Source organism: Amblyomma americanum, chromosome 6 (assembly GCF_052857255.1).
Source record: "Amblyomma americanum isolate KBUSLIRL-KWMA chromosome 6, ASM5285725v1, whole genome shotgun sequence".
Classification (NCBI taxonomy): domain Eukaryota; kingdom Metazoa; phylum Arthropoda; class Arachnida; order Ixodida; family Ixodidae; genus Amblyomma; species Amblyomma americanum.
Window position 1 is genome coordinate 183,795,032 of NC_135502.1, and position 144,179 is coordinate 183,939,210.

The 144,179-nt window shown below is 47.6% G+C and overlaps 1 long non-coding RNA gene and 1 pseudogene across 2 annotated transcripts; one reads left to right on the top strand and one right to left on the bottom strand.

Moving 5' to 3' along the window:
• Positions 1 to 5,503: 5,503 nt before the first annotated feature.
• Positions 5,504 to 109,067, top strand: LOC144095068 (uncharacterized). 2 transcript variants are annotated; one of them, XR_013306694.1, is made up of 3 exons: positions 5,504 to 5,962; positions 71,251 to 71,326; positions 108,963 to 109,067. It is a non-coding gene; the product is annotated as an uncharacterized LOC144095068 (long non-coding RNA). The 2 variants fall into 2 exon arrangements; XR_013306693.1 differs by lacking the exon at positions 108,963 to 109,067 and adding an exon at positions 75,981 to 76,089.
• Positions 34,352 to 36,231, bottom strand: LOC144094429 (uncharacterized; annotated as a pseudogene).
• Positions 109,068 to 144,179: the final 35,112 nt, after the last annotated feature.

Sequence of the window (144,179 nt, forward strand, 5' to 3'; positions counted from 1 at the left end):
CTGCCATCTCTGCCTCCTCTGGTGAAGAGTGTCGTAAGCTACAGCCTGAGATTACCTCGCCTTTGTCGCTCACTACTACTGCCGCGTAGTGGCCTTCTGGGTACTCTGCCGTATCGGTGTACACAACCTCTTGTTTTTGGAGGAGGGAGCTTTGGAGTCTTTGGACTCTGCTTCTCCTGCGTTCCTCGTTGTGTGTGGGGTGCATGTTTCTTGGGATGGGGGGTATTCTTAATTTGTTGGCAATCTCTTTGGGGATGGTGGTTATCCCCTCTCGTGATTCTGGGTTTTGGTAGCCCAGTTTCCTAAGGATGGATATGCCCGTTTTGCTGCCAATTAGTCTGACATATTGTGCCGTGAGTTTATCCTCCCACATTTCCTCTAGTGTGTTCGACACTCCTAGGTGGAGGATCGTCTCGGTTGATGTGCACGCTGGTAAACCTACGGCAGTTTTTACCCCTTTCCTGATGAGAATGTCTACCTTGTCTCTCTCTGCTTTAGTTGTCTTTAGGTACGGGATAGCGTAGGTGATTCGGCTAATAATGAAAGATTGAACAAGCCTAAGTAGGTTCGCCTCCTTCATCCCCGCGTTTTTGTTTGCTATCCTCTTGAGAAGCCTGCATGTTTGGTTGGTCGTGGCTTCAAGTCGGTTTATTCTTTCAGTGTTGCTCCCATTTTGTTGTATCCACAAACCCAGTATCCTGATCTTGTCCACCCTTGGGACCGGGGTGTTGTTGACCAGGAGCTGGATATTAACCTACTGCTGGCTCATGATTAGCATCTCCGACTTTTCTGGTGAGCATTTTAGCCCTATGGGTCTCAGATAGCTTTCCGTTTCCCATATTGCCCTTTGTAGGGTCTCTTCTATTTGCCCATCGCTCCCTCCTCTGTCAACCCAAAGGGTGAGGTCATCAGCGTAGAGAGTGTGGCAGAGGCCCTCTAGCTTTTGGAGTCGTTCTGGTAGCCCGATCATTGCAATGTTAAAAAGAATAGGAGAGAGCACCTATCCCTGCGGTGTTCCCTTGTTGCCTAGCATAATGTTTTTTCGTATTGTGCCCCCGATTTCTATATTTACCGTTCGGTCCGTGAGGAAGCTTTTGATATAGTTGTATAGCTTGAGTCCTACACTAAGGTGATTGAGATGCGACAGGATCGCTTGGTGTTTGACGTTGTCAAACGCTTTGCTAACGTCAAGCCCCACTATGACTCTCGAGTCGCTAGTCTTCCTTTCCAATACTTGTTCTTTGATTTGTAGCATGACATCGTTTGTGGACAGTTGTTGTCTGAATCCGACCATGCTGTCTGGGTAGAGTTCCTTACCTTCCAGGTATCCGTTGAGCCTATTCTGTATGCCGTGCTCCATGAGCTTGCCTACACAGGAGGTTAACGATATTGCCCTAAGGTTCTCAAGTTTGAGTTCTTTTCCAGGTTTAGGGATGAGGACTAGATTTGCTGTTTTCGACTCCCCGGGTATCTCCCCCTGTTCCCAACACTTTTCAATGAATGCTGTTAGTTGCTGGAAGGAGTCGTCATCGAGATTTCTAAGCTTCTTATTGCTAATCCCATCTGGGCCAGCCGCAGTTTTTCCGCGGATCTTGTTTAAGGCCGCTTGGACCTCTCTTATGGAGATTGGTTGGTCTAGCTCCTCGTTGTTTTCGCCGCTATAGTCGGGCAATGTTTCGGTGTTTGTTTCCCCTATGTACCTCTCTTTTATCTGGTTGATCATCTCCTCCTCCGATCCCTGGAAATTGTGGGTTACTCTGCATTTTTCTCCTGGTCTCAGCTTTGGTGCTGCCTGGGTCCAGGAGGTGTCGCAATAGTTTCCAGGTGGTGACGAAGCTTAATTGGCAGTCTAGTCTATCGCAGATGTCGTTCCAGTGTTGTCTATTTAGTGTTTGGGCATGGCTCTCAATTTCCTTGTTGAGAGCAGCTATTCTCCTTCTCAGGTTACGGTTGCCCCTTTTTTGGGCGAGCTCGGTTTCTGCCTCTTTTTTCTTTTGCCACAGTTGTCTCATGTGGCTGTCAACCCAGTTTTGTTCCTCATCTAATCCCACTTCCTCCTCAGCTGCTTTGCACGCCTGCTTGATGCCATTGGCCCATTCAGCTATGTCGGTGATCTCCCCGCAACCCCCTCCGTTGGCGCGGAAGGACTGCCAATTGATGGATTTGAGGGTTTTCTTTTCCCGTTTGATGTTGACCCCGTTTTGGATAACGATTTCTATGACTCTGCGATCACTGCCTAGGTTCTCTCTCGTGTTGTGCCATGTAGCCTCAACGTCCACTCCTATCATGGCCAGGTCGGGGGAGGTGTCGTATGAAACGCTGTTCCTCTGCCTCGTCGGTGCGAGCGGATCGTTAAGGAGGGTTAAATTGCACTGTGTCATGGCGTCCCATACTTCCCTCCCTTTTATCTGGGAGTGGTTGTATCCCCATGCTTGGTGTGGCGCATTAAAATCTCCTACTATTACGAGACGCTGCTGACCTTGTGCCAATGCTTGCGCTTTAGCAAAGACCTCCCTGAAGCCGCACCCTTTCCTAAATTTAGGAGAGCTGTAGATGTTCAAGACTAGCAGGCTGCGTTCTTTCCACCTCTGCGGTATAATCTCCGTTAACACATAGTCAATCTGCGTGCATCCTACCTCACGCTGCATGACAGTGATATTTCTCTTCACCATGGTAGCAGTCTGCGTGTTTGGCGACTGGCCTGGGTACGTTTTGTATCCGCTCAGTTTAGCGTTTTTCCCACATTCTTGCAGCGCGATGATGTCGGGACCATCGCGTCCCGCAAGGTAGGCTTGGAGAACGTTTCTTTTTTTTGTAAAGCCCCTACAGTTCCATTGCCATATTGTGTTTGCCCTAGTGTTGAGTCTGGCCATGATTCAACCGCAGAAGGATTTGTTTTTGCTGTTCTGCCAGTTGGTCAGTTCTAGTTCCCATTGGAATAACTAGTTGGCTGAGCTGGACGGAAACTTGGTCTATCCTCTCCGCGTTACGCTGGGTAGCTATGGCCGCCTGTTGTACTACCTCTTTTAGTTGCTGCATGTCTACCTCAAGTTTGTCTGCCCTGCCCTCGTTCTTCGTAAGGCCCGAATCGGTCTTTTTAACTCGTTTTTTCTTTGGCGGTGCAGGTACCTGTGGCCCGGATTCGGACGACGTATCATCCATGGCCTCCTGATGCGCGGTTGTCTGAGTTGAGCTTTGGGCTCAGTGTTCTCCCTTTGCAACTCGATAATGTGATTACGGAGCTCCTGCATCTGGGCCTGTGTTTGCTCCTGGTAAAGTTTCCATTGCTCCTGTTGCTGTTTCATCATTTCGTGTTGTTGTTTCATTTGCACATTGAGCTCCCTCACTATGTCTGAGTCATGGGAATTCCCCGCTTCCCAGCCAACCTTTTTGGTGGGTGGTGCCCCTTGCTTCTTGGGCGGGGTTGGGGTGGCCTGCTGCGGTAGCCTCGGAAAGGATGTAGACCGGCGTCGCTCCTTGCTCGTGGCCCGAGTCTTGCTCGCGTCCCGCCTGCTGCGATGATCTGGTAGTTTCTTCTCCTCCTCCTCCTCCTGCTGCTGGAGCTTCTCCCATTGTCGTTTTTTAACAATGTATGGGGTTCTGAAGATCTCCTTGCAGGTTCTGTCGCCGGTGGGGTGCGGCTGGCCACACAGCTTGCAGGTGGGGTTGCAGTCGTGTCCCTCGGTTGGGTAGGGGATGCCGCAGCCTCCGCACTTCTCCTCGTTGCTCTCGCATACGTCGGATCGGTATCCCAGGTCTCCGCACTTATAACATACGTGGTACTTTTTCTTGTACAAATAACAGTTCAAGATGGCACCAAGACACTTGATTTTCCTTGGTACCTCATTGGTGGTGAATGTGAGCATGATGGTCTTGCTCTGTCCTAGTCGTCTGATCTCCAGCACCTTGGGGTTCTCCTCATGTTCTGCTATCCTCTGCTTGATCTTTTGCAGTGAGGTCGTGAGTCCTATTCCGTGGATGACTCCTCTCGAGAAGTCGTCGGGTACTGCCAGGTGAACGGTCACGTTAATTTTCCCTTCAATGGCCAGATGTGTGAGGCGTAGGAGCTTGTCTCTTGCCTCCGTGCTGGGCGTGAAGAAGACCAAAATGCCTTGCTTCTCGTTCTTGACGAGCTGGCACGCTTTGTTCCATTCAATCTTCGCACTTACATGTATGGCTTCGGTCAGGGTTGGTTCATCGTACTGTTTGACTACCATGCCTCCCTTGGGGCGGAAAATGATTCTCCAGCCATTCTCGGGAAGCTGGACTTGGTTCGAGGCGATCGATTTCTCCGCTTGCTTTTTGACGTTGCGTTTCGCTGATGGTGGTGGGGTGTCTATCAATTTCATTTCTTCTGAGACGAGCTTGGTTTTCCGTGCCCATTTCTCCTCGAGGTTGCATTTGTTGAGTACAGTGATCCAATCTGGGGCGTCGAGCTAGCCCTTTTCGGCGCTGCGACCTTCCACGGCGATATTCATACCTCCTGTTGGCTGCCGCACAGCTGACGCGGCGGCACCGGGGGCCTCGGTAAGCCTTAGCCCTCGTTAGGCATAGTGGCCGGCGTTCGGGTTAGCGCGTCGGCACACGGCTGGCAGACGTTTGGTTCTAAACAAGCGAAAAATCCACTTACGGAAAAAACGCTGGTGTCCGCAGAGTCCTCTCAACTTCCTATTGGCGATTTTAACCAGCTCTGGTCGATCCGACAACATTTGCCGCTAGAAATCACAGCAGGAAGACAGAGCCGACGTGACATACGTCCGCTCGCCACTGCCCCCTAGCGGCCGATCTGCTCCAGCGAGGACGAGGTAGAAAATATCGCGCGAGGGCCCTTGATCCACGATGGACCACCAACCCGCCTATGCTGATAAGAACGCACGATGTGAATTCCACAGCAGCACGCTTTTCCCTTCGCGGAGCGCGAAAATGTGCTTTGGATCGCCGGCTGGCTTTGGATAGCCCGCTGCGGTATCTCAGTGGTTAGCGCGCTCGGCTACATATCCGGAAATCCCGGGTTCGAACCCGACCGCGGCGGCTGTGTTTTTACGGAGGCATAACGCTAAGGCGCCCGTGTGCTGTGCGATGTCAGTGCACGTTAAAGATTCCCAGGTGGCCGAAATTATTCCGGAGCCCTCCGCTACGGCACCTCTTTCTTCCTTTCTTCTTTCACTCCCTCCTTTATCCCTTCCCGTACGACGCGGTTCTGGTGTCCAACGATATACTGCGCCATTTCCTTTCCCCCAAAACCAATTATTGTTATTATTAACGCCAGCTGCATGACGCCATTAGGAACCCTTATTCGACCTATGCTGTAGCGTAGACTTCAATCTTTCGCACGCTACTTTTTTGCCGATAACGCTACCGGTCAGGACAAGCAATTTAAGACATACGATTTGTACTGTAAACCTTGGCTCCGCCGCGAACCTTCAAGGCGTCAATGTGCAAGCTAACGAAGACGATGATAAGCGCGCAGTTGGAAACGTCGTCCTTTTCGCTGCGGCAGCCACCGACGTTGCTGAGTCATCGCTCGCGATTCAGCTCCGAAGAAGGTGATAACCACGTAGCAGTTTTTTGCAACCCCTATTTTTTTTCCCTTTAACGAAAGAACGGGAGAGAGAACCCGAGGACGCGGCGACGAATGATGATAATGCATCCCGCGTGCTAGCGGACCTCGACGCTTTGGGCGCGCAGGCATCATGCCTGCCAGCGGGTGCGTCGCTGACCACGTGACGAAGACGTCTCGCTGAGCGGCTCGCTCGTGTCTGAGAACGCGTTCCATTCGGTGCCACGCGGTACACAGCCTCGGTCCAAGACACGCCAGCTGCCCCTGCGACGACACAGCTGCCTTCGCCCGCCTTCTGTGCACTCGGTTCCTCTACGTGGCGGCTGCAAACCTTTGACCCGCTCTCATGGCTTTTGCGGACAATACCTGCAGCGTACCAGAGACGCCGACGAGCCAGAAGAAGTGAGTACGCGGCGTGATTAGAAATTCAGGATACTCTGCGAACTATATCAGAGAGAGTCTCGGTGTGTTCCAAAGCGTGTCTGAAAATGTACTTGCAAGCGCTTGTGTGACGCTATTGGCAAGATCGTGCATTTATTGCGGCTTCTGAAATCGAAGACGTGCCTGGAAACATACAATAAATCAGGTTTGGTTTGGCTTCTGGGGGTTTAACGTCCCAAAGCGACTCAGGCTATTAGAGACGCCGAATAAATCAAGGATGAACAAGCAGAGCACTCGGCTTTGAATCCTGAAAGCCTCTTATTAGACCTCTGTGGAGGCAGGCGTTTCGTGTGAAAGCATCAGTACTGTTTGCGGAGGCGTGTCGTTAGCTGCCTTATCCTCAGCGCAGCTCATAAAATCTATGCGTCGACACGATGCATTCGCTACTTGACTGGACCCGCCGCGGTGGCTCAGTGGTTAGTGTTGCTGGCTACTGCGCCAGAGTTCCCGGGTGCGAACCCTGCCGCGGTGACCGCGTTTCGATGGAGACTAAACGCAAAAGGTGGTCATGTGCTTTGCGATGTCAGTGCACATTTAAGAAGCCCGCGTAGTCAAAATTATTGCGCAGGCCTCCACTACGGAACCTTTCTTTCACTGCCACCTTCCTCCTGTCCTTTAATGTGCGGTTCGGGTGTCGACAGAGATGTGAGACAATTGCTGCACCATTTCCTTTCCTCAAAAAAGTTCAATTTTCTACTTGGCAGAGAAACGACAAGTCCAGCCTTTTATGGTTTTTCATGGGAGTGCAGCTTAATTAACATCAGTAAGCAATGTGTACAGAGAACACGTGGGCGCGTGCAAGTCAGTGCTTGGCACTCAGCAGCATCAATTCTCAAGCGCTCCCCATAACTGAATTGCAGGCCGCGTTTCTTCATTTTAAAGAGTTCCCAGTGGTTAGCGCTCGGCTGTTGAGCCGGATTACCCTTGTGTGAACCCGGCAACGACGGCCGCGTTTCGATGGAGACGCGAAGGCGTCCCTGGGCTGTGCGATGTCAGTGGACGTTGATGATCCCCAGGTGGTCGAAATTACTCCAGAGCCCTCCATCCACTACAGCACCTGTTTCTTCCTTTCCCCTTTCACTCCCACCTTCCTCCTTCCTCTTGTTGCGCGGTTCTGGTGTCCACCGAGATGTTAGATAATTACTGCGCTATTACTTTTTTTCAAAGTCGAATTTTTAATTTTCTTTGTAAAAAATTTGTTATAGGTCAAGCCCGAGCATTCCCTTGTGGATTGGTTGGTTATAGGGTTATCGGAAAATGAATGGAGCGGAAAATGTTTCACTTCTCTGTCGACTCTTGAACCGCGCCGTGACGGAAAAGGGAGAGGTGGGAGTGTAGGAAGAACGAGAGAAAGAGGTGTCCTAGTGGAGGGCTCCAGAATAATTTCGGCCACCTAGGATCTTCAAAGCGCACTCGCATCGCACAGCACACAGGCGACTTTTATTTTTCACCTCTATCGAAACACCGCCACCGCTGCTGTTACGTTGTGGAAAGTTAAGTGGCGTAGCAAAATACTGACCGACAGGGAAAAAAAATTGCTGATAGCCTAGCTCTGTTCTGCATCGGAAGAGTACATTCACTAGATGCGCCTTTATTCAAGGTTAAAGCTTGAGCCGTCATGGCGTTGTAGCGTCTCCGCCTCAAACGCCCAAAGCCCTGCATGGTTCGATATCCGAGTCTCGGGACATGTTTTTCTTTTCATCAGTGAGTGTGCGCGGGATTTCAGCGGCTCCCATGGATGCCGCCACCGAATACGTTGGTTAGCGGTTCAGCGCAGGGTCTGTTAAGGCGCGTTGACACTCCGTCGTAACACGCTCACGCGGGCTGCACGGTGACGTCAGCCCAAGCAAGACCCTATATAGTCCAACTGCGCTTGACCGCCGACGCGTTCGGCGGCTTCGGCGCACTCTGATTGTATTGGCGGAGACCTGGAGCACGTCTCTATTTCGCGGCGATGGCGCCAGCCGCCGCCGGTCTGGTCAGATCGGTTTTGCGCCGCGGCGAGGTGCGCGTTATGACGTCATGAGACTCCTCGGAGCACCGCCACGGCAAAGTCGCAAGCTCGAGGCCAGTAAAGCTTTCGCTTGAAAAAAAAAATTTGGAGGACGCTTAAGCTAAGATTTTAAGAGCAGGACGCGACAGCGTGTTGCAGCATTGCTAATGAATACACGGAACACCATCGTCCATCGGTGCGGCCCCCTGCCCGGACAATTTAAGGACAGGAAACATATCTTGCCGGACACTCGAACCGCGCCGTAAGTGAAGAAAAACGAAAATAAATTCTCTTACGGAAAGGACGCCTGTCTCACTGATCTCGGTGGAGGCCCAAACCGGTCCGCGACGTGAAGGAAAAAAATTGAAATGAAAATTGGTTTTAAGGAAAGGAAATGACGCGTCTCAATTTTCTAGATGGACACCCGTACCACGCCGTAAGGGAAGAAAAATCCCTTCCCTAACGGTGCGGTTCAGGTGTCCACCGAGATGCGCCATTTTTCGCTCACGGCCGAAGATGCCAACGACACCGGCTTTTCTGCGACACAAGCTTCTTAACACTGCCGAGTTACAACTGGAGAGTACACTTCAGCAACGCCTTAAGGGTATGCCGCGATAGCGTAGTCGTGAGGCCTTCCATTCTGAGCGTTCCATTCCACCTTTGAATAATGTTTCATTTGTTTTCCATTTTTTTACTGAATTGATAAATTACGCAATAAAAATTTTCTAAATTCGCACCACAAAGAATCGGCATTTAATTCTGAGCATTCTCATACCACTGAATCCCCTTTTTTCACTTTTTTTAAAGCAAAAGCTTTAGCAGGCTATGTCGGTGGTTTCGTGTCATCAAAACGAGTCCACAGCCAATGTTGGTAACTAGAAAGATAGCGTCTAAACGTGGTTATAATCGAAAGAGGATGATGTGAGAATGCGGCGCAAAAAAATTGGTGACGATCGGATGAATAGGCAGTTAGAGCTAAAAATGCGCAAAATGTGGCCGTGGCCAGAGCAAACGTGGCGCCAAATTTGAAACGTCGGAAGTGTAGTACCTCGGGACCGCAAGTGTGGGCGGAGCCAGCGCGCGGCGCCAAATTTGAAAAATTGGAAATAATCGTGGTGGGAATTAGACGAATTGCACAAATTCTCGAGTAAATACGATCAATAGAGGCAAAGAGTAGTTACTACAGGCTACGATTGTAGAGGAGGCGCCAATGCTTTCGCATTACTCCAATGCTGGTTACCGAAGTGATCTCGAATTTTCTAACGCGAAAGCGTTTAGGAGCTCGTGTAGCAGAAAAGCCGGTGTAGTCGGTGGCGTTGACCGTGAGCGCAAAATGGTGCATCTCGATAGATACCTGAACCGCGCCGTAAAGGAAGGGACTTTTCTTCACTTACGGCGCTGTACGGGTGTCCAGCGAGAATTGTGACAGGCGTCATTTCCTTTCCTTAAAGCCAATTTTCATTTCATTTTCCTTCCCGGGATTACGACCCGGCTCGGGTGTCCACCGAGATATGTGAGACAGGCGTCCTTTCCTTAAATTGTTCAACGGGACACGCGTCGCGCCGAACGGGCGATGGCGTTCCGTGCACGCCTTGGAAACGCTGCAACACGCTGTCGCGTCTCACTCTTAAAGACGAAGCTTAAGCATCCTCCAAATTTTTTTCCCATACACGGCGCGTGTAATGTCATTTGCAGGAAATGACAGGCAAAGTGAATGTAATTGCGATGTGACGTTTCCTGTCTACACGGCCATAGGAAATGTCATTTCACCGATATTTGCAATTGATGGCGATGTTCATCGGCAAACTAGGATGATGATAAAACGTAACAAATTATGATTTTTCCTTACGCATGTTCTGTTTATTGTTAGTAATATAATGCTAAAGATTGACATGCTATTAAAAAATATATTGGAATGCTAAAGGTCAGCAATAGTCCATGACAGAGCCGCTTAACTATCCAAAGCAAGACAGGCTGAAAGCCGCTTGTGATGCCTCCCGTAGTCAGCAATATGGAGAGCTGTGGAAATTGTGACCGTGACGAATGATGAGCAGTTCAAGCGAGCATTAATTGTTCTCCAGCTGCTGAAAATGAAACGTCGGAACCGGCTGAAGCGAGTGAGGCTTGCTATTGATAAATCCGCGAGGACTACGAGGGATTTGGAACAGCGTCTGCTTGCCAATACTTTAACGTCGGTCACTGTTTGGGCTTCTAATTCATCAGGAATCATCCGAGAAAGATGGGCGTTTCCAAGAAATGAAAACTGGTTTGAGGACACTCTGCCTAACCTGGGTGACCATCATTTTAAGCACGCCTTCTGCATGAGCCCTGCCACGTTCAGGTACGTGGTGGAATCGCTGCAGTCAGTCTTGCAGCGCCAGGTCACGAACATGCGCAAGCCCATTACTATGGAGAAAAGCGTTGCCGTGGGATTGTACCGCCTGTGTTCCAGCGCTGATACAGGGCAATTGCACATTTTTTTGGCATTGGCCGGCCCACTGTGAATACTGTATTCAGAGAATTTTGTTAAGCAGTCGTCAAAAACCTTGAGAGCACCTGGCTGCACATGCCACGGCAGATGGCCCAGCCCATGCGGGAGTGCTACGCTGTCACTGGTGTTCCTCAGGCCATCGGCGCGCTAGACGGGTGCCACTTCGCCATATCATCGCCCAAGAAAGATGCAGCAGACTGTTACAACTATAAGGGCTGGTACGTTCTTTTATATTGCCTTTGAATTTTATATCAGTGCAGGGATAAACAGTAAATGACTAAAAACGGCATTAACCAAGAAATTCTTGTTTATTAGGTACCGCGACATTCAGGTTTCCTTTTAAAAAAATGATTTGTTATACAGAATCATATGCAGTATGTCTACTGATATGCAGAATGCTGTATCAGCTCCTTCACTGACAGATAAGCATTTTTTTCTGCACATGATAAATAGAACACACATCCTCAATTTGTTTGTTTTGCTTGATAAAAGCTAGCGTTTGTGCCTTTTTTCTCCTTCATAGTAATGCAGTAAACATTTTCGATAAACCTAGCAACCCAAACTGAAATACTAGTTGCTTCAGGTAGACATTCCGCTCACAAAAGAAAGCGTCGACCGGAAAAGCATCATTAATTAGTGTTTTTCAGGTGTAAAAAACATTCCATAGGAGGAAACCGCAGTAAATCCAAATATTTCTCTATATACACTCCTGTCCTCAGTATTTCTAAACTTGGTTCGAACCCGACCGCGGCGGCTGCGTTTTTATGGAGGAAAAACGCTATAAACGCTAAGGCGCCCGTGTGCTGTGCGATGTCAGTGCACGTTAAAGATCCCCAGGTGGTCGAAATTATTCCGGAGCCCTCCACTACGGCACCTCTTTATTCCTTTCTTCTTTCACTCCCTCCTTTATCCCTTCCCTTACGGCGCGGTTCAGGTGTCCAACGATATATGAGACAGATACTGCGCCATTTCCTTTCCCTCAATAACCAATTATTGTTATTATGATGTTGCCAAACTGATCAAAACTTTTTAATTTACTTCAGACGGTTTGTGCACCATGCTGATAAACACTTCTTACATGCAGGCACAGCATCATACTGCTGGCGATTGTCGATCACCAGTACCGGTTCCTCTATTTGAACGTGGGAAGCCCAGGCAGATGCCATGACGTCCATGTGTATGGGCGGTCCAAGCTGAGGAGAATTGTGGATAGTGACCGCTTCAATTCTCCAGTCTCCGTCATTGAAGGGACACCTATTGCACCAATTATTCTGTGTGACCAAGCCTTTCCACTCACATCCCATTTGCTGAAGCCATTTTCAAATGCCCCATGCGGTTCGAAACAAGCTCTCTTCAACTACAACCTATCCAGGTCGAGGGGAATTGTGGAAAATGCATTTGGGCGAGTGAAGGCACGCTTCAGATTCATTATGAAGAGAATGGAGTGTAAACCGTCAAATGCAAAGCAGGCCATTAAGCCGTCCTGTACTTTTCACAACATCTGCGAAGCCTTTTGAGACAACGTGGACGAGCAGTGGGAAGACATGCACACATTCAATGCACTGTACCAGCAGCCGTCACACAACAGTGATGCATGTACTGGAGACGGCCAGGACGGGAGGGCTGCACTTGCAGAGTATTTCTGGAAGCGGGCCCAGTAAATTTAGTGACCCATGAGGAGCTCAAGAACGTACTTTATTTCTAATAAGGGAGTAATTACTGATTGGCATCCACCCAAGTGCAGCCATACGGCATTGGGTGGATGCCAATGAGTAATTACTTCCTTATTACAATTATACTCCACCTTGGGGGATTCCCCTATTAATTTTCCCTAATCGTTCTAATAATTTTAAATAGATATAAAGATATAAATAACCCTACTAAGAAAGCATTGCATAATTTATTTCTTCAGAAATAATTCCTGAGTTCTTCGCACCCAAGTACAGCTGCTCACTTGTATGTTTTTGCAAATTTGTTTTTTGCACTTCCGTATTTTCATTATGATTTTGTGCTTTTTGACTGTCCTGTTTTTGTGAAAACTGCAACCCGACTATGTGTCCGCTTTTTAATTTTGTGTATGTAAAGATTTTCAACTGTATCTGCTCCTTTTTTTCTGTGCATGTAACGATTTTGAACTGAGTCTGCCCCTGTTCCTTGTAACGGCTGCCTGGGCCTCGTCAAGCTGTATACCTACAGCTTTTAGTCCAGGCAGCCAGCCAGAATTTTCTGGGAAATAAATGGAATTGAATTGAATATGACCATACTTTATTTCTCCAGATATTTGAGGAGTGAATTCATCAACTGTTTCTCGGTGGCTGTTGATTCCAGGAGAATTTCCATCTCCATTCTCCTCAACTCCGTTTCTTCTCTCCGGCTTCTTCTGAGGTCGGCGTACAACTCGCGATTTGTATTGACAAGGTCTTGTAAGAGGCTCTTTTGTGTGGCATGCCTGCTTGGCTTCGCTGTTTGGTGGCTGTTTGGTGCTGGTGTTTGGTGGTGGTGTTCGGTGGCTTCGCGGTTTGGTGGTGCTGTTTGTAATCTGTGGTCTGTGCTGGGTGCTGCCAGTAAAGGTGAAGAGGGTGAGGGAGGGCTGAGGGTTGGCATCTCGAATCATATGGTGGTGGCGTAGGTGGCTCGGAGACTGCAGCCTGAGTCATCGACGACTCGTCATCAGCTGGTGACGGTGGCTCCTGCTGTATGCTGTCTATTAGCTGAAAAAGAGAAAAAATTGTGTGCGAAAAGCTGGCTTGCAATGACTCTCCTGGATGTTACTAAGGAAGTGAAACACAGCTACGTGTTGCATGCGTTCCTTCACCTCAGCGCGCATAGTGTGCGCATTTCTATATCGAATATTCTATCCTACCCTAGCATTATGTGGCTTTGACATTTCTCTTATGCTCTTACCATGCCCAATTTGAATTCATGTGCACAGTTTTACCCAGCCACAAGGGGTGCTGAGGGTGATGAATCAATAAACAAGCCACGTTTATCATGTGCCATTCCACCAGACGAACACCAGAGATCAATGTGTCATATACCTGGGAATTATCTTAATGGGTTTGCAGAAGCCCTGCATTATTCTACAGACGTGTACTTACCATTTCGACAGACACGTTTTCGTCATCCACTTTTTCATCCATCAGGCTGCTATCGTTGACGGGCAGGCGACCAAGAGAGCGGGCAATTTCCTTGTAATAGCGCCACGTAATAGCGCGTTGACCAGTTGTCTTGCGGCTGTTTCCTGCAAGAAAGGTATGCGATTTCTGCAATTTAATTTATATTCTTGACAGGACTCTACAACATCACTGGTACTAGAAAAGCATTTAACTGTTGTTGGTATGCTGTCTGGTAGTGATATTTGCCCAGGAATGTATTGTATTCATGCCACTTGCACAAGAACTTGTCAAATGCAGCTTTTCACATATTTCGACACTTGAGCAGTTTCAAATGAAATTAATTTGCCCGAGTCATAAGAAAACGGTGGTCGTCGGACGCATAAACAACAAATAAAAACACTGTGAAATGAACTAGTACTTCGAGAGCAGTCAAATTAACGGGTCTTGTAATAAAAATTAAAAACAAATGCATTAACGATGTGTTTGCATACCCAGCTGTATTAAGTGTATCACTACAATGTAGCGGCGCATGTGCTGGCGGGACAAAAGGAATCTGAGGACAGATTGCATCACAGATTACTTAAAATAAGCGCCGTGTGAACGGCGAGGCACAGGCCGATTGTTCTTCAGAGCCTCTTTTAAAGCGTGTGCGCGTGGTACCATACATTGTACCGACCGCTGAAAACGGCACGCACACGGTGACGGCGCCTTGTAATGTAGATGGTTTGGTTTATGGCGTTTAATGTTCCAAAGCGACTCAGGCTATGAGAAACGCCGCGGTAGAAGGCTCCGGAATTTCGACAACCTAGGGTTCTTTAACGCTCACTGACATTGCATAGCACAAGGGCCCTGCCATTTCGCCTCCATTGAAATGCGACCGCCGCGGCCAGGATCGAACCCGCGTCTTTCAGCAGCTGAGCGCTTGTAATGTAGGACGTAAGTTTTCACTTACCGGTACCTGTTTCCGACGTTTTTGCACACCTTGCGCGCGAAGACATTCGGCCATGGCGACGTACACCTGCAGGTTGCGCTTCTCCCGGCGCAGATCGCCGATATGATCTTCCCAGACTTTGAGAAGTACGCGCGTTTCTTCATCGGTCCAATGCGCCTTCGGCTTGCGATTTTGCGCTGACGAGGCTGTGCAGCTGTCTTCCATGGCAGATGGCACGCGAAAATGCAGTCACACCAACCACGCTTCGTCCGCACTGTCAATACCGAGAACGAGTTGTAAACAAACATGGCCGACAGGGACCGTCGGTGACTGGGAAGAAGAATATAGTTGTACAAATTCCTTCAGACATCCTGCTGTACGTCAAAAAAAGATTTCAAATATATTATATAATATATATTATAGTATATAATATATTATACTATATATTATATATATTATATTACATATTATATTATATTATATATATTATAATTATATATTATTATATATATTATATTATAGTAAAAGTTTTTATTGTTTATATTATGTTTTCACTAATCAGTTTTGTAAATTTTCATGAAGTCGCTGTCGTCGAGATTACACAGGTCGCGCGTGCATCAGTTCGGGAAACTCATTCACTGGGCGAATGTCATTAGCTGTGAATCCCATTGACTGTGCCCGTGTAGCAGCAAAAAAAACGCCATTCAAATGTAATGTCATTCGCTGAGAATGACATTACACGCGCCGTGTGACAGGGGTATTAGACGACGGCCTTTCGACCGAATGTTTTAAGTGTTTTAAGCAGTGTTTAAAGCAGATCAGTGTTTTAAGCAGATTACATATTCCGCTATCGCGTAATATGTAATCCGATTAAAACACTGAGAAAAACGAGTGTATTAGCAAGACCCCCCCCCCTCGCCTCTGTGTAGCGATTTTTGCAGAGCTTTCAACGCAGAAGCGCGTAGAAATCAGCGCCGCCTCTTGAGTAAAGATGCACTTTAGGATGCGAGATACCTGTTTGGGACGCCACTAGATTTGAAGGCACTAAATTGAGGTGCGCACTCTGGAATTTAAGCAGTAGTCGGAAACAAGAAATTCGCCACTAGGCAGCAGCACTGTCCAGGGTTTCGTAGGGTGTCTCGATGCCAGCGCCTGGTGAAGACAACTTAAGCGACGCCGCCATATTGAAATAAAACTAGCCTCTCCCATGCACCGCGAAATGATCGACCGGTAGCCCAGTGTAGCTCTCGCTGCAAAAGACCGTTCAAGTTAAAGCACTGTGAAGCGCGCCGAGAGTATGAACGGCGCCGTTACAGGCACTAGCGCCGCTGATCCCGTGTGATTCAATATGGCGGCGCCGCTGAAGTTGTCTCCACCCTGGCGGAGCTGGCATCGATGCACCCTAGCGTTTCGGCCTGCTGAGCCAGGAACGCTGCCTTCCGTGAAAAAAGCGCAATGACGCGCCGCAGCTTCTTTGCCAATGTGGCGAGCTGTGCACGTGCAGAAAAATTTGGCAGACACACTTCTTATGTGCGGGAATGGGAAAAATTTAGTCCACCTCGCTGCACTGACGCTCACGCACACAAAGGCGCGTATGACACCACCCGGAACGCTTTACGAGAAACGATTGCATCACAGTTTTAACGCCACAGCGTTAAGGAGCTCGTGTCGCAGAAAAGCTGGTGTCATCGGCGTCGGCGTCTTTGGCCGTGAGCGAAAAATGGGGCATATCGGTGGACACCTGAACTGCACCGTAAGAGAATGGATTTTAACGCGACAGCGTTGATTGATTGATTGATTGATTGATTGATGGATTGATTGATCGATTGATTGGTTTCTTGATCGATTGATCGATTGATTCATTGATTTTTCCTTTACGGTGCGATCCGGGCCTCCAGCGAGAAATGTGAGACAGGCGTCATTACCTTTCCTTAAAAGCAATTGTTCATTTCATTTTCCTTCCCTTACGGTCCGGTTCGGGTATCCGCCGACATATGCGAGACCGGCGTCCTTGCCCTAAATTTTCCAACGGGCCACGCGTCGCGCCGAATGGGCGATGGCGTTCCGTGTACTCCTCGGCAACGCTGCGACACGCTCTCGCGTCTCCCTCTTAAAGACGAAGCTTAAGCATCCTCCAATTTCTTTATACAAAAATTGCATTTTAAAAGAGAAAATAGCGTAATACCTGTCCCACATCTCGCTGGAAACCTCAACCGAGTTTAAGCGGTAAAGGTAGTCTTGGACGGCATAAAATGCAAGGTGCATAAGTCGTCTGTTCGAATCCCTGTCGCAAGCAAGCTTTCAAACCAATTTTACTAACGCATGTATGTTATATGAAACGAGAAGTCGTATTTACTGCCTGTATCACTAATGTCGATGGTTACCCAATTCGCGCCGCATGGGAAGAGAAAAAGGAGGGAGTGAAAGAATTAAGGAAGGCAGCGGTGCTGCAGCGGTAGTGCAGTGGCGAGCTCCAGAATAATTTCGACCTCCTGGGGATCTTTAACGCACAGTATCATCGTACAGCACGCGCGCGCCTTTTAAAGCGAAAGCTTTACTACTCCCATCAGTCGCTTCTTCGCCGTGTGCGCCGTGTGCACTGTATGTGCCGTGTGTGCGCGGTTGACCTTGAACCGACCTTGAACAACGCGACAACTATGACGTCACTCAGCAGCTGCCGAAACCGAGCGCTCGCCTATGTTTCTATAGGCCGTCAGCGTTCATTGTATTCATTGGCGTTGACAACCTCCTAGACTCCGGTGATTTTGAGGACAGGAAGGGCATAACTGGCTCCCTGGGTTAGTGGGCGCCTCAATCATGCTTTCAGGTACGTGGCGGTGATAAGCGAGAGAGATGGGCTGCGGCACTGCAGCAATCAGCCGCCGCGTTAATTCGGTGACCAACCTCTCGCGTTCAACAGCCACTTGTCAGGGAGGCAGGGTGGGCGCGCCGGCATTACACCATACGAAGCGACCTCGGAGTGTGCAGAACGCATTCAACGTTGCAGACGCCAAGCCGTATCTACTTGCCCCATGCACCACAGCTGTCGATCTCTGACCTGGTTCAGCAGTAGTTAAACTACAGCTAATTTGTAGTGTTTCGCTTACATCGAAATGCTGCCGCTGCGGTGGGGCTCCAGTACCCGCGTTCCAACCCGACCACGGTAGCAGCGTTTCGATGGAGACGAAATGCAAAAAAGCGCCCGCGTGCTATGCGATTTCAGTGCACGTTAAGGATCCCCAGAAAATTGAAAATTTGTTTTTGAGGAAAGAAAATGACGCAGTAGCTCTCATCTCCGTGGACACCCGAACCGCGCCCGGAAGGAAAGGACGAAGGAGGAAGTGAAGGAAGAAAGGAGGAAAGCGGTGCTGTACTGGAGGGTTCCGAAACAATTTCGACCACGTGGGGATCTTTACTGTGCACTGACATCGCACAGCACACGGGCGCTTTAACGTTTCGCAACTTCGCAGGGAGATAATAATAATATTAATTGGTTTTTTGGGGAAAGGAAATGGCGCAGTATCTGTCTCTCATATATCGGCGGACACCTGAACCCCACCGTAAGGAAAGGGATAAAGGAAGGAGTGAAAGAAGAAAGGAAGAGGTGCCATAGGGGAGGGGTCCGGGATAATTTCGACCACAAGACCGGCTGCGCACGTTTTTCTATTTCTATTCTGAGAATTCTATTTGTATTCTGAGAACAGAAAAACGTGCGCAGCTGGCCTTGTGTCACTGTACACCTGTGCTCAGGAATTATCACTATCGCCATTCTGTTTTGTGTGTCTGTCTTTTCAATTGAGATTGGCTGCCACTGTATTTAAGTGGTGGAAATCGACTCAATAAAAATCAGTTGTAAGTTCAGCGCCGTGTCTGTGCATTTTGTCTCGTCCTTTGTCCACTGCGCTGCTGGAAAACAAAAACCGCGCCTTTAGCGTTTCGCCTCCATCGAAACGCGGCCGCCCTGGTCGGGTTCGAACCCGGGTCCTCCGGCTCAGTAGACGAGCGCCTTGGCCGCTTAGCCATCGCGGCGGGAAACGGTTGCGTCATCATTTTGGTTCGAATGTTGTCGAGCAAACTTGCAGACACGGAGCTTAGCACGTATTTATTTTACCTCACGGGCTTTACACTTGGAATTTTGGGTGAGGGATGGGGGTTGCAATATTTTGCTGACAAAATATACCACAAAGTAGAGAAGTGCAAAAGTACAGAAATGTATACACGTTGGACTGCAAGCAATTATTAAAACATGAAAGAAAACCGCATTATGTTTACACACAATGATCATCTGGGTTTCATTAACGGGCACTGAACTCGCGCAGTACACGGGCCTCTATAATTTCGCCTCCATGGAAATTCGACTCCCGCGGCCGGGATCGAAAGCGCGCATTTATGGTCAGCTGCCGAGCGCCGTAACCACTTAGCCACCGCGGCGGCCCTGTAGCCGCACTGCGTTGTGAACGCATTTGACGTAGTATAATATGGTTGCATGAAGGAGGCGACTTCATTTTTGAATATTAACGCGTCACTTATGGTAGCAAAGCAGTCCGGAGGACTATTCCAACACGAGTGTTCTGCCAAATAGACTTTAGAAGCTTCGATTATTATGCTGGCGACGTGAAGTGCGCATTAGGCGTGCAAGTGGCAGTATTGACAGATGATGGCTGTATTAGTCTATTTAGTAAGCAAAAAAGTGCGATATTCCTACGTGTCGGTGAACTTGCTTCCGATAAAGATAAGTTGTTCGTTGCACTATAATGGCGGTTGTAGTCGTGAGAAATAAAACGTGCTGCGCGTTTCTGAACTACTTCGAAGATATGGGTTAAATAAGCCTGATGGGTTGGTGACCAGATAACCGAAGGATAACCTAGTGCAGGACGAAGAGAGCGAGAAGGAAAGAACTTTAATTTGCACCCGTCGAAAATGACGGCGGAGAAGGCATTAGCCTAAACCCCCATTCATTCCCCAAACCGTCGGCCGAAATCCCATGGGAATTTGCGGCGGAGAGGGCGATACCCATGACTTTCAGTTGTTGTTCTGCTTCGTGCTTGAGCAATAAGTTATCTCAGGATTTTAGATTTCTATTCGGGTCGTTATAAAAAGGGCAAGTCCAGACCATGTGGACTAGATCTGCGATGCTATTGCAGTGCGTACATTTAGGGTTAAAGGCTACCGGATGCCATTTACTGTACAGTTGAGGGTTTGGAAACACCCCGGTTTGCAATTTTCTCCAAATGATTTCCTCTTCCCTACGGAGGTGTTTATCTGCTGCTGGATAGGTTATACGACCGAGCCTATAATGAGTAACGATTTCGTGGAATGCTTCGAGTTCCTCACCTGCAGGGAGGTGTTCCTTGCGTGGAGGCGGCGCGTCAGCGGCGATTGACCGGAAAGTGAGCCCTCGGGCGATCGCATGCGCCTTCTCGTTCCCCCACAGGCCCTGATGAGCCTGGGAAAGATCAGAGATATTAGTTCTGATGGTACTTGCCCTATGTTAAGTATGCGAGCTTGCGGGTAGAAACAGGCGCGCTACGAAGATTTCTGTGCAGGTGGCGAAGCGTGCGCGATTCTTTTGATAGTTGTGTTGTTTGGTATGTTCCGCTCAAGAAATATGTGAAGTCAGATCAAGGCCTAATTACTTACGGTAAGACGTGCGGGTTAGCGTGATACTCTTAAGGGAATAAGTAAACAGCGAGTTTGAATGCTTCCGGCTGAGTGTCGCGATTTTACGTTTGTCACTATTGAGTGTCTTTTGAAATGATGTGCGCCATTTAGTTATGTATACAAAGTCCTGCTGAAGAACGACATCATCAGTGGCTGTGCGGATTTCACGATAAATTATGCATTAGAGGGAATATGGAGACGAATGATGTGTATAGGATTGCCTGAAGTGAAGGTGCTCGGCTTGCTGTGGTCGTCATACGGCTGCTTCATGATGTCACCCTGTTTCTCTTGCCGTACCTGGGATTTTCTGTACCGTCTGCGAGTGCAGACTAACGCACATGCGACGCCGGCTTTTCTCCTACTGGGTCTAGTAATGTTTTCGCTTTAAAACTCTTTTTAGCAAGAGAATTCGAGGCTCGCAGGTCCCCTGGGTCTCCGCAGGACCCCACTCATGGTCTAAGCGTTTATGTGATGTTGGTGCATGACGTACGCGCCCCGTTTGATGGCGACCTTCCGCCTGTCCAGGTCCATTGACCGGAATAGGTCTCTGGATCAGTCCTCCCAGGTTCGGAGAGGCACCGGCTCAGCGGGGTAGGGAATGCCGGTCTGGATAGGAGAATGTGCGCAAGGGTGGCCTCGGTGTGGGAGAGATGGGCTGGTGTGGGTCGCCCACAGGTTAACTCTGCAGCACACGAAATTAAAATTGATTTTGAGGGAAGCAAAGACTGCTGCGGTCTCTGGGTGGGCTCCCGAACCACGAGTGATGGAGGTAGTGGAATGGCAGCGAGTAATTTTTCTCATTCCATTTCCATATTCTCTTTCGGTTTCAAACACTGTTTGTTCTAATGTCACGGCTGCGCGTGAAACCGTGTGAGGCCTCCATGCTCATATAGCTATTCTAGCACCTCGCGGTTTCTTAACAGCTTTATTCATGCAAAAGAATTTGTCTCATTAGCACGAAATCCGGCGTCCGCTGTGTACGGCACGAAATTCGGAGGATGTCATAACACCGGTGTACAGTGTCAAAACACATGCAAACGAACACGAATGATGAAACGCAACGTATTATGGCCTTTGAAATTCATGGCTCATAATCATTCTACCACGTATAATGGCCCGGCACTTCAAAAAACGTAACGTAAGGTGTATAGAGTTGGCGCAAAGTACACGTAGTCATGGTGCGTAGTCATCGTCATGAGTAATCACTTTGCAACCTATAATGACTCAGCACATTGCACGTAACGTAATGTAAGTTGAATAGTTATTTATTTACTTGCAGATACTTCAGACCACACATATACACGGTCCAGACAGGAGGGGCATCTGTGGCAATGTGTAAATTCATATATAAGAACATGACAGTATAAAAATAAGAAAATGTATAGAAATCACTGAAGAGGAAAGGAAAAAAAGAGAAGAAATTTCATAACAAGCGAAATACAATCAACAATACAGGAATTGACGCTACAATTCTTAGGCAAGGTCGCTTGCTGCGAAAGTATGCGAAGGCAAGGAATAGGTATATGCAAAATTCCGCAAGTGCGCTTTCCAACATACATATGCCGCCAGAGACAAGATGCCCGACTTGATTGTAAAACAAACTGCAAAGGCTACAAGATAAGAGCTAACTATGTGAATAGAATGTGATGATGATGATTGATTTTTATGGCGCAAGGGCATCTATGGCCAAAGAGCGCCATGGAACAAGGTATTTTTCAAATTCTCAAGGTGGGGTCGAAGACCCATTTCCCAAGCATTTCACCCTAAATAAGCCGAGCACCAGACCAGGGGAAAAGCTTGTACCCATTGTGTCACCGGTGGGTACCCGGCGGCACTGGGGATCGAACCCCGCACCTCCCGCATGCGAGGCGGATGCTCAACCACTTGGCCACCGCTGCGGTGTGAATAGAATGTGAGGAACTCATTTTGGAAGAATAAAACAAAAAATTAGTCGTTCTTGCTTCGTTCCAGCTGGAAACATATGGACAGCCATCTTCTCTTGGGCAATGCGGTCGGTCATGCAAGAAAGCGCTTTGAGTAATTTTGCTTATACTCTATTCCACTCACTGAGAGTTCTGGCGAATCTAGAAGACAGCTAGTGAGGCAGGCTGTTATGTGTCTTGTCTTTCTGGTGAAATGTGCCTTTGCGCAACCCGGAAAGTTTAACTTCAGCTTACGTGAGATGTAGTGGCACAAAATTGCGAGCCGGCTGAATTTCCGACGACATTAGAGAGTCTATGTTATTTTATGGCGTCAATAAGGAAGGAGAATCATGTCTTGTATATTTAGCAACAATGTGCCGAACAACTTTTATTTCAACTAGCTCGAGCTGAAATATATCCTTCTTAGTGTGCGGATATCCCATACGCAGGTCTGGCGCCAAGTCGTGGTCATGACTCAAATATTTTAAAACATGGCATGACTGAGCACTTTACGAGTAGGTTAAGATGTATAGAGTTTGCACAAAGTAGTATGTGAAATCATGCCTTGTAGTCATGATCATGACTCAGTCATTCAGCAACGAAGCATGACGCAGCACATCAATGCTATCGCATTTCAAGCGTAAGCAGTCTTATATGTATCCGCCGAATTTCTTGTTGCACAGGTCCCTGTTCTTACCGCGATAGAGTTAAAGGGAGCCTGGGAAGAACTCCATCCATTCTTTACGGTTATATCACTCGGTAAAGATGGCGATCTTAGCCCTGCAGTGAGCAGAGTGAGGCTGATGATGATGATGATGATGATGATCATGATTATGATGATTCTGTTCCCCTTTCTGGCTACGCTAACCTTTGTTCGGAATACATACTTCAATGTGGAAGCATTGGAGGGCTGATTGAGCCGAAAGCACGGCTTCGCCGAAAAGTGGCAGCGTTAAAAAGCTCGCGATTATTCGAAGCGTTATAACGTCATGGAAGGCGGGAAAGTGCGAAATGTTGAAAAGTAGTAGACACTATTATTACGTATTAATACTAGTCACTACCAGGCACTGAGAGAGAAAAAAACTATATTGCCAGGAAGATAGTGATCTTGTTTGGTTAGTTCAGCCGCTCCAGGTGCCCGGCAGTTTAAGTCTGTCGGCTACCTCCCGCGCACTTCCCATGGCCCTGGACTGAACGTCCGGGTGCGGGCTGGCGAGAGCAGCTTTCATTTTCCAAGCGTGGAAGATGTGACTAGATCTGCTGGAGGCGGATTCTCTATGCAGTCCCAGATTATGTGATCTAAGGTGCCAGGCTCGCCGCATAGCTGACAATACGGATTTACCAAATCGGGAAAGATATTGGAATACGTCCACGGGTTTGACTGCGACCGCGTTTGCAGCCGCCTCCAGGTGCTAGCCTTTTCTCAGCTGAGCGAAACGTGCGGAGGAGGCAGGCTTGCTCTGAGCTCCCTTTAATAGTTGGTTATGTCCTGATGTGTAATTAGCGTCTCTCTCGCCCCTAGGGACATTCGGGTCCGAGAACCCCCCTCCGGCTCGGCTGAAAAAACCTCGAGCATACTGGTGAGCGGCCTCGTTCCCTGGAACACCCGCGTGGGCCGGGACCCACACCAGATCCACTTTCTTGCTATCTTTTTGGCATAATAATAATAATAATTGGTTTTGGGGGAAAGGAAATGGCGCAGTATCTGTCTCATATATCGTTGGACACCTGAACCGCGCCGTAAGGGAAGGGATAAAGGAGGGAGTGAAAGAAGAAATGAAGAAGAGAGGTGCCGTAGTGGAGGGCTCCGGAATAATTTCGACCACCTAGGGATCTTTAACGTGCACTGACATCGCACTGCACACGGGCGCCTTAGCGTTTTTCCTCCACAAAAACGCAGCCGCCGCGGTCGGGTTCGAACCCGGGAACTTTTTTTTGGCATCGTACAAACAATTTTGTATGCAGTGGCGGAGATACGTCCCCTCGAGAAGTTGCGAAGGGTCGTTTTGGAACCACTGAGATTTGTGCTGGTGCCTTCCTGAAAGATCCATAGTGCTACTGCAGCCTCTTCGGTCTCTTCCACTAGGTCCGTGACCACCGTAACCGCTAGTCTGCAGGAGATGCTCACAGCGCTCACAGCGAAAGCGTCTTTGCCTGTAATGTTATAATGTACCGCATCAACATACAAGGCACTATCATCCCCTTGATACTTTTTTTGCGTATTGTATTCGCCCTGGCCCTCCTCCGGTTTTCTTGACGATCCGCTTCGCTCATTTCTGTAGGTGTAATCACCTGGCCTCAAGGGTACTCGAACTTTATGCCTAAGCTCAACTTCTATGCAGATATCACTTTATGCACCACAACTGGCAGCGATGGTCAGATAGAAGATACCCTGCAACAAGGTGGGTCAAAAATTTACGGGATTTCTCTTGCGTGCTTAAGAACGGAAATGTCAAGCATTTCCCTTTCCTCCATTTCTCCCTCAATTGCTCATTTTTTTATTATTTAAAATCTTATTATCATTATTTAAATTTACTTTTCTCCTTTTATTTTTATTTCTTTTATTTTGTGCTAAGTAAGCCTCCTCACGCATTTACATCGTTTTTCATAGAATCCGTCACACAAAACCTGCTTCAAACACAGCATTTGTATTTATTAACTCAATTTATTTAAAGAAATACAATTCATCAACCAAACTTTTCCCATTTCAATACTCACACACTAACACAAACTTTTGCATATTTATCTACACAGAACAACACAATCATGCGGAAAAAAATTTTCGGACACTTTTTGCGATGCGACTAAACCATATAATGCGTTTGCATTATTAATCGAAAACCTGGCGGGTATAGCAGAGCTAACCTGCTCGCTTTTCAAGTCCGAATCATTCCTAATCAGGGACACACCAAGAGGCTGTGGAGCCAAAAATTATAAACCTCGGTTACCACTTTACATCAGGGTGGAAGGGATCCCTGTAAGCGAAGTTCGAACTATATGTATCCTCAGACTCTTCCTGCAGTCAAACAGCAAGAACAAGGAGACATTAGAAAAACTCAAGACAACCGTCCACACGGCAGTAAATTATAAAACGAATTGCGAAGAAAAGGACTGGAGTGAAGGAGTAGTAAAAGCACAAGTGTAGTACAAGAATTTTTACTAAGCAAGCTTCTCTACGCACTCTCATACCTAAAATTAGCACTGAAAAACCAGACTATAATTAGACACACATACAAGGGTGCATTAGGGCTACCGAACTGTACAGCTGCGGCCGAAAGTAAACGGAGCATGCTTTTGCGTTCTGACATTTTTCACTCGCTTCCTAATTGAGCTTTGCAAATGTGGTATGTGCAGGCTAGTAGTATACGATATTTGCTTTTCTCATGAACAAATAATGTTTCCTTTGTCCTATAGGAAAGGCGAGATTGCAATTTGGACGGAATGGAGTGCACCGTTTAGTTATGTACGCACCTCTACCTCCCCCAAAATACTGTGTTTCTGCCCTGTGTTTTCTACCTTTGAATAATAATAATAATAATTGGTTTTTTGGGGGAATGGAAATGGCGCAGAATCTGTCTCATATATCGTTGGACACCTGAACCGCGCCGTAAGGCAAGGGATAAAAGAGGGAGTGAAAGAAGAAAGGAAGAATTAGGTGCCGTAGTGGAGGGCTCTGGAATAATTTCGACCACCTGGGGATCTTTAACGTGCACTGACATCGCACAGCACATGGGCGCCTTAGCGCTTTTCCTCCATAAAAACGCAGCCGCCGCGGTCGGGTTCGAACCCGGGAACTCCGGATCAGTAGTCGAGCGCCCTAACCACTGAGCCACCGCGGCGGGGCAGGAAAGGAAAATGAAATGAACAATTGCTTTTAAGGAAAGGAAATTACGCCTGTCTCACATTTCTCGCTGACACCCGGATCGCGCCGTAAGTGAAGGAAAAATCGATCGATCGATTGATCAATCGATCGATCAATCAATCAATGAATCAACCAATCGATCGAAGAATCGAAGAATCAATCAATCAATCAATCAATTAATGAATCCATCCATCCAGCAATCAATCTATTCATCAATCAATCAATCCGTGAATCCAACAATTAATCCATCAATTAATCAATCCTTAACGCTGTCGCGTAAAAATCTCTTCCCTCACGGCGCGCTTCAGGTGTCCACCGAGATGCGCCTTTTTTCGGTCATGGCCAAAGACGCCGACGACACCGGCTTTTCTTAGATATGAGCTCTTTAACGCCTTCGCGTTAAAACCAACGGGTTTCGCGCGAATCGCGAGGCGGCTAGGCTGGCAAGTGGAAGTGATATCGGGTGATCGCGCGTTTCAAAATAATTTGGAAATAACGGGTGATGGCGCGCTTCATACGCGCACCAGTCTATGAGTGCGAGAATTTGGCCTCGTTGGTGGTTTGATGCGTTTTACTCTTCTCCGTATCAGGTTAGCGCGTTGCCTCCACTCATCATGCGTTGCAGGCTTATTGTTTAATGGTGTGACTTTGCGCTGGGCTATCACCTTCAAGGGACACCGCATTTGGCATCTGTACAGAGCTAGGAACTCGGGTGCAGAAACGCGATCATCCGGTATCAGTTGAGCCTCTTTACGTGGCCTCCTTGCCTCGTTACACTCGTGAAACACGGCGGCATGGCGACGCCCTCGCCAGCGTCATAGCGTCACAAATGCAGGCAGCGCGGCCCTGGCGACAGGAAACGAACTCGCAAGGTGGACGCTGGGCAGGGAAGCGATGAGCAGGCATCCCTCTGTTTTTACCGCGCATGCGCACGGGACGCATAACTCAAACCCAGAGCCTAACGTTTGATGGCTCTGACGTGCTCCGCAGAGCACCGCCGGTGCGCTCTAGACGGGGCTGCTCGCCACTGTACATCCAACATGCACAAGCGGTGTATGTAGATGCCGCAGAATACACACAGAAACAAGCGTTCGCACTAGCGGCGGTGGACACGCAAAGAAGACTGATAGTCAGCGACAGTACTAAAACGAGATTCTATGAAACGGCAGACGAGTCATGTTATCGTCCTTGCTATCGTTAGCACCAACGCTGAGACTATACTAAACGAGTCAAAATTCGTCATACGCACTTATGCGAGAGGCAGAGCAGCCGAGCAGGCGACGCGCTACTTACTGAGAGTCTCTCGAAGGATGGCCTAGCATCATATCACGATATTATTTCTTATTTTAAACTATAAAGGAGGATCTTCCCCCTTCAGACAAAACCTTAGTTAAGGAGCACGAGACCACCTGGAGGCGACTCCTGACGCTATCCTTCATGACTAATAATAATAATTGGTTTCTTCGGGAGAGGAAATGGCGCAGTATTTATCCATATATCGTTGGACACCTGAACCGCGCCGTAAAGTAAGGGATAAAGGCGGGAGTGAAAGAAGAATGGAAGAGAGAGGTGCCGTTGTGGAGGGCTCCGGAATAATTTCGGCCACCTGGGAATCTTTAACGTGCACTGACATCGCACAGCACACGGGCGCCTTACCGTTTTTCCTCCATAAGAACGAAGCCGTTTGGTCGGGTTCGAACCCGGGAACTCCGGATAAGTAGTCGAGCGCCCTAACCACTGAATCCTTCATGACTCATGAAAATTCTAACCCGGTGATTACGGCCCGGAATGGACACTATGTGGAACGGTAACAAGGAGCCGCCATCGGAACCTGTAATACAAGTTCATATTGTCGAGAAATCGGGGCATATGATGGTGAGCTCAGATCTGGGCGTTCAAGCCCGGGCCATTGAACTGGCTACTCATGTCGCTGTCGGCCCTGGATTTATAGCAACCTAGCACGAATCATCTGAGTTTTGCCTTTTCTGACGAAATAATTTTTTTCAATCCAATAATAGTGCTTACAAGTACCAGCTGGAAGTGAAGCAAATAGAATTTGAACGCTATCTGAATGGAGTTGTAATAACATTGCACAGTTTTCTGATTACGCGCACTAAAGTTCCTGAAGTCCCCCGGTAATTTTATTCTGGAAAAAATTGCATCCAAGTTTTTTTTCTGCCTCTCGATGGGTACTTGTAACATCTTCACTGAGGGCGTTTGCCGCCGTTATGAAGTGAACGACAGTGCGACATAGCCTCTGGGATCCGCTGTTTATCCATTGATGCATTGTAGCTGTTAAATTTGCCCGAGATGGCGACTCCTGTCTTTTGATTTCTGATATTTGCAGCTTATAAAAGACTCGTTTTATAGAGTGTACCATCTTTGTAATCAGAACGCGGTAACCTATCAGTAGATGCCAACTTCAGTTGGTTCTCAGCGCAGGGTTAATATACTGACTCTAGACGGAAGGCGGCGCGTTGAGTCCATAAATGTCAGTGGACAAAGCATGAACGTCGCCATGATCGAACTGTTTCCCTGTTGCCATCTGGTTAGTTGCTTCGTTAATCTGGGGAAGTAGGCAATTTGAACCTGGCAGCGCAGTTCGTAGCAATATGGCATCATTCAGAGTAGCTGCCGACTGCTGTACGCATGCTCTGAACTATGGCAACTACGCTTGCTCTGAACTATGGTGGCTGAGTGGTTATGGTGCTCGGCTTCTAACCCGAAATACGCCAGTTCGATCCCCACCGCGGCGGTCGAATTTCGTTGCAGGCGAAGTTCTAGAGGCCCTTGTACTGTGCAATGTCAGTGCACGTTAAAGAACCCCAGGTGGTCGTGGTGTGAAACTTTTATATATACTATTTCCAAAAGAGGTATTCCTTGGACCGGGCCTGAAAGGCCCGGCCCTCACAATCACCAGGAGGGATGCCTAGACCGGGACCCCTGTGGCCTCCGGGGCGGCCCGGGTTCTTGTCAGCAGGACTCGTTGGTCCTGGAGGGTTGAGCACCCGAGCAGGGCAGCCTTCCAGTCCTGTTGTGAGGGGTGGGGGTGGGGTGGGAAATCAGGATTGGCAGGACACGTCCACACTATGTGATAATTGTCCGAAAATACTTCCTTACAGTGTGGACATCGCCCGAAAATGCCGAACTGAAATGTTTAAGCACTGCCGGGCACAGTACCTTGATACTGTAGAGGTGAAGAAGCCAACAGTCTTCCGCCTTCTTGAGGCCTTTACAGGTGGGTGGCTATCAGCCGTGAGCGGTTTGATACAGGACAGAGATCTCTCGAAAAGTAATAGCCGGACTCAAATCAGCAGCTGGATCAGGCAGCGGAGAGGCGATGCCCGGTGGTTAAGCGTGCGGGCGGTAGCGTCCGCTACCTTATTTCCCTCGATCCCCGCATGTGCTGGGGCCCAGATGATGGTGCGCCGAATTGGGAAACCACGGTATTCACATCTATGTAACATTTAGAAGGCATGATCTGGAATTTGTCCCTGTTCAAAATTGCGGCAAGATCCTCTCGAGTCGGTGATAATGTCTCGGGACGCCGGATACGCAACAGCAAGCACGATAGCGACTTCCTCCGTGAATGTAATGTCGGAGGCACGGAAGGTGAGGCCCTGAACTGGGGTGTTTTGGTGGACGACGGCCGCCATGTACCGACCCCCTTGGTGTAGACCGGCCGCGTCCGTGTAAAATACCCCTGGTAGAGTACCATACTGCTCGGAAATGGCCTCCGCTCACGTGAGGCGGCGGCCATCATGAGCATCCTTTATCATGTTATTGTGAAGGGGGCGAGCCTGCAGGGGGAAGCGCCAGGCCTCTTGCAGGGATACCCGCTTCTGCTGTTGGATTGTGCAATTGATGTGGAGGCGGGTCCGAAAGCTGCTACACGCTCGTGGTTTGCTTAACCGCAAGTATTGATTGTTGAAGTGAGCCCCGCGCAGCTCCCCAAAGGTATTCGTCATCCCCAGGCCGAGGAGACGTTGGTTGGAAGTTGCAATGGGGAGGTCGAGAGCTCTTAAAAATTTTGCGGAGGATCACATCGAGAGCGTTCTCATCGCAATTACGCAAGTGGAGGTACGGTGCTGGATACAGGATTCGGCTGGTTACGAATGCATTGGCCAGCCGCAGGGCGTCTTTGCATTGATACCCCCCCGTTTGTTTGATACCCGATACCCGGCAGACCATACGGACAACCTGTCTGCCCACCTTGCGGAGCTTTTTCAGCGTGGTGTCAATTTTGCGGTTCCTGTGTATGTAGAGTCCCATTACTCTGATTTCCTCGGGTTCAGGTATCGGGCCACTAAGCAGGGAGAGGGCAGCTTTGGTTGTGCACATTGGATTTTGGCGCATGTGCACGAATTCTGATTTTCTCTGGGAGCCCTCAAGGCCGCAGCGCAGTCGTAATCGTCTACAATAGCCGCCGCTTGCTGCAGGTTGGCCTCGATTTCGCCAACCGATCCGCAGGTAGTCTAAATTTCCGGAACCTTTCACTACCGCGTACTCATAGCCCGAGTCGATTTAGTTCGTTAAACCCACATAACCCAAACTATGGCAAAATCGTCACGTTTGGAGTGATTCTGCAGGTATATCAGCCACGCCTACCTACTGTAAGCGCAATTATAACGCGCTTGGAGTGCATTTCGTCTGTCGAGCAAATGGGATGGAGTTGACCAGAACAGGAGTATCTGCTCGACTTCTCTGTTTTAATAGATCATTTTGAAGTGCCAGAAGACGTATAGTGCTGCTGATCTGTATACAAGAGTTTATTTGGAGTAAATGTTGCGCTCACAAAGAATTTAGCGTGGCAGTTAATAAGTATTATTTACTCATTTGGAGCTCATTTTGTAGTAAATTTCAGGAGTATGTTCCTGTTTCTTTTTAAGTAGTTTTTGCAGAACATTTTTGGAGCAATTTTTCATACTATATGGCATTTATGATGGCTAGACGATTATATTTCACTTCAGGAGGAACGCCATAATTATTTGTTTATTTATTCATTTATCTATTTATTTATTTATTTATTTATTTCTATACTCTCAAGGCCCGAGGGCATTACAGAGAGGAGGGGCATACAAAATCATAGCGGCATTTCTTGAACCCTTCATCGCTGCTTATTGTAGCGATGGAGGCAGGGAGGTGGTTCCACTAATTACAAGTGCGAGGAATAAACGAACGGAGACGAGTATCAGTGCGGCTTTGCGGAACGCCGACTTTAAACCGGTGGTCGATGCGGGATGACACGTACGATGGAGGAGTAAGTAATTGCTGAATAAGAGTGATGTAACTGTAAATTTTATGAAACAGGCAAAGCCGAATCTACCTGCGACGGAGAGAATTGCAAGGTCAGGAAGATTAAGGGAAAGTTTCATAGCAGATACACTAGCAGTCCTTGAGTAGTTCGAAAGAATGTTGCGTGCGGCTCGGTTCTGAATGGATTCAATAGTGTGTGAAAGGACGAGATGACAGGGGCCCCAACCTGAGCATGCTATTCTTGTTTGGGTCTTATTAAAGCGGTATATAGATGGAGTTCTACAGGCACTGTGCCCGATGAGAAATGACGACGAAGGAATCCAAGCATGCGATTAGCATTATTTGACACAGGTTCAACATGTTTTTCCAGACTAGGTTATTTGTGATGTGAACGCCAAGTTATAAGATGTTACTGACATTACTAAGAACTTCCAAAGAAATAGGAGGTGTGATCACTAGAAAGGCGGCGAGAGACACGTATGTGTTTACATTTAGTAACGTTAAGGGTCATAGCCAATCCGTGCACCAAGAAAAAACAGAGTTGAGGTCATCTTGTAACGGAACACTGTCAGAGGGGTCAGAAATAACGCTATAGATTACACAATCATCAGCAAACAATATTACATGGGACGTTACTTGCGATGGTAGGCCATTATTATAAATGACGAAAAAAAGAGGCCCTAAAACAGAACCTTGCGGAGAACCAGAAGTTAATGCGATAGGTGACGAATCATGGTTGGATACATACTGAAAGCGATTAGACAAAATATGCAGTCCGCTACATTTCCGTCGTCCATTGTCTGGAGTAAATCATTTGTGAAAGACGCCAGCTGCGTTTCACATAAAGATTTTCTAAAACCATGTTGACATAAAGAAAAAAAATGAGTAATTTTCTAGGAAAGAGACAAGGTGCGAGCAAATGCTATGTTCTAGGATCTTGCATGGAACAGTGGTCAATGATAGTAGCCTGTAATTAAGCGATGAAAGAGTACTTCCTGACTTATGCAAAGGAACCACTTTCCCTACCTTTCATTCACTTGGAATACAGCCATACTGCAAATATTGGGCAAATATCTCACGTAATATCAATAATGAGCGTGTACTGTACTTTTAAAAAAAATTGGTGTTAATACCTTCGACGCCAGCACAGGAAGAAAACTTTTGTTTTCGAATCAGAGTGGCAATACCAGCAGGATCACTTGTTAAAGGATACATTGGAACATATTCACAATGGCAAACAACTGGGTGATTAGTAGCAACAGTGGTTGAAAAACACGAAGCAAATACGTTATTCAGAATATTTCAGCAGTCGTGATCATTTACAGGGTTACTGCATTGATCGTGAAGTACAACAGTATTAATATTACCATTATTATTGACAACATTCCAAACTTTTTTTGGATCATGTTTAAGGAGGGACGGTAAGGTTCGCTGGTAGAACTCATTTTTACTTACCTAGACGGCTTCCTTATATGCTGCTTTAGCAGCGAAGTATGCATTCCAAAGAAACAGATGTCTGTGCTGTCTTAGCGCGCCGAAATAGTCTATTTTTTTTCTTCAGCAAACGTTTTCAGCGTGCATTAAACAACGGAGCACTAGAGTTCAATTGATTCGTTTTTAATTAATGTGTTCCGTAATTAGTGCGGCCACTTTTTCTTTGAATAAAGTCCAGTTCTGCTCAACAGAACGGGCTTCAAAAGTGGGATTATAGTAATAAATGAATTTTTCTAATTCACCGTTTATAGCAAGAAAATCAGCATTTCTACAATAGCGAGTGAGTTTCGATGATTTCCTGATAGGGAATAATGCAATGATTACACAAGCCAGGTAGCAAGGTTAACGAAGGAATTAAATGAGGTTCAGTCGGGAGAATAAAATCTAGAATGTTAGCTGGATGTTGCGTGCGTCGAGTAGGTTGAAGTATAAACTGCTTTAGACATAGGTTGATGAAAGAAGAGCACTCAGATGAGCTGTAACACGTAGGCGAAAAATCATTGTACCAGTTCATTGCCGGAAAGTTAAAATCACCAAGAAGAAAAAGTGGCGATGATGCTAAGCGGGTGACTAGATCGCTAAATACATCATGTAGGTCAGCACAAAGCGTAAGAGGCGAAAGTGGCGGTCGATAGCAGGCACAAAAGATTAAACTCTTGCATTCGCTAACCACGCGTGCACGAAAAAATTCAAAAGGAGACGTTATATTCGCAATTCTAGAAACCAAAGATTCGGGCACTGCTATCAATACGCCACCACCTGACGCCGAGTTGCGGTCAAAGCGATAAAGTACATTCGCACAGAAATATCTTGTCATCAGTAATATCGGGAGAGAGCCAGGTCCCGGCGATGCCTGCTGAGCACGCATCAACGGCAATGGAAAATAAGTAAAACCAAGAAAGGAATTAAACCACAAAGCTTGAAGGATGAGCCGCATCAAATATAGTCTATGTCAAACTCACACAAGCAGTTCAGAGGAAAGTGTTCAATAATACAGCTATTGTTGCCTTCTATAGGTTTTTCACGGCAAAAGATTAGCTAGCAGTACTCGCACCCAGTGTTGCAGGCGTTACCGAAAAAAAAGTAACTAAATACGTTACTCGTTAGACTAAAAAAGAGAACGCGTTACCGCCCTACATTACCTAAAAACAAAGGTACCGCGTTGCCTTACCGTTACCGAAAAAAAATTATCGCACTTTACTTCGCCGTTACTCTATCGGCATCAATTTTAATCAAGGCGTCTTCGCTTCAAGAACACAACACAATTTTATAAAGCTCATATTTCACATAATTCTAAGTTCACAAAAGAAAACATAGCTGAACTGTACAAATTTACAGTAATTCTGTTGCACTTCTGCTAAAAAATATTCGCGCAAATTGTGTAGCAATAAAGAAATGCCTCAATGACATGGTTCCGGAAAAAGTATATTTCTGCATATAAACATTTTGTTCACATGAACCTGTATAATTATCGCAAAAATGCGAGTGTTTATGTTAAGGTGTTCCAGGTCAGCCTCGCTCACTCAGGAACTCAATAACCAGAAACGTAGCCGCAGTTGCGGATAGAAAGAAGTTAAATTTATTTTGAAAACAATGTTAATAAACAATGACAACTTTCTAATAACTACACCTTGCTGTTGAATTTAAGTAACAGCTGCATTTCAAAGCTGTCATCGGACAGCTTACCTCGCTACTTAGTGAATACGTCCGCACCTACGCTAAATAAGCGCTCGACGGACGCGATGAATGGTACTCATGTATACACTTTCAAGAAGAGCTGGTGAAAGCGTGCAAAGTTTTCCTTGAGCCCACTCAGCGCAAAGTTACGCGGCACCAAAAGGTACCGAGACAAGTCTTCATGTTCACTTGACGACGAAGTCAAGGAGTTCCCGAAGAAGTCATCCTCTGTTGTGCTGGAGCTGAGGCTGGTCGCTGTATGGATGCCCGCAAGGCTAGGAAATCTCGGCAGCTCACTTTTGACGGCCTCAAGAACAGCATTTCGCTTCGCTTCATCGTCAATCCACGACAACTTGAAGCTCGGTAGCAAGGTAGCCGCAACCAGCTGATCCTTCTGATTCATAACAGTGTTTAATCTCCGTCAGCAAAAACTCGCTCAGCAAAGTTGCTTTTATCAACAAGGTTACTGGGAATTTGTCGAATAGCTATAAACATATGTAAATGACACCCCCTGTATATTGCGATATCGTACACTACTTTAAACAGATGAAGTTCAGTGATAATCCTCGACCGCACGAAATATGTTTGTTACAAACAGAAAAGCAATAGGAGAAATGCTAAAATATAAACCATTTGAATATGCGAATCATGTTTGCATGATTTCCTCAACATGAGCGCGCAGCTCTTCGGACCGTCTTCAGCTTTTAGATATTTTCACCAACAAATATAGTGCGACTCGAAAAGGTGCTTCTAATCGCACGGCCAAGCAAACTAGCAGCACGCACCGGAGCGGAAGCGCCGTCTTCCTCGCTCCTTCACGAGCCAAGTCACACCGCTCGGTCGCAAGGCGGCGCCCGCAGAATGTGAGCTGTGTGGCAATATATATGAAGTGAATTTTTTCTTAATGAGCCTAAGACGTGTGTTAAAAACTGACCTCTTGCGGATGCTATCCAAGACACGCTGAGCTAGAGGCCCGCAGAAGTGCAGTCCAGAGATTTTCTCGAGCTCGATCTTTTTGATGACAACATCGAGCGCCGGAAGTAGGTTAGTTGTTACCTTACAGGACGTCCAAGGCACTGCACACGGGCTTCATGACCTGCAGTGTAAAAACCGGATGTTGAACTAGAAGTCGCGAGAATTATACCTAGGAGCTACATAGCTTGCAGTATTCCGCTATGAACTTGGGCTCGTGAGGTTTCTGCAGCCTGGAAATTCCTAGCTTGGAGAAAATGAATTCCATGTCCTGACCTTTTCCTAGCGAGGAATTGATAGCGTCGACAGCCCAGAATGTTGAATTCCATTTTGTAACAGCTGGGTGCGGCAAATAGATCCCGCAATGGGTCTTAATCAGGTCAGCTGCTTGCGCCGACTGTCCTTGCTTATTCGAGAGTTTCTGGCACTTGCTGAACACACACTGTTTTATCCTAGCGTAATCCGCGTCAGTAGAATCCGCCCTCGCTGGGTCAACACTTGCAATTAGGTTCATGGTGTGCGCCGAACACCGATGATGTGGTGGAAGCCGGTGCTTGCCTTCCTCCACGCTGTCGATGAGCGGACATAAATGTACTGGCTCGCAGTCCTGCTCGCCTTCATCGTCTCCTTCATCTTGACCGTAGAGCCTGTGCAGCGCGAAGACAATGTTTAGCAATGTGTACCAGAACTCAGTAATTCACAGAGGGTGGAAAATGCTTTAACTTACCTAAAAGCTTTCAAGAAGTTCGATCCACTGTCCGTGATCAATATGGTGACCTTTCCGTGAAGCTTGAATTCACTGAACACCTCTTCAAATGTAGTGGCCAGGCTTTCATAGTTTACGCTCCCTTTCATTCGGAGACAAGCTAAGGCGGCAACCTTTCGGTTTAAAGTCTCCGGGTCTAGCCATAGAGCTGTCACTCCAAGGTAACACCTAAAAACCATATTTTAATGAATCATCACACTAGGCAATGGCGCAAAAATACACGATTTAGAAGGTGGGCTTGGTTTGGGCTAACGCGGGGGGACACCTAATACGCCAAATATGCATTTCTTCATCATGGAAGTGATACTAAGCGCGAAGGGTTAGGAACGGACACGATACAGGCTTCCTTCTTCTCTTTATATTTACAGCTTCGCGCTGAGTATTATTTACACGATGAGATGAACACCAACCAACCAGCAGAACTCTTTATTCTACGCACTTGTTTCAAAACAGTCAGCAGGAGCTAAAAGATTCACCTGTGAAAGTGAGTCCAACAGTCCGCGGTGACAGCGACATAAAGGATAGTTTTTAATTTTTAGCGTAAATTTCTTTTCATCGTTTCGTGGCGCGCATGGAGACGAGTCATGAGCATTGGAGATGTAAGAACTGTTCTTTCTGGGGCTCTTTGTTTGAGTAACTTCAAAAATGACGGTTCCTCTACGACCGAAAAGGGCTGCGATGGACTGATGACAAACTCTTCAACAAGCCCGCCAAGCAGCTCTTGAGTGAATGAAGTTGTTTCCCTTGAGTCATCCGCTTGGGCGAATTTTGTTCGGACTCAAATGTTCTCCGCACAGTCTCCTTTTTTCCAGCATCTCAAACTCGGGGAGGCTTTGCCTGCGCGGTTGCTGTTTAAAAAAAAATAATAAGCGGTCATTAGAATTGTTGAAATATCAATAGTCGTGTTGGTGTGTTGCTAATCTGTCAACATCGCCAAAAATGCATCAGTACTGACACTCAACACGGGAAACAAAGTAAAATTAAAAAGATGGATTCAAAAGTCATGTTTACCTTCACATGTTTTTTCAAGTTGGAGTTCGAGGACTTTCCCCAGCTCCACAGCTTCAGTTTTGGCAAACAAAGGATGCACTTGTAAGTGAATTTTTCATCTTTGCTTTTCTCTAAAACAAAAACAAATTACTCAGTGCAGGCCATGGCGAAGGGTGCAGAGTTGTCGCGGCCATCCTTCCAAGTTACACGAAGACCTAGATTGGCAGACGACGTAGCCTGAAGGCGCCTGTACTTGTTATACTCTTCCACACCTCGGCGGTCTGTTCCCTCCTCGCATGTTCCTGGCGTTTTCCTTTTCGAAAAGCGCGTGTTTCCTATTATTCCTCAAGCCCCCTCAAGCCTCAAGCCTCCCTCAAGCCTTGACTTCGGGAACCCGACTAGAGGTCGAAGCAAACGTCAAGGCCTTCTGAAAGCATTGTCCTTAATGTCTGCAACTCTCCGCCACCTGATGCGAGGAAATGGGCTAATGTTTTTCTTCTCTGAGGAATACGGACAAGACACAGGTGACAGCATTCTACTTGCAACAATCCAGTTCTAACAAAAGCGTCTTCGTGTGGGCCGCATGGTGGACTCCGCGGCTTTTATCAAGCTTAGAGCGGTGGCGACTCTACCCTCCCCACCTTGAGGTAGAGCTTCTCAAGAAATTCTGTGCCATTTTTCCGAGAATCGACCATTTGCGGAAGCCGTAACTCGTCTTTCCTGTCAGGCTTGTTTTCCAACCAAAAGGTCTCGAACTCAGTTGACATGCTCATATTCAAGCGAATGAAAACTCCAGATGGTCGCACTCTGCATGCAACAGAGTCTAGGAAGGAAAAGGAGGGAGACCGTCCTTTGTCACAGAGCTGTCGGGAGTTGGTTGTTCCTTGTTCTGGATATAGTAGAAAGTTAGAGCGACAGTGCTGTTCAGCAGAAAATTTTTAGAAAATGTAGTATAAGGTAGCTCACGAGTCACTACTACCCGCACAGGAACAAAGGCCCATTTCCTTCTTTTTTCTCTACTGCAGTGCTACAGCCGGTTCACTGCAATCCCCTTTTCTGCGCTGTACCACTGTGCTCTTTTGACAGCTCTCTCAGGGCCACCTTGAAGTAACCTGGCAACATTCCTGAGTTTACCCAGATCACCGCCGCCGTGCACAAGCTCACCGCTCGAGGCCAGGGCATCTCCCAGCAAGCCGCGCTGCGTCTATACAATGCCGCAGCTTTGGAGGCGGTGCTCTATGCGTTGCCGCTCGTCACGGTGCGCAAGCCGTGCTGGAAGAAGCTCGAGCTTCAGCACCGCAAGTCCCTGCGCGTGTGCCTAGGCCTGCCTAAAAACTCGCAGTGTGCCGCAACGTTGGCCGAGGCAGGAGCGTGGCCCCTTGAGCTCCAAGCAGCGCGCAGGGCACTGAATCACATCGACCGGCTTCACCGCGCTCCGGACGGCGGCTCGCTGCTGCAGCGTATGCGCTCGCACCCGCGCTCACGAATGGGCGCGGCGCTGCTCGAGTATGAGCAATTGACCCAAGGCCCACCACCCTACGTCTCCTGCGCGCCCTGGCCTGCTGCCTCGGAGGTACAGCGAGAGATAGTCGGCATCGCGGGAAAGCGGAGCACACCCCTCTGCGCTGTGCAGCAGCTGGCTAGAGCCGTCATACACGAGGAGCTCCAGGACCATCTCCTCGTGTACACCGACGGCTCAGTGGCCCGCGACAGCTGCTCCCTTGCTGCGGCGGCCACCATCCCCGCCCTGCGACTGCACAGCCAGCAACACGCAACCTTCCTGGGCTCCTCCACCACGGCGGAGTTGATGGGGATCCGGCTCGGGCTGGACCTGCTGCTCACCCTCGGCCCTCCGCCGCCCAGGAGTGCTCTGCTGTGCGACTCCCGCGCCGCCCTCAGCCGCCTGCAATCTAACGGCCGCGGTACCCCACTAGTGCGGGAAATTCGCTCGCGCATCGAGCGCCTCGCGCAGAGAGGTTGTGCCGTGCGTGCCCAGTGGGTGCCCGGTCACTGCGGCATCGCCGGCAACGAAGAAGCTGACGATCTCGCGACCGCTGCACACCAACTACCTGCCAGCGATCTGCCCCTTGCGCTGGAGGACGTGCGTGCGGCCATTCACGACCAAGGATAGCTAGTACACCTTATTATTTGTTACATCATGTGCATGTCAGCACACATGCATTGCTGCTTTGATTACACATGACAAGCCGTTTGCACTTGTAATATGTGATGCATCTCCGAAAGCAGCACCCCGACCCACGCATCGCGGGAGGTGAGCGCATCGACAGTGTCACCGGCTGTCGCGCACTTACACGGTCGCAACGTGCAATGATTCTCCGCGCGCGCATTGGCTGCTTGTGGCCCGGGGAACGACGAGTGCGTCACGGAATCGCGACGAGTGATGTGTGTGACGGATGCGGTGCAGTGGAAACACTAGAACATCTGCTCCTTCGCTGCTCCGCGTTCGCCGATGCTCGTCGCGATATGCTCGCGGCCTATAGGGCGCAGGGCATACTACCAGACTCCATCAAGACGCTATTGTGGCCGCAGGGCAGTGCGCGCACTCGTGAGCGAACTTTGGTGAGCCTCTGTGCATTCCTCGAACACACGGGCTTGACGTCCCGTCTGTTCTCCGTCAGGTAGTTACACGCAGTGACCGAACGCTCCGCGAGTTCTACCTTGAACGATTAATAACTGGACGCCCCACTCCAGTTGTAATCTACACAGTGCTGTGCGCGTGTGTGATTTAATTCCTCTTAAATGAACTAATCACGCGCACAACCTGGACACATTACTTATTGTGTAAATAGTTTGTACATATTACTTCTCCCCCTGTCCTCTATTCCTGTCCCCTCACCTCTTTCATTTCATTTCTCCATTCTGCCTGCTGTCCTTTATTTCCGCTGCCCCAGCTCAGGTGCTTCAGTATCGATGGCAGATGCCGGGGCTAGCAAAAATCTTTTCCTTCCTTTTTACTATTATTTTTAATAAAACCACTACCACCACCACCCAGAAGGGGAACCTTGACTCGCTTCGCTTCAACAAAGAATGCGAGAGTGTCATCTTGGAACGAGACCTTTTGGTTGGAAAACAAGCTTACGGAGAAAAGTTCGTGCTTTTTTTTTGGTTGGGTGCATCGTCAAGCGCAAGTGTTTTCTGTCATAGATGCGAGCCGCAACAAGGGTCGTGGAGAGCATCTTCACATCACTTTAGGTGTTTTTTTCCCAAAAAAAGGAGACGAAGGGGGCGACAACAAGAATGAAAAGTAACTAGTAACGTGACACCTAATGTTACCAAAAATGTTAACGTTTTCCCAATGTGCCGTTTCCCCAACGGCAGCGCTCTGTTAAGTTCATTCGCGATTATAAAAGGGGAGACTTCGCCTGTATCAACTCGGAGCTTGAGAACTTTTTTCTTCATTTCAAGCAGTCTGCATCTAATAGGTCTGTCGAAGAAAACTGGCTAACTTTCAAAAACAAACTTTCAAATCTGGTCGAAACCTATGTTCCGCTGATATGCATTCGCGGTGACTCCAACAAGCCCTGGTACTCTAACTCCTTAAGGAGGCTTTCTCAAAAGAAAAAGCGTCTTTTTCGTGAAGCTAACAGAACTGCACTGCCTTATAAATGGACAAAATATTTCTCGTGCCTGCAGGATTACACGCGTCTCCTAAGGTGTACAAAAAGAAAGTTTTTCCACAATGATCTGTATGGCATTCTACTAACAAACCCAAAAAAATTCTGGCGGATGTTATCACCCAAATCAGGCAACACTCATTGCATTACCCTTTTGTATCCTGATGGTTCACAGGTGCCTCCAGAACTTCGATCTGACGGCATGAACTCTTATTTTACATCAGTCTTCACACATGAACCTGCCTGGAATACATCACAAAAAGATTTTTTAAACTTTTCTGCGATGGCACCTATCAACATCACTACTGCTGGCATTTGTGCTCTGATAGACAAACTAAAGTTATCCAGTGCTGCCGGGCCTGACAACCTCACTGCCAAAATATTAAAAGCTACAAAAATGTATCTTCTCATTTTCTAAAAATAATCTTTGATCAATCTCTTGCGAACAGTTCCATACCTAGTGACTGGAAAATTAACAAAGTCATTCCTGTGTTCAAGGCTGGCAGCCGGAGCGACCCGTCGAATTATCGTCCTATTTCATTAACTTGCATACCATGTAAATTTCTTGAGCATATTATATACTCGCATATTGCATCCCACCTCAATTCCAACTCCTTTTTCTTCAAAAATCAGCATGGCTTTCGTCACGGCTATTCATGTGAATCACAGTTATTTGAGTTTACCATGGACCTTCACTTAAACCTTGATTCTTTGTTCCAAACCGATGTCATCTATCTTGATTTTTCCAAAGCATTCGACCGTTTCCCACATCAACGTCTTATGTTCAAACTTTCAGGTCTTCACCTTCACCCACTTGTTTTAGACTGGATTCACAATTTTCTCACAGCTCGCTCTCAGTTCACCGTAATAGGCGGACTTCCTTCAAATTCTACTTCCGTCTCCTCCGGAGTACCACAGGGGTCTGTGTTGGGTCCGCTTCTCTTCTTAATATTTATTAACGACCTCCCACACAACATCTCATCCACCATCCGTCTTTTCGCAGATGACTGCCTTATCTACCGCCGTATAAATACTAAAGACGATCAAGCTGCCCTCCAAAACGATCTGAAGCTCATCGAAAATTGGTGCTCTTTGTGGATGATGGAACTGAACATTAGGAAGTGCAGCTTTATGCAAATTTCTCGGAAACGCTCCAATTTAACTTATCCTTACTCTTTATTTTCTGAGGACCTATTGCAAGTTGAATCTTATCGTTACCTTGGCATCACAATCAATAGCAAATTAACTTGGGTTGATCATATTACAAAAATCACGGCCGACGCTTCACGTACACTTGGTTTTATTAGAAGATCACTTCCCTCTTCCCCCGCTAACATACGTAAACTGGCATATGAAACTTTTGTCCGCAGTAGGCTGGAGTATGCATCCGCGATCTGGAGTCCTCATCAGTCCTACCTAATTAACATGCTCGAAGCCGTCCAGAACCGTGCAGCACGCTTCATATCGTCAACATACGACTTTCATTCCAGCGTAAGTTCCATTAAATCATCACTTGACCTCACTTCCTTAGCTCTCAGACGAAAAGTTGCGCGCCTTTGCTTGTTCCATAAGTTATACTTCAATTTCCCCTATCTCCGTGGTTCCCTCATATCTCCTCCCTTTCGTACATCGCGCCGCCTTTTTAACTCAAAGAGCGTCCAACGACTTCATGGCTCCACCAATGCTTTCAACAAGTCCTTCTTTCCGACCGCAATTGAAGAATGGAACCTTCTGCCCGACTCACTAACAAATGTGCACGATGCGACAAGGTTTAAGGCGATGTTGTTAGATCACCTGGGTTGACATGTTTTTTTTTTTTTTTGCCCTAACCTCTCGCCGACGTGTGTGGTGCTTGTGGCCTAAAGGCAATTTTACATGCACCGTTCTAACTATTCGCGTTCCTTGCTTCTCTTTATGTTCCTATATTGCATTGTTATATTTTTGTGACCTTTGTTTTTCCACATCAACCTTGTATACGCTCCCCCCTTATGTAATACCCCGACAGGGGCCTTTAAGGGACAATAAATGATGATGATGATGAAGTGCGTTACGCGTTACAGTTCCAAAATAGTAACGAGTACGTTACTAAGTTACTGAAAAAGTAACGCGTTACCGGTAACACCGTTACTTGTAACGCGTTACCGACAACTAGAACCTAATCTAGTAGCTGGTATATATCTGTTCCCTGTCGGCGGACAGCAGCTTAACTCGGTTTTCAGGGTTTCACAAGCTGCAGAGACAGGTGCTTTCGTAACCGTTAATGTACTATCGCGGACACAATTGCACAGAACGCGGCTCCGACGGCCGGAGCAAGCCAGACTGCATCGCTGCGCCATCTAGCGATGTTTCGCCTGGTTGGAAATATAAAGCTAGCGCCTTAGCTTGGGTTCAAGTCTGTACTTGCTGGCTCGTTCATGTGAGTTGCTTTTCGCCCAGGAACCTTTCGCGAGATGCCGCTATGTGATGCGCTATCAAATGCAGATAACGCTTCCCAGGCCGAGGTGCACCAGTTTTCCTTTCCACAAAGTCTATGTTCAAATTTCTGAGAAAAAAACTGCAAAAAAAAGACGCAGTCAGAAAAACCGAAAGAAAAAACGTTACCACTAAGTGCACGCTTGATTAATCGGATACCGCTCCCGCTAGGCAAAAGCCAAGACAACTTCCTTATCACCAGCGCATCTGACGCTTTCAACCAATTCCTTCATGGCGGCATCTCGCGGAAGATTCGTGGGCAAAAAGCAACTCGCGTCAAGGCGACATCCAGTACACGCTTGTACGCAAGCTAGGACGCGCATGCGCTTGTTTTTGATCTTGAACCAGGTGACCCATCGCTAGATAGCGCTGTGATGCAGTTTTCCCTGCTCCGGCCATTGAACCCGCGTCCTGGGCAGTTCTGTCCCCTATAGTACAGAGAGAGAGAAAGAACTTTATTTGCCCCCGTCAGAGAGTATGGGTGATGTACAGTAATGCGGCGAATGGAAAGCAGCGTCGAACGGCAGTTAGAACCGAATGCTTGCCTCCAGGATAGTTTCAGATAAATAGATCGTGCTCGGAAACTGTAAGCGAATGGGAAAATTCTTTTTTACATTTTAACGCGACAGCGTTGAGGAGTTCGTGCCGTAGAAAAGCCAGTGTCGTCGGCGTCAGCGTCTTTGGCCGTGAGCGAAAAATGGCGCATCTCGATGGAGACCTGAACCGCGCAGTAAGGGAAGCGATTTTAACGCGACAGCGTTAAGGATTTATTGATTGATCGCTCAGTCGATTTTTTCCTTCCCTTTTGGCGCGATCCGGGTATCCAGCGAGAAATGTGAGACAGGCGTCATTTCCTTTCCTTAAAAGCAATTGTTCATTTCTTTTTTCTTCCCGTGGTTATGGCGCTTGGCTGCTGGCCCGAAAGACGCGGGTTCGGTCCCGGCCGCGGCGGTCGAATTTCGATGGAGGCGAAATTCTAGAGGCCCGTGTACTGTGCGATGTCAGTGCACGTTAAAGAAGCCCAGGTGGTAGAAATTTCCGGAGCCCTTCACTACGGCGTCTCTCATAGCCTTATAGTCGCTTTGGACGTTAAATTCCCATAAATCAAACCAAAAATTTTCTGTCCCTTACGGTCCGGTTCGGGTGTCCGCCGAGATATGTGATACAGGCGCCCTTTCCTTAAATTGTCCAACGGGCCACGATTCGATCGCGCCGAACGGGCGATGGCGTTCCGTGCACTCCTCGCCAACGCTGGGACACGCTGTCGCGTCTCACTCTTAAAGACAAAGCTTAAGCGTCCTCCAATTTTTTAAGTACGAATAGCTTAAAAGATACCATTGTGGCACACAAAGGAACCAGATTTTGGAACCCACGCCATATTTTGGACGCCTAACGACCGACATAGGCAGCGCTTAGTGTGTTTGCCACCGCGTGTCTGCTGCCGAAAATTGCTGCTACGTTTTGACCTCACCAACGCGGTAAATATAAGTAGTTAGGCAGTTTCCTTGGGCGCTAAAGCATCGCCATGTACTGTGACATGACTACAAAGAACAAAATCGCTTGGTTTGCATTACCAGGCCTTAAAACACAGAAAATGAAGCAACCGATTAGGGCAGGCGGAGTTTTCATCTCAACGTTGATGGTAATAATGTGTCAAACATTCGCGGACCCCAGCGGCCGTGCATTCTCCCCCTGGTCGTTACTTGTGGAGCTTTTACATTTTCATGGAGCGTAAATAAATGGAGGAAACTGGGTCCCTAGGAAACCAGACCATAATTCCAGATGTACATATTAACGCAAGGAGCCACGGTTGTATTGACACGCAATTTTTCCAGCCGCATGCAACAATAAATTTCTCAGATAATTGCTTAGTGACCGTTGTAAGAGCTGAGTCCTCGGGCCGACGATGAAACCTTTCGTCTCGGAAAACGTGGGATTCAGAGCAAGTCTTCGCACACTGAAGAGGGAGTGGCGTTTAGTGCAAGCGCTTCAGCTGAATCGAAATAGATTTTGGTACTGCTTACCCCTATACCCGACGATAATCCGGTCCTAGGGACCTTGGGTGTCGAGAAAACTGATGCGTCACGCACACACTGCCATGTCGGCGCGGATAAACGGCACATTCCAGCGTTTGCATGCTGCGCAGACAATGAATTGCCAGTCGTTGCTTCCGCAAATGCTGCTGGCTTGAATGAGACGTCCAGTGCAGAATGTTGCTGCCCAGATCAATGATATCCAGTCCGTGATACAAGATTATCACGGCAAGCGCGCGTAAAGGACCGGGCGATAAGTTGGCGGCTTCCCGCAGGCCGACGCGTTACATGCGCCATGTTGGTGCGGCGGAGCTAGGCTGGCTAGGCACACTGGCGGCACAGCAGAAGTAACACCAGGCGTTGCGCGAACACGATGGCGACTTCAGGGGCAGGCAGAGTCTGTGCAGCGCATTGCTGCGCAAGACGGCGGCGATACCAACGTGCGTGAAGCAGCACGAGCAGGAGCGACGAGGGAGCCCGCGTCGCCACATGACTGACTTACTGTATTTTCCAAATATTTACAGGGAGCTAATGAAGCGATCCTTAAGGGTCCGTTCCTTATAAATGCTAGGTGGGCTGGTCATTACAGCTGCCCATTGGCGGTAGCTGCTGCTGGGGCGCGCCCGACCAGGGCCTTTTGGCTCGCCAGGCCAGAGCAGCCGAGCAGGGCCGCCTCCCAGTCCTCCCAGGTAGGGTTGGAGATAGGGGGAAGATGCGGAGTTTATTGGCATGCCCACACCATGTGGTAAATGTCCGAAGACTTTTTCCTGCAGTGCGGGCACTTCCCTGTGCACGCAGGGTCGAATGTTTGATGACTGCTGGGCACAGAAGTGTTTTAGTATAAGGCGAAGGAGTAAGTGTTCCTCCGCATTCGTGAGGCCCTTGCAGGGCTTAGGAAAGATTGCGTGGCCGAATTGATAATACTGGATGATTTTCTTGAAGGTAAAAGCCGGATTAAGGTCGGAGTCCACATCGGTGGAAGGTGAGGGTGATGCCCGGAGAGTGAGCGCGCGGGAAGCGGCGTCGGCCGCTTCGTTACCCTCGAGACCCCTGTGTGCGGGAGTCCATACTATTGTGCGGGACGCGGGAGCCCCGGGATAATTACTATGTTGAAGAATTCGGTATGCCAAATAGGGAATAAAGCCCCTTTCGATGTTCCTGCAGGCCCCCCGCGACTCGGTAATGATGACCCGCGAGTCCTGATCGGCGGCTACGAGCGCGATTGCCACCTCTTCCGCATGAGTAATGTCTTGAGCTTTGTACGTAAGGCTATTCACTGCGGTGTTTTGGTGGACGACTGCAGCTGTGTACCAACCCCCATTATGTGGGCCGGTGGCGCCCACGTAAAATACCCCGTGTTTGTTTTCATAGTAGCGTGCCAAGGCTTCCGACCGCGCGTGGCGCCGGCCGCTATGGTCGTCTCGTGTCATGTTGGCCGGAAGAGGGCGTACGTGCAGGGCGTTTCTTCAGATTTCGGGGATGCGCACGCGCTCTTCCGTTAGGGTTGGATGGTGGATTTAAAGTCGGGCAAGCATGCGGCGACCCGACGTCGTCTTTGAGAGTCTTGTGTAGTGGTTTGTCAGGTGTGCTTCTCGGAGCTCCACGAAGGTGTTGACCATCCCCAGGCCCAGGAGGCGCTGGTTGGACGTGGTGACCGGGAGGTCGAGAGCACGCTTTTAAATCTTACGGAGAACCACCTCAAGGGCTTCCTCGTCACATTTGCGAAGATGGAGGTAAGGAGTCGAGTACAAGGCTCGACTGGTTACGAATGCGTGCGCCAGCCGCAAGGCATCTTTGCACTGTAACCCCTGCGGTTATTGGAAACCCTGCGGATCATGCGGCCCACCTGGTCCCCCACCTTGCGCAATTTGGCCAGTGTTGTGTCGACACGGCGGTGTTTATTGATAAAGAGACCCAGTACTCTGATCTCATCGTGTTCTGGGATGGGTGCGCTCGCTAGGGACAGTTCGATTTTGGTAGTGCACTTCGGCTTGGGTCGAATGTGCACAAATTCCGATTTGGCCGGGGAGCATTCAAGGCCGCAGCGGCGGGCGTAAGCGTCCACAATCTCCGCCGCTTGCGGCAGGTTGGCTTCAATGTCTCCTACCGATCCGTGCTTAGCCCAGATGGTGATGTCGTCGGCATTTAGCGCTTGCTGTATGCCCTTGACACTTTCCAATTGCGCCGGAAGTTTCATCATTGCCAAATCGAATAGTAGAGGTGAGAGGACCGCGCCCTGCGGGGTACCTCTCGTACCTAATTGTAATTGGTAGAGGCCGTGTTCTTCATCTTGTATCCGGATATATGATTGCCGGTCGGAGAGAAATTGCCAAATGTAGTGAAACGTGTTGTGTGCACAGTTGGTTTGGGAGAGGTGCGTCAGAATTATGTCGTCTGTAACATTGTCGAAAGCCCCTTACTAGTACTACCTTGTCATTAAGAGGGTATTTGACGGGATTCAAAATTTCTCGCTCTAGTTGAACCAGTACATCCTGCGAGGACCGGTGCTGGCGGAACCTGAACATGGTGTCTGCGAATACATTTTGGTTTTCCAAAAACTCGGACAGCCTGCCTCGCACCATAGTCTCCATCAGCTTTCCCGCACAAGACGTGAGGGTGATGGGGTGGAGGTTGTCCGTGTTTATGGTTTTGCCGGCTTTAGGAATGAAGGCGACCAAAGCGGACTTCCATTCGATTGTGAGGGGTGCCTCACCTTGCCAGATTGAATTTATATATGCGAAGAGTGCCTCGTAGGCCGGGTCGGGAAGGCTGGCAATTAATTTCACAGTTATTTTGTCTCTTCCCGGCACCGTTCCTCGTTTCATTTTACTCAAGGCCGCCTTCAGGTCGTGGAGCCGGAACGGTTGATCCAGTTCCGTGTTCTCGGAACCTGCATACGAGTACGCTGGCCCTCGGTTGCCCTTTTGGATGCAGAGGTATTGATCGTGTAGATTCCATGCTAATTTAGAGGTATCTCCGTCGATGCTATGGATAGCCCGTTGGAGATGTTTTTGTGTCTCGGCTCTGGTTTTACTCGGATCGATCAAGGTGCGAAAGAGACGCCAAGTGCTCCGGCTAGATATGTGTCTAGCGGCCGTGTTGAACCAGTCCACCCAATTGGAGTCCGCGAGATCTACCGCGTAATCAGCCGCTCGCTGGGTGAGCTCGGCGATGCGAATTTTGAGCTTCCGATTATGCTTTTGGCGGCGCCTTCTGCGGACGAGGCTGTGCCGCGCCTCCCAGATGTGCAGAAGGAGGTTGTGCACCTCCGGCGTGGCCTCCGATACTTGGACTTGAGTTTTGTACCGAACGAAGGTGTGTAACCAATTCTTGTGACCACGCGTGGTAGCCTTGTTCGTGAATAGAGGCCGAATTAGTGTAGGTTTGCCGGAATTTTGTCCAGTCACGTAGGTGTGCTTGGGCGTGGGACCTTGCCAGTGTTTGGTTCTGACGCTGGTGCTTTTTTATCGCAGACAATATTAAATGCCCAGTATAAGGCCATCTGTATTGCAAGTGCCGCCAGCAGGCTTGTCTCCTTGGCACATGTCTTTTCAAGGCAAACAGAAAAAACTGACGTTGTCAGAATGCCGCCTCTGTGCTCTACAGTTGGGATATAGTGCACAGCTGCAGGATCCTGCAAAAAGAACAAACGCACTCACAAGTTTTAGAAAAGTTTTTGAAAATCATTACAGAAATCCCATGTTCAGACACCTCCAGCCTTGCATGTAAAGGAAGCATCTGCAAGCTTGTCCTTCCACAATGCTTTATACATATTAAACGGTGGCTTACTAGAGCTAATTAGCTAAATAGGCCACCTACGCAAAACTGTTGAATTTAAACCAAGTCAGCTGCTCTGCAGGTCATTTTATTATGTATATGCTGCCGCGGTGGCTGAGTAGTTATGGTGCTCGGCTGCTGGCCTGAAAGACGCGGGTTTGATAGCAGCAACGGCGGTCGAATTTAGATGGAAGCGAAATTCTAGAGGCCCGTAGACTGTGCGATGTCAGTGCAAGTTAAAGAACCCCAGGTGGTCGAAATTTCTGGAGTCCTTTACTGCAGCGTCCCTCGTAGCCTGAGTCGCTTTGGGACGTTAAGTACTCACAAACCAAACCATTCTATAATATATAATGGCAACAAATGCATTTTCATTATCGTCTAATGCCTGTATTGATAAAATTCACTTTGGAAGCAAACTGGCTGACGCTGGTAAAATTACAAGGTTCAATAAATGGCAGGCGGACTGAAATCTAGAATATACCAGTGGTCATGACCAATATCTCTACAGTGAAATGTGTGCTGCAGTCCTTGATATCCCTGTCACACGGGCATTTCGAAGGGCCCTAAACAGATAGTCGATCCACTTAAGGTCTATGAGCGCTGGTACACGGGCGCTTTCAATGGCCATCAAGTAAATAGTCTTTCAAAGGAACTAAGAAGTGTGGAACTCAATTGAAATTTTGAAGGCCTGCAAGCCGTGCCAGCATGCACTCTCGGACACGGAGCACTCACAGTCAGTGTTGTAGGCGCTACCAAAAACAAGTAACTAAATACGTTACTCGTTACGCTAAAAAAAAGGAACGCGTTCCCGCCGTACGTTAGCTACAAAAAGTGTAACGCGTTAACGTTACCAAAGAAAGTACTGCACATTACTTTGCCGTTACTTAATGGGCATAAATTTTAATTAGTGCGTCTTCGCCTTAAGAACTCACGACAATTTTACAAAGCTCATATTTCACATAAAATTTCTAGCCCAAACAATGATTTTAGGGAAAATCCTGATTTAACGAGAATAGTCTGAACAAATGTGCAAGAGCTTAGCAATTTTATGGTGGCCAAAAGTTGCCTGTGGGGTTACATGTGATGGCTTCAAAGTTTGTGGCACATGGTGAAGCCATTTTCTAATTGTGACATTATACACAAAATGACACTTCGCCATCAATTCTAAATTGACAAAGAAAACATCACGGAACTCTCAACAAATTCGCAGTAATTCTGAAAAAATGTGATGTTCCAGAATGCTCGGCATGCTTCCACTCTTTCGAGAGTTTTGTGTGTGCGTGGTTTGGGAAGGGGAAGTAGGTGAATGCAAGTATGTAAATGCGTGTTCGTGCACGTGTTTGTGCTTTATGCCTATTCTCTGTCTTTTTTCTTTAGATGGGTGCATCGTCAAGGGCACATGTTTTCTGGCATGCATGCGAGCCGTAACAAGTGTCGTCGAGAGCACCTGTACATTTTTGTTTATTTGCAACATCAATTTATGTGCACTGCGCTTCCTTTTTTTCTAAAAAAGGGGCGGAGTGGGGGAAAATTGGAACAAAAAAATAACTATTAACGTGACACCTCACGTTACCGAAAAATGTTAACGTAAGTACGTTACCCGTTACAGTTCGGAAATGGTAACGAATAGGTTACTAAGTTAATGAAAAAAGTAATGCGTTACCGGTAACGCAGTTACTTGTAACGCGTTACCGACAACACTGCTCACAGTAATGTACTAGGTATAAAAATCGGAGCAGTATAATTGCTGAAAAACTATGAAACTGCAAAATAAACGTTACAGCAAGCACAGTACCATTGCTGCCAGTGAAACAAAAATAACCAAACAGCTTCCTCGGTAGTGCATGTATGCTTACAGCTTGTCCAACGCAATAAAATTAACTTGAACAGTGCGCAATATTCCTGAAAGCAACAACCACTTTGTTTTTAACCTTTTCAGTTTAGATGTATAAGTCAATTGCTTGGATGCCTGAACAATGACTGGCTGCGATAGTGACGCCACTACGCCTCAGTGTGAGATGGAATCCTTCAATGGTGATAGAGTTTACTGTTGCAGCACACCTGATTCGAGTTCGATAGCAACTGACAATTTCTAAGCCTCTGGACTACATAGCCTCTGAAAATGTCCACGTAACATTAGTATGAAGGCTAGTATGCAAGGCTATGTTATTATATAAAATACTGTGTATTTGTTTCCTTCAGCAAGACGCAGTATATTTGTTTAACTTGTTTTAGAAACCACTGAAAATTTCCATGTAACAAGAATATGAAGGCTAGAATGCAAAGCTATGTTATTATATCAAATACTTTGTATTTGGTTTCTTCAGTCTGACACGGTATATTTGTTTAACTTGTTTAAGAAACAAAAGTAATGTCAAATGCATTCTCAAGGGGAAATATAACAGCATGCCCCGAGCATCCCAAAAAACATTGCTGCTCAAACATGCGGTTTTAGAAACTTATATTATGGGCGGACGAAAGTCTCCACTCTTTCTTTCACCAAGCTTGGCAACAGGCATGCTGCTGCCGTGACAGTTGTCTCTAAAAGAGTGGCGAATGAATTTTAAATACTTTGACATAAAATATGGAAACATAAACAAGAGCGCCAAATTTAAATGAAAAATAAATTCTGATCTTTATTGCTTGCTACAATATGTTTCAGTCCGAAGGTCCTGCTCCAGCCAACTTTTTATTGCATGCAGACTACATTAGTGCCTTCAAGAGGCATCAAGCAAAGTGCGTTGTCATCCCAGAATGGCTGCACTAGAGATAACTAAAATAAAAGGTGTGCCACACTAACTTCCCAAGCAATGAGCTTCTACTAGACATAAACCAAGAACAACAGTTCAGGCAGAATGTAAACTAGTAGCGGAGCTTGCTGTCAGGCAAGATGGTTCATAGTTTCAAGTAGTAGTAAAGCGCCAGCGCAAGACAAACAGGCATAACACACTGCCCACTTTATCTGCTTTATGCAATTTGTGTTTCAGGTGAGGAAATGTAAAAAAAACAACACACATGCAGAATCAACAGCTGTAAACAGTGTGCATTTATGCATAGAATTTCAAGCTACATAATGTAGCTTTTAAGAGCTGTACAGATGCTTCGCTAGTGCATTTCCTTTTTTTATGCATAAGCTTCCAAGAAATTTCAGGTGCAAAATCTTTATCACATGCATCCGTGGCCACAATGCTGTAATAAATGTGCTTCTTTACATGTTAATGACCACAAACGTAGGTGCCTCGTTGGCCTACATGGGCCTTCCCACAGGTCAACAGAATTTCATAAACAATCCTGCTGCAACATGGCACAAACTTTTTGGCCCTTTTTTTCTTCCATGGCACAAAATGTGCAACAAAATTTGGACGAGCTTTTGAGCAGAAGCAAACACAACTTGTGTACGATGTCTGTCAGTTATTTTCATTTTCATGAGCAACCTTATGTGCATATGGTATCATTTCGAGTTTAGCTGCATCATTTTTTCCTCTTCGCATTGCTTCCACAATATGCACCATTTCTTTTTTTAGGAAACCTCCTCAGCATGAAGTGATAACCATACAGGGGAACCCAGCTAACAGCAACCGTTTTAACTAGCTTGTTAAAACTTAAATGCGTGATTACGTGACCTCAAAAGAGCAGATTCGAGCGTGGCCACAATGCTGTAATAAATGTGCTTCTTTACATGTTAATGACCACAAACGTAGGTGCCTCGTTGGCCTACATGGGCCTTCCCACAGGTCAACAGAATTTCATAAACAATCCTGCTGCAACATGTCACAAACTTTTTGGCCCTTCTTTTCTTCCATGGCACAAAATGTGCAACAAAATTTGGACGAGCTTTTGAGCAGAAGCAAACACAACTTGTGTACCATGTCTGTCAGCTATTTTCTTTTTCATGAGCAACCTTATGTGCATATGGTATCATTTCGAGTTTAGCTGCATCATTTTTTCCTCTTCGCATTGCTTCCACAATATGCACCATTTCTTTTTTTAGGAAACCTCCTCAGCATGAAGTGATAACCATACAGGGGAACCCAGCTAACAGCAACCGTTTCAACTAGCTTGTTAAAACTTAAATGCGTGACTACGTGACCTCAAAAGAGCAGATTCGAGACAAGCGTGAACAGCTTGCTTGACTACATTAGAGTGTGCCGAAGCACAAGAAAGCAGCTCCTGTGCTTGTAGTGAATATTCCCAGCAGACCTGTAGAAACAAAATTCTCTTAAAATAATATTATGGCCCAAAACTACAACAAAATGACCGCTTGCCCCCTCCAACCGAGGAAGCATTTGTGCTGGCCAAGCAAAATGACCCCTATTCCAGAGGCCAGGCGCCCCTGGGCTGGCGCCCAAGGACGTCAATTTCTGGTGATGTGAACATACCTCCCCGAGCGATAGGGGCAGAATCCTCCCTCGTGTGAATCCCGCTTAAAGTGCATAGTTGATGAGGTGAGCGAGAGAGAGCTAGGGCCTGGTTCAGCCATATCTAAGAATTGTTTGCGTGGCTCCATAAAAAAAAAAGGCTGGTGGGATTCATTATGCGAGCTGATCACCCTAGTCCCCGTTCTCTTCGGGACTTTATTCTGCTGCAGAATGACACTTGCTTCTCAGTTCTCCAGCCTTCACTAAAGAAAGACCCGTCTTTCCCTTTTTTGCCAGCATAGCCACAGAAGGCATTCCCTGCAGACCAAATTAGTGATGCTCGCCTCGTGTGGCCTTCACAATTTGTGGAAGTTCATGCAATAAGGGCAGGTAGGAAGCACTATGAGTGTGCCAGAAACTACTTACTTCTCTCACTGCTAGATTGCGTATTGCAATGTAGTGGTCGATACAACAAACTTCAGCACAGGTTTTCTAAAGCGGTAAGCATTTAAATGACTTTGGTAGCATTTCATAGCTCGAAAATTCAAACCATAGTGCAACATTCATAGTACTCTAGACTATATCACTCGTAATGACATATTCTTTCCAATGCACATTGCAAGGAACAAAAGCGCGACTGGAAACCTTACATTGCTCATTGCTACACATGCCTGGGCCTTACCGATGCACTGATAACAGGGAAAGGTATTTATCTTGCAATATCCATTGCCTTGACACCTGGTGCTCTAAATTAATCCAGTGTCGTTCAGGACAGTGTCCCTCGTAGTCCATGTACAACCTCTAGACCTTAAACTTCAGACTTCATTCTAAAATCTCACCACTTAGCAGCATTAAATATTTGCCAACTCAGTCGTAGATCATTTGATAGAAGCAGCAGAGGATGTGGCATGTGGGATTTATTGCCCTGCAGAACTACATGGACTATATGGAAGCCATGATGGAGAACTCTGCGTTATTTTAGATCACATGGGGCTCTTTATAGTGCAGCGACATCGACCAGCATGTAGGCAGTCATGCAGTTTGCTTTTATTAAAATGTCTGCGGCTGTCTGGATTCAATCCCCAAACTTTCAGCTTGGAGCCGAATGCCAAAACCAGTTAGCCGTGGCAGGTATCCAGCCAATATTCTGCTGAAAGAATGCGCACCTCTTACACAATAAATTTAGCAGAATGACTTAGATAAGAACTGCGGCAAAGATAACTAGTACCATTTTGACCTACTTGGAGTTAGACAATATTCTGTAAAACATAATTTGACCCCAAAACATGTTATAAGAGCCAGTCAAGGGCCTCTAAAACAGCAAAAACAATGAAATCGTGCAGCTTAACAACATGTAGTCTACAAAAGAGAACTGGGGCTCTGGCCAAGCTGTTTTCCAGCTGTTACCTGTGGCCGCCTCCATCATGTCGACAGAAAAATAAAGATTACAATTCTTATTATTCTATGGAACATACTGCACACACTCATGCAAGGGCCACTCCAGCTAAAATGACCACTGATAACTAAGAAAACCAGTATGAGACCCTCATGTCATGTATTTGCTCACGCGGCACTCCGCAGAGCGATACCAGACTGTGACTGCTGATTGCAGCATGCAGTAACCGTCAATTCATTCGTACTCTATCTAGAAGTGTTATCACATGAATTCTTCATCGTAGTGCAGCAATGCTTTCCCGCAGTGCGTCACTTTTTCCAGACATTCAATGCATTTTCCTTGTGAAGAGTTCACTACGACCATGCGGAAGTTTTGCAAAATGTGGGCCGTCACAGAAATGGGTGATGCATGAACTGGGTTCCACTGTAGCCGAAAAAACTGTGGGAATATTCCACTTTCATGTAATATCCGCAGTCTGTCAGTCTACAATAGTGGAGCCCCTACACAAGTGGATACGATAAGCTATATATATGCCGACAATATACAGTATAATATGTGTACCATATACTTCAGCTTCCGAAGTGCCATCGATGCGGGCATCAAAGTCTTCTAGGAAGCCTTCCAGGTGGCACACTTTCGAGCTGCATGCACAATTTTTTTCTTTTGTGCGATGAAGTGCCTTTTCAAGCCGTTCCAAGATCGGTACGCTTGTGATGAGCTCAAACTCTAGCTCAGCCTACAAGTGGAGAATACGAGCATAAAATAACACTAATGAAGAACTCTAGCACATCGGTTGCTTTAGGACAGAATAAAACATGGAAGCACAGGTATAACACCCAGTTTGCTATGTTACGAAGTTCACGAAAAGAAATTTGCAGGCTGCTTATTTAGCTCCCAAGCAAAGAATGAATTCGGCAGAGACCACTTATGTGCATGAGTGCGAAAGCATTACCATACAATCGGAAAGCAAAGCATACATAATCAGCCATTCTCTGCTTACACTCACAGATCGTATTGAGCTCTCATGCCACTCATGGCTGCGCACTGCAGCAGTTAAAGGGACACTGAGGAGAAATTGATCTTGGCTTGTATCGATAGAATACCAGCTCCTGATTACAAAAACGCCGCTCTTACTTAAAACAATCCCCTTGTAAGGTAGAAAATAGCAGCAACCAAAATACAGGTATCGGCGCCACAGGCCAATCTCGCAAGTACAAGCGTGTTGACGTCATAGGAGAAGAGACGCCACCTTGGAGAAATTTTCATTCGTAAATATAACCGCGAATCTCTGAGGCTGAGAAAGGCAGGTTGCACGGTTCAATATTGAAGGTAGTTTTGTTTTAAAACCGATAGTGGACTTTTATCACCCAAGGAAGGCAGACAACAGACATGAATGTTGGATGCAAAGGAAACCGATGCTTGGCGGCGCCACAGGCGGCCAGGAGAGTTTCGATTTGTTATGGCGCTTCGCGTCTATGAGCTTTGCGTGCCCCGCGGTTTTATTTTTGACGCGCCTTCCATTTACAAGCGCCGAACAGCAGAGGAACTCCAAGTGCCACTTCAAGTGCTATTTAACCTTTGAAGGAGCCTGTTAACGCTTGTCAGATGATCGCCACGGTCGATGAAAAGCTACCATGGCACGATGGTCGGTGATCGTACAAGGCAGCACTTGTGTTTCTTCGCACACACACCCGACGAAACTGTTATAACTGCAATGTTATTCTTATCAGTTATGAGATGACGTCGACGGCTACACGTGCCAATCTGGTTGCCTATCTTGTTTTCTTACTTTGTTTCTCTTCCCCTCCTTTCTTTAGCTGTCTTATATATTTGGACGTGCACTGCTAGTAAACGCCCATTCTTCCAGCTTGTCAGCTTGTGTCTGCCTCGACAGTGTCAAGCGCAGTGTCCGAGCTACGATTTAACAGTGGCGACGAGAAACGGAAATCAAAACCCCTGGCAAAACCTTGAAGCACCGGACGGCAGCTACGCTACGGAGCGACGACTCGAAGATGGCAAACCATCAACTGCCCGACTTCTACGACGAAAGAGACAACTGGAAGGCCTATGTTATCAAGGCTGAGGCATACTTTGAGGCAACGGGCGTGACGGAGTCGGCAAAGAAACGGGCGCTTTTGGTAGCCGCTTTAAGCACGCGCACCGTTCAAATATTAGCAGGACGGGTAGCGCCGAAGAAGCCGAATTCTTTGGAGTACGAAGATGTCGTGTAGGTCCTGAACGAGTTTTTTGATCCCAAGCGCCATGAAATTACCGAAAGTTTCCGCTTCTTCAACCGCTGCCAGCTTGATGGTGAGTCCGTTCAAGAATTCATGACAGAAATTTGGCGCCACAGGCGTCCAGGAGAGTTTCGATTTGTTATGGCGCTTCGCGTCTATGAGCTTTGCGTGCCCCGTGGTTTTATTCTTGACGCGCCTCGATTTACAAGCGCCGAACAGAAGAGGAACTCCAAGTGCCGCTTCAAGTGCTAGTTAACCTTTGAAGGAGCCTGTTAACGCTTGTCAGATGATCGCCACGGTCGATGAAAAACTATGATGGCACGATGGTCGGTGATCGTACAAGGCAGCACTTGTGTGTCATTGCACACACACCCGACGAAACGTTCCTAGCTGTGCCAGTCAACATCAAGCTACTTAATGGAAATCATTTGTTAGGGACGAGAGACAAGGTACAAGGCAGCTAGAAAAATTGCTGGTGGCCTAGCTTTGTTAGGCCAGGATATACGTAGCGAAAGCGCCGATATTTCTGCATCGTCAGAGTGCATTCACTAGATGCGCCTATATTGATGGTTGTACCTTGAGCCGTCGTGGCGGAGTGGTAGCGTCTCCGCCTCAAACGCCAAAGGCCCTGATTCGATTCCGAACTTCGGCACAGGATATTTTTTATTCAGTGAGTGGGTGGGGGGTTCAGTGGCTCCCATAGATGCCGCCACCGAATACGTTGGTTAGCAGCTAAGCGCAGGCTCTGTTAAGGCGCGTTTTACGCTCTGGCGCAACACGCGCGCGCGCGCTGCAAGGCGACGTCACGTCGGCCAAAGCGAGACCCTCTATACTCCAACTGCGCTTGACCGCCGACGCGTTCGGCAGCTTCGGCTCACTCTGACCGCACTGGCGGGAAGACTTGGAGCATTTATTTCGCGCCGAGTGCACCAGCCGCCGCCGGCCCGACCATTGTAGACTTATTCAACTCCGCGGCGAGGTGCGCGTTGTGACGTAATTCAATAGCTTCGGCAGTTGGGCGGAGCTGTTCTTTTCGAGCTCTTGGCTAATTTAATCCATTCACAGTACACATATGAAGATAAATGCAAGTGGGCGAGAGAGCCCGATCCAGTGGACCCGTTGGATCTAGCGGAAGCCGTTGAAGCGTCGTGCGCTGGCTTTAGTTTCAAGCCGCCAACTTTAAACGCGACCGCCCTTGATCACCCATCCATTTTTTGTTGCAAAAAATAAATAAATAACCTGGCCCTTGCAACCGCGGGAGACCTCGACGCCACCTGCTGCACCGTGCAACCGCGCCGTTCAAGGAATTGCAATCCGTTGGCCCCAAAGCCCCGGGCGGCCTCCGATGGGCGCAAGGCGCCGACCTTGTCCTGGCCCCTCGAGACTCCCCGCACTGGGATTACGATATTTATTATTTAGTTAGCAACGGTTGCTTACTGAGGAAGGGGGAAACGACACTCCGGCGCCTAACATAACCATGCTCGCTCAGAAGCATCGCACGCTCTGTGGGGGCTGAGGTCGCTGAAATGCAGGCCGGAGTTTTTGCGAGAACTACGTCGTCGGGTTCGGGAACGGCATTCATCGCAACGCTGACAAGACGCCGGTGCAAACGTAAACGAAGTGACGGTAGCGACACCCGATAGATGCCTTCAACGTGCGGCGGCACGTTGAAGGCATATATATATATATATATATATATATATATATATATATATATATATATATATATATATATATATATATATATATATATATATATATATATATATATATATATATATAACGCCATTCTTCATGTAGGCGGGCTGGTGGTCCATGCCCCACGTGCCGCGCTTGTTCCGAGGGCGAAGCGTCCGTGAGCGGCATGGGTCCAGCGACAGCTCGGTGATCGCTATTTGGTGTAGTCAAGTTCATGCAAGCAACGGATAGCCGTTACGGCGAAATGCGCGTGCATATATATATATATATATATATATATATATATATTAAGGAAGCCAACAGTCACCGAAACCAAGGTGCATAGGGGAATGTTTTCTATTTTTTTAAATTTCTAATGCCAATCAATTGGTTTTTTTTAAAGAGCATCACTTATAAACCAGCAGAAAAAACAACCATGCCGCCGGTGGGATCCGAACCCACGACCTCCGAATATCGCTTCCGGTGCTATATATATATATATATATATATATATATATATATATATATATATATATATATATATATATATATATATATATATATATATATATATATATATATATATATATATATATATATATATATATGGCACCGGTTAATAAACCGAGGCCGGTGGGTTGCACACCTTGCGGAAAGAGCAGATGCAAAGTTTGCAAACACATGCAAACAACAGCACTGACTAAAAGTACCCATTCAGATTTCAAACACGTTATCCGAGACGACTTAAACTGCGATTCCAGTAATGTTGTTTACATGCTGGAGTGTGGCGAATGTCAGATGCAGTACATTGGCCAAACAGACAATTCCTTCCGATTAAGATTTAATAACCACCGCTCACATACTCAATCTCTCCCTGGCCTCCCACTATCGAGACACCTCCGCGAAAAAGGCCACGAGTTTGACAAACTTAAAGTAACGATATTGCAGAGTAGCTTTAAAAACACCCGGGAGCGCGAACAACGCGAATCATTCTTTATTTTCAAATTTAACACAGTTCAAAACGGCATCAACGAAAGCCATGGCACCCTATCGTCTCTTTCGATGGCAGAAACCAAAGAAAATTTCAACCCTAATAGACAAAGTACCACCACTGACCGAGTCGTCTGAGGTCATACCCCTGTTGCATGTCAGTTTCGGCTTGTTTCCATCTGCTGTTCAACTCATTCTTTGGTCCCGCGAGGACCATATGTCCCCTTCTCTTTCTTCTTTTTTTTGTCATTTTTATATATATATTTTTTTTGAAATTTCTCTGTGCTATATCTCTTGTTTTTTTGCATTCCTGTCAACAAGCCTTTCCATCTAGTCCTCCTATGGGAAGCTCATCTGGTTTTAGCGGCTCGCGTGTCACAATGTGGAGCCACTCTGCGCGGTCTCAACCTGTTCCGCCTCGTCCCGGCCATCTTTCGGAGCCGCTCGGGGCCGCACATACGCGGACAGAGGCATACCGAAACCCACAATTGGCGGACGCATCCCTTCTTTTGTTAAGCCCCACCACGTTTCTTCTTTGCTTCCCCTTTTTCTCTGCTTTTGCTTCTCTCTCTCTCTTTTTCTTTTTTTCTTTTTTCTTGTCGCAGTAACCGCGTGCGCACCCAGCCCCGCCTCCCTCTTTCGCTTCGTGTGTGTGTGTGTGTGTGTGTGTGTGTGTGTGTGTGTGTGTGGTGTGTGTGTGTGTGTGTGTGTGTGTGTGTGTGTGTGTGTGTGTGTGTGTGTGTGTGTGTGTGTGTGTGTGTGTGTGTGTGTGTGTGTGCGCGTGCGCAGTGAGTTCACGGGTACGCGACGCTCCACCTTTGCTTCCCTAATATGCCTTCGGTGTCAGTTGTGTTCCGTTCTCCCGGCCGCCCCTTCCCCCTTTTTTCTTTTCTTTACTTTTCTTTATTTCTTTTCTTTTTAAGCCTTCTGTGTGTCAAGTCCCATGCTATAAGAACACGCGCCCATGCACTGCATGGTCACTCTTGAAAAAGTTTGGTCCTCCGATTGAAACGTCGAGTCAAATAAAAATGCTTCCTTAAATGAAGCGCCTACTTCGATGTATATTATTTTAAGCGGTCAAGTACCTCATGTTTTCGCAGCTATATATATATATATATATATATATATATATAGCTCAGTTGGTAAGAGCACCGGACGCGATATTCGGAGGTCGTGGGTTCGGATCCCACCGGCGGCATGGTTGTTTTTTCTGCTGGTTTATAGGTAATTTTCTTTAAAAAACCAATTGATTGGCTTTAGAAATTTAAAAAAAATAAAAAAACATTCCACTATGCACCTTGGTTTCGGTTACTGTTGGCTTCCTTAATATATATATATATATATATATATATATATATATATATATATATATATATATATATATATATATATGTTACGAACGTAGGTTGCGTTGGCTCCGCAGAATAAAGATTTAAGAGAAGTGGGCACTTCTACAAAGACACTTTTATTTATCAACGTTTCGACCGCACCGCGGTCGAAACGTTGATAAATAAAAGTGTCTTTGTAGAAGTGCCCACTTCTCTTAAATCTATATATATATATATATATATATATATATATATATATATATATATATATATATATATATATATATATATATATATATATATATATATACATACGCGCATTTCGCCGTAACGGCTATCCGTTGCTTGCATGAACTTGACTACACCAAATAGCGATCACCGAGCTGTCGCTGGACCCATGCCGCTCACGGACGCTTCGCCTTCGGAACAAGCGCGGCACGTGGGGCATGGACCACCAGCCCGCCTACATGAAGAATGGCGTTATATATATATATATATATATATATATATATATATATATATATATATATATATATATATATATATATATATATATATATACACTTCATCCTCGGGCCTCTGGTTACGGTGCAGTGGCCTTTGAACTTTTGCGTCAGTGTGGGATACACGGATAAAGGCATTTTTTTTATTGTAACACATCGCAAATGGGGAAGCGCATTTGAATGAGTGAGACACGTGGGGCATGGACCACCAGCCAGCCTACATGAAGAATGGCGTTTTCGCCACATTCCTTCATGCGCCTGAAATTCTCATAGCGCGCGACTGCTTCGCTTCGCGGTCCAGTGCATCCATGGATGCATGCATGCATGCATGCGCGCATCGGTCGGGTGAGTAAGCGAGCAGTTTGTCCTCCCGTTAGTCCTTTTCGGGCCAGGACTAAACAAATGGTCCTCCAAATTTGCACACGGCACGCAGCTCTCCGCAGTTGGACCTTTCGCAGTCTAACGGGCCGTTTTGAGGACTAAAGTCGACGTTATTCCCCCCTTGAGCCGTTTTTTTTCTTAGAGTGTACTGAGTGCTCCCGGGAGGAGAGTCAAACTTACCAATTTGAGACCTGCACCACTGCCACTTAAGATGCGCACTAGGCAAAATTGCGGAGTATTAATGCTTTGGCGCGTAACTCGTAATACTAAGCTTTTTCAGCAGCGCAGGGGACAAAGGACGTGACAAGTGCACAGACACGGCGCTGAACTCGCAACTGCTTTATTAAGGTGATTTTCACTACTTAAATACAGTGGCGACCAATCTCAAATGAAAAGATATACACAAAACAGATTGACGAAAATGACAATTCCTGAGCACAGGTCTACAGTGGCACAAGACCAGCTGCGCACGTTTCTCTATTCCCATCGAGGAAACGTAGTTCTTTATCAGACAGAGCTATTGAGGCAACGCTTACGCTTTCATCTTTGAATTTATGGATTTCATGAGCTTCAATGATTTCACGAGTGATTTTTGTTCTATTATCTGACAGCACTCGACACTGAGTGAAAATAGGATAAACAAGAGGGTCAAGAGGGTCTTAACCCTCTTGTTTTGACGCAGGAAACGCCTTCTGAAGGAAAGTTACGTTTTTTAGATCTTGCCATGTGCCTCAAGAATAGCCATGTGTGCTGGCGTTACGAGCCACGATGCCAGAAGCCCATTACGCCTTTCGCTTCTGCACATTCTAAGCTTGTAAAGCGCGGCATCGCAAAGTTGTGTTTAAAAAATGCCCTAGAAAAATCATGCCATCATGCGATGCAAGACAGCTATCAAAATCAGCTGGTACGCTTACAAGCAGCAGGATACCCTTCCGACCATCTGATTGCAATATAAGAGAGCCTGTTAAGAGAAATCATTAATTCAGGCCGCAGAGATTCCTCTGAAAGGCCCAAAGAAGAAAAAAGAACGTATGTGGTTATTGCTTATCTACACCGCATTTCACATAATGGGAAAACGGTGGGAGCGCGTGCAAATGTAAACGTTGTTTTTTCCGCGCCCGATAAGCTCTCCAAACTCTGCCATATTGTAAACAGCAGCAATGAAAGGATGGTTGGCTGCGATAAGAAACACCAAAAAGGTTTTGTACCATGTAGCAGCAATGTTGTGTACAGGTTTCCGCTTACATGTGGCAAGCACTACACGGGGCAAACTGGTCGTTGCCTCAACGACCGGCTGCGGGAACACAAAAACAACGTGAGTGGCACCGCTTCCCGTCACCTTGGCATTCATTGCAGAGACTGCACACAGGCAAGAAAAAAGGACAAAAAACCGCCGTGTTATCCTGTTTTCATTCAGTGTCGAGTGCTGTCAGATAATAGAACAAAAATCACTCGTTATATCACTGAAGCTCATGAAATCCATAAATTCAAAGATAAATGCGCAAGCGTAGCCTCAATAGCTCTGTCTGATAAAGAACTACGTTTCCTCGATGGGAATAGAGAAACGTGCGCAGCTGGTCTTGTGCCACTGTAGACCGGTGCTCAGGAAATGTCATTTTCGTCAATCTGTTTTGTGCATCTCTCTTTTCATTTGAGATTGGTTGCCACTGTATTTAAGTAGTGAAAATCACCTCAATAAACCAGTTGTAAGTTCAGCGCCGTGTCTGTGCACTTGTCACGTCCTTTGTCCCCTGCGCTGCTGAAAAACCATGTCACACCAACTTGCCCAAGCTTCTACAGTATCGTAATACTAAGGGAGAGCTGTCCTTCTGGCACTGCTGCCTATTTTACCAATGCTCAACACGTACAGTGAAGTCTTTTTTGGCAGTCCTTGCAGTCTTTTGCAAAGTCTTTCGTGGCAAGTCTGCCACCACGACTGTCACTAGGGTAGCAATAGGCGAATGGTCACATTGTGACATGTGACCAGTGAAAGGATCGGACAACGCGGAACCTGTCAGCACCCTCCAAGGAGGGCTCCTTATGGCAGATTTGGCGGTATTAGATGCGCCAGGGCGATATGAGAAGAGAGCAGCGAGAACTATAGCAGAAACTGACTCCTTTATAATCTCTCTCAAATCAAGAGCAGCAATTATGCTCGGTCTTATAAATCGGTTAAAGTGAGAAATGAAGTCACAAGCAAAAAAAAAAGTTAGATGCTGACTGAGAACCGAGTGTTGAGGTCTGAGGAGATTATATGTAACCGCGTGAGCGTGTCTTCCGGACCATATCTGTAGGTTCAAACAGCTGGGAGGGCTGTTTGGACAGCTGTCATTTAACTCAGCCGGTGGCTATAAAAGCCGCTTTTGCTGCTTTATTGCAGATGTGCATTAAAGACATGCTGATGATAGTTGATGACGCAGTAATCAAAAAGACGTTGAACAATTGTTTCGCCGTTAGCTCGCTCTCGCAATGAGCAGAGTTAATTTTTACTACCCGAGGCGAGTTATTGTCTTTGGACAGTCTAACAAATCACCGATCCGGCTGAGCAATGGTTTCGGACACACGCTTCTTCCAAGCATGTGTTGTCATAGAAGGCTGAGCACCGGGCACAGGGTGCGACATAACACTTCCTCCCTCCCGCTCTCTTCCTCCTATCTTCAGTGCGATGTTTATCACATAGTTTTCGTCCTCAGAGATTCTAGAGGTGCACTGTGATGCTCGAAATTTTTATTTTCTATGCGAGAAATGCTTTTTGCCCCGGAAGACCTTGGCGCCAGAACGGAGTACAGAGAGGCGAACCTAAAAGAAATTTGGAGGTTTTCAGTCCGCAAACCCCTGCAGTGGCACTGTGGTGATGGTGCTCCCGGCTCTGCCGGGCTTACCGGCCGTGGTGGCATTTCGACGCTGGCGAAATTCTACAGGGCAGTGTAGCGTTCGATGTCCGTGCACGTTAAATAACCCGAGGTGTTTGAAATTGCCCGGATCCCCCACTACGGCATCACACATAGCCTTAGTTTCTTTGGGACGTTAGACACCAAAAAACGAAACTTCCAGTCCGCCATGGGGTACGTCCTGCGCTGCTGCAGGAGTAGCGCATGCAGCAATGACGTCTTCGTGGCCCCGTGGTCGGCGAGGCTATCGCGCGGCTTGAAGGCGCCAAAGTTTTGACCTGAAGTCCGAGTGGCACAAGCGCAGTCGTGGTGGCACTTCTTAGCTGTGCGACGGCACCGCGTGAGCTGCCGCCGTTACATTGTTCACGCGAACCTATAAAACCGGTTCCTTAGCTCAATTTATCAGCACAGCCAGTAAACAGCTCTAAATTTTTGTGCTTCGACGTGGTGCTCGGCTGAAACATTGACAGCGGCCTCAAACCGCGGTGAAAATTTCCCAGCGTTCTGTGCAGAACTTGCTGGTACAAGCCCTTCTTCCTCGGCTCATGGCGAGCGCTGGCCGTGCGGGTTGCCATACATAACAAGCGGCAAATAAGCCCGGCGCACTGTCAGTCATGAAGAAAAGCTACAAAAAGGAGAGGTAGCTGACGAGGGATGCCCCCAAAAACTCGTGTGCAATAAAAATTGAAAGTCGAGGAAAGGAAACATCGCAGTATATGCCTTAGCGAAAGTATCAGCCTTAGCGAAAACTAATACGTTTGGAATATACTTCGGGCAAATTATAATATATTTTAAACATATTTTTTATTCATGAATACACTAAAATATGCCGGAAATAAGTTACGGAAATTTTATGCTTGGCATTCGAAATATATTCTTAAAATTTGTCAAAATTACTTCACTTAAAGCATGCTTAGAGCACGTTTAAAATGCGTGAAAAATTATGAATGCGGTTTTAACATCTTGTCATTATATTGAAAGCTTACTTTCGTAAATATGAAATAATGCATTCGAAGTATACGTCACTTTAAAGCATGTTTCGACCACATTTCAAATACGTGAAAAAAATATGAATGCGGATTTAGCATCGTGGATGAATAAAACGCACATTCGCCAAAAATGGGTTTTAAAATATGGCGTTTCGGGACCACTACGGGTCCCTTGATTTTGTTGTGAACAAAGCACCCGTAGTCCCGAAACGTCATATTTTAAAACCCATTTTTGGTGAGTGTACATTTTATTCATCCACTATGAATCCCCCTCGCCATACAGGATCCTGTCGAACCCTTGACTACGGATTTAGCATCTTTTCAATATATTAAATGTGTACTTTCGTAAATCAGAAATAACTGCATTCGAAGTATACGTCACTTAAAGGATGTTTCGAGCACGTTTAAAACACGTGAAAAAATATGAATCCGGTTTTAATACCTTGTCACTATATTAAATGTGTACTTTTTTAAATTTGAAATTACTGCGTTAAAAGTATACGTCACTTAAAGCATGTTTCAAGCACGTTTAAAACACGTGAAAAAATATGAATGTGGTTTTAGTATACCTTGTCAATATATTTAAATTGTACTTTTGTAAATATGAAATTAATGCATTCGAAGTGCACGTCGCTTAAAAGATGTTTCGAGCACGTTTAAACCACGTGAAATATATGAATGCGATTCTAGCATCTTGTTAATATATCAAAAGTGTACTTTCGTAAATATGAAATAATGCATTCGAAGGATACGTCATTTAAAGGATGTCTCGAGCACGTTTAAAGCACGTGAAAAAATATGAATGCGGTTTTAGCATCTTGTCATTATATTGAAAGATTACTTTCGTAAATATGAAATTAATGCATTCAAAGTATACTTCACTTAAAGCATGTTTTGAGCACGTATCAAACACGTGAAACAATATGAACGCGGTTTTAGTTCCTTGTCAATATATTAAAAGCGTGCGCTTGTTAATATGAAATTAATGCATTCGAAGTATACGTCACTTTAAAACATGTTTCGACCACATTCCAAGTACGTGAAAAAAATATGAATGCGGATTTAGATTCATGGATGAAAATAACGTACATTCGCCAAAAATGGATTTTAAAATATGACGCTTCGGGACCACTACGGGTCCCATGATTTTGATGTGAACAAAGGACCCGTGGTAGTCCCGAAACGTCTTATTTTAAAACCCATTTTTGGCGAGTGTACGTTTTATTCATCCACTATGAATCCCCCTCGCCAGAAAGCATTCTGTCGAACCCTTGACTACGGATTTAGCATCTCGTCAATATATTAAATGTGTACGTTCGTAAATATAAAATTACTGCATTCGAAGTATACGTCACTTAAAGGATGTTTCGAGCACGTTTAAAACACGTTAAAATTATGAATGCGGTTTTAGTACCTTGTCAATATATTAAAAGTGTATTTTTTGTAAATCCCGTGTTAGAAACCGACAGGGGCGGCTCAATAGCCGAGCGCCTGAACCTGTGTCTGCAATAATCAGCATCTGGTTTTAAGAGGTTCAACATTCGAAAGCGACGTAGGCTTTCTGGGACGCCGAGGTATAGGCATGTGGATAGTGTCGAGCACCTGGGGTTCTATAACGTCGACTGACATCGCACAGTACACGGGCCTCTAGCATTTCGCCTCCATCGAAACTAACCAACCTGATGCTTAATGCCTTATGAACCGGACCGTACCAGGAGCTTGGAGAAACGCCAACATTTTCCTAATTGATATGAAAGGAGGCGTCAAGATTTAAAATTTGCAGACCGATCAGCTTACTGTCCGTTTCCTTCAAGGGATTTACTAAGGTAATCGCTAATAGAATCAGAGGAACGCTAAACTTCAGTCAGCCAATTAACAGGAAGGATTTCGAAAAGGATACTCGACAATACACCATATTCACATTATCAATCAGGTGATAGAGAAATGAGCAGAATATAACCAACCCCTATATGTAGCTTTCACTGATTACGGGAAAGCATTTCACTCAGTGGAAACCTCAGCAGTCATGCAGGCATTGCGGAATCAGCATGTAGAAGAGCCTTATGCGAAAATACTGGAAGATGTCTACAGCAGCTGCACGGCTCCCGTAGTCCTCCATAAAGTCAGCAATAAAATTCGAATAAGGAAGGGCGTCAAGCAAGGAGACACGATCTCGCCAATGCTATTCACCGCCTGTTTACATGGGGTATTCCGAAGCCTGAATTGGGAAACGTTAAGGATACAAGTGAATGGAGAATACCTAAGTAATCTGCGATTCGCTCATGGCATTGCTTTGCTGAGTAATCTACGGGTTTAATTGCAACGAATGAACGATGACAGAGCAGAACAGTGGATATAAAAAATTAACATGCATAAAACCAAGGTAACGTTCGACAGCCTCGCAAGGAAACAGCAGTTCACAATTAATAGCGAGGTGCTGGAAGTGGTAAAAGAATGTCTCCTTAGGGCAAGTAGTGACCGCTGAACTGGGTAATGAAAGGGAAATAACGAGAAGGGTAAGGATGAGGAGGAGCGCATATGGTAGGTTCTTTCAAAACATGAAGGCAGTTTACCAGTATCGCTCGAGCGAAAAGTATGCAAAAGCTGCATCTTACAAGTACACACCTACAGTGCAGAAACGTGGAGGCTAACGACAAGGGTTCAGCTCAAGTTGAAGGCAACACAGCAAACTATGGAAAGAAAAATGATACGTGTAACGTTAAGAGACCGGAAGCGGGCAGACTGGGTGAGGGAGCAAACGTGTTAGTGACATCCTAATCGAAATCGAGAGGAAGAAATGGCCTTGGGCAGGGCATTTGATGTGAAGGCAGGACAACTGCTGGTCCTTTAGGGTAACAAAGTGAATTCCAAGAGAAAGTAAGCGAAGCAGAAGGCGGCACAAAGTTATGTGGGCGAATGAGATCATGTTTGCGGGGATAGAGTGGCCGCAGCTAGCAAAAAAACAGGGTTAAAGCCGTGCGTGAGGCCTTTGCACTGCAGTGGACGCAGTCAAGCTGATGATGATGATGATGATGATGATGATGATGATGATGAAATGTGACCGCCGCGGCCGAGATGAACCCGCGTCTTTTGTGTCAGCAGCCGAGCACTACAGCCACTGAGTCACAGCGGCAGCAGCTATGTATGAGCCGTCGTAGATTACGGTACGCCTCTCCTGCGGTACACTTAATGCTTACACCTACTCTCGACGACGAAATAGCCTGCGAATTTTTTTTTCAAATGCAATTTGTGAGCACTGTATATTGCTTTTATTGTTCAATATAAGTTTTTGTTTTGAATACATTTTCCTCTATAAGCGCCTCTTCCTCATGTAATGCCCTTGTGTCGAATTCTGGGCATTCTTCCTTTTTGCCACGAGCAGCTACCGAATGGATCCTCCCCGCCTCCACAGTCTCCATTTATTTATTTATTTATACAGCATACCCCTAAAGGCCCTCGAGAGGGTATTACATAGGGGGGGGGGGGGGGCACAGGCAGATGAACAGAATAAAACAAAACCACAAATATAAAACAAGAAAAGCAAAAATAAGGCACTTCGCATGACATAAGTAAGCAAAAGAATCAAAAGAATGGCACCGCGGCAAAGAACGAAGATTACTGCAGTATTAAAATTATACAAACAGAACACTAATGCAATGAATCATTTAATAACATACCCTGCAATAACATACCCTCTAAAGGAAGCCATGAAAAAATAACAATGTATGCGAAGAGTTAAGCAGTAGTTATTGAAGATATAAGATTAAAATATTTATCAGGATCAGTGGTGGTTGTGATATGTGAAGGCAGAGTGTTCCAGTCAGATATTGTGCGTGGTAAGAATGAATGCGCATAGTTAATTGTTCTGCACGTGAAACGCCTAACTTTAAAGGGATGATCGCGGCGGTCAAAAATCAAAGGAGGCAAAGAAAAAAGTCGTTATGAAGTGATGGATGATGATAAAGTTTATGAAAAAGTGATAGTCGTGCAATTTTGCGGCGGAGACATAAATCCTGGAGACCTGCGCGTTTCTTTAATGCTGTGATGCTGGTGTTACGTGAATAATCGGAGTAAATAAAACGAACGGCGCGGTTCTGCAATGATTCAATGTTATTTATTAGGTAAGATTGGTAAGGGTCCCAAATAGCCGAGACATATTCGATTTTAGGTCGAATTAGTTTGGTATAGGCATGGACGCGGAGGTGAGGAGGAGCATGCTTTAGGTTATGTTTTAAGAGACCTAATGACCGATAAGCAGATGTAAGCATAAAGTTAATATGGTGGTACCATGCTAAGTCTGAATGAAGGTGAAGTCCTAAGTACTTATACGTGGTGACTAGCTCGAGTGAGCTATTATTTAAGGAGTATGCTGTTTGAATTTGAGACATTCGGTTAGTAAAATACATAATTTAGTTTTTGAATTATTAAGTTGCATAAGCCAGGTTGAGCACCATGCTGTTACTGAATCCAGGTAAGATTGAAGGGATTGGCAATCGGTGTTAGAATAAATTTTGCGATCATTTACACACTCATCAGCAAAAAGTCTGATATGGGAAGAAATGGAATCCGATAAATCGTTGATAAATATTAGGAAAAGTAAGGGGCCAAGCACACTTCCTTGTGGGACGCCAGAGTGTACTTGAATGAAAGACGAATTGTGGTTATTGACAGCTGTAAATTGAGACCTGGAAAAGAGAAAACCTTTAACCCATGCAATGACAAGAGGGTGAATATTAGATTCAATGCAAATGGTAACTGCGCTAGAGACACGGACAAAGATAGAAGGACACCACGAACGCTCGTGGTGTCCTTCTATCTTTGTCCGCGTCTCTAGCGCAGTTACCATGTGCATTGAATCTAAAGATCACCAACTAGCCCAGCTGTCTGCTTTAAAGGTGATTATTAAGCAGTGTTAGTTTCATTAATAACCGGTTGTGAGGTACTCTTTCGAAAGCTTTAGAAAAATCAAGAAATATGCAGTCTACTTGAATGCCAGCATCAATCGATGAATGTATGTCTTGAATGAATCCGGCAAGTTGCGTTTCGCATGGGTAGCCTTTACGGAACTCATGTTGATATTTAAAGATAATGTTATGTTCTTAAAGATAGTTAATTTCCTGCGAGTGTATTACGTGTTCAAGAAGTTTGCAAACAGTGCTAGTTAATGAAATGGGTCGGTAATTTATGACGCCATTCACTTCAAGATCGCGGTTCAAAGTGCCTTATAATATTTATTTATTTTTTCTGCAAACTAATGTAACGAACTCACCACTCCTTTATGGGGACCCTATGGGCCTTGAAAGTATGCATAATAAATAAATACATAAATAAATATATGCCTGAAAGGGCCATTGGTAAATAACGAAAAAGTAAATAAATGGTGCGCTCTTCTTGCGTAGAGTGCGCTTGCAGCCTCATGCGGCGCCTCCTCCTACCTCTTTTTGTGTGCAGTAACGACGAGTCGGTAGACAAGCGGAAGCGTCCGCTGCGGTTCTCGGGCCAGCAGGATATCCAGCTCCTGCGAGAGGTGAGTACCATCGTCCGCCCACTGTAAAAACGGGACTTGTTGGCTTAGTCGCTTTGCCCTTCGGCTGCCCAGAGCTATAGTCGGATAGGACTCAAGAACGAAGCGGGTTTTGCCCGACAAAGTGCCCCCTTTCAGCCAACGGCGCCGGCGTGGCAATGCAGTGAGCGGCGCACAATGCAGGAAGGGCACTGTCCTCGACCATGGAAGGAGAGGACTACCCCCTTTTATCTGCCCTTCCCTCAACTCTCATGCTTTGAGGGTAATAAGAGAGTAACTACTCACTGGCGTCCACCCAAGCGCTTGGGTGGTAGCCAATGAGTAATTAGTCCCTTATTACAAATCTACTCCACTTTGGGGGATTCCCCTAAAGATTTGACCAACGCTATGAGAGTCATGAGAATCAGGCGGCGCCACTGGCTGGAAGGGGGTCTTTTGACGGGGAAAAGCCGCTTTGTTCTCGAGTTCCATCCGTCTATAGGCTACGGGCATTCGTCGGGAGCCGCCGCACTAACTCAGCAGCCAGCGCCACCCAGCGATCAGCGGTGAGAGTTTTGCAGGATTGCTGCTCCGGCGCAGGTGACGTAGCAGACTGGGTAGCATAGCCTGACAGTGAAAGCATCGAGAGAAAGCTTCCGAATAACAATAGTTTGGACAGTTTGCGAGAGCCAAGAGGGCTTATTTGTGAGCTTTCTTTCTTTTTCGTCACAAAGATCGTTTAAAATGGGTTCGCCCTTTTTGAAGCAGAAAAAGCTGATATGACATGAAAGAACTAGCGTTGTCAGGAGCCCGAAACCACAGTGAAATGTGTGCCCACGATAATCAACACCTCGCTGTGCTTCCTAATAATAGAAGCTTGTAATTCTCTGATGTGAGTTTATTTTATGGCTGTTTTTAGAGATTTCTAGCGCGGCTAGTGGACCAAGACGGTAGCACGTGGCCGTTGCAACCATTGCGCTGTGCTTGACCGCACTTGCTGTAAGGTCGTACACTATAACAAATAAAGGCCCAAAGAGGGCGCGTTGTCACGATTTATGCTACATGAAGACGCATGGACTAACTATGCACTCTCCTATCACCCACGTCGAGGTGGTTAGTGTGTTTCGAAAAAGCTACACCCTTTTTTACACTCTTAGAACCAGCTCCGTTCCCCCTGCGCGAAGACACTGTACAACAAAGCATGCACCGCCTCCCCTCTCGAAGACGGCTCTCTCCGGAAAGCAAGGTGGCTGGGTTATTTTGAGCACATTTGCTAAGAGCTATGCTGGCTTCGCCTAGCCAGAACAGGTAGGCGTGATTCATCTGTGGACAGACGCTCCCCCCCTGCATTGATCAGTCACTAACGGCGCTAGCGAAACTGACCGCGCCTCCTCGCTTCGGCAAGGGCCCAGAAAGTGCTAGCACTGAAGCCCGGAGCGTCTTCGGGGAAGAAGACTTACAGCGATCTCCGTCCCATTTTCGCCTAACATGGTCTGCAAAAATGCCGACCACGTTAGGCTTGGCGCATGCCAGAACTTCACTGGGAAAAGGTGCATGGGTCGCGATCGGCCATGAAAACCGCCAGTCATGCAAACCAGTAATATAATAACTAATATTCGGCGCATGTGATTTCATACTTATGATTTGGTATCGTTTTAAAAAGCAATAAGTCGGCAAAGACCGATGGCATGATGGGTTCTGTGTCACTCCGTTGACCAATTGCAGCTCTCAGAACGAAATCAACATTTTAACGCTTCACTCTAACAAGCCTACAAGAGGCATGAAAATTATTTCATTGGTAATTTCGGATTATAATTAATCTTTTATTAAGGGAGTAATAAGAGCTTTAAATGGAGCCGCTTTGCTTCACAGCTCTATTCGTTAGCGTTGGTCTTCATTTTGTAATAGCGTATAATAAAAACTCCAGGACGCTTATTTACCCCCGTGCATTTCCAAATAACGTCGCTGCTTTTCGAGAAAACCATCGTTATGGCAGGTGTTCCTTGAGCAAATAAAGCGACACAGTGTTACACGAAGTTAGCACTGCGCGCTGTCATTAGACACAGAGACACGAGCCAAATCGTATCTTCCACCCGCCAAGAATGTCCTCGATATTGTATTGCGTTGCTCGTTACAGTCGGTGGAGTCCTGACTGGAATATCAATATTCGTAGACGAATAAAAAAACAACTGAGGTTAACGTGCATAAAAGTTATTAAATCAAAAGCTTACGAACGAGGAGTTTGTTGACGCATTAATTTTATGTTAACTGGAGACATGTTGCACTCTGATATTTTTGCCGCCTTTCAACAAAAACGAGCCGCACTCGGTGATAAATGCGTCATCCTCACCATTAATTTGTTTAGACCACTTTTACTATGACACCAGCCAGGTCTCAGAGCTATAGTTTTGCTCATTTCTCTCAAACTCCTCAACGCAGCGTGAAGACATTTAGACGTTTCCTTTCCAACAAGTTTACGGATCCTTTCTCTCGACACTAGACAGCAAAGCCCACAGTAATCATTTTTCAAGATAGCTGCATTTCCTGATCATGTTTTGGCGTCTAGAAGCGTTTCACACAGAAGCTGTTCGATTTCAGCGTATTTTAAATTGGGAAAAAGGGATCGAGGCGACCAAAGCAGTTTAAGTCTATTAAGGACCTCTCTTGCGGCTATCTTGCACCATTTGCGCTGCACGCTTACCAGAGCAGAGATGGAGTTGATTCTCTCCAATTTTTTAATTACTAGCACTATGAAAGCATTGAATTCAGCAACAAACCGGTTGCCACAGGAAACGGTAACCATGGCGCTAATATTACGGCAGTGCACTATGAATTCTGATACAGCTTTTCATGGGTCAGGAAATAAATTTTTCTTTTAAAAGGTAATGATAAGCACTAAACAGTACATTGCACTGGATAGACGCAACCCAAAGGCCCAAGCTCGAAAATAAATGAAGCTTTGGCGTCTAAACAGACAGGCTTTCCTTCATCATCGTAAGTTGCTTCGGAGGAATGAGACTTTTATCTTGTACCTACAAATAAAACTGACCTAGAACCCACATTCTGTCGCACTGATGATACTATCTTTAACAGAAACATAGATTCAGTGGCGGTTGTTCCCTATCTTGAATAAAATGAAAGCGCGCATAATACACGGAATCGTCCGGGCCGCCTGTCGCTTGAAGCATCTGAACACGTGCTTGGGCCGGCAGAGCGCTGGCAGTGGTCAGTTCCTGCTCAGTGGAACCATTCTTGAAAATATTTTGAGAACTCCGCGTACACTCAAGCGATGAAATGTGAGAACTGCTGAATCAGCAGCTGTCGACTGTTCAGCGTCATCTTCCTCAAAAGTTAAAATTTTTTCAATACCCTTTGTTTGCCTGAAATTTCTTAACACTCGGTACGGGTTTACTGAATCCATATTTCTATAGCTGTATCTTTTTCGATTGAGATGAACTAGTTTGAAACAGAGCTGGTTTTTTTTATTTCTTCGAAATCTCCTGAAGCCTGCAGTTGATAGTCAAAAAGAAAGTTAAAATTCCATATCAGTATTACAAACTGTTACTGTATCTGACGTGGCATCGATAATGCTCCAGCATTTACATCGCATTTTTAGCCAGTTCTATCAATGACTTCGAAGTACAGGAAGGCAAATTTATTGCCAGTTATCTCGCAATGCCTTCCGTATGCGCAAGTAAATGAGACAACAGATTTACGGCAACCTCAGCGTTTACCCATAGTGCGTAATAGCTTGCTACCAGAAAATCTTCAAACGCATACCTCAAAGAAGATGAGGAACAGTGGAGACAAGAGAAGCCTCGCCGCGCTCGTTGTCCTTGAGAGCGAAAGAGCTGTGGATGCGCCGAAAGTGCAGAAAAATACGTGTCACATAGGCACAGGGGCGCACGCAAAAAGAATGCAAGCAACCCGCACATTGCAAGCACCGAAGGCTGTCGCTCCGCACGTAGGCGGCGTTGCCTTGGAACACTGCTGGGAAATATGTTGGGAGACGTTCCCTCAGTCAGAGGAGAAAAGGAAAGAGGGCAAGCGCGGCTGCCTGCCGAACAAAAGTAACGCACGAAGCAGTGTCTTTTTTTACATTTTGTACCTTTTCCCTTCGCTCTTTAAGTCGCGTGCCTGTCAATTTGGATTCGCTATTTGTTCCCCGGGTGTCGGAGACGGAGCCGCTATATACCACACTTGTCGTAGTTGTTGCAGATTGCTCTTTGTGCGTGTCACGGCGCGCGTTCCTCTTTTTGTGTTCTACATGCCGACGTGCGTTGTGAATTAGGTTGTGCTCAGCGATTAACTGATCGTGCACGCTTGATCGATGTGTGACGCTGCAGTGAGCGACATCTCTGTTAAAGAGTCTACGTCTGAAAGAAACAACGCGCGCCAGATCTTGGCGGCGAGCTCATCGTGCGGATTCTTTGCGCCAAATTTCAACCGTGCATGTAAGTGACCTTTTTTTTGATTGTACGTGGTTTTCACTTGCCATCAAATTATGGTGTATTAAATAACGATACTTTATCATGGATTGTGTGCGCAAGCCACTAGTTGTTGCTATTTTTTGTTTTGAACCGGCTGCGTGGCGGCCGGAGACAGCCGATTCGGGTACAAAGCACGACCGCAGCGGCGCAATGAGCAAGCATCTTTCTCATGCTTTCTTTCGCTGCAGGCTGTGATCCTTCGTTTCCTCCGCGCAAGAATATTGCCTGTCGTCTCTTCAACGCAACGTGTTTGTCTCTGCTGACGGCCATTCAGGATGAGGCATGTCCAAAGCACAGAAAAGGGCGAGTAAATTAGTGTGCACGCTTCTGTGGCACGTACTGCGCGGCAGCGCTATCTTCTACCGCAGCACTGTATCTGATTCTCATTGCACTGTTAACGTGTTTTAATTTTTTCGCTAGAAGACAAATCCAGCTGCCAGGCCGCTTTTTTTCTTCCTTCGTGGGTGAATGGACGGTGTCAAAATTTTTTTTAGCATGGAGTAGAAAGCAAACAATATAACAGTAAACATGGAACGTTGACACGCAAGAAATCAGCAGCTCATTTGCGCTCTACGTTTCCTAGCGTGCGGCCATTTTCGCGTAAACCTTGCAATATTCTTTGCTAACCCAGAGAGTGACTTATCATTCAAGCAGTTTTAGTGTATTCGAATGGAAGATGCGTGTGCGAATGGTGTTAAGTTGATGTAACTTGCTCTGCACTCAGGCTGAGAACTAATCGTGAAAAGTAGACTTGTTTAGTTATTTTGAGAAGTGAAAAGGTCTAGGCTAGTTTATGACTAAACGTTCGATCATAAAAGCGCACAGACTGTCCCCTCTTTTGTGCTCTCGTATTCTCTTAAGTTCAGTTCATCGTTTAATCCTTGTGGGAGAGTGTAGACTGAAAGTGCAGTTCCTAAGCTTCTGTTATGAATATTTTGAGTCTCGTAAGCAGTAACAGTATAGTTATTTCTTCCTTCTGCAGTTGCTGTTGATAGACGTTATGTTAATTTTGTTATGCTGTTAGCGACAATTCAATGGTACTCAGCTATTTAGTTGTAGAAATTTTTCTATGCTTACTGTGTGAGCAGATGTCCGGTATAAACTTGGGCACTGCGTCAATTACGCCTCTTGTAAATATGTTCCAAGTGGTGTAATGAGTAAAATGTGGATTCAAGGTTTGTAGTTTCCCATTGTCGAAATATTCCTGTTGTTTCTTGAGATGCTGCCATTAACGGTTTAAAGATTATACAAGTTATGACGAACTGTTACACTAATGGCATCAATGGTTCCTCTATTGCAGTACACCTGGCAGTAGGAGGAGTGCAAAGGCACACAAGCAATGGCGCTCCTGGCACTAAAGTTCAACCTGCCTTCTTCAAAACCGCACAATTAGTCGAGACTATATTTGTGTGGTATGTATTTTGTTATGAATTGCTTGATGTCCATCAGTGACCATACTATGGTATCTAGCTGCAACTATTCTAATACACAAATTTTGGAACCATTAAAAGTTTTGCAGGACTTAGTAGTAAAGGAATTTTTTAATATAGGTTTGAATAATTGTGATCTCTTTTTATTGCATGTATCAATGCAGTTTTTTTTTGTTTTTTTTTAACTAGGTTTCACTTCAGCAAAGGTTCCATACTAAATTAGTTTGACCAGTGCTGCCTTCATTTCATGTGTGAGAAAAGTGAGGAAAAAAATGACGCACAGCTGTAGTAACCCTTGGCAGGCTGGCATGCAACCAAGCTAGTACGACTAGAATCATTTATGCATGATGTACAGCTAAATGTGATGTGCAGCGGCGTGAGAATGTTAACCTTCTTTGCACTGTGGGCACTTCCCTTTCAGCAGGAATGTGATGTTGACTGATGTGAGCAATTTCCATTAGCTAACATGAACCCATATTAGTTCTGCATTTTCACAATAGAGTGAACTCAAAATTTAATTAAGCTCAGGCGGCCTGCACCTGACTGCAAATATGAAAGGTAACTGTCTTAATAGGCATTATTTCATACTGTTAGTCAGTATTTACAATTTCATTATGCTAAGCATCTAAAAAAATGTTAGAAGTTGCATTTTACTGTTCCAGCAAAATGTAATTTATAAGATTTACTGCTCCTGAATATGTTACAAGCATTAGGTGATGCAGCACTATGTATATAAAAGTCTAGGTTTGTAATGTACTCAAGCACAATTAGTGCTATAAAGGAGATTCTTTTAGGCTGCCTGTGTAGTTAAGGTAGTCTTTCATTGAGGGCTGATCGAGTAGCCAAAGCTTTTTGTACAGGCATATTCTACAGGTGTAGTATAATACTGGTTATGAGCCTGTAGTAAAGGTACCTGTATTATAATGGTCCATATAATTTTGTGTGTTTTATGTCACCTCATTACCACATGAGTGGCGATGACTTCTTAGATGTGTAAGTTGGCCGTGCTATTAATTCACTTTTAGCCCGTAGCTTTTCCTTGTTTTGCAGGAGGGTACCCTAAATTACAAATGCAAACAAATGCAAATGCCTTTATTTCAACATCACGTGACGGTAGGAGTTGCGCTTGAAAAGCCTTATATTGGCCTGATAAAGGAGTGCGCCCCTTCTTTACTGTAATTTATAGTGTATAGCCTTTTGTCATGTCCAAGCCTTGATCCAAGAATTCGAACTGTATGAAAAGGCAACGACAATGGGATGCACCCAGAAATGCCATCACAGGCACAAGCTTCCTGCTGTTCACTAATAGGAATTGAATTCACAGGTAATATATGCAGGGAAAGCAGAACAAAAAAAAAACAGCTGGTGATATCCCTCACTGACACTTAGTCACCTACACTTCCCTTTTAATTCACACCATAAGCTAAAAACATATAGCGGCATCAGAGACCAGAGCTATATTGTTACCAGGGGCTGCATCAAACCTTAGCCACTCTAAAAATCAGACCACTGGGAAGGCAAATTCTCAAAGCAGAAATGAAAATTCGTAGATGATAGAATGGAAATGCAGCAATCAAGAGAAGTGCTGGTGAGGGAATAAGACATGATTTAACAATGAAAGGAAATGATATGAAGAACTAAATGCCTGGGAATGGCGGGAATGATTTGTTAAATTGTATTTTATTTGGCCACCTTTACTAGTTTCTATTTCATACACGTGCTTTTTCATTTCTTAGCAGGGCCCCTCCCTGTAGTCCAGCATCCGGGATGCCTACACTTTGACCATGCAGCTGGAAAAAAATATTCGGGATTTTTGTGATTTCTTAGTACTTTTTTGTTTTTGGCCACAGCTTCAATTTTTTTCCTGAGAAGTTATTGTGCTTGTGATGATGTGAGCATAATCGAGCAATTAGGTAGGTGTCATATGGGACATGCGTTGTGTTTTTCTGCATATATTTTTATTTTGCTTCAGAAGCCTGCACTTGTGGCTCCCTTTGTTCCTGCCTTTTGCGTAGTTTACACTTTTATGCATGAACTCACTAGGCCAATGGCTATGTCGTACTAAGTTTTGTAGTTGGAAAATATATTATACGTTTTCTTTGTGCAGGTCAAATACATGGTACATACTGCCTCCACTTGTATCGTGAAGACTGCCAGGACCATTGCTGTAGTATGATCTAGCATGTGGCAAAATAAATAGGATGCTATATTCTTTCTCCGATTGCTTGATGAATCCTTCGTGTGCATTGTGCAGTAGTACCTGCACCTGAAGCCCAGGTGACACAGCCCATTTCACATGAAAGATTTGTCTCAACATTTCGACACTGCCTGCACTTCCAGAAAGACTACGGCTTACATCATACGGGTCTACTTTAGTCCTTAGTCCTGCATTCAGCGGCTAGGTTTATGCCACACAAGGGTAATAGTACTCTTGTGTGGACAGTATATATATATATATATATATATATATATATATATATATATATATATATATATATATATATATATATATATATATATATATATATATATATATATATATATATATATATATATATTTCACAGTACCTCTTAACTCTTGCGGGGCTGGTTGCCGTAACATTGTGTAACAAAAGTAAAAACAGCGCTAATCTTCACACAAACCACACAAAGACCAGACAGGACGGATGCTGACAGGATAGCGCCCGTCCTGTCTGGTCTTTCTGTGTGGTTTGTGTAGAAATTAGCGCTATTTTTACTTTTCTTACACAATATATATACACATATACCACCAGGTAGTGCATAGATACCGTTTGCAATAGTACAAAAGCTTGTACCCCTAGATGGGTAACATTATCCACCAAGTGAGGGTATACGCTTGCACCACAGGGCTGCAAACTTTGCTCTGTTTATATCGGTGTAAGGTTAATCTTTGTGGAAGTAACTTTGCACCTCTAGATGTAGCATAAATTTACCTGCTAAAGGTACAAACTTGCACCTTTCATGCAAGGTTAGTTTATAGGCTGTCTTCAGTATAACACCTGTCCCTTTTAGAAATTTGTAATGTTATTCCTGGCTGGCTTAAAGTTACTCTGATTACTGCAGTGCAATTTTACGCTATTAGAAGCGTAACATTACACTATATGCAAGACCATAAATACTTAGTCTCCTAAAAACAACGTACCCTAACGACATAAAAGGTGTCAGCTCAGCGACAAGTGACATAATCCCCAAAAAGACTAAGATCACACTCTTTGTATAGACCGTAGTTAGCATATTTCGCATATTTGCCTTTCGAGAGCGTTTAACTGCGGCGCTGTGCGTCTTCAGCGCCCGCACGCAAAAAAAGAAGCGATCAGGGTGCAGCTGTCGCGCTGTTTGTTAAACTGCGAAGTTCTAGTCACGAACCAGCCAATCACGAGCTTAAGGAGTTTCTGCAGGTGGAAGACGTCAACCGAAGCAATGTGTGTTTGTTGAGGATACGGAGGACAAAGAATGAACGAAGCGGGTACGTACTAATTGGCGTCCGGCTGAGGTGAAAACATCCTAAGTGATAGAAGATGCCAGAAGACCAAGTTCCGAGTTGATACCAGCTAAGATAAACTTTTATACCAGTTCAGCCACTCGGGAGACTTTGGCTTGAGAGGACAGGCAAGATATATCTTTGTAACGAGCTATGCCTATCCATTAGTAAAATAATAATACTCTTTCAAGCAATGCAAAAGAAACCGTTGCGGCATGATACAAATATCCCTTTACTCTAATTATGTAGGCGTAAATTTTCAGCACGTGCTCTTGGCGTTGGTTTAAGGCCGGTATTTATTACATTTATAATTGCGCAAGAACTGAATCGGGTTCAACAGACCTGCGAGAATCTGTGATCATAAGAATATAGTTCCGAAGGGATTTTTTTTCTTCCAGAAAAGTAGCAATCCATTAGTGAGAGGTGTCGCTTTTACAAGTAACAGAACCGAGCGGTAGTAGGATGGTAGGTAGGGCTCTCCATTTGCTTTCTGACCGCTTTAAAATTGCTTGCTCTATGTTTTTGAGTATCGTGTGGTGAACCAAACTTCATTGTTGTAGCATTCATCCTGCGCTAACCAGAAAAGTTAATGTGCATTATAAAACGTTTACAGAGGAACAAGCGCGATCAAGCGAATTCACCTCTGAAATCGAGTTGATGGTGAAATGCCACATGTGCATGGCTCTGCCCTAGACAACGCAACAATTTATGTTTAAAATGGGCAGTCTTAACAGACTGCGAATAGAGTAGTGCATCTCTCGCCGCTATATAAATGCAGCCGTCGCAGCTCGCGCGGCGGCAAACTTGTCCTTCAGCCGTGAGAGGCGCCCTCGTCGACGCCGGACTTACGTTCGCCCTCTACCAATAATGGCCGGTTCCACATTGGCCTCAGAGGTGAAAACCGGGACCCTCTTTTTACCTCGATTTACCTGCGCTGAAAACATCGAACTGTACAACAGGCCCGCCCCATTCCGTGCTTTCCCATTGTCCGGAGTGTTGCTCATGGCTCCAAACGATTAATAAGACGCGCTTCTTCTCAGCAATTCTTTTTTATTTTCGTATTACAGAAAATTATGAGCATATTAGAAATTACATTTTGACTGCTGGTAAATTTTCAATGTTAATTGTCGAGAAAATTGTTGTCTAATATATATTACAGTTTCTTCTCAAACATGGAAAAAGGCTTCGCATTTAGGAAATTTTGGCAGAAGGCTTCGTTCCTACTGGAAAGCTACTGGTCTAGACATATTATAATTTTTTTTTTGCAAATCGCATATTTTCGTCCTGAATTTCTGCGATTCAATGTTCGTTGACATATCTACAGTAAGAAGAAAATATCTTAGACGAAGCATAAAACTCAAAATTTTGCAACACGCAATTTCGTGAGCTGCAAAATGGTCGCAGGAGCGCAGCAAAGTAGTAGGCTTAGGGTGCTTCGATGCGCGCGCCCCCCCTTTTAGGGTGTAGTCACCCTTTGAACCACTCGACGCCGCCTAAACCGGTTTTCGCGCGCTCACTTCACCTTTGCGTTCCCCGCGTCGACCTCGCCGCTCTACACTCGTGCGGGTGTCACTGCTGCGCGCCGGCATTCGCGCGCCTTTCATCGCCGTGCAATGCCTGGATGTTGTGTTCCTCAGTGCTCCAACCATTCGAGAAATGGTTGGAGCATGTTCCACTTTCCAAGAGACCCGAAAAGGAGGCTTCTGTGGCTGGTCTGGATCAAGTGTGACAAGTGGCAACCGACGAACTCCTTATGTGTCTGTAGTGTAAGTGCCGCATGTTGGTTCAGTGCTGTTTTTGTTGCGATTTACCGCTTTTGCGTTTAGCCAGCTATGTGTAGCACAACATTTTTATTGGTCAGATGTCATTTCCGCACCATTCGTTTTGCTCGGCTTAAAAAAAAAGGCAAGCTTCAGCGCCGAACCGCCCATTGCCTGTCGCTTCCCTGTTTGCATCCGAAATTGCATGTCGCGCAATGTTTTCGCTCGTGATTGCGTACCAAACGTGCTTTCGCCGCTTCTGTTCATTAGAAAATAATTGCCTTTATGAGGCGCTTGTCAGCGAACCGCGGCCGGCCCGAATCAAGGCACAGAGGACAAGAACAAGCGAGGGCACATACGCCGTTGCAATTACTGTGCATCTGGGTCGTCTAGGAGCCAATGCGGATTAATTTACTTACAATTTGTTTAGTTTTTGACACGTATGCTGCGTTGGGTAGTGTGCGCTTACTGTTATCCCGATGCTTCGTCCAACGACGCCGCATTAGGTCAGTAAATGAGATTAACAGAATATGTTATGTGCAGATTGAAGCGCTCATTAGAGTAATTCGACTTATATATTTGGACTACTTTGTTTTCTTGAGTGCTTTGTTCATTGTTTTCATTCTCGAGAGGAAATGTGGGGCTGATTACAATGAAAAATTCATCTGCAGGCTCATTTCGAAGACATGAGTTTCGCACAAAACCGCGCGGACGGACGGAAGAAGCTCAAGTCCAATGCTGTCCCAAAGGTGTTCCCATTGAGAGGACAGATAAGTGTTAATCTTGGTGTTTGTTGCCATGTTGCTTATCGCCTTGTCGTCTACATTTGAAAATCCTGAGTGAGGAAGTGGTTGGTGTGCATGCATATTAAATTTTCTAGCGCGTCTTCTATGAACCCTTTTTAAAACTTTGGAGGTCAGCTTCTTGGCACAACAAAATTCCTTCACCCTGGCCACCAAACCAGCTTTAGGGTAAAAAAAGGTGCAATGCTGCAGACATATATAGCATGAACAATGCTGCGTTCTTTTCATTTACACGACACGCTGTCGGAATAACGGGATTAGCACCAGCTTTCACTAGACACTCCTTTTGTTGAAGGGGGTGAAAAACAGCTGCACGTGACGTTTAGGATAGGCCGCCATGGTGAAGGGTCTTTTGCACACCAGAGAAGCTTACTTTTGGAGTTTTGCAGAAGGACAACTATTTTAAATATGTAATGTGCTATTTTCGCTAATTTATCTGCTTCCAGAATTTCCTAAAGAGCGAATGCCACCAAGGGACCATAGTGTGCATGTTCCTGCATTACTCAGTGAAGACGCTGCCCCACAAGGTTCTTCACCACAAGTGAGAAATGTCTTTCCTTTAAACAGGCAAGAATATCTACCAGCAGATTCATCGTCTGACGGAGGGAAAAATGAGACATTGGTGGGAACAGGAAGCAGCAATTCTAGTGAGCAACTTACTTCGACCACCACGGATGTACGGCCTCAAGAAACTGCAGTGGTTCGTGCGACCCAACCTTTTGATTCTGAGGTAGCAGAGCTGATGAAGAAGATAGTAGATCTCACAGCAGCTATTAATAAGCTGAAACAACACCACAAAGAATCCAAGAACAGTGTAAAAAAACTACAGAAGCAGAATCTCAAGCTGCAGAAAGAGGCAGCTAATTTCTCACGAAATACGAAGTTTTTAAATGAAGACCAAATTCGTGCTCTTATTTGAAACAACAATCTTAGCAATTCATGTTCAGCGCAAACAGTAAAGCAAGGCCTAAAAATTAAATTTGCTTGCGCAACCACTGGGTATGAAACGTCCAGAAAGATTGGCTACCCTCTCCCATCAAGCAGAACGTTAGCAAGAAGAATTCAGAGCCTGAAGTTTCTGCCAGGTATCCTGCATAAAGTGATCGACGTAATGAGGTAGAAAGCAGAGGAATAGAGGACGTGGACGACGACTGTGTTCTCTTCCTAGATGAATTGGAGATAGCACTCGGATTTGAACTCGACTGTGGAGAAGACGTGCTTTTGGGGACAACGGCCTTGCCATCGAAGCCTGAAGAGGCAGCCGACCATGGTTTGGTGTTAATGCTAGGTGGAGTAATACCAAAGATGGAAGCAAGTGATAGCCTAAGAATTTACTGGCAGGTACGTTGACGTCTCTGTACTGAAGACATATGTCCTGGAAATAGTCCAGATATGCAGCCGGATTTCTCTAAGAGTACGGATAGTCACCTGTGATATGGGTGCAGCAAACCTCGCTATGTGGAGAGAATTTGGCTTTTCGGGTCACCGCTATTCGACAACTTCGTGCTCAATACACCACCCAACCTTGGACGGGGAGGACTTTTTTCATCTCTGACCCAGCACATGTCCTTAAGAACCTTAAAGGAGAGCTTCTAAGCTGTAAAGTTTTCACGCTAAGTGATTATACAATAAGGAAGAACGAATTGACTTCCTCGAAGGCGAAACTAGAGCATGTACAGGCCGTCTTGGACTGTGACGCTGCCAATGAACCTAAGGTAGCACCAACTTTATCAGAAATCCACATTAGTGGTGGACACTTCACCAAGATGAAAGTCGCAGTCGCTGTCCAGCTCTTCCATGAAGCCCCGCCAGCTTTTCGGTTCCTAATAAAAGAAGGAGTGATTGAACCAGAAGCCGAAACAACAGTGTGGTTAATAGACCTCGTTTCTAGGTGGCACGCCCTTATGTCATCGCGTCATTCCAACATGGCGCTAAGCCGCAGAAACATGACTAAATATTATGCCGCCTTGGACACACTGCGTATGGCAGTAGACACGATCAGGGAACTGAAAATGGGCACTGGATCTCAGTGGAAGCCATTGCAAGCAGGGATCCAAAGATCAACAACGGCTGTCCTTCGCCATCAAGAAGTGCTTCTTGGCAGAGAAAGGTATGAATTACTTCTGACGAGGAGGCTGTTGCAAGACTGCCTAGAAAACTTTTTTGCTGTGGTGCGGCTCATGAAGCCATCAGCGTCCGCCACTTTCTTCATACTCCCAGGTCGACAAGTTACGAACTTGATGACCATGAATACCTTGTCGATCTGCTTGCACACACCAAGAAGGAAGGTACAGAAAACGAAGTCGATTAAATCAATGATTCGGAAATCCTGTTCACGGAAGAGCTCACGTCAACCGAGTGCCGTATCTTGTTTTACCTTGCGGTTTTATTATGAAAGGAATTCTAAAATTCATAACTCGTGCGGAGTGCAATGCTGCCTCCTTGGCAACCCTAACGTAGGTATGCTACCCTCACTGTACTCAAGGAATACGTCAGGGATAGACAAAACCTCATATATCCCGGCAGGGATGTAATGAAAACAGTGAAAAACTATGAAGAGCATTTTACAGCCGTCAATTCATGGTGTAGCGGCACATTTTTTACCATGAAGTCGCCACTTCGTTTTTTGGACGCATATCTTGAAGAGATAGACAAGCCCTCTGAGCAGACTTGCATGGCTCACAAAGAGCGAATAAGAAATATGTTGACTGCTGCGTATGCCAGAGTGAGGCTCCGAATTCATCTTCGCCAAATTTCGAGCCCTCATTCTAGTGGCCACGGAATCAAAACTAGTGCTGGAGTCAGCCTTGTGTAACCGAGCCAGAATATGAAGTTCCCCGAAAACTTAGCTTCGAAGCCTGAATTTTGCATCCATGTATATATGCAGGCACAAATGTTTTGTTAATTACAGTCATCTATTTAACACAGATGTCTACTTTGAAAAAGGCCAATAATGTTCACGTTCCCAATAACAGAAATATTGGTAACTTTATTGTGTTTTCATAACCACTGAATAAATGATTTCATGTTTGCTTGCGTAACAGTTTGTATTCATCTAGGAATGCCGAGATGAACAGGCAAGTGCTTATATTTTAATACTGTTGCAGATAATCGTCTCTTCAAAACGTGCAAAACTAAGACGCTGTGTCATTGACCGCGTATGCACCGTTTCTTACCCATCCATTGCAGTCACTTGTATTGGGATATTTATAGCTAAAATTCTAAAAAAGAACGCCAAACAAGCTGGGACAGAAATCACCCGTTGCGTTTCAGCAATATATTAAACTTGTTAGTTTGAAATCAGCTACGAAAGAAGTTAGCAGAATTAACTAATTTCAATTGAGGGAGGTGGGCTCTAAAAAGATTTTTCAAACTCTCCCCTCCACGCAGTGGTTTGTGTCATTTTTCGAGGGTTCTGTTCGCCCGGAGATTAAACATGCGTAGGAATGACAGCACCAATGGGTCTGTCAATACCCGCTTTGGTATGCAGAATATGCCTTGACATAACCGTCATCGGGATTTAACTCGTCTTAAAAGCGGCTCAAAACTTATTGCGTGCTCATCTGCTTAGGAACGGTTGTTTTCGTCATAGTCTCTCGCAAAACTCGGTAAATAAACGTTTTCAGAAATTTTTTCCCTCTCCTTCTCTAGGGGGATGGTAGCTTGACTCGAGTAAACTAGCTGACGACGCAAATTCATGTTGGGGTTGAGTGCTGTTTAGACGCACCAATGGGTTCAGTGCATAATTAAAGATAGGTTTTGAACTATAGCGGTAGATTCGAGAGAAGCTTCACTGACATAATTGGTGCATATCTTGCATACCCGCTTTCCTTTTCACCGTCGACGCCTTGATGTTGGCTGCTTGTCCAGTTTTTAAAAGCAGAAGGCTCTCGAACAAAATTTACTATTCTATTCTCATGTAAAACAGAAGCGCACCGCAAGACTCCTTATTTTTCCTATTTTAAGCGCTCGCGACAAGCGAGAAGCGAGCAGCCCACCCTCCACGAGAACGAAACCTGCATGCCGCGGGAGCGAGAATGGCGACCGCCGTAGCAGACGACACAGATGTCCTCACTCTGAGCGGGGGCGAGCAATGAGGCACGCTAAACAGGGCCAAAGTAAATAAAACAGTCATGAAGAAATAGTTCCGGCCGCTGACTTCATAGACAGGAAACCGTAAGAGATAAGAATGCCCATTGTTCGAACGTTTGCCCGCAGTGGAGAGCCACCGAGGTTCACCAACGAATTTTTTTATGCAGTGCTTCCCTGTCGACTGCTGCAATAAAACTCGGGAAAGCATAAAAAGTGAGGCGTACAAGCGGATACAACCATTTTCAAAAATTCTATTTTTTGACCATTTTGGTAGATTTCAAAGACGCGTCCCCACTTAAGCCACATGAGTAGCTTTTAGCCCAAGAGACTACCAATTCAGTTGTAGGTGTTTTCAGGAAAATAAATGTGTAAAGATGTACTGTATTGTATTGTACACCGGTACCATATTTCAAGATGTCTGCACATAAGTAGTTGCCACAATGTGCTGAATAAATTTATTTGTGTGAACTGGTATCGTGCTCGCGGATAAGACTATCGTAGAATGTACTGCAGGGGGGGGGGGGGGTAGGGGAAGAGTATTAAGTAACACTCGCGGTTGCACAGGTCCCTGCTCTTGGGCGTGGCTCCTTTCGGGGTTGACCACGAACCGAATGCCTCCGGATGAAGACGATCACCACCCCGTCTGTCGCGACTCGCGACTGTGGACAAGGTTGGAAAGTGGCGGGGCTATCAAGTTTAGCCGAAGCGCCAGTGTAATGTACCATTTTTTTATCGCTAAAGTATAAATTAAGGCGCCGTGAGAAAAACTATCCAACATCCAGTGTCAGTAAATATCGGTTCAGCTGCTCTCTCTAGTTATGTTGAGATTTTTCTTGTCGGAAAATACACATTTTATTCGGAAAAAATGGACTCCAAAACCAGCCCCCCGCTGAATTCAAACACTTGACGTTCATACCGAGAAGGACTCCATGATCGCCGTTTATAAGTGAACAGTGGTGCTTCATAGCCTGGGGGTTGCATGCGAGATATCTAAAAACCGCCGGCGGTCGCGGCACTTGATTTTGTTTTTTGTATTTGCAACTTATTAACTACATTTTGAGTGAAAATAGCTTCTTTGTCCTCGGGCGGCTGCGTTTTTATGGAGGAAAAACGCTAAGGCGCCCGTGTGCTGTGCGATGTCAGTGCACGTTGAAGATCCCCAGGTGGTCGAAATTATTTTGGAGCCCTCCACTACGGCACCTCTTCTTCCTTTCTTCTTTCACTCCCTCCTTTATCCCTTCCCTTACGGCGCGGTTCAGGTGTCCAACGATATATGAGACAGATACTGCGCCATTTCCTTCCCCCCCCCCCCCCAAAAAAAAACAATTATTGTCATTATAACGCAGAAAAACAAGACTTTGTTGGACACACACAAGTGAAAAGCTATTGTCATTATAACGCAGAAAAACAAGACTTTGTTGGACGCACACAAGTGAAAAGCCTATTTTCTATCCTGCTTTCATCTCCTGAACCTTTTTCACCTTTCATATATATCAAAACTGATTTATTTGCTTGACAGTATGCCACTTTCATTTTTAATTACTTTTTTTCATCGATCGCGATACATTAGTGGTGGAGACGAAGTCTTCTTCTATGGACTTCAACTTATAGTAAGTAGTCGATCGATGCAGCCCACCTTAAAATCCTAAAAATTGTCATTAGTGCCCCTTAAACGCTAACGTCCCAAGACCCCACGCCGTACATAAATGTCAACATGTCTTTGAGTCGTTATATGCTCCTATCATAATCGAGCTCATGTTCGTAGCCAGGAGCATAACGGATGAAGAGAGGTTGAGGACAGTTTTCTCATGGAATGTACACAAATATTCACCTATCATTAGGTCTTGAGTTAATGCGAGTTTGGGCCGGGGGGGGGGGGGGGGGGTTGCGGACGGAATAGTGATACAAGACTGAGTTTGTTCGTGATTCGGAGTAGAGTGGGCTGTGGCGGCCGGGTAATATAGCAGGCATGCGTCACATACCGTAGCTCGTACGTCGAATAAGGCGGCCGCCTCGTTCGACAGGTGCAGTCTGGGAAACTAGCCAGCGGGAGTAACGATCGGCGTTGTGCGTTGAGTCTTTTTTCTCTCTATGACTGTCATTAGTGATGGCGAGGATGTTCGGACTAAACTACGTGGCGCGCCTTTCTCTGTTTTCTCTAAAAACTCGTGGTATTTTGAAAGTATACCGTCACACTTTGCAATCGCCTGCTCCTTCCCTTTTGTTGCGCTCCGTTTCCGCGCGGACCGGTGTCTAAGCAGATTATCTGGACGACGATTAATTTTCCCCTCCGTTGCGCTTGGAAAAACACGCCCTTTTTCGTTTTGTCCTTTATGCTCCTAGCACTTTTCGGGCGACACTTTCTGTGCTGTGCGCTGCCATTATGCGGTGCTTTTGCGCGATTAACTGCGGTAAGTGGTTTGTAAATGGCTGCACAGTATTTATCAAACATTGAAGACAGCTTGGCGGCTTGCGCATGAAGCAGTAGAAACATAACATTTGAAGTACTTTTGTTCCAAACATCGATGGCGTTATTGGCAAGGCATTGATTACTCGTGTTTAAATAACTCTTTATTCAGCATCTTGGGTTCCTCCTGCTTGCTGCTATTTATTTCTATGTTTGTGCTGGGTTTATTTGCACTGTCCGGGTTAAATGTCTCTGATACCCCATCCAAGCTCCGAACCGTGCCGTGCTGCATGCGGGCGCCACCTGACGATGCACTAGTGGTGTCGAGGCCGGTGCGGTGCTGCGGTAAAAAAAAAATCAATTCTTATGCTCAGCGCGCAATATTTTATACTGCATTTCTTTACCTCTTAAGTTATGGACATCTGTGTTGTACTTACAGATCCACGACAGATTCTGCCTTCTACTTTGCGCGCAGATGCGTCCTGTCGACAGAATATTTCATGATTTTGTGAAGATCCGCAGCAGACGAAATGCTCTTTCCAGCTTCTGCATTGATGGGCCTATCATTAACTGTGATGCATGGAACGCAGGCTCGCAAAATGCGTGCCTCTCAGGACGTTTCTGCCGCATGGGGCAAGTTTCAACGCGAATGAGTAACGGCTCCCGTTCAGCTGAAAATCTGGAGTCGTAAGTAAAAAATTCGCGGAGAAGCAATGTAGGTGACCCACCTAGGTTACGTGACCTTGAGGCGTCCTCACAACCTGGCCACCGGATTGTGAGCAAGCTGACCACTGTGGCAGGTGGCAGTTAAATTAGACGGTCGCGATAGGTTGCTCGAGGAGAGCAACCTGGCTGTTACAAGCCCCCACCGGTGGAAACACCTGCCATCGCAGAGCAATGGGACATCACCTAACTGCTGCGCCAGCAGTGGTATGAAAACTCGTAGGAATCTATGAATGTAGAGAATGACCAATTCCGCATATATAGGCATAGCCCCATTAACGCTAATGTGGCATACCAGCTATACTGCATCATTACAAGGCCTAGGAAATCACTGATTGTGGGCGACTTCAACGCCCCTAGCCAGCTATGGGGCTATCGTAAGGAGGAATTGCGCGGACGCATGCTGACGGAGTTGGCGTCCACACTGGGGCTCACCCTCCACACTGACCCGGCATTTCCAACGCGCGCAGGCAACTCAGTGACCTGAGACACATGCTCGGACCTCACCTTCACTCGCAACATAAGACACGCTGATTGGATCAACACCGAGGAAACCCTCGGCAGCGACCACTGCATCCTCAACACCACTGTTTATACACGCCCCCTCAAGCGCCCCACCACACAAGCACACATCCCCAATTGGACCACCTTTCGCCAAAATTTCCCATCCGACGCCAACACGAACATCACAAAGCAAGGCTACACGAATTGGTCCCAGTTAGTCATATCGCACTTTCGCTCCCACGAGAAGCAGATACAGCTCACAGAGGCAGTCACGGACGTGGACAACCACCTCCTCCACCTCTGGCAAGCTCGCCGCGGCCTTACGCGCCGCTGGAAGCGCCAGAAACACAACAAGAAGCTCAAAGCGCGCATTGCGGACCTCATCCGGCAGGCAGCAGAGTACGCGGCCCAACTCGCTGACTCCAACTGGGTGGAACGCTGCAACACGGTGGCTAGGCAAATGTCGAGCTGCAACACATGGCGGCTCTTCCGAGCCCTCATCAACCCAACGCAGACCCGCAGAGAAACGCACAAGCAACTACACAAAGCCATGCACTCATTCCAAGAAAATACAAAGCAGTTGGCACAGGCACTCCGGGATCGCTACCTGTGCGCAACTCAGGACGGCCGCACATCGGCCTTTTCCTACGCAGGCAGGGAAAACTCGGAGTTGGACAAGCCTTTCCAGCTTCACGATCTGCGGGCCAGTCTGGCCATAATGAAGAGGGGCACCGCGCCGGGCCGGGACAAGGTTACCGTCAAACTTTTGGCGAACCTTCCTGATTCAGCGTACCAGTGCCTTCTAGAATACATTAATGCGATCTGGACGGGGGAAACCCCCCTCCCCATTGACTGGAAGACGGCCCTTGTCATCTTCATCCCGAAGGCCGGGAAACCAATCGACACGGACAACCTCCGCCCCATCTCTCTCACCTCGTGTGTGGGTAAATTGATGGAGACGATGGTACGGGATCGGCTGTCCGAATACCTCGAACAACACAACACCTTCGCGGACACCATGTTTGGATTTCGCCCACACATATCCGCACAGGATGTCCTGCTCCAACTCGACCGCGAAATCTTGAACCCCATCACATACCCCCAAAACGACAAAATTGTCCTCGCGCTCGACCTGAAAGGAGCGTTCGACAATGTAACTCACGAGGTCATACTCACACACTTGAGTCAAACTCACTGCGGCATCAATACCTTCAATGACGTGAAGCAATTTCTCACGGACAGACTATCATACATCAAAATACAGGACCAAGAGCATGGACCTTTCCTGCTCGGCACGAGGGGGACTCCACAAGGCGCGGTGCTGTCCCCTCTGCTATTCAACATAGCAATGATGCGCCTATCTGCCCTGCTGGGTGCCGTCGAAGGGGTCCAGCACGCGCTGTACGCCGACGACATCACCCTCTGGGCTACGCAAGGATGCCTAGGGGACATGGAGACCAGCCTGCAAACGGCCGCCAGCATAGTGGACCGCTATGCCCGGGACTGTGGTCTGCAATGCTCCCCGCAGAAATCGGAATTCGTGCATCTGCGCCCCTCGCGCACATGCTCGACACAAATCAATCTCTCCCTGCAAAGCGACCCCATTAACGAATCCAAAGAAATCAGAGTCCTCGGATTCTTCATACACAACCAGCGACGCTGCGACACAACACTCGCCAAGCTCCGGCAGGTGGGGGACCAGGTGGGCCGCATGGTCCGCCGGGTTTCCAACAAGCGCGGTTGGTTACGATGCAAAGACGCCTTACGGCTGGCGAACGCATTCGTGACCAGTCGAATCTTGTATTCGACTCCCTACCTCCACCTGCGGAAACAGGAAGAGGATGCTCTCGAGGTCATCCTCCGCAAAATCATGAAACGCGCGCTGGACCTCCCGGTCTCTACCTCTACCAGCCACCTCATGGGACTGTGGATGGTGAACACTTTCAGGGAGCTTCGGGAGGCCCAGCTCACCAACCAATACACTCGTCTCACAAAGACAGGGTCGGGTCGCCGCCTTCTAGCCCGACTTCACATCCAGCACACCCAATTCACAGAGGAGAGATGCCGCCTTCCCGTATACTGGAGACGCGCCCTCCACGTGCGGCATCTCCCAACCAACATGTCCAAAGAGGGCCATAATGGCAGGCGCCAGGCGCGGGCGGAAGCCTTGGACCGCCATTTTGGGAATAAACCAGGAGTCTTCTACGTGGACGCCTCCGGCCCGGACCCCAAGGGATGGTACACGGCCGCGGTCGTCCACGAGGGCAAAACAGTAGACGCCCTTACTGTCAAGGCCCAGTCAGCAATTCACGTGAAGACGTCGCCATCGCCCTGGCAGCCTCCGACTCCTCCTCCAAATACATAATCACCGACTCGCGAGGGGCTTGTCGAAACGTCAAGCAAGGGTGGGCTACTCCCCTGGCTTATCGCATCTATCAAAATTGTAGCCGAGACTCCGATCCTGCGCACCGATCTATTATTTGGGCTCCAGGTCACCAAGGCCTCCACGGAAACGAAGCAGCCGACGCCGCCGCCCGCGCGCTCTCTCTCCGGGTGTTTCCCTCGAGACCCGACGTTGACCAGGACTCCGATTTCAATCCGGTTTACACTTTTAAGGAAATATGCGATTACTACAAATCCACCCACCAAACTCTTCCCACTCCTTGCAAAGGGCTGGGGAAGGCCAACGAGCGGGTACTCCTGCGCCTGCTCACTAACACGATGCTGTGCCCGGCAACTCTAAAGCATTTCAATCCTCAATTCGACGGCGGTGCTCACACTGTGAGGAGGTGTCGGACACCTACCACATGGTGTGGGCCTGCCAGCAGAACCCATCCCTACCCCCTATCCCAAACCCCACCCTAGAGGACTGGGAGGCGACCCTGTCCGGCTGCTGCACCCTCCAGGCCCAAAGGGCCTTAACGCAGCGTGCCCGGGCTGCGGCAACTGCCAATGGGGTGCCTGACTAGGCATCCCCACCTAGTGGTTGTAAGGGCGTGACCCTTCAGGTCACGGACCCCAACACCTCTTTCTCTAATTAATAAATGTTTTTACCACCACCACCGTCCTTTTTCGTTTTGTCCTTTATGCTCCTAGCACTTTTCGGGTGACACTTTCTGTGCTGTGCGCTGCCATTATGCAGTGCTTTTGCGCGAATAACTGCGGTAAGTGGTTTGTAAATGGCTGCACAGTATTTATTATACATTGAAGACAGCTTGGCGGCTTGCGCATGAAGCAGTGGATACATAACATTTGAAGTACTTTTGTTCCAAACATCGATGGCGTTATTGGCAAGGGATTGATTACTCGTGTTTAACATAACTCTTTATTCAGCATCTTGGGTTCCTCCTGCTTGCTGCTATTTATTTCTATGTTTGTGCTGGGTTTATTTGCACTGTCCGGGTTAAATGTCTCTGATACCCCATCCAAGCTCCGAACCGTGCCGTGCTGCATGCGGGCGCCACCTGACGATGCACTAGTGGTGTCGAGGCCGGTGCGGTGCTGCGGTAAAAAAAAAACAATTCTTATGCTCAGCGCGCAATATTTTATACTGCATTTCTTTACCTCTTAAGTTATGGACATCTGTGTTGTACTTACAGATCCACGACAGATTCTGCCTTCTACTTTGCGCGCAGATGCGTCCTGTCGACAGAATATTTCATGATTTTGTGAAGATCCACAGCAGACGAAATGCTCTTTCCAGCTTCTGCATTGATGGGCCTATCATTAACTGTGATGCATGGAACGCAGGCTCGCAAAATGCGTGCCTCTCAGGACGTTTCTGCCGCATGGGCCAAGTTTCAACGCGAATGCGTTACGGCTCCCGTTCAGCTGAAAATCTGGAGTCGTGAGTAAAAAATTCGCGGAGAAGCAATGTAGGTGACCCACCTAGGCTACGCGACCTTGAGGCGTCATCACAACCTGGCCACCGGATTGTGAGCAAGCTGACCACTGTGGCAGGTGGCAGTTAAATTAGACGGTCGCGATAGGTTGCTCGAGGAGAGCAACCTGGCTGTTACAAGCCCCCACCGGTGGAAACACCTGCCATCGCAGAGCAGTGGCACATCACCTAACTGCTGCGCCAGCATTGGTATGAAAACTCGTAGGAATCTATGAATGTAGAGAATGACCAATTCCGCATATATAGGCATAGCCCCATTAACGCTAATGTGGCATACCAGCTATACTGCATCATTACAAGGCCTAGGAAATCACTATTGTTTATGTAAACTTATATTTAATTATGGAGTGTAGCGCTCCGTAGCGACACTCGGCTTATGTGAGATGCCGTAGCGAAGGGCTCCTGAATAATTTTCGGCACCTTGGGCTCACGTCCGCAGACATTGCACAACACGCAAGCGTTTTTGTAATTCGCCTTCCTCGAACAAGCGGCCGCCGAGGCCAGGATCGAAACTGCAATGCTGGGACCTCCAGCCGGACAGCAAAGCCACTAAGTCACCGTGGCGGCACAATAGAAATTGTGGTTATGGCGTAATACTGCAGGGGTTTTTTGCATACATCAAAACATTCTTGCCATGTTATGTGTACGCATGTAACGCTTTAGCGAGTTTTCATAGTACGAAAGATTATTTATTCATCAAGGCACAGAATGGCCGCTTCTCTCTGTCTTCGCTCTATTCCATTTTGAAAGGTTTTTTCGCACATATTAATAAAGAAATATTGAGTAAATCATCGGTTTCAGTTGCGACTGATGTGTCCCGGCAGTACTTTATCGCCTTTAAATTACGGAACTGTCGTGCCCACTTCCCACATGACTCACGTGAAGAAAGCATCACACCAGGAAGCCAAACCGCACTCACAACTAACTTATTTCAAGAAGGTGTGCTGAATAAAAGGCTTGAGCTGCATATGCGCGGACAGACTAAGCAGAACAAAAGGCAGATAGTCACGAGCAAAAGGGACTACCTAGGCCGAATACTGATCATAAAACGTTTTCAGACGGAGAAATCGACTGAAGTGTCAAACTAACTAGGCTTAAATATTATTTACTTATTTCTTATTAAAATTATTTCTTATTAATCTTATTCCTTATTAAAAGTGCCTGAGAAAAATAGTTCTCATAATCGTTATTTTCAGTGTCCTTCCTGTTGTTATCTGTTTCCAAATATTTGTACGACATCGTGACCCACAAATGTCGCAAAAACACGCACCTCAATTGGGCGATGAGGCCGGCCAAAGGGCGCTCAGGAGAAAAAGCGTGCCGTGTGCAGAGCTGGTAGCAAGCGGGTGAGGAGAGTCTAGGAGGAATACGCGCTGGAGAGGAGCGCCGCTACTTTAAATTTTTCAAGAGGCTTTAATTTTATAATAAGTGAGTAATTACTCATTGGCATCCACCCAAGCGCAGCCATATGGCTGTAAAGGAAGGCTGTACAGCTTTCTCAGACACATCGCAGTTAAAGAAAAATTCTACCTGATCCGGGAGGAATTTTCTACTCCACCTTGGGGGGTTACCCTTAAAACATTTGGCCTAGCTTTAGTTTTATTCTTCCTCTAAAGGCGGTTGTGACTCAGATTTATCCGGGTCACTTGCGGCGTGCAACTGTCCTAGCGAAGCGTTCGGTCAGCAAGCGAGCTTCAGACGTCTGGGTCGGCCTCCTCTTCTACCAACGAAGCTGAGTGTGGCTGCCACGCTACAATTGCGTCCGGGTGGAAACGGAGACATCCTGCTGACTTAAGAAACAAGCACCATAGGCGGTCGACGTACACTGTTTCACGGCCGCGATGGCGCGCATCCAGGGGCGGTTAAAGTGGTTCGGCAACGGAGTTCACTGGAGATGTCTGGCAGGTAACATGGTAGGTGCCTTGGTACCTTGAAGGGAGTTTTGTGGAGAAGCAGGGGCCATTTGGCGGAGCCCATACTCACAGTGTGAGACTGGTGTATACGACGTAAGATGACTGGCTGGGCTCGAAAGTATTTCTGGTGATTATGATCCTCGGGGCTAGGAGATTGAGCAAGCTGGCGGCATTCTTCAGCATATGCGGCTGCTTCAGAAAGGGTCATAGACTCGGACTCATCAGGGTGACACGGACACGCGTTATCCACACTGCAAGTCGGCTCTCGGCTTTAAAGAAAGAAGAACGCAGGGAAACAAGTTGTGCTCTGTGTGGCAGCATTGTAAGCGTTTGTGACAAAAGAGAGAATGCGGTCCCAATTTGAGTGGTCAGTTGAACCATACATACCAAGCATATCGCTCAATGTGGGGTCAAGCCATTCACTCATGTCATTTGTTTGGGGGTGGTAGGTCGTTGTAGAGCGGTGAACGATGACGCATTGTCGAAGAGGTGCTTCGACGGTGTCTGCGAGTAAGACATAGCCCCGGTCGCTGAGAAGTTCCTTAGGAAAACCATGGCGCAGAACGAGATGATTCAAGATGAAAAACGCAATGTCTTGAGCAGAGTGGATGGCAAGGATGAGTTTTCTACGCAGTGGATGAGGTGATCTATCACCACGATGACCCAGCGGTGGCCAGCCGTAGTGATGGGAAGGGGACCGTAGAGATCGATGCCGACGCGGTCGAATGGGCGCGTGGGGCAGGACAATGGCTGCAGCGCAGCGGTGGAACAGCGAGGATGGGTTGGTGGGTGAAACGGCTCATTCTCAGCCAGTAGAAGCGGAGTCGAAGGAGTGTGTAAGTCTTCACCAATCCGGCCTGGGCGCACTGGAGGTCGGCGTGGAAAGAGGCGGATATGTCGGAATGAAGGTGCCAAGGATTGACAAGGAGCCATTTGCGCCAGTCGGGAAAGTAGTTGCGGCGTTACATCAGGCCGTCCCGTATGGCAAAGTGGCGGGCTTGACGCTAGAGGTGCCGAGCGTCCGGACGTGGCAGTGGTGTACATAGGAAAGCGCGGAGTGAAGTGATCCTGAGGTCCTGGTGTTGTTCAAAAGACATGTCGGCCATCTCTACAGAAGAGGAGTCACTGCTGCCGAGGTATGTGGAGGCGGAGTCACAGGGGAGAGGTGAACCGGACATAGGGGCCGGCATTGGAATGCTTACGGCCAGGGCGATACACGACTCAAAATGTAATATTCTTTTAAACGCAGCACCCAACGAGCAAGACGGACAGAGGGGTCCTTGAGGGTAAAAACAAGCAAAGTCGCAACAAATAATGAGCGGCCATATAAGTAAGGTCGGAATTTTCCAACAGCTATAGATGATCGCCAATCACTCTTCTTCCATTACGGATTCATTCTTTCCGGCATTGGTCAAAGTACGCCTGGCATACGCAACAACATGTTCGAGCAGCCTGTTTTCTGTTGGACAAGAACAGCACTGATGCCCACGTAGCTGGCATCAGTGTAAATTGCCGTGCGTTGACTGGAGTCGAAATGGCGAAGTATCAGAAGGGGCACCAGATGGCGCCGAAACGTTCTAAAGGCGTCATCACATGCAGGTGCCCAGGACGAGAGGTTAGGGTCACCGAACATCAGCCCAGTCAGAGGAGACAGGATGGCAGCAAAATTCTGAACGAAGCGGCAGAAATATCAGCATAGGCCTATGAAGCTACGCACCTCTCTACGGGAAGTGGGTCGTGAGAACTCGGCGACTGCACGAAGGTTCGTGGGATCAGGAAGAAAGCATTCTTTTGAGACGACGTGGACCGATACAGTAAGCCGCCGGGCAGCGAACTAGCACTTCTCCAGTTTCACTTGCAGGCCGGCGTCGGTCACACATTGCAGGTCACATTCCCGGCGGACCAGCTGGGATAAAAATTCTCTAGGAAAGACGATGACATCGTTGAGGCAACACTGACACGTGTGCCACTTGAGTCCGCTGAGAACTGTGCCCATCATGCGCTCTAATGTGGCCGGCGCATTGCATCAGCCGAAGGGCAGGTTGTTAAATTCGTAGACCCGTCGAGCGTGACAAAAGCGGTTTTCTGCCAGTCAGCAGCTGCCATTGGCACCTGCCAGTATCCGGAGCGCAGGTCCAGTGAGGAAGAATTCCGCGCCTTGCAGGCAGTCGAGGGCGTTGTCAATTCGGGGAAGTGGTTACACATCTTTTCGGACAATCTTGACCAAGCGACGGTAATCAAAGCAAAAGCGGATGTATCCGTTCATCTTCCTTACGAGAAGAACAGGGGACGCCCATGGGCTGTGGGAAGGCTGGATGACGGCGGGCTAGAGCATGTCATACACTTTGGTAATAATGTCACGTTCAGTATGTGACACGTGATACGGGCACTGGCGCAAGGAGCATGCGTGCCGGAGTCGATGAACTTGACGACGAATGTGTGGCCTAGTAATGTGTGCGGGACGTGGAAGGACAGACGGAAACGCTGAAGGAATTCGGTGAGCTGATCTCGTTGCGCTGGCGAAAGGCTAGCATCAGTAGTTCAGGGAAAAGCAATCAGAGCAGTAGGTGGGTGGAGCAGTAGGTTAATCGAGGGAATATCTGGGCTTGTACTTAAAGAACCGAGAGTTCAAAACATAGATGCCAGTCTTTTACGCTATGTCTGTTCATTGACTTTAGCAAAGCCTTCGGCTCACTCAACCACAGCATTTCAATGGAAGTGGTTACACATCTTTTCGGACAATCTTGACCAAGCGACGGTAATCAAAGCAAAAGCGGATGTATCCGTTCATCTTCCTTACGAGAAGAACAGGGGACGCCCATGGGCTGTGGGAAGGCTGGATGACGGCGGGCTAGAGCATGTCATACACTTTGGTAATAATGTCACGTTCAGTATGTGACACGTGATACGGGCACTGGCGCAAGGAGCATGCGTGCCGGAGTCGATGAACTTGACGACGAATGTGTGGCCTAGTAATGTGTGCGGGACGTGGAAGGACAGACGGAAACGCTGAAGGAATTCGGTGAGCTGATCTCGTTGCGCTGGCGAAAGGCTAGCATCAGTAGTTCAGGGAAAAGCAATCAGAGCAGTAGGTGGGCGGAGCAGCAGGTTAATCGAGGGAATATCTGGGCTTGTACTTAAAGAACCGAGAGTTCAAAACATAGATGCCTGTCTTTTACGCTATGTCTGTTCATTGACTTTAGCAAAGCCTTCGGCTCACTCAACCACAGCATTTCAATAGGTAAGCTACCCCGGTAGGGAATACATTGCGGGCCCCTTCAATTTAAATGTGCCATACCATTTAATTGTTCTATACCATGTGTCCGTACAAATAATGTTGACTGAACTTTACTACCCCTGTAGTAAAGTTGTCAAGGCTAAGTGCCATAGGCTAAATGATGTACCGCTGGGTAGGGTCATCGGCCCGCTATTTTTCAACCTACATATTAATGATATAATGCATTTTGCCAGGTGGCGCCCAGGAAAAAGACGTAGAGGCTGGTGGCGCTCGGATTAGCGGACGTTGAAGTACGCTGTCTCCCCTCCGGAAGGACATGCTCCCGAGCCCGGTCTTACCGGGTCCCTGTTTTGTCGCCAACATCGCGACAAATCTGGTGGAGGTAGAGGATAGGTCTATGTCCTGTACCCCAACGGTTAGACGGAGCTCCAGCCCTATACCCTACGACACGCGAGATCACAGTGCCAGCCGCCGGATTCGAGGCTTACCACCCGAGCTTGCACCACTCGGTATGTCCACGGAACAACTTGGCGCCACCCAAATGCCTGGCACGACCACCTCATTGCCTGGCGTGACAACCTCCTATTTCACGCTCCAGAATCCCAGCATTCCGAAGATCTTCCTTGGCGTCATCTTTGAAGATATGGAGGACTTATTGCCGCACTAAGAGGGGAGTTGCCGTGTTCAACCAGTGGGATGAAGCCGCCCAGCTCAGGAGCGTGTACTTAAGCCTGAACGACGACGCACGGACATGGTTCAAAAACCGCGAAGAGCGGTTGTCTTCATAGAGTGAGTTCCGGCGTCGTCTCCTGGAAACTCACAGCAACTCTGATGGTCGTGAACGGGCAGAACGCGCTCTGCAATCCCACGTTCAGCTCCCGAATGAGAACGTTGCAGCGTATGCAGAGGACATGACGCGCCTATTCAAGCGCGCAGGCCCTGCAATGTCCGAGGACAAAAAGCCGCGCCATGTCGTTCGTGGTTTCAAAGAGCAGCTTTTTTGGTCTTGTCCGCAGCCCTCCGAAGACTGTCGCCGAGTTTCTCGCTGCGTTTTTGATGACTGAGAAGGTTCTTCGGCGAAGAGCGTCCGCGTACGATCGACCCCTGTCCGCCGCCTCCGTTTCCGGCGAGTTACCATTGCACGGGACCGGCGCCTTAGGGCTGTTCCACATGCTGCGACTCGAACGAAAATAGTAGTTATTGTAGTTGACGCCGCAGTGCGATTTTCGGTCAGGGCTTTCATATGCGAGGCGTATCCAAGGAAATCTCTTGGAGGGACAGGCAGGCTTGCTTGATGTTTTCATAGGCAACCCATGATTAAATGGGACAGAAACGGTGCACGAAGTGTGTTGATGATGATATGAACACTGCATTTTTAGATGCAAGGCAATATTTTGTATGTCCTAATTAGAATAAACAGACTTGCTTGCACCGCGGCAACAGCTTCCACGTGACGGCACGCCGTCTCGGCGCTCTCCATTGGTCAGTCGCAGAGCGAATGCAGCGTCGGTGCGACCGAATACCTACCGGACGGAACACGATCGCAAGCCGTCTGCGGCTAGACCGACGGCCCTCCCCAGTCTCAGACCGACAGAAGTCGCAGTGTCGCAGGCGAAAATAGCTTCTATGTAAAACGGGCCTTTCTGTTGCGCGATCTCATCCGTTAGATTTTGCGTGAAGAATTACGGCAGCTGTACGTAGCGCATCGGTCAGCTCCCAGCTCCGTAGCGACCGTTGTCCGCGAGGAGGTGCAGCAAGCCCTGCGGCCGCCCTTTCTTGCCGATGAGCCTCGCCCATCCCCTCCTCCTGTCTCGCCGGAGCGTCCTTTCACGCCTACGCCCTGCGGTGCCTTGCTCCTTCTTCGGCGTCCTTTGTTCCGGCTCCTGCTGAGATGCCGCGGAAGCCTGCACTCGTGCTGTAGTACAGTCGGCGGCAAAAGTCTCTGTCACACGGGTTCCTAAAACAAAGCTCATAGCTCAGCTATTAGCCGGTGGCTGCAGACAACACCTGTAGAGAGGAAAGAACGAAATATTCACTTTAATCTCCTCAAGTTTTGTCTCCAGCCGCAGCAGAACTATTAGCTTCGTTTCAAAAACACGTGGTCCAGAGACTTTTGTCTCCGACTGTACGTGGAGGCTCCTCGACCATCAGCGCAAAAAGCCGACGTAGCGCAAACCCGACCAAAAACCACAATGCTTCCACTGTGGTGAACCGGGTCACCTCTAGCGACACTGCCCCTGCCGCCGTCTGGGCTTCGAGGGTTTCCGCCTATTCTCCTCGACCCTGCTATGGCGAAAGACCCCGGGCAGGCGAGGAATTCCTTGAAGATCAACGCTGGCTTGAGTAACGGCGGCCGCAGGCTCGTTCCCCATCGCCCCTGTGGTCGTCCTTCAATCCCCAACCACGAGTTTTTCCCGAGCGGAGCAAGGCCGGTCGCCCAGCCCACGACGGGAAAATTGAAACAAGAGACCTTAGTGGGCAGGCTTGCTACAAATAGTTGTGCGGGAGAGCCCCAGCGACGCGCACACGACATGCCGACGCCGGTTCCGAAGTCCGCGGTCACCGTTCACTTCAACATATCGGCGCCCAGTCGACATAAGGGCGCTTCGACCGTTACGAAGTAGGCAGTCCCCGATCCCTCCGACACGTCGACGCTGACGCATGAAGACGCATTGGCGATTCCGAGGCCCGTTTGTACCAATCTCTTCGATACACTGACGCCAATACATCGCACACGCAACGCCAACGAATTACCGGTGGTACGGCGTGCCGTCAACGCCGCATGTTTCCGATCACTTCCTGCTGTTGAGTTCGGCGAATTTGGACATGGGGAGGATTCCCTGAAAACCTCCGCAAAGGTGAATGAGCCCTCTGAAAGAAACGTGGCTGCAAGAATGTCGGAAGCAGCGACGATAATAGCGTCCCCACGTGTTCAAACATGCCATCGGGTTGATGAACGGAGTGTTTTCCTCTTCAGTCACGCTGGGGTTGAAAAATTACCCGAGAGCTGCACCTTCGACATAGGTTCCACGTTCAGGTCATCAGATGATGAAGTACAAGATCTTTCAACCCCTACTGGGAGACTGCCCGCGTTCCTGTGTCACGCAGGCGCCTTCCTGTTCCACATGGGCGCAGTCCGGACCCACATGCGCGCTGATATGCTTGGATAGGACCAGGCGCAGACCATCCCACCGCTGCCAACCAGTTGATATCCTTGGTTATCAGGACCGAGGTATTCACCGCATGACGATGAACTCTGCAGTCGACGGAGGGAAACCTTCCGGAGGGTTGGTAAACTTGAAGGTTTACTTACATATTTACCACAGAAGCAGGAAGACCAAAAGTCAGAGATGAAGTGCCGTGATACCAGCCAAATTGCGGCTTAAATACAGTGGATATTCTCTAGGCACCTAGCTAGGGAAACCGGTGGCTGATCAAGTGTCCAATGGGCAGACACTCTTCATAGTCTCCGCCCTAACCCCGTGACCGCTCCGCCCTCACAAGCACGTGCACAGGCGATAAGAAATCCTGGCGCCTTGAGGTCCTGGAGTGCGGTTTCTGACGGGTTGATCAGGGGAATAAGGTCGTTGGCTTTGTAGGCGGTGATTCCCTCCATGGAAAGATACGTCCTGACGGTCCCAGTGAATTCCAGAGGGTAAGGTGAATCAGCCGTGTCCTCCCCAGCTTTGTCTGGCCGCGCAGGTGCAAGCGAGCGGGGAAGGTCCGGCGCCTTTGTTCGGGTCTTTCTGCCGGTCCACGTGAGGGCGCAGTTCGGGAGAAACGCCGCATTCCACATCCCGGACGAAGGGATTAGAGGCCTTTCGTCACAGCTCGCCGTCGCGAGCAGCCGTCCCTAATCCTCTTCTCAGGACGACAGCACCTTTGGTCAAACATAGTTCGATGGCGCCTGCCGGGCTCGCCTGTTCCCGCTGTCGGGGCCTCCGATCAGAACAGCGCCCACCTGGAGGCCGTGTGGACGACAACGTGACCGGGTCCTCTTCCCTTTCCATCGACCGAGCTGCGAGAGAACATCAGGACCGGCCTGCCGTGGGTGGTACCATCAGTGCCATCGTTTGATTGGACATCATTTCTTCAAACTTTACTTCCCAGCTAGGGATCTGGTGAATACGAAGAGTAACCGGCTGCTGGTTTGGTACCAAAAGAGAGCCCCCTCGTGAGAGATACCCTTTGCTGGGAGAGACTCCCGACTGCTAAGAAGCGAGACTCCCGACTGCTAAGAAGCTCCCTTTACTGAGAGGCACTCTCTTTTGCCCTTACTTGTACATTATTTAAACATTCTTTGTATAAAGTTTTCCAAGTTTTCTTCCTCCGATGGTCCTCGTCTCTTCTCCGGCCCAGTCACGCTACCTGAATCCCAACAACTGGATGGCAGCGGTGGGACGTCCGCATGAAGTTACCGGCTCCAAAGGACCTCGGCAGCTACAGGACTGACGGGCGTCAGCTAAACCTTGGCAGTGTGAGTGTCTAATGTTTACCCGTTCATTTGCCAGACCGTACTAGCACAGGCAGATGCTAGGCGCGGATTCTTGTTGACTGGGAACTTTATTTATAGAAACTGTTCTGTTCACTTCAAGCCAGGGCTTTTGTTTTAGTGGGCTTGCTAACGCATGGTGGAACTCACGATGGAGAAGTTAAAAGTGCAGGAGCTGGTCGAAATTGTCCAGGAACTGGGGATTTCGCTACCTTCTGCGCTACGTTCGCTGCGTTCGGCGTTCTGCGCTACGTTCTAGGTTATGCGGCAGGAGGAGGTGACTGTTGAGAAGGTCGACGAGGCTTGGGAAACGATTGTTGGACGCAAAGAAGAGCAGAAAAGACGGGAGTTGTGCGAGCAGAAAGAAAAAGAAGACCTTCGGTTAGCTCAAGAAAGACGGGTGTCGTTCGAGCAGAAAGAAAAAGAGCTTCGGTTGGCTCAAGAGAAACTGGAGGTCCGTGAGGCAGAAGAAAAAGCGAGAGAACATGCTCGAAAAATGAAGGAGCTAGAAATCGCGTCGAACGGAAGGAATATGGCGCATGTTAGCCTTGTAGCTTCGGTAGAGGAGCAAGGGAGGCAGAGATTGCAGTATCTAGTGTCACCATACCGCGTGGGAGGCGATATTGCACTCGGCAGTCAGCGGCAATCCGCTTCGTTGTCTAACTCTGCTTTTCGCTCTTGGCAGGCCGATCAGGTGTGCTGTGATCTTCAAAGGGGCGGCTGCGTCCACGCGGCGATCTCGGACGCTTCCATCAGGATTCCCCGCTGCGCATGCGTTCACCTGGGCGGATATCATCCACGTTCAGTCGACAAGCCCAAAGTGCCCGGATGCAAGAAGCCGGGCGGAGGATCAACGTGGTGTCTGCCACCAGCTATATAAACCGTTCAACACACAGGCATCACCGCGTTCAGCGGCAATCCGCTTCGTTGTCTAACCCTGCTTTTCGCTCTTGGCAGGCCGATCAGGTGTCCTGCGATCTTCAAAAGGGCGGCTGCGTCCACGCGGCAATCTCGGACGCTTCCATCAGGATTCCCCGCTGCGCATGCGTTCGCTTGGGCGGTTATCATCCACGTGCAGTCGACAAGCCCAAAGTTCCCGGATGCAAGAAGCCGGGCGGAGGACCACGTGGTGCCTGCCACCAGCTATATAAACCGTTCAACGCCCAGGCATCACCGCAGTAAGCGGCAATCCACTTCATTGTCTAACCCTGCTTTTCGCTTTTGGCAGGTGAGTTTCATTTGCCAATTGTTGTAAGTGGTTCTACTCTATGTTTTTGCTCCTGACTGCAAAAATGCCTGACACATGCTCTTATTGCACCAAACCTGTTGACGGGAAGTGTTTGACTTGTTCTCTTTGCAAAAGTAGTTACCACTTTGGAAATAACTGTCCTGCTATCACGAAAAATGCGTTTTCAAAACTGTCCAAACAATTCAAGCAATCAATCCGACTCAGATGATAGTGGTGCTTCTTTTGGTCATGAATTCTCTGCAGGTAACAGCAAGCTTGACCAACTGAGAGTTACGGTTGAAGCACCCACAACTAAAGTGGAGGAACTGCTTCAATTTAAGGCAACAGGTGAAAAGATGGCTGAAACTGTCACTGAAATCCAAAGTCAATTGAGTTCCTAATAAATATGACTCGGTTATGTCCACCATGGAAGCTAACCAAACTGAGCTAACTCAGCTACATGCCCGAGTGGAATCACTTACCGAGACTGGTTGCTCAAACTGAGATGCTAAATAAATCAAGGTGTGCAGTTAACGAACTTGAACAGTACAGCAGGTGATGCAACTTTGAAATACATGGCCTCCATACCAACCTATGAGAATTTTGTTTCTTTTATTGGCGATCTAGCTCAGAAACTAGAGTTTCTAGAGTTTGAAGCTAATACATTGCTTCAATTTATCGAATACCAGTCAAGGACTGTTTGACTCCCCCTATCCTTGTACAGATGTGTGACATGGCATCTAAAGAAAAATGGCTTGCCCTACGGACCAAGCTTCGCAAGCTGCCTACGTATGAGTCTCATCCTCGGCTGTATTTCAATGAAAATTTGACAAGGACAAACAAGGAGCTTTTCCAATTGGCCAGGTTTAAGGGAAAAGAAAAGCAGTACAAATTTTTTGGGACACGTAACGGCAAAGTTGAATTCTTGTCACTAACTTCTCCTTATCGTTCGACATTTGACGTATTTGTATTGACAAAAATTAATATTCCAGCTGATATTTTCACTCAGTACCAATACCGGAATACCAAGCAATTTCATGTACACGACCTGCAAAAAAAAAGGGGCGGCGTCGCAGTTTTTGTGAGAGACAGTTGGAGCGTTACAGAGCTAAATTTGGACTTCCAGCAAGCAGAAGTAGCATTGCGTATGAGCACGCCAGCTCTCTCTTTGATACTTCTTGCAGTTTACCGACCCCCCTGCTTCAATGGCAGGCTTTTGTGGCCGAACTTGACATCGCCCTCTCAGCTCACTCCCATGAAGACAATATCTATGTAATGGGCGATGTTAACATAGATACCTTTCGCCTATCTAAGGCTCTTGTCGCAGATTATCTTGATCTGTTATCAAAATGGGGACTGCAACCAACTATCCAGAAAGCAATGCGAGAAGAATTTTTGCCGGGGCAACTTGTCGTCTCTTGCATCGATCTTATAAATATAAGAGCTCCGAATTTCGCCCGTACAATCTGCCATCGTCCAAGCAAAGCTGTCAGATCACTACTTTGTTTGTTGCTCTTTAACCAGGAAATCGAACCCTCCAACAGCGGATCGCGGTAAAAGAGAAATAACCATCTGTGATCCCAAAATCATCTACAGACTGGCATCGGAATACGGTTGGGAAGTGTTCTTGGAAAACGCGTCCCCGATAGACATTTATGATAAGCTTGTTGAACTATTGCATGAATGTAGGAAAGTGGCTACTCGAGTGGTTGAAATCAGGCAGCGCAATAAAGAAAGCTCATGGATGACCTCAACAATACTATCAGCTATAAAAGAAAAAGATTTACTCTGGGCCCAGTCGAAAAGGGCACCCGCTTCTCTCCTGCTACGGGCAAAGTTTAAGGTGGCAAGAAATAAAGTAAATTTAATGATTCGGCCGGCTAAACGAGTACATTTTCGTAACAAGTTTAAGAATGCAGGCTCAGATACCAGAAAAACTTGGTCTTTGATTAATAATCTAAGAGGTGTCAAAAGGCGTGGCAATGTTGGTAAGGGTTTTGAATCTTATTTCGGCACTGATGAAGAAAGAATAGCTAATGAATTCAATAAGTTTTTCTCTCAAGTTACGGGTAGCGCACCACAGCACCCCTTGTTTTGTACTCTTACGAACACCACAGTCGAAGCTGCACACCTACCTTTGCTAAGTGAGGATGAGCTAAGTTCAATTATTGTTGGTCTTAAACGCAATAGGTCGGTAGTAATAGATGGCATTTCAGCTGATGATCTGCGAACCTTGTTCGACATACTTTCATCTTTTATTTGTCTTGCCTACTGCACTGTTGTTAGCATAAATCTCAGAATGCTTCAATATGCACAGTCAATTTAGTCGGAGGCTGTAATCTGTGCTTTCGAGTACCAGTCCAAAACTTGGCACAGTACGACAGCTGACCCACAACTGGCTTCATTGCTGAAAGAAACTGCACTGGAATACATTTTTGAACATGGAAGTGAATAAAGCACAAAGGAAAAAAAACTACTCATCTCACACCTGAACCCAAAAAGTCACAACGGTTCTTATTTCAAGTGTATAGCAAGCAGTTCTGAACACTTCAGGTTATGAAAGAGACTAGCAGGAAGGCACCTTGTACATATGCATTAAGACGCAGAACAACCGTCCCAGTGGCACTTTGGTCATGGTAAAAAGTATCTGAGCGCAAAACGGATGCATACGAGCACGTATAGTGCATACGTATCAGACGCTAGGCTCTTGTCCTAGTACTGTCACAAGAACAATGCCAGTGCGCATCAGGAACGTGAGCTGCAACGTGCCGCCGTCGACGCTGCTGCTTTCCCCGCTCAAGGGAAATTCCAGGAGGCGGCGACTGCTGCCAGGCGCCGACTGGCGGGCTGTGAATTGCTGAGGTATGTTGTCGTCAACGTCGTCGCTGTCAATCCCAATGCCCTCGAAAGCTCCTGCCGACTCCTTGGAGGCTTCACATTGTGCGGCAGGTCGCACTGCAACGAGCTCGGGGACCTTACATTGGGCGGCAGGTAGTGCCGCTTTCCTGGTGGTGAGTATGCCCCGACGGGCAACGGCACTGTGGCGCATCGCAGCGTCGGTAGCGAAAGAGCAGGTCCTCCAAAGCGTGAGGCTCCTGCTCTAAGGAAGCATCCTGTTCAGGCACATTGATGCCGTGTTCCTGCATTTCTCTCTGAAAGGCCTCCTGGTTTTTGCAGTGGCCACAGCGGAAGAACTAGTTGTCGGGAATCATGGCCTGGCGCTGCTGGATGCACACTCGATGGAACAGCTGCCTGTGTCACTACCACGCTGAAGACAGCAAAAAAACATACTTAAAGGCGAGTTGCTATCGCTCTTCAACAGCATCATCTCAAGTGGCATGATCCCAGCCAACATGACAGCGGCTATAATTACCCCAATTCACAAAGGTGGTGCACGTAATATGTATGAGAATTGTCGTCCTATTTCAGTCTTGCCCTGTTTGACTCAAATATTAGAAAAGCATCTGCTGTTTACAATGACAAGTTTTTTAGATAAGCACAAAATCGTGTCACCGCGTCAGTATGGTTTTGTACAAGGCAAAGGGATGGAAATGCTTTTGGAGGACTTCTCTGACATGTTAAATCAATCTTTTGAAAGTAACCATGTGGTGTGTGCACTGTTTCTGGATGTCAGCAAGTCTTTTCATAGTGTATGTCACAGTGTGTTACTGTGTAAACTGTCCAGGATAGGCTTCCGGGGAGTGTTTCCTTCGCTTTTGGAAAACTTTTTACAGCACAGAACACAATACGTCTCGATTGGGCGAGCAAAGGGCGCTTCTTTGCTTATAAAAACTGGCGTTCCTCAAGGTTTCATAATTAGTCCCCTGTTATTTAACATCTACGTGAATGAACTTTCAAATGCTGTGCCTATAGGCCTGTATCAGTACGCTGACGATACTGTCCTCGTATCCCAGTCGCCGAAGTACTCTGACTAACTTTCTTCTCTTCAAGCTGCAGCAACTATTGCTATGGACTGGTTCTCACTCAACCAGATCAAAGTTAGCAGCTCTAAGACTAAACTTATATGATTTCACAGCCCAATGAAGAAGGTAGATTTAAACCACCAGCTGTTCTTGCACGGATCTGATTGTTCCCAATGTCAGTGTGTACCCCTGAGCTATACAACTTCAGAAAAGTACCTAGGAGTACACTTCGACAGTGCTCTTTCATGTAATGATCACTTATCCCACGTCTGTAAAAAACTCAGAACCATCTCCTGTGTGCTTTACAACATTAGGTACTACATGCCGCTTTCAATACGAAAGTTATTGTAAACGCTCTTGGTTATAGCGTACTGCGGTATGGCATAATGGTTTATGGTCACTGTGCGGTTCGCTGGAAGTGTAGGATCAATTCTCTCCTACGATCTTTGATAAAAAACATTGGAAATGACTTAGGCTTTCACTCTAATTCTGATGTCTTTAAGGTATTTTCGCTACCAGATTTCGATCGCCTTTTGATTGAAACGATTGTCCTGAAACATTTTTGGTGTAGTGACTATATGATTGCGTATGTTCCCACACGCTCTCTTCGACCGAAAGAAACTTTTTATATTCACCGACGGCCCACAAGATACGGAAAGCGAGTAATAGATTATTATGTTCCGTTTTAATTTAACAGGTTACCTCTAAGTGTTCGCCGGGCAAAAACTAAATATAATCTAAAAAAGATGCAGCGATACACTAATTAGTGGTTTTCGATGTTGTACATATGCTTTACTACCTGTCGAGTAAATCATGATTTCACTTGTAACTGCTGTATTTTTAACGGATTTCAGGTATTTTTATGTCATTTCGGTTTCCTGTCTATTTTTTGTGCCTCTGTACTAATTTGATATTCTGTAATTTTTAATGTGCGTTTATGCCTGTGGGTATGTTTGCGCGGTTCCGCTGCCTGTCGGGCTCTGCCACTCAAGCCCTATGAGGCTTTGGCAGGCCGGATTTTATGTACTTTTTTAAACATTTGGCGCAATAAAGTAAATATAATTATTATTTTGGTAAATTTCGAACGTGCATGCGGGAAGGCGCACATCGACAAGAGCGCTTGGTCGGAGAAGTTACTCCCTCTCCTTCCGTGCGAGGCGGCCGAAGTGGTGGCTTGCCTCTCACGGGAAGAGTGTGATGACTACGAGAAGGTTAAGAGCGCACTGCTTAGAAAGTACGGGCTTTCTGCTGAAGCCTTTAGGCAGCGATTCAGGCAGGCAAAGAAAGGCGAAGAGTCGCATACTGACTTCGCGTGCCGCCTTAAAGTCAACTAAAACGAGTTGCTTAAGACTGCTGAGGTGCACGGAAGTCATGACAAGGTACTGGAGTGCATCGCACTAGAGCAATATTATAGCGCGATTCCAGAAGATCTGAGGATATGGCTGCAAGATAGGCTAACAGATATAGGCCTAAACAAAGCGGCACAGCTCGCAGCGGGTATTACGTTCGCTGAAATCTCCAAAGCAAGTCACGGTACGATAACAGGCTAGGAAAGGGCGAAACATATTTAAGGAGAATCCCCGACCTCAAGGGTGCCACCAGCACGCCGGGATCACCGAGCAGAGGATGCGGGATCAAAAGGAGGAGGCAGCGAAAAAAGACTGAGTCACCCAAATCAACCGATTCGCCGAAACAGCTGGCACCAGCAGCTCGCGCGTTTGAAGTGAGAAAGCCCATTGTCTACTATAATTGCAACAAGGAGGGTCACATCTCATTGAACTGCAAACAGCAGAAGATGGCGTTCGTGTTCATGCGGGAGTCGGAGGAAAACCTTAAATTTCTGGAGCCATACATGTGGGACGTGGTGATAAATGGCAAGAAATTCAGAGCACTGCGCGATTCAGCGGCTACCATGGACGTTGCTCACCAGTCCTGTGTTTCCTCCACGGACTACACCAGCGAATGCGCCTGGATTAAGCAGGTCGCCGAAGAACAGAATGCATGCTTGCCTATAGCGAAGGTTACTCTAGAGGGGACGTTTGGCAGGCTAGACACAGAAGCGGCAGTTAGCGCAAACTTGCCGACTGGCTTCCCCTACCTGTTTTCGAACAAATCCGAGCAGCTGCTGAAAGAGAAAGGTCTCTCTTTCACATCGGGCTTGGCTTGCATAGCGCTAACAGGTTCTCGAGCGCGAGAGCTCGCAATGAAACTCGAGTGCGCTCCGATAAATGAGCAGGTACCGAACCATTCTCTCGACCAGCCGGGGGATTCTTGCAGGAAAACTGTCCGTCTAAACCGCATGAGCATGACCATGCAGGTGTTCCCGAACCAGCGGTAGCTCATGAAATCCAAGGAACTGCGGATTCCGTAGGGAATGGGGAAACAGGAACCAATGCGAAGGATTCAACATTAACACCTGCTTCGACTTGTTGGGAGGAGTTGACTAAGGTTGATAGGAAAGCACTCATTGAAGAGCAGAAAAGCGACCGATCGCTAAGAGCTCTAAGCAATAATGTGAGAGAGGGAGTCGCCAGAAAGAACATCAGCTTTCATGAAAAATCAGGCCTTCAGTACCGAAAATACTGCGACTCAAAGGGACGCGCATATGAGCAACTCCTGGTGCCTGAGAAGTACCGGCGGCAGCTTCTAGAGCTCGCACACAGAAATGCAAGGGCGGGCCTCCTGGGCATAAAGAAAACAAAAGCTAGATTATTCCTCGAATATTAGTGGCCTGGCTGCTGGAAAGATTTGGAACAGCTTGTTAGATCTTGCGACACCTGCCTGCGGGTTGGCATATCGACGGATAAATGGAAAGCGCCCATCACACTAGTTGCCATCATTACAGAGCCCTTTCGGCGTCTTGTAATAGATACTGTCGGCCCGCTGCCAGCGTCGAACTCTGGTTGTCGCTACATTCTGACCTCATTGTGCGTGGCAACCAAATTTCCCAAGGCCATTCCCTTGAAATAGCTAAGTTCCGCATGTGTTCTAGACGCCCTTGTGTCAATTTTCTGTCGCGTGGGGTTCCCTGCAGAGATACAAAGCGATAACGGGAGCGTGTTCACAAGCTTTTTGACAGCCACGTTCCTTGAACGGTGTTGGATTAAAATAATCCGCAGTTCCATTCACCACCCTCAGTAAAATCCAGTCGAGCGCGTGCACTAAGTGCAAAAGCGGACACTTAGGTCTATGTGTTTTGAGCATAAGGGAGATTGCAAAGGCTGAATTCCAGCAGCACTCATTGCAATGAGATCCGTCCCCCACAAAAACACAGGATTTAGCCCCGCTGAACTAGTCTACGAGCGTGACTTGAGGACCCCGTTGCGCATGCTGAGGGAGTCACAGGAGGGTTACGGAGAGGATCCCCGTGTAGTGGAATACGTTCTGAAGCTACTGGAAAGACTTGCGAAAACCACAGACCTCGTGGAAGCGAATTTCAGAGCAGCGTACTCACTGTCTAAAGTGAACTAGGACAAATCTGTACGCAAGTGCACCTTTCAATCTGGCGACCAGGTGATCTTGCTGCATCCGTCAAAAAGGAACAAGCTTGAGGTGCAATGAAAAGGGCCAGCTAAGGTGGTGTCCAAGCTTTCGGACACCAACTATGAGGTGAAATTTAAGAACAAACACAATCGGATAATCACAGTAATTTGATGAACCCTTAGGTGCAGCGTCAGGCCATGGTTAACATGGCGCTGAACACGCCAGAGGAAGAGATCTCAGACATACGTTATGTCCCACATGAGGACGAGCAAGCAGCGAATGATTGCTGAATTAAATCGACACCGAGCCACGCTTGACGGAAAGTCAACGCGGAGTTATAAAAAAACGTCGTCCGCGACTTTGAGGCGGGGTTTTCAAGCAAGGCAGGAAAAACAACCCTCATCGAACACGACGTTCAGCTGTCCAGCGAATATCCGATCAGGAGCAAACTGTACCAAGTCTCTCCAAGACAAAAGGAAATCATTGAAACGGAGATCCGCCGTACGTGCGAACATGGCGTCATAGTGCCCTGCGAAAGTGACTATACGTCACCAATCGTTTTTTCCCACCACATCTGGTGACACCGGACAACAGCCCCGACGCACGCAACGCCGCTCCCACCGGCTCTGCGCTCCTGCCCGTCCTGTCCTTCCACTCGGCCTTGCCTCTCTCTGCACGCCCACTGTTCGCATCCGGCTTTCGGCAGATTTTCATCGCCATGTACGCACCTCCCATCACATCCGGTGAGCTCCTTCAGCCGTATCAACGCCCCTGCCTTCCTCGGCTTGCCTGCCTGCCCGAGTTTTACGCCAAGGACCCCGTTTTGTGGCTGGCGCTGCTGGACTCGCACTTTCATGTCCACAACGTGTTCAGCCACCTGCTGCGCTATCAGCACGCCAGCCGCGAACTCCCACCCGGTCTCCTGGCACAGCTGCGGTTGCCGCCTCCTGGCCCCGAGATATACGCCGACTTCAAGAAGGGCCTGCCGGCGTATTTTGGCTTGGAGCTACCGCCTACATTCTGCGCTCCTGTTCCGGACTCGGAAGCTGCGGCGCCACTCGAACCACCACCCCTGGCCGCATTCCTTACCCGAGCTGTTTCGGCTTTTTCTCCGCCCGCTCCTACGTCGGCGCCCCATCCCCCACCGGTCTCTCCACTATCGTCGCCACCGTGTGTGCCCCCACTCACGGTTCGGCAAGTGCCACGCGAGGGCGCGCCAGTCTCTAGCCAACCTTCTCGACCAGCTGCCTCAAACTACACCCCGATCTCTCTCAAGATTGCTCCAACGGCCCCTACGGACGGCCATCCACCTGCGAGCTCCCGTACCTGGGTGCTTCCTGTCCAGCCCTGCTTCCCAGCTTTGATGCCTGCCTTTGGGCCATCACCGGCAGCACCCTTTCTCGACCCGGGCCTCAATTCGCTTCTAGTCCCAAGTTCGCCTGCTACCTCAAGCCCCACCACAGTGAGCTCAACTGCCCTTCCTGTCGCGCGGCACGCATGGACGCCTTCCCAGGGCCTTGTCGCGCCTAACGCGCCACCTGAAACGCCTGCCACGCATCCCTGCCCACCTGGCGCTTTCACCACTGCATGTGCCTCCGCGACGGCCGAGACAGCCTCAGCAGGTGGTGGCATGCTTGTGATGCATTGCGGCGTGCCCCATCAAGCACCTTCTATGGACTCGGCCATTCCGTATCCTTCTCAGTCCGACAAGTACTCCCCGGGCTTGCTTCTTTTGCCCCCAACAACCGGTCCAAACGCCACGGCGAGCTCACTTTTGCAGCCATCCGGTACACCCCGTCGCCCGTTTCGACTACTATCTAACAAGGCAGCACGTGCCTCATGCCGCGAACCTCACGCTCAGTGCCGTCCGCCGTTGTTTCGCCATTGCCCGCGGCCGAGGCATCGGCTCCACTTTGTCTTCCCCAAGCCATATCTTCGTCCGCACCAACTAAGCCAGCGCAAAACTGCCCCCAACCGCCGGCCCCACCCGTAGGCTATCCGACTGAAGAACGCCTAACTCGCCTCCCATTCCTCAATGACTTTTCCCGCCTTGTGCTTCCGTCATCCTCATCTTTTGGCTCCCCTCGCCTTTTGCGAGGCCGCCAGGCTCGACCGCCCGAGCTCTTTTCCTCCGCCCGACAGCCTTCCCCAGCTCTGACCCGGCCTTCACGAAGCTAACTGTGTCCTGGACTTGAGAACCTGTACAAACTTTTACATACTGTTTTTTTTCTCTTTTATCGCGCATCGCGATAGGGGGTGGGATAGGGGATGGGAAGCATCTGTGGCGGCGCTGGCATCGCCAGCGGCGCTGAAGAAGATCGGCCTCGCACATCGGAGAACGATTTTCAACCAGCCCGGCCAGCCAGCCACGTCAACAGCCCGCTCCGCCGACTCACCAGCCGCGGCTACCGGGACGTCCAATACGTGTGGTTCACCCTCCACAGAGGCTCCAGGCAAGGATCCGAGACCTTGCGTGAACTACCGGAGACTGAATTCAATCACAGTGGACCAGACCTACCCCATTCCGAACATCGAGGAGAGAGTTGAAACAGTCGCTAAATCGGAATATATATCCACACTGGATTTAGTTCGTGGTTACTGGCAGGTGATACTCACGGAGCGTGCCAGCAGGTACTTAGCATTCGTGTCCCCCGCGGGCACGTTTCGCCCTGTAATGTTGGGCTTCGGCTTGAAAAATGCTCCGTACTGTTTTTCAAAGTTAATGAACCAAATGCTGCGGGGACTTGCAGATTTCGCTCTCCTCTGCCTTGACGACGTGTCCGTTTCCTCACAAAACTGGGAGGAGCACATTGAACACCTGCGTATTGTGTTGAGCCGACTGCTTGAGGCTGGTTTAACGGTAAGGGCGGGGAAATGCCACGAGGGGTACGCCGAAGTGAACTATCTTGGGCACGTGGTTGGAAGAGGCCAACGCAGACCTGCAGAACTTAAAGTGGCTGCCGTGGTGGAATACCCTCGCTCAACCACAAAATCGGAACTCAGGGCTTTCCTTGGCCTAGCAGGCTATTATCAACATTATGTAAAAGACTTCTCTGATTTAGCCAGCCTCCTGACCGACGCGCTTAGAAAAAGTGAGCCTGCCAATCTTTCTTGGGACCAAAAGAAAGAGAAGGCATTTCAGAGTCTGAAAACGGCCCTAAGCGAGCGCCCAATACTGTCCGCGCCAGATTTCTCGAAACCTTTTATCATACAATGTGATGCCAGCGACCACGGGTTAGACGCTATTTGCCAGGAAAGCGATGGCAGGCACACACAGCCTGTCCTTTAATTGAGCCGCAAGCTCAGCACGCGGGAAGAGGCGTATAGCACGTCTGAAAAAGAATGCGCATGCCTCGTTTGGACGATAGACAAACTGGCATGCTACGTCTCCGGGTCCCGTTTCACAGTAGAAGCGGACCATTGCCCTTTGACTTGGCTGCACAATATGTCGCCCAAAAATGGACGTCTACTGAGGTGGAGCCTGGCACTCAAGCACCGCAGCTTCGAGGTTCGCTACAAGAAAGGCAAGCTCCTCACAAATGCCGACGGGCTAAGCCGAGCCTTTTAGCTGGTAAAGATTTTACCAAAAGGGGATACTTTTGGAAGTACCAAAAGGTACTTGCTACCGATTTTACGCACGAGCATCGGCATGTTTTTCGCAGCACTCCTGAACCACTCGCTGAACGTATTGTTACGTGGTGGCCAGTCGAAGAATGGGACGCTATGATCGATAGCATTGAGATCATTTTAATGGCTGCTTACCTAGCACGAGCGCTCCTGCCCGCGCCACAGCACAGTTCGTCGTCTTCTTCGTCACACTACCCGGGGCCTCCGAGCGAACTTCCCGATGACTCGCGAAGTGGTTACAAACTTTAGAGGATGGTTGGAAAGCAACGAGAAAGTGGTGAGGAGCTGGCCACCACGATGAATGAGGTGGCTGAATGATTCCTGGTCCACGAAGCTTCCGGGCTGAAGGTCGCCAGGAGCCGACGGTCGAGGCCCCAGGAGGCGCCGAACGGCCTGGGCAGGGGAGCGGCGTCTTCAGTTGTAAGCGGCGTCTCGGGTCGGTAGGGTCGGTAGGTCAGGTCCTTTCATCGGGTTCAATTCGTCGTGTTCAGTGGTCTGGGTAGGGGACGGGGCGGGAGGAACAACGGCGAGGTCGGTTCAGGTCTCAAAGGCTGGGGCACGGCTGAGCGACGCAGTCCAAGAACTCACGGCCGAGAACCATGGCTGACGCAGGACGCCGAAGCTCCAGGTCAAGGATGCCGAAAATACCCTGCACGCACACCAAATGTTACATGCCAGCCAGGCGAAGTTAGGGGCGTGATGATCAATGGCATTGAGATCATTTTAATGGCTGCTGACACAGCACGAGCACTCCTGCCCGCGCCACTGACAGTTTGTCTTCTTCGCCACAGTGTCTGCGATGTTTCCAAGTGCTTCTCCTCAACACCAATACAGCTTCCCATGTCCCTCGAAAGCCTCGACGTCAACTCCGCGCTGTCCACGAGCCAACAGGAACAGCTGTGTGCGCTGTTGCCCGAATTCGGAGAGTGCTTCGCTTCCTCGTCGAATGTCCGTCAAACTCCCATAAGCAAGCACCACATCGTGACGTTCGATGACGTACACCCACTCCCTCAGCCCCACTATCGCGTATCATCTACAGAGCGCGAAGTCATTAAGTCGCAAGTTAGGGAGATGCTCGAAGGCTGCGTTATCTAGCCTTCCAACAGCCCATGGTCCTCGCCGGTAGTCCTCTTTAAAAAGAAAGACGGCACGCTGTGTTTTGCGTCGATTACCAGAAGCTGAGCGCAGTCACCAGTCACGTTTATCCATTGCCACGTATTTACGGCTCTCTCGACCGCCTTCAGCGCGCTCCGTATTTTTCTTACATCGACCTATAAAGTGGCTATGGCAAATTTAAGTCGATGAATCGGACCGTGAGAAGACGGCATTTTAAGCGAAAGCTTTACTGCTCCAGCCAGCGAGCCATTTCGGCTCGTCACGCACTTAAGCCGTATGATCGTGGCTTGACCTTGAGCCTCCGTTGCCTAGCAACGCCGCTGCCGCGCTCCAACAGATGGCGCAGCCGTCGACGCCGCTGCCGTCGCCGCTCGCTCCACCAGATGTGCTCCGCTGGGGTAGAGGGAGAGGAGGTGACGCCTCGCGGGTATATATATATATATATATATATATATGTGTGTGTGTGTGTGTGTGTGTGTGTGTGTTGCGTCCGGGATTTATTCAAAACACGACGGGCGACTGTAAAACCAGATGGGGTCCAATCTCCAAGCACGAGACGCCACCAACCACCTCGTTCTCCTCTTCCTCTCTCTACCCAGCGATGCCGACCAAATAGACTAGGCATCGCCTCTTCGTGAGCGTCACACTTCCCCCTACACAGCCGAAGCCCGCTGGGCGAGTCAAAAAGCACCGCGGGAATGGTAGGGCTTCAGCCGGGCAATGTGAGTCACGTCATTTCGTGTAGAACGACGGCCGCTTGCCGTGAGACGCGCTATGCGGTAGTTGAGGTCACTAATTTTCCTAATAATGACATATTATCCATCGTATTGGCACAGCAGATTTTGGGACAGTCCCCGCTTTCGGACAGGCTTCCACAACAAGACCAAATCACCAGGTCTGTAAGTGACGTGACGGCGGTGGGCATCGTAACGCGCTTTGGCCCGATCTTGGGAGGCGAGGACACGAAGGCGGGCGAGACGCCGGGCCTCTTCGGCGAGACAAAGTGTCTCGGCGATGGAAGGGTCTTCATGAGACTCGGCAGAAAATGGCAGTATGGTGTTCAGGGTGTAGCGTGGAGGGCGAGCATATAGTAGAAAGAAGGGGCTGAATCCAGTAGTCTCATGACGCGCGGTATTGAACGCGTAGGTAATGAACGGCAGGACGCTGTCCCAGTTTTTATGTTTCGAACCAACGTACATTGAGAACATGTTGGTAATTGTTCGGTTCGTGCGCTCAGTTAGCCCATTCGTCTGGGGATGGTAAGGCAAGGAATGGCGAAAATGCGATGCACAAGAACGGAGAGGCTGTTCGACAACGTCAGCGGTGAACTGCCGACCACGGTCACTGATGATAACGTTTGAGGGTCCATGGCGGAGAACTATGGGGCGGAGCATAAACGAAGACACATGAGACGCCGTAGACGAGGGTAGGGCGGGCGTTTCACAATACCGAGTGAAGTAATCAACACAAACCACTATCCATCGGTTCCTATAAGAGGATTTGGGAAATGGGCCAAGTAGGTCTATGCCCACTTGCTCGAACTGTGCGGAAGGTGGTGTCACAAGGTGAACCTGACCAGCAGCAAGGCTAGAAAGGCGCTTATATCGTTGGCACTGAGGGCAGCTGGCGACGTACCGCTCAGTAGTGGTACGCATCTTCGGCCAATAGAACGTGCCTCGACACGGTGGATCGTTCGTGCCGACCCAAGATGTCTAGATTTAGGGTCGTAGTGCATGGTCTTCAAGACGGAGGTGTACAGGCTCTGCGGAACTACCAGAAGGAAGCGCTGGCATGTAGAAGAATAATTTTTCTTCCATAGCAGACCACCTCGCAAGTAGAAGTGGTTTGCACCGGAGGGATGTTCAGCCTCCGCAAGAAGAGGCCGTAGGGTCGAATCTCGCTGCTGCTCGGCTTGGAATGTGGCGAAGTCGGCAAAACACGATGAGACTGACGCGACGCAGTGATCGAAATCATCGATGTTAGACTTTGTCTCAGAAAGAGGCAACCGCGAAAGACAGTCCGCGTCAGCGTGCCGGCGACCACTCTCGTAGGCGACTGTGTAGTCAAACTCTTGTAGCCGGAGAGCCCACCGTGCAAGGCGCCCACATCGGTCACGAAGGTTAAGAGGGTTCACCAGTGACAGTGTTCGTAGGAAATACATGGGAACTTTCAGAAGCTGTATCGTGTCTAAAAATGGACAGATTTTCATGAGGTTTGTGGTAGCGTTTTCTTTTTTAGTGTGCAGAGGAAATTTTGCGGACAGATTTTATTTTTTAAGTTTAATTTTTTTACAATTCAGAGGTAAATATCCAGAAAATTGCACATTTAGATATGTCGGTCATTCATGTCATCTTGTGAAAAAACTAAGCCAGATATCAAAATTTCGTCCGCAACATTTGCTTCCTTTTTCTCTCTTGGTTGTTAAGCTGCAATTTTCATCCATATCGAGCCTAGTGTTTGCGTTTTACAGGCTCTGAAAGTTGTATGTGTTTTCTGCGGGGATTTGAAATTCGCGTCATATGCAACCACTGCGACATGGCTCCACCTGGCATCAGCATATTTTTGTCGCTACTACACTCTACCACCAACCTCTTGGTTGTCTGTGTTCGTGCGCGCAGGTTTTTACTCAGAACTTGGACGGACTTGAGCTCTTTCTTCCCTTTTTTCTTGGTGTAGGAACAGCGCTAAGAGAAGCGCCCGTCCCTGTGCTTCCATGTTTGACTTCTGTCCTGTTCTTAGCGCTATTCCTACACCATGCAATACCAACTAGCCCGTCAACTCGCTCTCCTTTTTTCTTGCTTGGACTGTTTTCTGAAAGGATTTCTGCTTTCCTTTTTTGCTCGAGCTTATGGTGCGTGACGTTGAGCTGGCGCGCTGTTTTGACAAGCTGCACATTATTCCCTACCATGACAAAGCGATCGACGGGGGTTAGCAAGACGGCCCACGCCATTGAGGAATTGGACAAAGGGCCGCACCTGCACCATTCTATCACACAGTCATGGGTCGGGAGGAAACACCTGTTTGACCAGCGTTGCCAAACGCTTTAAGATAATCTGGCAACAGTTGTACACCCAGTGCGTCGTTTGCTCTTTTGGTTATCACTAGCTTATCACGTGCGCCGTCGCGCCTCCTATACAGCGATGGCGGCCCCAATTTCGGAGGCTGCCACTGCTTGCTCGCTCGACGCTTGGTGTCGCTGCAGTTGAACCGGTTTCGACTCCCTAAAATCAAGTTCACCTAAACACGCACTGGTCCAGTTGGGTGGACCCCGCTTAGCCCCACCCCCTACTCAACCAGACGTTATTGGTTCATGTAAACAGGGCTAACCAAGAACTCGCTTCCCGCCTTTTTAAGTTTTATCTAACTTTGACTTATTTCGTTGTGAAATTATAAACAGTGAAGGATGCGTGAAAAGAAGAAAATCTACTACAATTTATAATAAATATTGTCACGAGGCGGTGCAAATACATGAAAAACAGACGAGCAGATTAACGTGGTATTAAAACAAGCTCTTTATTGGGCTGCTGCAGAATAGGCGTCTACACCCATACGCGGTCACTTGGCTTGTATTGTGCGTGGCGAAGGCGGAGATTGTAGCGTCGGGCGTAGGTTCGCTCTTGGTATGTAATGCGTAGCCGAGCGACTCGTAGAGCTCCCGCACGCTGCAAGCAGGCGGTGACGTCAAGGTTTTCCTCACTGGTGACGTTTGGCAGAATGGCGTCAAGCGTTGTCGTTGCTTCTTCGCCGGAAATGAGCCTAAAATGGGTCATATATGACTGGTCATCTCAACTGCTGTGTAGTAGACGAACATGACGTACGGAAGGAAGACATCCCAGGTTCAGCGTCGGCGACCATGGCGAGCTTGTCTGCAGTGGTTTTCTTCAAGCGCTGCATGACGCCGCTCATCTGTGGATGAAACACAGTCGTCGTCCGACGGCATCTATACTGCAGCGCACGATGGTTGCGTTAGCCCCACAGTGAACGCAGTTCTTGTGTGTCACGCAGGACACAGTGAAAGAAGGAAAATACGCGCTGTATTCACAATGGGTGTCCTAGGTGGTTTCTTGGTTATCGTCGTTTTTCGACGTTTTCTTCAATGGTCGCTTGAGCGACCGAGTGTTTTGTGCTTCGAGAATGTAATCAGGCTCAGGAACTGGAAGGCCACGGCTCCTCCTTGGGTCCACGAGCTCAGGCAGCAAGCAGTGCATATAAAATTTTTTGAGCCGCGGCAACATCTTGTCGTCCCAAAACGATTGATTCCTGGATATCACCACAGTGCTGATGCCTTTTTTCGTCCACAACACAAACAAGCACTTTCTACAGCGAGCAATATTCAACCGTCCTTGCACTTGATACCAGTAATTACTGTTTGTCTTCAGCTGAAATCTCCCGTTCTTGTTTTCCTCACAGCACGTTAATTTTTTGGCGCGAACTCCTTCCAGTAAAGTAAGGTCCCTCACTGAATACGGACACTTGACTTCAACAAGAACGTCCTCCCCAATGAGTCCGTCCGGGGAAGCGCCAAGAAAGGGGCTCTTCTGGTCAACAAACAGGCCGCACTCCTTCACCACGACGTTGCACTCATTCTCGATTTGCTTGAGTGCTAAGTACTCGTGGTCCTTTCCGTACCGAATCGCTTCGGAAGTTATTTCTTTGTACAGGATGTCACCAACTGTCCACTCACATCCGGTCGTTGGCTTCATTTTACAAATAGCACCAAAAAACGATGCCGTTAGTCTTTTTCGCCTTGTTTCCACACAGTGGATCCACTCTGCTTTGACGTTGCTCGCTGCAGGTCTTCGATGTTTGTTGCTGATAGCGAGAGCGATTTCAGGAAGTTGTCGGAAGCAGATTGAAAAGCATCAGGCTCCATGTCTGGTACGCCGTAATCAGCATCGGCACCAATATGCCGCTCTTTTTCTTGATGCTGGCAGCGTGGAGTGATTGATATCTTCTTTTTCGGTAGCTTTCGCTTCGAATCTCTCCTAGAAATTAATTCCTTCACAAATGATGCTGTGCATCCTCCAAGCTCGCGATATCCTGCTGGCGATTTTTTCCTGGTATGTTCCTCGGCAGTTGAGCGATAAGGAGGTTGCAAAACACCTTGTACCGTAAGATGCTTTCAAGGAATAGTTTATTCTCTTTCCACCTACAAATTTTGCCACAACGGAATTGTAATGCGCGGCGGCATTGTTATCGACGTCCATTATTAGGCTCGCCGCGTTTGCAACCACTCTGCTCATGACAACACAAATTTCTTCAAAGATGCCTTTCTGAACTATTTCAGGAAATATATTTTCTTCTCCCGCTTTGCTTCCGGAACAGAAGTAATCAGCGCAGTTGGCGCGGTCTCCAAACACATGATTTGTGCCATTCTTTATGTCATGAGCAAGACGGTCTAATTTTTCAGAAAACGATGCATCTTCACTGCTTCTAACTTTTATTGCTGTTGCAACTTCATGCCGTAGGCGCACATCTGCTTAGAAAATAGTCTTTTAATTTAGGAGTAATTTTTTCCAGCCGCTTCTTCTGGGCGATCTCTCTTATATTTGCTGCATAGTTTCGAAGTAGGTGTTTCCTGCACTCTATTTTTTCAACCCGCTGGTTGCCATACGGTGCTGCTGCGACGATAGATCGGTAAGTGCTGGAATCACCATCAGCTATAAGCTTTGTATATTTGATGCCATGTAGCTCAACGCTTTTCTTGAAGCCTTCAACAACAATAGCTTGCTCCATGCTTGTTGAGATTCCCTGCCAGTTCTTGTGGCACTGAGGCTCTTTCGGGGTGGCACCTTGTGGAGTCCGACGACACATTGCGCATGCCTGGTTTTTCACGCCAAGGTACAGTACTTTTTCAGTTCTGTGACCAACGATGGCAGCCTGAAAGAGTAAGACGAATATTAGTCACGAAGCTGCCATACTGGCTGCACTGCTAATCGCTGGAACATATAGGTATTGTCATGCTTGTGACTCAAGTGCAGCTTTGTAACTACCTCCAGGCAAATTGATGCATTTCGATCACAGCGGTACATAGCCCCGCTTTCATGCTTTTTCTATAGTCTTTCTTCCAGCTCGTAGTGTGATAAATTATAATTAATAAAACTGTGCGTTTGCACGTATACAAGGACCAACTCAAACACACATAACATCGCTGACAGCATTTTTGTATTCACAGTTATAATTACTGCACGCTCTCTCTCTTCGTTGACGCTAGCACTGAAACTAGTTTCAGTGCTTTGTTATGAAAGCGCGGGCCTTTTCCATATCTCTTCAATTAGCCGAAGGAGCAAGTGTAAAATATTTCGAGTACAAAATGCAGCATTGTTACCACTTTGGCCTATAAATAAATTTTTACACTCACCACGCCTGACGAAGCGTCATATTGTGTTCTTGTAGGATCTCTTTGACCACGCACCATCTGCGACGACTCCTATCGGGGGTGTACCGTCACTCTCAATGTTGCCACATTCTCTTGCCAGCCTTGCCTCTTCTACGCTCGCTCTTTTCATTTCCTCCCAGGCGACTTGATAGATAATGTGGCCAACGTTGTCCTCTATTTTTGTGTAAGCCGTGTCCGATGACATTCTTGGGATGTTAATAGACGCAAGCAGTTCGTTAAGGTTTGAGAAGCCACAGCCAATTGACATTATTCCACATACCGCTGATGTGTTCACATCACCGCAGCCGATAGAAGCTTGTGCGTCAGGTGGCGGGTCCGTGTGGATGACATCCTTCCTTCGGCACATCCTGCATACGAGAGTCAACGTGCTTCGAAGACCTTGCTTTCTTTCAGACTCACAGTCCATATCCGCTAAAGTGTAGTTTAAGGGAGCATGGAGGGCGGTCTTTTGCAAACTGCTCAACAGGTACTGAAGGCTAAAAATGCGCCGCCCTTGAATTCCAGCACTTGCACTGCCGTTCTTTACTGAGGTGGTCGCGGAACCTCCAATAGCAATATCTTCGTCGCACGACCCTGTTGCGCTCATCACTGAAGATGATGAAGATGACAGGGCACTTCCTGGTACTTCCGGTTCTCTGATGAGGGCTTCAACGTCTGGCGGCCTTGGGTTGTGCTCGTTGACTTCAGGCGTCGAATAACCTTCAGCAGGGTGGCCAAGGTTACCACGAAAGCGAGAAGAGTGTCTTTTGCTCGTAGGAGCTTTGTTTTTGAGAGCTGGCTGCTTTCTGGTGTTCGCAATCAGTGCACCTGCACGCTTACGCTTCCCGTACCTAAAATTCTTTGATGGCATTTTTTGCTGACTTGTTGCCTGCTGATATTCAAGCCTGTGAGACAAATCTACTGCTGTCAAGACAGGGATCAAATGTATGGCGCACAAAAGTGCCACAAGATGATGACCACTGTTAGAACAAGCCAAACACTCAAGCTTTGTTGGTGCTGAGAAGCGGAACATGGGTGTTCGGCGCTGGGAACGCTCCTACGAGACAAGGAAAAGTAAGCTACACGCTGTCACTGCACTCGAGGTCATCCATCTGTAGCTATATAAGGAAGGCTACGCGGGAAAGGGAAGAAGACCAGCCATGAGGCCTTGTGCTTGGAGCTCCTTTCTTTCCTTTTATATGGGGTTGGCTACATAGGTGCTCAACCCAATGGACCTTTTTTCAGTAATGTCCTGGGGATGCGCCAAGTCTCTTCCACCATTTTAATCGAGCACACCTGTCTGCTCAAGCGAAACCAGAATCCCCACCCTGCCACTGTAAAAGAATGTTCTCAGAATAGTCGAGGGAGCTTAGGCGGCCCAAACCAGAAACGATAAATTCTTTCACTCCCTCCTTTATCCCTTCCCTTACGGCGCGGTTCAGGTGTCCAACGATATATGAGACAGATACTGCGCCATTTCCTTTCCCCAAAAAACCAATAATTATTATTATAAATTGGTGGGTTACTGCGAAATGGTCTATTGTCTCACGCCCACATCCTTCTTTGCTGAATGGCTTCAGAGGGGTTAACTTTTTTGTGTCTCGGTCCCCCGAAATTTCGCCGCATACCTACAGAACGTTCTGGGCTCTACTCTTTGCACGCGCAAGAACGAATGCTTTTTTGTCGCTGTGTAGTTTACATACCTGGAGGGGGGATAGAACTTACCACCTTTTTTTGGGGGTGCTTAAGTGGTGCCATCTATCGACAGAAAAAGTTCAAATCAGAGTTGTCTTGTTAAACGAAAAGTAAGGGCAACAACAGCAAAGACAATGCGAAATAAACACTGGCAGCGCAAACAATTAGAGCGCAAAAAGCTTTTCACTGAGGCCGCGTCGCCGAATCGGCGTCCACACTCGTACACGGCCACTAGGCTTGCATTGTGTGTGGGGACGGAGGAATACGCGGAATACGGAATAGCCGGCCGAAGTGCCGAAGGGGAGGTGTTCCCAAGGTGTGTCAAAAGATGACTCACACTTATCTGTTCTGGCTATGGGAAACCAGCATAGGCTGTATACCCCATCCTAGCTGTCACCTGTCATTGTAAGCGAATTTTCTCAGAAAAGATTCGAGGGAGCTTAGGGGGACCCAAACTCAAAAACGTATTTTGCGTTGTGTCAGCTGCGTGGTGGGTTACTGGAAAAAGGTCCATTCTCTGACCACCACCCTTTGAGAGGGGTTATTCTTATTTCCAGCTTTGGCAGAATATACAAAGAAAGTTCTCGGCCCTACTTTTCTTCGCGGAAGGACTACAACTTCCGTGAAGCGGTCAAGGGGGTTTCGCGGTAGAATTTACACACTTGGAGGGGAAATAGAAGTTCCCTCCTTTTTGTGGTAGTTAAGTGCTGCCATCTATCGACCGTAAAAGTTCATATCTGAGTTGCCTCGTAAATGGTGAGCCCTCTTAACGAGCCAGCAGAGTGCATGATGGTCGGTGACGATGGTGAATGGGCGTCCGTAGAGATACGAACGGAAACGCTGCGCGGCGAAGACGACGGCGAGCCATTCCAGCTCGGTGACCGTGTAATTGCGCTCCGGCTTACTGAGTAAACGACTTGAATACGCAACAACGTGCTCTTTGATGTCGCAGCGCTAGATGAACACAGCCCCGAGACCAACCCCGCTGGCGTCGTTATGAATCTCTGTGGGGGCGGAGGGATCGAAGTGGCGATGTTCAGGGTGGGGCGTGAGAAGAAATTTCAGTTGACGGAAGGCGGAGTCACACTCAGGGGTCCACTCGAAAGCCACATCTTTCTGAAGCAGGCCTGTCAGCGGGTATGCGATGTCCGCAAAGCGATGGATGAAACGGCGAAAGTATGAGCACAAGCCCAAGAAACGTCGCAGCTCTTTGACAGACTGTGGTGGCTTTAAAGACTCGACAGGTGCAGTCTTGGCTGGATCAAGTCTGACACCGTCTTTGTCAACGAGGTGTCCAAGCACTAACGCTTGGCGGCACCAGAGTGGAACTTTTAAGAATTAAGCACAAGACCAGCTTTGCGCATGCAGTCCAGGACGAGAGCTAAAGATCTCAAGGTAGCACATGCATATCTCCGATTTCAAACCACGCAGTATAGTGTCCATAAATCTCTCGAAAGTGGCGGGTGCATTACAAAGACCGTATGGCATTACATTAAATTCATAAAGGCCGTAAGGTGTACTAAACGCTGTTTTCTTCTTATCCGCGGGATGCATAGGGATTTGCCAATACCCCGACCGGAGGTCAAGAGAAGAAAAGTAAGACGCTGAAAAAACGCAGTCAATGGCATCGTCGATTTGAGGGAGAGGGTATACGTCTTTTCTGGTGACGGCATTTAGACGATGGTAATCCACGCAGAAACGCCATGATCCATCTTTTTTTCCAACAAGGATTACTGGGGCAGCCCACGGACTCGAGGACTCATGTATAACACCTTTGGTTAACATATCCTGGACTTGTTCATTGATCACCTTGCGTTCAGACAGAGACACTCGGTAGGGCTTTTGTCGGATCGGATGTGAGGCGCCAGTGTCAACCCTGTGCAGGGTCCGAGACGAGGGAATGGAAGATGCGCCGCCGGGCTGTGAAAAATCGAACACAGTGGAGTGTCGGCCGAGGATGGCCAACAGAGCACGGCGCTCATGCGTGGAAAGCGAGTTGTCGATCATGCGAAGAAACTGCGACTCGTCGTAAAGCTCTGGTGGTGCAGCGCCCGAGGCGGTGGTAACAAAGGCAACGGATACCGGCGTGTCGTGGCTGCATGACGCAAGCTTGAGGCCTTCAGGCAGAACTACAGATTCTGTTGAACAATTCAGTTTCGAGAGTTCAGTGCTTCCGTTGGTGACAGAAACCATGGCATGAGGAACCAAGATGTTCTTCTTCATGCAGTTCAAGTGGTTCGGCTCCACAGTCGCATCAAACACGTCGAGAGGGGTATTGGGGCAGAAAACGGGTACGCATACAGCCGAAGAAAGAGGCATGACAGTCTCTCGAGTAACACAAAACACACTTTCTTCACTGCACGAGCCTTCCACAAGGCCAGAGGTGAAACATTTGCCGACGTTGAGCTCACCGGTGTGACAGTTGACGTTAGCGCCACACAGCTGCAAAAATTCGAGGCCAAGAATAACATCGTGCGACGACCGGGCGTGCACCGCCAATTCCGTGCTGAACACTTCACCACTCAAAGAAACCTTAACACCACACACTCCAACTGCAGGCAACGGTTCGCCACTCATACCACAAAACTGGACATTTTTGTCCCATCGAAATAAGACTCTACGTCCGAGGCGACACTTAAACGCAGCACTCATAACTGAAACAGTAGCACCGGTATCCACTAAAGCCAACACAGGTACTCCATCCACTAGCACATTCACTTTGTTTCGTAACATCACTACAGGCAGAGGTATCTCTTCCAGCGGCACACGTCCAGCGACCTCACCCGCATCGGTCGCGCCGACTAGTTTTCCGGCGGAGGTGAGGAGGATCGGCGGCGGGGGGATGGAGATCAACGAGTGCGGAGAGCTGGAGGTGGTGACAAACTTGTATTCGATGCCGGCGAACGATTTCTCATTTGTGCAGACCATGGGTTGCCGGAATCAGTCGTGTAGGATGGGTACCGGGCAGAAGCGGGTTGGTAATTCAGCCGCGGAGGATAGGTAGAGGAACCGTAACGGGAGGGCTGTCGCTGTCGTCGACGGGGACAAAATCGCGAGATGTGACCGGGTTGGCCACAGCGGTAGCACACAAGAGCAAAATCAGCAGGAGGCTGCACCGGCAAGTAGTCATCATACGAAGGGCCGGGCCGAAAGTTCTCGTCGTATGTGGCCGGCGTAGGATGGTAAAATCGGGACCGGTTTTCCGGGGGCGATCGCGGTATGTTGCTCGGCTGCAGCCCTCGGGGTACCCGGTGCTCCTCAAAGTCCACTGCGTTAACGGCGGCTGGCGGTGGAGGGCGCGTGGGATACACAGGAGGGAGAGCTGAGGAATCCCGTGTGAGTTCCAGCGACCTGGTCAACTCTTCGCGAACGATCTGGCGTATTGTGGAAGCCAGATCACATGACGATGATGTGTCTACAGCTGCCACCGTCGTCACCCAATCGGCCAAATTTAGGTGTGATGCGACGCATTTTAAATGTATCAAACGTGCAGCAGTGCTGGATTACGTCGGACACGGACACGAGACTTTCTTTGCCAATAAGAAAATTATAGACGTCTTCGGCGAATCCTTTAAGTAAATGGCCAACTTTGTCCTCTTATGCCATGTTCGGAGAGACGACCTTGCATAACTTGACGATTTTCTCTATGTACTTCGTACATGTCTCACCGGGAAGCTGAGCCCTTTGCGCAAGCATTTGCTCAGCACTCTTCTTCTTCGCGACTGAGTCGCCGAAGCACTTCTTCAGCTCCTCCACAAAGCAGTCCCACGTCGTGGAAGAATCCTCGTGGTTGTCATACCACGTTAGGGCCGTGTCCGCTAGGGAAAACACAACATTGGCAAGTCGAGCGGAGGAGTTCCACTTATTGTAGCGGCTCACGCGTGGGTAGTGGGTGAGCCATTCATCCACGTCGTCGCTGGTTGAGCCCGCGAACGACCGTGGCTACCGGTAAGGTAAATGCTGCCACGAACTGCTGGGCACAGACCTCGGACCGTAGCCGTCCAGGGACATCACGCACAGAAGGCGGTTGACCAGCAATGCGACGACTCCAGCGACGGTGAAGCAGGGGATCCTTCTCCGGGGAACCACCAGTATACCCGGCACCTATATATATATATATATATATATATATATATATATATATATATATATATATATATATATATATATATATATATATATATATAATCACCAAAAATTGAAGATACAGAACAGTATTTAATTCACGACGTTTCGGCCGGAGGACCAGCCTTTTTCGAGTGTAGTACAGCGTTTGAAACACGCAGTTTGAAACACGCAGCGTGCGCGAGGTACAAAGTTTACAGCAAAGCACGAGTTCAAAACACTAGGGGGGGGGGGGGAAGAGACCAGGAAGAACAATTTTTTTAACAAATGAAGAGAGACAATCGGTGACAATCTAAGAAGGCGTCTCCTAACCTTAATGCAGGTGTTCCCGAGGGGTCGAAATTTTTTTTTTTTAATATCAAAAGAATAAAAAGATTAAGATAATAAAAGTATAAAAAAGGGGGAGATTCTTTCCACCACCTAAGGGCTGCCCTCGAGGTGTCGTTCCTCGCAGAATTTTGGTGACAAGCGTGAAGGGCTCGACCCCTGTACAAGGAGGAAGCTACATTCCAGAGAAACTAGTAGGGGGGGAGGAGGGGGAGTAAAGAGGAACGCAAACGAGGCCTTTAATAAAGAAAAAAAGACGAAAAAAGAAAAAAAGGAAGAGTAGTGAAAAAGACGAAAAAAAAGGAAGAGTAGTGAAAAAAGGAAAGTGAGCCATTGTAGAAGGCTTGGTAATATGCATTCAGAGAAGGGTGGTGGCAACAGGAGAGAATACAAAATAGGACATAAAAAAGGGGGTGGGGAGATTCTCTTCCACCACCTCAGGGCTGCCTTGGAAAGGCCTGAAGGGCGCATTTTGGTGACAAGCGTGAAGGGCTTGACCCCTGTACATGCAGAAGGCAACATTCCAGAGGAACCGATAGGGGGGAAGGGAGGGGGTAAAGAGGAATGCCAACGAGGCCTCTAAAAAAAGAAGAGCAAAAAAACGAAAAAAAAACACAAAAACAAAAATAACAAGAAAAAGAAAAAAATAGGAAAAATGAAAGAAGCGCCATTGTACAAGACCTGGAAATATCCATTCAGACAAGGGTTGTGGCAACACGAGAGAAATCAAAATACAAGTTCCTAATCAATCCTTACAAGGGCACTCCGTACACACGCATACAGATACAGAAAAAAGACGAGGCTAACAATAAATCAAAGACCAGAAACGAACTGCAATGAGTCGCATGTACAATCTACCGCAAGACAAATGACTATTCAGAGTAAACAATGTAATGGTCCCCACGGCAGTTCATCAATGTATGAAGGGAAGACCGACATGACAGCAAAAAATGAGGGCGGATAACAGCAAATGGGTGACAATATAATACAATGCGCGACAATACAAGATTAGAGAAATAATAAACAGGTGAAATAAAATAGCAGTAAATGTGGGACAATGCAAGTGAAAAAAATGGGGACAATGCAAGTGAAAAAAGGAAAACACTTCGGACTATGCTTGTTATGTATGCTGTCGCTCGTTCAATGAGTCTGGGATAATTATTTGGGATAGTCTGGGATAACTATTTGCTACATGTATTGAGTGTGTAAGCATGATAACCGGCCTACTGTTTCGTTAATGCCGCTCGAGACTGTGTTAAATTTGTGAATCAGGTACGATTCACAGCTCTCGCGGTCATAATTTGTTTTGAACCCCGATTGGAGTACAATAGCTTTAAAGTTATTGAATGGGTGCCCAAGTTTGTTGATGTGTTTTGAAAGTGGGAGATTTGGCTGTGTCCGCACATGTGATCTGTGGTGGTTGATGCGAATTCTGAGCGGTGTAACTGTCTGCCTTACGTACTGAGCTTTACAGGTGCCACATTCCAGGAGGTCGACATTAGAGCTGTCGCATGAAAAGTTACCTTTTATCTGAAATGAGAAGGATGACGCTGTGCTTTTAGCACTGGTTGTTGTCATCATCGTACAGAGTTTGCACCTAGGTTTTTTGCATGGCGCAGATGCTCTGAAGCTACGGTTGCCGATTGTAGACGATGTTATCATATCCCGGATGTTCCTTGCGCGCCTATACGCAACACGTGGGGGATCAGGGATAACTTCTTTCATCTTTTCACTCTGTTGAAGGATGTTGTGGTGTTTTTTAAGAATTGTGCTAACATTGGGCATTGAAGCCGAATGGGTAAGGACCAGATTGACTTGATAGTCCGGGCGTGGCTGCTTTTTGCCATTTATGAGTTCGCGCCGGTCATGCTTTGAAGCTTTCTTGACTGAATCGTCGATGACTGACAATGGGTGCCTCTGTCGTGCTAGGTCCACACGGAGTTGCTCGCAGTTTGATTAAAAGTCGCCTTCTTTAGAACAAATCGTACGGAAACGTAGGCACTGACTGTAAGTGATGGATGTTTTATAATGGCGAGTGTGACTGCTCTGGTAGTGTAGGTACTGGTGTCCGTCCGTGGGTTTTCTGTAGACTGTTGTCTCAAGTCAGTTCTTCGTAATGGTCACCTGGGCGTCAAGAAAATTCATTGTCGAGGCTGAAGGCGACGAGGAAAACGAGATGTTAGGTTGAGTGCTGTTTAAGTCCGAAATAAACTTAGGGTTTCTTCACCATGTGTCCAGACCATAAATATGTCATCGATGAATCTTCTGTAAAATATTAGCTTAAAAGGAAAGTTGCTGAGGAATTTCGTCTCCAGCACAGCCATGAATATATTAGAGTAATTTGGTCCAATTTTGGTTCCCATTGACGTTCCACTTATTTGCACGTAGTGCTGGCCATTAAACTCGAAGTTATTTAACTCAAGTATCAGTTTTAACATCCCTGCAAGTGTGCTGCCGTCAACCGGTTGTTTTGATTCTAAGAGCTCATAAGCATAGACGACTGCGTTGTTGCCATCAGCATGCGGTATATTGGTGTACAGTGAAGCGACATCTAGGGCCACTAGTAGGGAGTCATCTGGAATGACTAAGTCGAGAATTTCACTCAAAAAATGGGTGGTGTCCTTAACATAGGAAGGATATTATGGAGGGATATCCCTGATGAGGCTGTCGACATAACTCTAGATGTTTTCAGTAACGGTTCCAATTCCAGAGACAATTGGTCTTCCCGGATTGTTTTCTTTATGAATATTAGGAAGAAGATAATAACGTCCTGGACTTGAATGCAACGGAATTATAGCTTTTGCGATCTTGTCCTCAATTTTCTTCTTTTTTGCCAAACCTAAAATAGATTCTGAAATTTCTTATTATACTCTGGCGTGGGATCAGTAGGGAGAGCCTTGTAAAATGAGGAATCACTTGATTGCCTTTGGGCCTCATCAAGGTAATCCTTTTCATTCATAACTACGATTACGCCACCTTTATCCGCTGGTTTTATTACGATGTCAGATCGGCTGCTGAGAGCCTGCAACGCATTGCGTTCAAGTATTGCGAGATTCGGGCGATAAGAGCGTCGTTTTTGAAATTCGGAAAGGATATCCTGTTGCACTGCCTTTATGTATAAATCTAGACACTTATCGCGCTGCGGAGGTGGAGTCCAATGAACAATAGATCGAAGTTTTGGACCAGGATACAATTTTTGGAGGCGACTGTGGTAGTATTCTCTCAGTCTAAGGTTTCGGGAGAAATTATCCAGATCTTTGTAAGGTTGAAGTTCATTAAGAATACCGCTAGTGCGGCAAAAGTTGAGGCCCTTGGACAGCACCATGCACTCATCGTGTGACAGGTACCGACGAGAAAATAACAACATTGTTTGGTGTAGATTTGGTGACTTTTAAGGTTGATTGGCATGAGCCTGAATTGGGTGAACTGATTCTTATATCTGATGCAGAGGTTGGACTACCGGTTGAATGGAGCTGACAAATTTCTGATTCTGACGAATGGAGCTGCAGAGGAACCCCATCCCGAAGGAAGTTCCTCTCTCTCTGAGTTAGGACTGAACGCTGTTTCTTGTTTAGAAATAGCTCTAAATGTGCAGTTTCCTTATCGGTCAGATGAACGTCTTTGCGTAGCTGAGCTTCCTTGAGCCTCAAAGCGTCCAGACAAGACTTATCATGTTGGATTACAATATCCATTAGTTCTCATGACGCTTTCTGAAGTATGTCCTGCCAATGGGTTTTTAGAGGAAGCGATAAGTCTGATGTGGCTGGTTTTAAGTATATTCTCATGCCTTTCGGAATGATATTTGCACGGCTATACAGGTCTAAGGTTTGCACATGATGTTCGTATCTAGCTCTTTTTTCTATAACCTTTCTTTAGGTTAAAAACTTTTTCGATACAGAAGTTTGCATAGGGGAATGTTCTTAATTTTTTTTAAATTGTAGTGCCAATCAATCGGTTTTAAGGAAAATTACTTATAAAGCAGCAGAAAAAACAACCATGCCGCCGGTGGGATCCGAACCCACGGCCTCCGAATATCGCGTCTGGTGCTCTTACCAACTGAGCTACGGCGACGGCTGTCCAATCTGCTGCTTTCGTGGGTATTTATGTTTACTAGGTGTAAGCGAACCTTGAGAGTGTTCACCAGCGCCACCCTCGACCATAGCGGTCGATGTAGCACGTCCTGTAATACCGCGAGTGTGACGTAGAACTTTATCTAACGGCGAGGGCGGAAACTGTGCGAGAGCCCTCTTATGCTACCTATGGCAACAAGACTGCCAGAACCGAGAGCCTCGTTAAGCTATTAGCAGACAAGGTAAAGGAAATGAGGGGCTCGTTTGACAAACATATTAAGGAAGCCAACAGTCACTGAAACCAAGGTGCATAGGAGAATGTTTTTAATTTTTTTTAATTTGTATTGCCAATCAATCGGTTTAAAGAAAATTACTTATATAAAGCAGCAGAAAAAACAACCAAGCTGCCGGTGGGATCCGAACCCAAGACCCCCGAATATCGCGTCCGGTGCTCTTACCAACTGAGCTACGGCGACGGCTGTCTAATCTGCTAAATATATATTACGACGGGGTGCAATTGAAGAACCCTTGCCTAAGTGCTCACGCCATTCACATTTACCTCCCACACCGCACTTGGCCGAACTCGGATGTTTTTCCACTTTTTTTTCATTTGTGGGTGTCTTCAGGCACAGTGCACGTGTGTGTAGTTAAGCTCACGGCGCCGCTGATTCTACCTTGACTCGGGCTGCGGAAATGGTTCCAGATGACGGAAGTCTCCTGTCCTGTCTGCATTTTATTTTGTTTATTTGTTTACTTTTTCTGGCCAGGTCACGCGAGTGCAAGCTTCTCCAATTTATATATGGTGGACAATTCCGCCACCGTCTGTTTCTGTACACCTTACTCGCTTAAATGCTCCCGCCATTGTCATTTAGCCGCCACACGACACTGGCATGAGCTCGGATGTTTTACTGCTGTGTGTCTGGGTGTTTTCATGCACAGTGCACGTGTGTTTAGTTAAGCTCACGGCGCCGCTGATTCGGCCTTCGCTCTGGCTGCCGAAGTGGTTCCAGATGACGGAAGCTCCGGCCCTGTCTGCATTTTATTCTGTTTATTTGTTTACTCTTTATGGTCGGGGCACGCGAGTGCACGCGTCTAACTTTTGTGTGTAGGGCGATCCCGCCACCGTCTGCTCCTGTCCACCTTACACGCCGCCGCTCTGTTGCCTTGATGGGTAGCCATTATCCCCTCCCGCTCCGTGTTTTCCTTTTTTTTTTCCCTCGTCCGGGGTCGGCTCCCCGCGGCTTCGGGGTGGGCGGCGGGGGACAACACGTTTTTCTTTTTTATTTGTTCCTCTTTTTTCCCCTTTCTGTCTGTACCTTTTCTAGTATTCTTTGCCTCCGTTTGTTTCTTTTGTTCATGTGTCGTACATGCGTGCCAGTGCAAACTCCTTAAGAAGAGGAAGAAGACCCCTGTATCCTCAGTCTTAAGAAAGGACAGGCTCTGTCCGAAACGTCGACTCAAAATAAATCTATGGCTAAATGAAGCGTTTCCAACTTTGAATTTTTGCCTCTAGCAACCAAATACGTTTATCTTTCTATACTGCATTTCATCTATGGCTGCTAGCGACGCTTCTAAAACAGTTTTTTGGAAATTTCTGCTTCATCCGCCAAAATGGGCAGTAATTGGGGATTCACAGACTAAGCACCTCTTCAACCACTTTGACGCCGCGAGTCGGTGCTCCCCGGCCTTCATTACCCAACCTGGAGCCAAGATCAGCGACCTCAAGAATCTACTGGACTTTGTTCCTTCAAGCGTGATCGGTGTGATTCTTCATTTGGCAACAAATGAACTCAGCAGCGACGACATCCAGACCACGATCGAAAGTTACGCAGAAGCCTTCAACATCATCCGCACTGAGTGACCCAAAATTCAAGTAATATATGCAACGCTGGTACTACCCCGCGCCCCTAACCGCCGGCGACGGTCCAGTAACTGGCGATTCGTTGATAAATTCAATCGCCGGGCTGAGAGGTTCAACTACCAGCTTTCTGAACTTTGTCGACGAGAAACCAACGCGTTTTTCCTCAACCATTCGCTGGAGACCTATCCACCATCCAGTGTCCTCGCAGCAGATGGAGTTCATCCAAGTTTTGGTGGAGTTTCCATCTTGTCATGGCATATTTATAACTTCCTCCTTGACTACCAGCGACATTTCCTGATAGAATGGCAAGACCACCGGTCGGCAGGAGACGATTTCAGCCGGTTCCCCGTGCAGTGTCACACCCAGGTGCCTCGCACCTACTCAGAGGTTGTCAAGAGCCACCAGGAAGAATACATGCAAGCCGGAGACCAACGGTTCCCGACCATCGCGGAGACGCAGCGACAGGAAGAGGAGGGTAAAACAGGGGTCCTACAAGGGTGCCGCCCCAAAAAACCGCAAGAAAACGCAGGGCTCTTCTCCGAGGTGGCCGGTGCAAGATCAACCGTGACCCAACGCAGGGCTCTACTGCCAACACCAACGCGGCCACCACATCTTCGCAAATTGGAGAGTAATGTTGTTCCTGCTATCCCGAAGTCGCCCAGGGACACCACACGAGACAGCACCGCCGAGAGATCCACCTCAGCAACAAGCTTATCCGCTGGAACCCACCGACAACAACCACCATCTAAGGCCAACCATGTGCATACCCAAACCACTCTCAGCACAACACCGAAATCCGGAGCGAGCGGCGCCAGTACTCCAGCAAGCCCAGGCGGAGCATCAGGCCATTCTAGTGCAGCGCAGCGTCAACTGACTTCCACGGTGTAAAGCCAGGTTGATACGATATCCAGCCAGAAAGAAGAGCTTCCCAGCACCCCTCTATCACGCTACGATCTTCGAAAGCGCTGCGGTTCGGCACAACGGGTTCGTCAACAGTGACATTCAGGCCGCGTGAGTACGCCGACTCTCTCTCACTCATCCTACCGACAGCCTTCCTCAAATAACTCTAATTTTTTAAAATTAAGAAAAATTGTGGATAAACGAATTAGGCATGAACTACATATTCATAGCCTAAAGGCCTATCTTGAATCAAAAATCGTACCAAAAGGTTTACAAGTGTAGCTAACACCATCAATGGGTGACCTGTGTGAAGAGGAGAAGGCTAATTGGAATCGTATACTACAATCTGCCTCTTTAAATTTGCTTGTAGTTACCATTGGCCACTTTGAGAAGGCGTTGGTGGCTCTGAGAATGGAAGAGAGTCGTGCTCATCAACAAATTACCTTTACAGCGCTGGAGGCCACAGAGCTTATGTTCTTTGAGGAAAAGAGAGCAACTGAGGTACGCAAGACCAAACACAAAAAATTTATTCGAGACGGGGTTCCAGAACACGTGTGGTCAAAATCAATAACAAGCGAAAAAGAATCAAGAACGGAGGCAGCTACAAATATTAACTCCACTATTATAATAAACTACAACAACAAATCCAGTAGAACGACACAAACATCAACAGTTCAAGAAACACGCGTAGAACGATCTGAAATGAGAGCATCTACTAATAATAATCCTGCGGTTCCAAGCGCCGACTTTGCTTTCCAGCACAATATTGTTAATCTATCAACCAGGGCCTTAACGACAGAGGAAATATCCATCCTTTCTCGAGGCCTTACATTCTGCCCTACCACCGGTAAATACAGCGGATTCTCGGTGTTAAAAGATTTGGACAACTTTGCACGAATGTTGCGACTCCGGGAATACTTCTTCGATCGGGCGCGGGTTACCGCGGATAGCAGAGAACTCGTCGTTACTAACCACCACTGGACTCCTAGTATAGGAAGGGACAAACACTTGGACATGCACATTAACGCCGTCCAGAAAGACATTATTTACGCCTACAAGAACCACACTCCAGGGAGGCAGAACTTGTCTAAAAACGAACGGGATGCATTGAAGGCTCTGAGCAGAAGGACAGATATAATCATAAAGCCAGCGGATAAGGGAGGTGGTATAGTAGTCATGGATAGCGAAAAATACATTGAAGAAGGCTTGAGAACTCTCTAACATTAGTTTCTATCAACGTCTTGAAGCAGACCCAACTGCGCAATACCAACATTTTGTAGCGAAGACCCTGGGTCAACTTGCGAAGAATGGGGACATATCCCTACGGTTATCTAAAGCCCTCACCGCACCACACCCGTCGCCGGGCCGATTCTACATGTTACCGAAAATCCACAAAAAGAATAATCCTGGCCGCCCTATAGTATCTGGCATCGGCACGATTACAGAACCAGTTTCCAGTTACATTGACACACTAATTAGACATATTCCAACAACACACGCATCATACATACGCGACACAAACCATTTCCTTCGCGCAATAGCAGGTCTCAATCTCCCGGAAGGAGCCTTCCTGGCAACACTAGATGTAGTCTCTCTCTACACAAACATTCCTCATTCCGATGGCATTAAATCTCTGATCGAAGCGTATGAACAAAACAGAAAGGAGGAAACCCCTAACCCACGTGTTTTAGAAATACTGGCAAAAATCGTACTCGAATATAACAACTTCGAATTTACCAATGAACACTATTTGCAAATTAATGGCACAGCCATAGGTACAAGGATGGCACCAACCTACGCCAATATCTTCATGCATAGTATTGAATCCAAATTTCTGAAAGATTGCCCCATTAAGCCCACCCTATACAAACGCTACTTGGATGACATCTTTTTAATATGGACTGACACAGAGCAAGAACTCATACGTTTTATTGAAAACTTCAACCTCGTCCACCCCAACATATCTTTCACTTACACGTACTCGAACACCAAAATTAACTTTCTAGATGTTGAGATTTCGGTAAACAAAGGTTCACTTACCACCGGTGTATATAGAAAACCGACGGACCGCCAACAATACCTATATTTCCAAAGCTGCCATCCTTGTCACTCTAAAACAAGCATCCCATACTCTCAGGCACATCGATTTAAAAGAATATGTTCCCAAGACGAGGACTTCGTAAAAAATTCCAAACGCATGCGAGAAGTCCTCATTAAGCAACGATACCCCCCCCCCCCCCGCCATTGTCGACGATGCCATTGAAAAGGCATCTAAACTCAACCGAGAGCAAATACTGGAGGGATGTCGCTACAACGACGAAACAGACCACCGGGCAAATCTCGTACTTACCTTCACCAGTAACCCGCCTAACGTAAACAAAATCCTCAGAAAACATTTCAACATCCTCGAACAAAGCGAGCGCCTCACCAAAATTTTCACTGCTCCCCCTCACGTGATCTACAGACGACCAAAAAATATTAAAAATATTCTTGTACACTCAAAAACAAATAACCAGCCGGTTTTGGGGTGCCGGCCCTGTGGAAAAAGTAGATCCCAGGTCTGCAAACACATACAAACATCAAGCTGTGCAGTAAGCACAGCTTCAGGCTTCAAATGGGAAATTAATGGCAACTTTGATTGTGATTCCTGCAACGTAATATACCTCCTAGAATGCAGTGTGTGCAGTATGCAGTACATTGGACAGACCATCAACCCTCTACGAATTCGCTTTATTAACCACCGCGCGCATATCTTATCCCTACCCAACCTTCCCTTGTCAAAACACATTAATGAGCGAAACCACCCATTTGATGCATTTAAGTTAACAGTCCTACAGGGTGGGTTCCACAACACCCGGGAAAGAGAACAACGCGAGTCGTACTTCATTTACAAATTTGAAACAATTCCTCACGGCATTAATGAAAGTCCAGGTGTATTGTCCTCCATCCGCCCCTTGCAGGGCCGTTGCTGACATTACGAGAGCCAGCTTGACATACCTCGGTCGTTTCTTGCCAGCGAAATCTTTTTCAAGCTCACACAAATTTCTTCATTCCCTACCCCATCCTGCCCCTATCTTCCCAGTTCGATTACCTTGACGACGGGGTGCAATTGAAGAACCCTTGCCTAAGTGCTCACGCCATTCACATTTACCTCCCACACCGCACTTGGCCGAACTCGGATGTTTTTCCACTTTTTTTTTCTTTTGTGGGCGTCTTCAGGCACAGTGCACGTGTGTGTAGTTAAGCTCACGGCGCCGCTGATTCTACCTTGACTCGGGCTGCGGAAATGGTTCCAGATGACGGAAGTCCCCTGTCCTGTCTGCATTTTGTTTTGTTTATTTGTTTACTTTTTCTGGCCAGGTATCGCGAGTGCAAGCATCTCCAATTTATATATGGTGGACAATTCCGCCACCGTCTGTTTCTGTACACCTTACTCGCTTAAATGCTCCCGCCATTGTCATTTAGCCGCCACACGACACTGGCATGAGCTCGGATGTTTTACTGCTGTGTTTCTGGGTGTTTTCATGCACAGTGCACGTGTGTTTAGTTAAGCTCACGGCGCCGCTGATTCGGCCTTGCCTCTGGCTGCCGAAGTGGTTCCAGATGACGGAAGCTCCGGCCCTGTCTGCATTTTATTCTGTTTATTTGTTTACTCTTTATGGTCGGGGCACGCGAGTGCACGCGTCTAACTTTTGTGTGTAGGGCGATCCCGCCACCGTCTGCTCCTGTCCACCTTACACGCCGCCGCTCTGTTGCCTTGATGGGTAGCCATTATCCCCTCCCGCTCCGTGTTTTCCTTTTTTTTTTCCCTCGTCCGGGGTCGGCTCCCCGCGGCTTCGGGGTGGGCGGCGGGGGACAACACGTTTTTCTTTTTTATTTGTTCCCCTTTTTTCCCTTTCTATCTGTATCTTTTCTAGTATGCTTTGCCTCCGTTTGTTTCTTTTGTTCATGTGTCGTACATGTGTGCCAGTGCCAACTCCTTAAGAAGAGGAAGAAGACCCCTGTAACCTCAGTCTTGAGAAAGGACAGGCTCTGTCCGAAACGTCGACTCAAAATAAATGTATGGCTAAATGAAGCGTTTTCAACTTTGAATTTTTGCCTCTAGCAACCAAATACGTTTATCTTTCTATACTGTATATATATACCGTATTTACTCGAATCTAGGCCGGCCACGATTCTAAGCCGAGACCCGAAAGTTGAAAGCCACAGAAAAAAAAAAACTTACCTCGATTGTAGGCCGGCCGAAAAGCAACACTGTTTATACCTCATTACCACAATTATTTTTATGATGCGACACGACTGTTCTTACGTCGCCGCGCTCGTGAAAGTGCGTGGCGCGAAACGACAGCACCATGTGTCTGCGCATAGGCGACTTGGTGTAGAGAGAGGAACTCGAGTGAGACACAGCGGGAAGCATCGTGCCTGCATGCTCTGCCGAAGCGTGATTGATGGCCCCGAGAGGGACCGTTGAAAAAAAAAAGCTGCCAAAGGAGCTTTGAGAGAAGAGGAGGAGGAGAGGCGGCGTTTGGCGAGGAGACATATGCAACGCCAGCCCGGGATCAGCCCCCGCTCATTCGTCATCATCATCGCTGACTTCTTTATCGCTGGCCTCCTCGAACAGTGCACTATCTTCACTGCCATCAAGTGCATTAGAGATGCAGCACTTGCGGAATGAGCGTGCAACCAAGCTTTCTGGGATGTCATCCCAGGCTGCAGCTATCCAAGTGGCTACAACTCCCAGTGAGGCGCGCTTTATTCGGCCTGTTGGTGTAAGCTCGCGCCGCTCTTCACTAAGCCAGTCCACGTAGTACTTGCGCAGCCGATCCTTGAAAGGCTTATTGAGGCACACATCAAGAGGCTGCAGCTGGCCTGTCATGCCGCCGGGTATGATGGCGACGTCGGTACCGGCTTCGGAAAGCGCAGCTTTTACGCCGTCAGTGAGGTGTCCACGGTAAGAGTCCAGGACGAGGAGGGAACGTTTGGCCAAGAGGGCCCCTGGACGCCGCTGCCAAACCATTCTGATCCACTGCTCAACCATATCGCTCGCCATCCATCCATTTTCGTTGGCGCGGACGATCACATTTCTTGGAAACACTTCCCGAGCTGGTAGAGTCTTCCTCTTAAAAATTATATACGCCGGCAGCTTGTGGCCATCCGCCGTGCAGGCCAGCATTACAGTCATGCGCTGCTTTTCGTATCCGGCCGAGCGCACTTTCACTTCCTTGGCACCTTTTTCGTTCACGGTGCACGCCACTGGCATGTCAAACCATACCGGCGTCTGGTCAGCGTTTCCCATTTGTCCTACGGCGTAGCCGTGCTCCATCCTCTTCCTTATTACGAATCGCTGAAATGAGATCAGCTTCTCTTCGAAGTCGCCCGGCAGCTTTTGACAAATGGACGTGCGACGTCGGAGGCTGAAGCCAAAGCGCTTCATGAACTTCTGCAACCAGCCCCGGCTGGCTTTGAACAGTTCCCGGGGGACGCCTCGCTCTCTCGCCAGCTCTCTTGCTTTGGCTTGCAGCACTTCCGTGGTCACTGGAAGTGCCGCTGACCTCTGCGTCTCCACAAACTCGGCCAGAGCTACCTCCACTTCTGGATGGCGGCCTTTCTTGGGGCCCGTGAAAGCCGTTCTCGTTGCCGCGCAAGCAAAAATTTCGTTACGCTGCCCCCTCCAACGGCGAACATTCTTCTCATCCACGCCGAAGTCCCGCCCGGCTTGAAGATTTGACGACTGCTCTGCAGCGACTATAACTTTCCGCTTGAAGGCGGCACTGTTTGGTGCCATGGTGTTGGTGATAAAAACTACGCACGAAAACTTCACTGCTGCGAATGTGCTCACGCCACCGCACGAGAACAGAACAAGGCCAAAATGGCAGCCAGTGCTCATGTGTGCTTTGATCAGTATCGGCTACGGATAGCAACGACTACGGATAGCAACGGCTACAGTGCTGTCTTTCGTTGGCGTTTTGTGGGGGCGCCACCTGCGTGCTACATTTATTCGTATTTTACGAATACGAAACCTCGAAACGAAATCCTCGAATCTAAGCCGACATAAGAGTTCTACATCTCGTTTTTTTGAAAAAACTATCGGCCTAGATTCGAATAAATACGGTATATATATATATATATATATATATATATATATATATATATATATATATATATATATATATATATATGCGCGCTTCGCCTCAGTGTATTGTAGTCGTTATGGAGAGCGTGAAAGACGCGCAAGAACGACAGAACGAAGCGAGGAGAGACAACGCGCTCAAGAGACGCCAGAAGAGCGCACCGCACGACTCGAGAAGCGTCGTAACGAAGATGCGGCTAAAAGAAGTAGTGCCACGTCCCGGAGTGGCTCTTCAACCGCAGAAGAGACCGGTTTGAGCTCTCGAGAGCGTCGGATTGAGACGCTGCGTAGACGACGTGCCGAGGAAACGAAGCTTTCGCAATTCAAATAGGGTTAACCAGAGCTAAACCACAGCCAATTTTTTCACTCCCGACGGCCTTTATGAATTTAAAGTTCTACCTTTCGATGTTTTTCCTGCGTCTGCCACATTTCAGCGGATGATGGACACTGTTTGTGCCACTCTTAAATGGTAGTGTTGCCTAGTCTATACGAAGGAGACACTTCCATAGCAGTGAAAACGTTGGCTGCCGCGTCAAGAGGTCGTCCACGTTTGGCGCGTTAATCCATTTTTTCGGGTCCCCCCCCCCCCCGCTTCGGCGAACCTTTCTCATGTGCTTATGTGCGTTTGTGTGCTCGCGTTTGTTTTTAAGAGGGGAGGAATGTGAGGTGGGCACTCAGGCAAAAAGACGTAGACGCTGGTGGCGCTCGGATTAGAGTACCTTGAAGTTCGCTGTCTCCCACTGCTAAAGGACGTGCTG